Source organism: Pteronotus mesoamericanus, unplaced genomic scaffold (assembly GCF_021234165.1).
Source record: "Pteronotus mesoamericanus isolate MK-2021 breed Mesoamerican mustached bat unplaced genomic scaffold, CSHL_Meso_final contig_203, whole genome shotgun sequence".
Lineage (NCBI taxonomy): Eukaryota > Metazoa > Chordata > Mammalia > Chiroptera > Mormoopidae > Pteronotus > Pteronotus mesoamericanus.
Genome location: NW_026555087.1, coordinates 221,218 through 342,349, shown reverse-complemented (window position 1 = coordinate 342,349; position 121,132 = coordinate 221,218). Strand labels below are relative to the sequence as shown.

At 58.7% G+C, this 121,132-nt stretch overlaps 3 protein-coding genes and 1 pseudogene across 4 annotated transcripts; 3 read left to right on the top strand and 1 right to left on the bottom strand.

Annotated features, from left to right (window-relative positions):
• The first annotated feature begins 4,419 nt into the window (after positions 1-4,419).
• Positions 4,420-87,442, top strand: FARP2 (FERM, ARH/RhoGEF and pleckstrin domain protein 2). The gene is made up of 27 exons (XM_054570422.1): positions 4,420-4,485; positions 12,238-12,469; positions 32,680-32,784; positions 33,582-33,624; positions 34,857-34,935; positions 37,254-37,351; positions 38,971-39,085; positions 43,278-43,425; positions 48,219-48,314; positions 49,811-49,974; positions 50,317-50,385; positions 50,867-50,924; positions 52,905-53,148; positions 62,607-62,782; positions 67,249-67,338; positions 67,710-67,843; positions 68,247-68,328; positions 74,325-74,562; positions 75,969-76,099; positions 79,368-79,436; positions 80,020-80,109; positions 84,712-84,794; positions 85,527-85,642; positions 85,836-85,999; positions 86,574-86,681; positions 86,815-86,966; positions 87,183-87,442. Exons 2-27 carry the CDS (start codon positions 12,266-12,268, stop codon positions 87,247-87,249), a joined length of 3,123 nt encoding a protein of 1,040 aa, XP_054426397.1. The 5' UTR covers positions 4,420-4,485; positions 12,238-12,265; the 3' UTR covers positions 87,250-87,442.
• LOC129068283 (uncharacterized) lies at positions 75,166-75,264 on the top strand (annotated as a pseudogene).
• Positions 87,443-87,794: 352 nt separating the features above from the next.
• Positions 87,795-98,044, bottom strand: STK25 (serine/threonine kinase 25). Of its 2 annotated transcripts, none has more exons than XM_054570413.1 (12): positions 97,874-98,044; positions 97,400-97,520; positions 92,924-93,154; positions 92,279-92,335; positions 91,746-91,854; positions 90,886-91,043; positions 90,620-90,805; positions 90,289-90,434; positions 89,947-90,061; positions 89,680-89,751; positions 88,544-88,680; positions 87,795-88,388 (listed from the first exon to the last, which is right to left on the bottom strand). In XM_054570413.1, exons 2-12 carry the CDS (start codon positions 97,427-97,429, stop codon positions 88,349-88,351), a joined length of 1,281 nt encoding a protein of 426 aa, XP_054426388.1. In that variant the 5' UTR covers positions 97,430-97,520; positions 97,874-98,044; the 3' UTR covers positions 87,795-88,348. The 2 variants fall into 2 exon arrangements, with proteins under 2 accessions (XP_054426388.1, XP_054426389.1); XM_054570414.1 differs by having other exon boundaries at positions 97,936-98,044.
• Positions 98,045-112,402: 14,358 nt separating this feature from the next.
• On the top strand, positions 112,403-119,538 carry BOK (BCL2 family apoptosis regulator BOK). Its single transcript, XM_054570381.1, has 5 exons — positions 112,403-112,641; positions 113,133-113,384; positions 115,710-115,838; positions 118,326-118,489; positions 119,039-119,538. Exons 2-5 carry the CDS (start codon positions 113,162-113,164, stop codon positions 119,162-119,164), a joined length of 642 nt encoding a protein of 213 aa, XP_054426356.1. The 5' UTR covers positions 112,403-112,641; positions 113,133-113,161; the 3' UTR covers positions 119,165-119,538.
• Positions 119,539-121,132: the final 1,594 nt, after the last annotated feature.

The window sequence follows — 121,132 nt, the reverse complement described above, 5'->3', positions numbered from 1 at the left end:
GGCGAGGCTATGCTGCATGTTGCAAAGACAGGAGAGTGTCACTGAAAGCAACAGGAGTGGCACAGGGCAGCGTCGATGAGCTAGAAGGCGAGGCGCCCAGGGTTCACCTGTCAGAAGCCCTCCATGACAGATGGGCAGGCGATGAAGGAAGGACCTGGAGGAGCTCGCCAGGGACAGCGGTCACCAAACAAAGCCCGTGCTCTTGTGTGGTATATTGGGAAAGGTTCTCGTTAGGGAATAGCAGGCACCAGAAGATAAAGCACGTTTTCCCAGTGTAAGCAGTTAGTGTCCTGGGACCGTCCGTGTAACCCGTTCTGGGTCCGAGTTGGTCAAAACTTTGGCCCAGTCCCAGGGCACAAGCTGAGTTCACACTTCACCCGTAAGGACATGTGTGCTGTGCGAGCATTTGAAATTATTTGGCTGCGGTCAGGGAACTAGTGCCTCCAGGGGCTGAATCTGCACCCGCAGGTTTGGCGCCCACTGGGCTCAGGCAGGTGAAGGGGAGAGAAGCAAGGGCTCTGGGGGCTCCATCGAGGTGGGCGGGGTCAGCCAGCGTTCCCTGGTGTCCTCTGGCCTTGCTGCTGCCCTGCTTTTTAAAACACTTACCTGTAGAATTAGGGAAATTCTACTTGAAGTACATAAAATTGATTTGTGTTTTTGTGTGTTTTTCAGTTTTGCAGTCCTCCTAGTTTCCCAGACCCTCCTAAGTGACGATTTGATTTTATTAAGAGGAGGCCCACCAACTTCTCAATTGTGCTCTTTGTTATGCAGAAAAATAATGCTGTTAATAGTCCAAGCAGCAAGCATTACCACCCTCCCATTTAAATGGGTTCTGTTTGTTTTTTTTCCAGAAAACACTGCAAGATGAACACTCCGGCTGAGCAATCCAGCTCTGTGTTTTCAAGAAATCGTTGGAGATGCCTGTGGCTCGAAAATTTAATTTTTAAAACTTTTGATGTGTTCTTTTGTATGAAGTATTTCTAACATTTGTATTCATTGCTAGAGGGTAGACTTTATATTTTGAGAGCGAACTTTGCATTTTCATTTCTTTACCTTATGTAACCACTAACATTAGTTAGAATTGATTTCCAGGGATCAGGCAGCATGTTAACATGACTTCGCTGGCCTAACCCTCTAGTCCAGGAGGAGCACTCTTGGTTTGTTTCCAGAATATTCATACTTACCCAGATGTTCCTGAGTGGTATAGAGACGCGGACCTAGTGACACAGAGGGTACATTTGCTCACCCCAGGGCTCATGCGGAGACGCTTCCCCTGCCTCCCTGCCCCGCTTCTGCGTGAGCCCAGCACCTGAGACCAGTTTTGCTGCTATAAATCAATACCTTTCATTCATCTGCACAAGTATCTTTTTAGCAAATGAAACAGTAGAATTACCTAATGAGACACATGTTTATACTTAAGAAATCTTTTAAAAACAGGCCTTTAGGGGTAAATTTTAGAAGTCTCTGGACTCTTACACTAGGATATTTTTAAACCACTCTGCAGAGAACTTGCCACAGCCACTTTTTGTGGCGTTTTCCACTAATACTGGACTTGTGGGAAAAGGATACCCAAGAGCATCAGTTTTCATAGTGCAACTATGATTCTTACCAACACAGAGTCAATGAACTATTTTTGCTCAAATTAAGTAACTTTTAAAGGAAAATTCGCAGTTGATCTGTTCAGAAACTAACCTTTGTGTATTTTTACTGCACTTTAATATATTTTTATAACTGCAGGAGTTGAAGATCTGCCTCAGCAGTAGCAGTCGGGGTCCTTGGGTGGGTGCGTGCTGAACCCAAACCTGTCCCAGGCCCTGAGGTTTCAGCCCAGGGAAGCCCAAAGTGCCAATCAGGTTTTTCCAAGGTGGCTTTCCTTTAACTGGTTCTTTTTTTATGGATGGTTTTCGGAAGGGAGGCAAATCGCACTGCTCATTTCTTTTTTAACGTGTGGACTGTCTCACAGGTTTTTAGCCACCCCGGTCCCTTCACTATGCGTGATACCGGTTTCTCCGCGCACTCTGTGAGAACAAAAGGCATTTTAGACCTGCAGTGTGGCCTGGCTGCAGGTGCCGCCAGTCAGAGCCACCCCTGGTGGGTTGTCTGCGCTGCGTGGCCTCGGCCCTCCCCTCCCCTGGCATGTCTTCGTCCTTCCCTCTGTCTGTCCTCCACTCTGTCCCACCCTCCAAGGGTGCTGATGCTCCAGGGCCTGCCTTCATTTTTCTGCTGAAGTTGAGAGAGAGAGGGAGGAAAGGGCACCTGGAGGATGCAAGGGCTGGGCCGCTGTTTTCATGTCACCGTGACAGGTGGGAACGCAGGGAATGCAGGGCGTGCTTCGTCTGAGGGTGGAGGAGCATTTTTTGTTGTGGCCAAAAAAATGCTGTCAAAATATGTTAGTTACAGAAGTGCTTGTTCACGTGGCTCCTTCCCTGCCAAGCAATTGCTAACGGTCAAAAGCTTTAGGTTTAAGGCACATTGTGCAGTTTTTACCAAGAAAAAGTGTGCCATGACTGAGAGCACCTCCTAGGCCAAATGTTTGGGCTATTTTGGCGTTCATTAACGGTGCTAATAAAAGGGGGGGGACATTTGCAAGTGGTCTGCGTGAACTGTGTGTGTGAGCGAGCCCGCCTCTAAAGGTCAGGTGCACCTCAAGATGGTTTTGCTGTGTGGGTGGACCTACACCTTCACATCCTTTCTCTTTTGTTGCCCAAACTGAAGTAAATACATTTGCTAATAGATAATTGTTCTTTTACTAAGAGATATTCTTTACCTATAGAAATGTATTTTGAAAACTTACTTTACACAGCCATTTTTTATCCATTGAAACTAACCTTTCATCAATAAAGCACTATTGTCGAGAGGTCGAGTAGTTCTCGTTGTTGGTTCTTTCCCCGCGTTAGGTATAAAGTCTTCTGGGGAAAGTTCAAAAACCTTCAGACACCTTTGTACAAAGTCAGGGAAGTTACTTGCACCAGTAGCATCAGCACCCAATAACTTTGTATTGGCGATCCCAAAGGAAAGAACCATAAGGAATTATTTACAGGTGATCTGATCACCCACTTAAAGTGAAAGAATGATAAAAATTAGCACTAGTAATAGTTCAATGACAGCTGCTTACAAATTGAAAACTGTAAGGGGGAAAAAGATCTCATTAGCTGTGGTGGCTACTAAAGATATGGAAATACTGTGTGACTGAAATAGAAAAAAATAATTTATATTCTAAATGTCACTGAAATTGGTAAGGGGTTTTATTAGACATTTTAAAAACCTGGACCTGTAAGGCTGATGGCGGGGCGGGGGGGGGGGGGGGGGCGCTGAGTGGCATCCTCCGTCCACTGCCCAAGCAGGGCAGTCTGGGCCACCCTTCCCACCCCCCCCCACCCCACCCCCCGGGTAGTAAAGCTCCCGCCCGCCTTCGTTCCTCCTCTGGGCCCCCTGCCTCGCTCCCGCCCTCCAGGCCCAGCGTTCCCGCACCATCTGCCGAGGATTTGCTGCTCTGCTAGGCTCTGCAGGTCGCAATCCCCACTGGCCCTGTGTGCCACCCTGGAAGCAGAGAGGGCAGCCGCTGGGTTGCCGCGTCGTCAGGGCTGGTGGCCCTGTCGCTGGGGACTGGTAGGAGAATCCTGGGGGATTGCGGGCTTGGGGGTCAGAGGAGAGTGGGGTCTCCGCCGAGCCTGGGAACTGAGGGCACCCTGCTGGGAGCGGCACTGCCGCACCTCTGGGCTTTGGGGAAGCGGGACGAGGGTGGCTCAGGAGTCGGGAGCACTGTAGAAGTCCCGTCAAGGAAGAGCCCCGTGGGTCGTGGGTCGAGAGCCTTGCCCGAACAACCGCCGGTGTCAGGAGCTCTGCACCTCGAGGGCACTTTGGGTGGAGCTTTGGAGGGAGCGTATTTCCCCGAGACCCCGGAAGGAGAATTGGCGAGTGCTCCCGAGAGCCGGGAGGGGGCGGTGTTGTCACATTTCCTATCCCGAGTGGGGGTCGCGAATCTTAAAAACCTAAAGGGCAGTGGGCTTCCTCCAAGAGCGACTCGTCTCCGCCACAGCACACCCTCGCGTGGCCCCTTTTGCTCTAACGCTGCGATCGCAGCCGCGGGACTAGTGGGCGGGGCTCAGAAGGCTGGAGAGCGAGGTTGGGGCGAAGAAGCAGGGATGTGGGGAACCGCGACACGCCCCCAGAGACGAGGCCCCGCCCAGGGCCTAGCCCAGGCCCCACCCAGGACAGAGTCCCGCCCCGGAGCGCGCCCCGCCCAGCGAGCCGAGTCTCTGCCGATTTGCATTCGACTTCGCGGATCCCCTCCCAGCCCGTTCACCAATCAGAATTCAGTGCCGCTCTTTCAGACAAGCCAATCGGCGGCGCGTCCGCGGGGGCGGGGGCGGGGCCCCGAGCGGGGGCGGGGGCGCGGCGCGGCCCGCGGGCAGTCGGGAGCGGGCGGAGCCGGCGCTGGACCGGGAGGCCGCTGCGGCGACGGCGCGGGTGGCCGGCCGGCGGGTGAGGACCTGGGGCCGCAAGGCCGCGGCGGTGGGCGGTGGAGGCCGAGGGCATGCCATGGCGGGCGTGGGGCTCCCGGCGGCCCGGGACGCCTCAGACGGCGGCTCACCCGAGGAGCCCACGCCCGCGCTCGCTAGGCCTTCCCGGACGGCGGGCCCGTGTGAGGAGGGTCGAGTGTGGGCAGCGCGCTGCCTGAGGCCCGGGGTGCCCCGGGAGGGTCCCGCGTGCGGCCCAGGGCTGGGCGGGGCGGGAGTGCCCCGCGTGAAGGCTCCGGGACGGGCGTGGCATGAAGCGCCGGGCGTGGAGGCCCAGGTGTGCGCGGCGCGCGGAGGCCTGCGCCCAGCCACAGGTGGCAGCTCCCGCTGGCGTGGACCCCGCCCTTCGTGGCCTGCCCCTAAGTTGTGTCTTCAAGGAGGGAAGCCGGTGTTCGGTATAGAACTTCTTACTCCACAGTGGGGAGCCTTCCAGAGGAAAAATACGGGGAGCGGGGCCGGGCGGCGGTCCAGCGCAGAGCCCTGGCCGTTTACCCGGTGCCGGTCCGCGGTGGCCAGAGGGGCACGTGAGAGCCAGGCGCGCGGACGGAGCGCTGTCAGCGCGCAGCGGGGAGAAGGGGCGGCAGGACTGCCGAGCGGGGCTTTTCTTTCCGTGCCAGTTTGAGTTCCGGCTGCAGCGCCAGCTGGGCCACGGGGGACACCTCGACGACCCTCGGGGGCCCTGGGCACAGACTCCCCCGGTGCCAGCGAGAGGGGAGAAGCCCTTCGAGGTAGCAGCACGGGGGGCCTTTGTTTGTAGGCCATATATCACTCTACTTTTCTGTGGCTGCGGTCGAAAAGGTTTCCTGAGTTCCTGCGCCCCAAGAGCCATAGTTCAGTGTTGAGTTGTCAAGCGCTTCGCGCATGTCGTTTTGCAAGGTTTTGTCAAAGCCTGCAGAGGAGCCGTGGCCAGGTTGCAGGGCCCATTGGACAGCAGAGACCATGGGCTCGGTCCCGGGGCAGCGCCGCGCAGCCGCCTGAGCGGCCCAGGGTTGCCACGCGCCAGCTCCCTCCTAGCAGCGCCTCCCCGAGGAGCCGAGCGTGTGCTGGCCACGGATCTCTGCCTCGGGTTCCTTGTGGACCAGGCGGGGTCGGAGGCGACCTCACCGCACTGTTGTGAGGACGAATGCCCGTAGCTGAGCCGCGAGCGAGATGGCTGGCCCACGGTCAGAGCGTGGTGCGCGTTCGCCGTTCGGTCCTCGGGCGGAAGCCTAGTCCCGGCAGGCGGGAGGCGGCCGCGGGCGAGAGTCGCAGCCCCCCAGCGTGGACGGAAGGATGGGCGCCGGGCTGGCGAAGCCAAGGGCGGTGCGGGAAGGATTCTCTGCCGGCTCTGCAGACCCGCGGAGCCGCGCGCCATTCTGTCCTCGCGCCTCTCCACACGCTCCTGCCGTGGCCACCCCAGCACCTCTCTCCTCAGACAGCAGCAGGGTTTTCTTACTGCTGCTTCCCCCTTCAGGTTTGTTTGCATTTTTCCTTCACCCACTTTCTTACCAGCTTGCCAATGGGTCCTGAGCTTCCTGCCCACGGCGCAGTGTCCAGTGTCGGCAGGCAGGAAAACCGCAGCCACTCCAGGTCTTGCCTTGGGCAACGGACTCAAAAAGGCGGGGGTTCCACACAACTTAATATGAAAAAGCCCAGTGTTCAGTGGTTTCTGGGGAATAGTTACATAGGTGGTGATTCTGTAAATTGATCTTATCTTTTTGAAGAGCAACTCACCATATGTGATTTAAAAACAAACCAACCAACCTTTTATTTTGGAATCCCAGTTGTTTTTTAAAGACTTTATTTATTTTTTTAGAGGGAGAGAAAAAGAAGCATTGATTAGTTGCTTCTTGCAAGCCCCGAACTGGGGTCCTGACCCCCCACCCAGGGATATGCCCTGACTGGGAACCGGGCCTGCAACCTTTTGGTTCGCAAGCCAGTGCTCAACCCACAGAGCCACACCTGCAGGGCTGTAATTCCAGTGTTTAAAACGAAAGGAACTCCTATATGCAAACCCTGTGTGTCGGTGTGGTGCAGCACTCCTCAGCCGGTGAGCGTGTTCTGGAAATCCCGTCCTGTCCTTCCCTCCCACAAAATTTGAACCAGTTTGATCCATGGAAATGTGTTCAAAAACATGGCTTAACCAAAGAGGCAAAACAGCATACCCAACAATTACACTGTTGTAAAAATATGTGACGTGGACAAGGATCAGGAGGGAAGTTAGAATGGTGGGAGCGGTTTTATTTAGAGACATAGGATTGGTTTCCCCTAAACTGGAGTTTGGTTTATATAAAGTTCAAATGCAAAGAGGCACTACAGTGTTGTAGGAGGCCGTGGTGACTCTCTTCAGGCCTTCTCTCCCCAGCTCATCATCCTTGTGGCTTCCCAGCTGTGGACTGGAAGGAGGCGTGAGATCGCATCCAGACCTCTTGGGCTGGACCGTGACGCCCAGCCGCCCACGGGCATCCTCAGGGCCCCAGCTACACGCAGTCTTTCTTTCTTGCCCAGCAGTCCCGTGCCTGTGCACACGCTGCTCTTTGTCCAGTTCGTCCCCTGTCTGCTGCCAGGCCCAGCTCTGGCTTCAAGCCCGGGGAGCCTCCCTGCTCCCAGGCTAGCAGTGCCCCTTCCTCAATGTCACCTCGTACTTTCTGCTCTCAGGGTCTGCAGTGGGGAGGTGGTCCTGGCCACCTGCGTAGTTGTCTCCCCTTCTAGATCTTTGTGTGCCTGTGCTTGGCATCCAGATATATAGTGCTTCTTTGCATTTGAATTTTATATAAACCAAACTCCAGTTTAGGGGTAACCAATCCTATGACTCTAAATAAAACCGTTTCCATCATTTTAACTTCCCTCCTGATCCTCCTGCCTTCAAATAAAGAGCAGACAGCGCACCATGGAATCAGGGTGGGGTTGAGACCACTTACAGAGCTGGTCACAAAAATAGTACCAAACATCTAAATAAAGACCGAAAACACTTCTAATATTAGACATTGAAATAAATGCGAGCTACACATATGTTTGAGAAAGAGTAATACTAAAAACGAGTAGGATAATGATTTTCTAATACACTGATTACAGTTCAGGGTCATGGGGGGCTGAAGCCTCCCCCGGCAGCTCAGGGCGCAAGGTGGGAACCACCCGGGGCAGAACACCTTCCATAACAGGGCCCCACATCCTTGGGATCCAGGAGGAAGCCAGAGTCCCCAGAGGAAACTTCCGCAGGCACAGAGGCCGGGCACTCCCGACGCGGACAGTGGCCCTGGCCGGGACTGATGTTTTTTCTTCAACGTTACAATGAAATGACATTGAACAAAACGTCATCATTGGAGGACATGCTGTATGTTTTCTGGTCCTCCTAAAAGAAGCAACCAAAAATATTTCGCAGAAGGTGGATTTTCTTGCACAACGGAAGTTTCAGCAGCTCCCTTCGTGCGGATGACGGGCTGCTTCTGTCTGGGGAGCAGTGTGCTGGTTTTCCAGCAGAGCCAGAGAGGCTCCGTGTCCAAGTCGGGCTGGGCGTGCGTCCTGACTCCGTCACGTCTGAATTATGTGTTCTGTGGCAGACAGTTTCGTTTTTAATCAACTTCATTTTCTAGAGCAGTTCTTAGCTCGCAGCAAGACTGAGTGATGTTGCAGAGATTTCCCGTAGGGCCTCGTCCCCACCCTGGCACAGCCTCCCTCACTGCAGCATCCCCCCCTGAGGCCGCATTTGTTACAAACCTGCATTGACAATTCATCACTCAAAGCCTTGGCCGACTTTTGAGCCAAATTTTTCCTGCTTCAAGATGAAAATATGTCTCGAGGTGGTTTTTTAAATTTTTATTAAATAAGAATGGACGCATAGGAAACGGGTTTGTTAGTACCAAATGTCAGTGGTGGAAATTGTATCCAGCTGCCAAAAATATTTTTAGGAATGAAGACCACAGAGCAGTTCAGTCACTTGGAAGAAAGATGGGAAAATGAACCGGGGCTGCAGAGCACCTGCCATGTCTGGTGGCGGCCTTGCTGCCTTTCCAGTCTAGTTTGCATGCTCTTGCCTTTGTAATACCTGTTCATAAGCACACAAAACGAAACAAAGTAGCTTCTGTTAAGTCATAGTTTGTATAAACAGTTCAGTGCATACCTTGTTCCCACTGTCAGGCTGTAGAAAGCGGCTGTTGAACAAGCAACCTCACGTTTCTACAGGAAGTGCCCAGCTGTGCTGCTTGTTCTAAAGCAGATGGATAGACTTGCAGAGTAAGCGTTGCTGACATTCACAGCACTGGGTTACGTATCATTTTTCTAGTAAAGTCCCTACTTTCCCAGCTTTCTTAAACTTAAAAATGAGTAATGGATAGTTTATGCCACATCCCTGTGGTGCTATAGCAAACAGATTTTTCTTTGGAACCTCACAACAGGGTCCTTCACAGGGTCACTAACGCTTAAGTGACTGTGCCGTCCTCAGAGAACCCTCCAGAATGAGCGTCTCGTGCCTGAGTCTCAGCGCCAGCCATGCAGATGTTGACGGTGGATGAGAATAACAAGGATGTAAGGGTGCTGCTCGGAAGGGTTTCCTCCAGGCAGCCGCGCTCCATTAGGGTTTTGTGAACTAAGGACAGTCTTTCTCATTTGTCTAATATGTCTCTCGTTCTTCTGACAGATGAAACAATATTAAATTAAAAGTACGCTCTTCCAAGTATATGTTTATTATTAAGTAAACACAGATACAGAAAAATGACATGAATCAAATGTATGGCTTAATGAATTACAAAGTGAACGCTGTCCCAGTCAACCCGGAGAACCGAGACCCCTTTCCTGCACCCTCGCCCAGGGACAGGCCCCTCCCCGCACAGGGACCTCAGCCCTGCTCTTCTCGGAGTCGCCCCGCATGCGTTCTCCGAGTTCTCGCACCCAGATGTTGCGCTCTGCACACGGTAGTCTGGTCTTGCCATTGTCTTGGACATGTGTGTTTAGGCATGACTTTCTTATAACGAGTAGGAGAGAGAGGACCTCAAAATTTTTTCCCATCTAAAGTTACAAAAAACAAATATAAATGAGAATGATACAGTAAAATAAATAAGGAAAGTGACTTCTGAAAATAGATTTTGGTTGTGTTTTCCCAATTATATGTTTTCATAATTATAGCTTCACGTAGGAAGGACAGCTTTGGTGTCCGGAGGAACACCCCCCGCCCCCAGCTTGTTGCAGAAGAACCTGCTCGTGGTGCCTCGGTGTTCGGCACGTGTTTGGAGCCGACCAAGGACTGACTCTGTTCCACACCGGAGACGCCTTCAGGGCGCGGCCCGTGTGGACATCCCCTCATGTCTGCACTAACAGCTTGAGTTTCTGAACCACGGAAACGAAAATCGAAATGAAAAGGCCCCTGTTATGGTTCTCAGAACCTGTACATCTCAGGTTTACTGGTAGTGGCATGAAAACAGTGACTCTCTTGAGCGCTTTGCTGTGTCTGACCAAGTCCCATGGCATCTAGTGTCTGTGCAGTGGTCGCCCAGTGAAGCCATCGGGTTCTTTGATGCCAGTAACGTTAAGCAAATACTTAGCAAACATTCACAGTAAGAACTTAGTTCCTGCTCTCAGGGCATGCAGCCTGGAGAGAGCTGAAGATGATAGGGAACGGCTTACCCGACCCAAACATGGGGCCCAGGTAACCAATGTGCCTGTGCACGAGGGGAGGAAGTCCGGTCGATGTGTGGGAATCAGGGCGGGAGGCGCGCTAGGCAGCACGACATGCGCTCCGTTGGGTGCCTGCGCCGTTCTCAGCCCACAGTCCCCGGGCTTTCCCTTCCTTGCTTTGCGCCTTTGCACCTGCAGTCTGGTAAGTCAGGCCTGCCTGTGGGAGTTCTCACCCAGGGGGCGGGCAGGTCATCTGCGCTGGGTGGGGCTTAAGTGGACAGGGGACTGCCTGGCAACTGGTTCCTGAGGACCAGCTTAATTCAAGACATAAAAGGCTCGTGAGTTTGTCTTGAAAAAGAGGAAAGGTCTGGAGGACTCAGTAATGCGGTTGGCATGCAAGGGACCGGCCGAGAATCCAGCAAGGTCGAGTCTCTGGAACACTCGCTGCCGACGCGCGGAAGACTTTCTGAAGGCGACTGAGTGAAACAACCCTTCTGGCAGTGGCCGCATTCTTTCTTGACTGGACATCTGGCACTTGCTTTTGCTCTACTATTTTTTACTGTTGAATATGCTGCTTTAAGTTGACTTTCAAACACAAATGCATATATTTAAGAAGGAAATTTGCCGTAAGTAGAAAGTAACTATATAAATAAATACAATTCAGAGCAAGCCAATCTTGTTAAATTCTAGCTGATACTGGGTTGGCCAAAAAGTCCATTTAGTTTTTTTCTGTAAATGACATATTTTTCATTATCACCAGTAACTTTATTGATTTGGATACTTTGAGTAGGTCAGCTATCTCCCGTGTAGTACAACATTGATTGTTCTCAATCAGTGTCTCGATTTCACTACTATCGACCTCAACTGGTCTACGCGACCGTGGAGCATCGTCCAGCAAGGAATCTCCAGCACAAAACTTCACAAACCTCTTCTGACACATTCGATCAGTCACAGCACTTTCTCCATACACTGCACGCGTCTTTTTTCGTTTTCTTTTTTTTTTTTTTTTTTTTTTTGCATTTCAGTTCCATCTTTACCTTTCTTGAAATAATAAAGCATAATATGCCAAGAATGTTGCATATTTTCTTGCATGTCCAATATTAAAATAGCTACACAAAAATTCACCAGTTTTGATGTTTGGGGTTTTTTTAGTGCATGATAATAGGACAGATAATAGAACAGCTGTCACAATACAAGCTAACAAAATTGTTTCAAATGATGTTAAAGACAACTAAGAGCTACGAGATCCATCGTACGGAAAAAACCAAGTGAAGTTTTTGGCCAACCTAATTCTTAGCCTGTTCTTTCTTTGTTAAGGGACCATGAAGGGATTTGCCCTGTTCCACTTAGTAGCTTAAAAGCAGAGACCTTCCCTGGGGCACAAGGAGGGTTGCAAAGGGCACCCAGGCCCCCAGCTGCTTGGCCCTGTCAGACCCACAGTGTTGTCCTCTGTTAAGTGGGTGGTGGGTGGTCACTGTGAGGACGGGGTCAGGCGGTGCCTTCCAGCGCCAGGTGTGTGGTCCCAGGGACCCTCGCCCAGGCCGTCCGTCCTGCACCACCGGTGGCAGCCACTCCAGCCTGGTGAGACATGAGCTAGAAAGAGCCAGGAGTGCTAAGTTGGCAGAGACCAGCGTGGCCATCTCAGGCTACTGTCCTTGGAGTTTTCCCCACCCTGGGAGCAGAAATGAGGGGCGTGCGGAGTGCCAGGTGACACGCTGGTGCTGTGCCTCGTGGGACCCGCTACCTGTGCTGCAGGCCTGGCCGGCACAGGGGTGCATGGCTGGTGGAGCCTGAGAGGGACCGTCCAGCCCCTCCAGCCTGTCACCCCATGGACCCCGAGTGATGCTGAGGCGGCTGGTGTAGGTGCGTCTGCGGGTTGGGGCACTCAGACGCTGCCCGGCCTGCAGAAGCACCTGGGAAGCACTGCTCCTGGGGTGCTTGTTACATGTTCTGTCCCACTGGCCAGGCATGAGTAAAAGATGACCTTTCTCTTTAACTCTGTATTTTGATGTAATCTAAGAATCCTAGGAATTGCAAAAATCATGCAGAGAAGTCCTATGATCATTTTTTACATTGTTGTAGTATCTAAATAGCTGGTGACAATTCTTCGGGTTTTGTTTTGTTGTAGCAAATTTGTCACGCTTAGCTAGTGAAGAATGGGGGAGATAGAGGGAACCTACCGAGCCCTGCAGACCCCAGGGGCACGCCTGGGCACCCAGCCCCCCTCTGGAGTGAGCACCCTGGAGCCTGGGCAGGCTCCCTCGGCCGGCACCGCACCGACGGCGGCCCGCGCGCAGGACAAGTGCCTTCTCCTCAGAGTGAAGCTGCTGGACAGCTCCGTGGAAGTGTTTGACGTTGAGGTAAGAAGCATGATTTCTGGACATAGTTCCTTATGTTTTCTAAAAGTGAAGTATTTTGTCCCAAATTACATTTTGCTGGTTAAACTTCAAGAGTGGCCTGGTACCTGCCGATAACATCCTTGCAAACGGTGAGTCTGCACCCTCCTGTCCCTTTGGGGCACAGGACCTTCCGTCTCTCCTGTAACATTCTGATCATGTGGTCACTTCACTTGTCTCTGGGGAGGCGGGCGTGCTGCTGCAGAGCACAAGCTGGAACCGGGGCCTCCTGGGTCGGCCACTGGCTGCCTGTGGAGGCGTGTCCCCTAGCCTCACTGCGTGTCAGCTTCTTTGTCTGACATGTAGGGGTGACCACAGTGCCCCTGCCGCCCACTGGCTCAGGGTGGCTCGCCGTGCGGAGCCCGGATGGAGGTGCTGCCCAGACTGAGCACAGGGCCAGCTCCAGTCGCTCAGCCATGGTGACACTTGTGTTTTGGAAATTCTCTGCGATTCGAGTGAACTGATACTATGGACACAAACAGATGTGTGACTGTACCTCTGAATATACAAAACTCTTTAATAACAGTTGTAGACCCATATAATACATCAGAAAACTTTCCTTCTGATTTTCTAAATGACATTAGAATGGAATTTTTTCAAGCATTATTTTCAGATGTACCGAATAATGAATAAGCATATTATCTTTTAAAAGTATTTTTACGTTGACTCACAGTCATATCTCTACAAGCCCTTCTGCTGTAGTGTCACAACAGCGAGGACAAGAGAATGAACTTGAACTTCAGCAGGTTTATTTTGCATGGGTTTTTCTCTCAGGAAGCCCAGATGCTGCACAGAAAATACAAAGGTGATTGGGCTGCAGGCCAGGCTGTGACGGGCCTGGAGGAACGGCCCGCGGACCCTGGCGGAGCCGACAGCAGAGTGCGTCGCAGGGAAGGGGCGGCGGGGTGGGTGGCGGGCCGCTGCCTTGGGGCCTGTGCTCAGCCTCTGAACCCGGGACCGCGAGTGACTGTTTTAAGGTCGTATTTGAGGAGGGTATCCAGTCCCATTCTCTGAGGGCACTGATGACTGAAACTGGCGGGACCCGTCTGTCTGACCCCCCCCGGTCAGGAGGCCGCCTCCGCAGAGGAGGGAGTCTGGGCAGGCAGCCTGGCCCCGGGAGCACGGGAGGTGGCTGTCGATTCTGGGACAGCATGTCCCGGCCCACCAGGGTGCCCTTCCATGAACCAGGTTAAAGGCCTGGGAATTCGCTGGGCCCCCAGACCTCTCCCAGGCAAATATTCGGAAGAATTTCCACCACGCAGCCATCCTATGCTAAACATACTCACTGCGGTCTAGGCTTATAACAGGGTCGAAATTTTTGAAAGAAGGAAGAAAAGGAAAGAATTGCACTATGATTTACTTTCAGAGCTCCCCCCGCCCCGCCTGCTTGATGGTCTTTATCAGCTAAAACTAGGCCCAAGAAAGAAAAGCACACATGTATTGTTGAGTCATAAATAGGGTGTGGCCCTTCTCTGAGAAACTGGCTTTTCCTAAGTATCTGGGTCATTTTATACATAAGGAAATTAGAGATGGCATTTTGTAAACGTTTCAAAATATTTAGAGCTTGGAAAAGTTTTAACAAATTGAGATTGTTGTTTATATTAATCAAACTCAACCATCATGTTTGGTATTGGGATATACCTGGAGAGTCACCAGAAATTAAAGAATCAAATTGCTGCTGCACATCCTGAGGTGCATAAGGCGCCTTTAAAGTTGCCATTGCCTGCTTAGGCTTGCTGCTTGGGAGGGGTGAAAGTTCAGTTCTCGTAAGTTAATTGTTTTCTGCTTCCAAGCGCCCTGTCCTCCACGACCGTATCAGTGAGCTTTGCCAAGTAACAAGCCACCCCACCACTTAGCAGCTTAAAACAAGCGTTTGCTATTGCCTGCGCATCTGAGTGTTGCTTGGAGGTCCTCCTCGTCATCTGGCTCTGGGGGGCTGGGTGGTCTGGAGTGGCCTTGTCACATGCCCGCGTCCTCGGGGGCCTCCCTACCTGCAGACCTCCAGCGCCTGCTCCGCTTTGCCCACCGGAGGGCGAGGGAGAGGACGGGCGTTGCAAAGCCCCATGGGGTCTGTGTCTGGCACTCATGGATTGTCACTTCCACCAGGCTTGACTGACCCAAGCAAGCTCCCCGGCCAACCCCATCGGCGGGATGGAGGGAGAGCCACCAGGAGGGGACATGCCAAGGAAGCCGCAGCCCTCCAGCGGCTGGCGCAGAGCGGTCACCCGGGGCTCGGGAATGCGGTCCTGGAGAGGAGGCATCCGTGCAGCTCGGTGCCTGGTGCCAGCGGGCTGGGCCTGTGTGCCAGACGGGCGGAGGCGTCGCGGTCCTGCCCCAGGAGTGCTTCCCCCCAGCCCTCCCGAGGGGACTGACCCGGGAAGGCAGGTGTGCTCTGCTCCTTTCTGCCCCCGTGTCGCCCATCGGTCACAGCTCCAAAGACCCAAAGAGCCCGAGATCGAAGCCGGCAGCCCACCTGAGCCTCCCAGCCCGGCTGCACCGTCACTCCACGGGTTACGCGTGGCCCCACTCCCCGTCCTGTATGTCTTAACGGAGACACGTGGGCTCCGGTGAAATGGCAGTTGCTGTCGGGTCAGTGGCACGGGGCGGGGACGCGGTGTGGGCGTAGGCGCAGGGAGCAGCGAGGTGCTGGCCGAGCGAGGGCTCCCTGTCCTGGCGCTGGCCCCGGGTCTGTCCTCCTGGGAGGCGCGTCCCAGAGGCAAGGCTCTGCTCACCCCCCGCTGCCCTGGGGGTGTTTGGGCAGGGCCTGGCTCCGCACACGCGCATTGAATAAGCAAAATCCAAAGTTAGATTGGGGTAGCATGCTTTGTCTAAGAGGGTCTGGGTTTTCTTCCGCAGCACTGTTTTCTGACCTCAGGTTCCAGTGTTTCGTTTTGTTTGTTCTGGGGTTTGGGGTACCCCCCACCTGTCTCCTGTCTCTGTGTTTGGTTTACTTGTCCCCCGAGCCTTGAGTGGTGGAGTTTGTAAACTTTCAGGGCTGGGGTGCTGGCCCGACCTCGGAAAGCGCTGGCGTCCGCGCACCACTGGTGACCCCGGCGTTGTGGGGGTGGGGTAGAGTCCCCTGTTTGATGTGGAAGGGTTATACTTAAGGGACCTTTTTAACTCAGGGAAGAATTTGACATTTAGTTATTTTTGAAATGCCTGTATTTTGCTTCCATTGGAGGCCTCCCTCCCTGCCGGGTCACGTCTGCCTCTCCGCGCAGAGCCTGTGCCGACGGCTCCGAGAAGTCCGTCCTCCACGCGGAGCAGTCCTGCCGGCCTCAGGGCGCTGCCGCAGGCAGGCGTGTCGCCTGCCGCAGCGCCCGGGCCGGCCTGGGGCCCCGCCCCCCTGTGGGTGCCCGTGACCATGGCTGTCCGGGCGGAGTGGCAGGTTTGTTGAGAGCCGCACTGCCGTCCCCCCAGGAGACCCCGCACAGTCACTCTGCTTCCCCTCGGAAGGTGGTGCCCACACAGCCTCCGAATTGCCCGTCCGCGGTCAGCGGGCAGGAGAGCCTCCCGCCCCGGCGCCCCCTCTGGATCCGGCTGATGCGGGCTGGTCTCATTCCCGCCACCACCAGGGAAGGACCCCGGAGGCCAGAAGCCAGAGTCGGCACGAGCAGTCCATGCTCAAGGGTCACATTAACCCAAAAACATTTAATAGCTTTTCTGGGAATTCACCTACCATGCAGTTGACTTATTTCAAGTGTGTGAGTCGTGTGTTCACAGACGTGTGCAGCCGCCTCCACGGTCAGGTTCAGAGCATTCGCGTCACATCACAAAGACACCTCGCCCCGCCCCCCCCCCCCCCCCCGCCATTGGCTGTCGCCTGGCTGCCCGCCACCCCTACTCCCTCGGCTCCAACCGAGCAGATGTCTGCTCCCCGCGCACACCTGTCAGTGCCCGGACGTGTCGCGTGGGGGGGATGGTGTGTGGCTTCTGTGATTGGCTTCCCGCGCTGCGCTCTGCGTTTCAGAGGGCCGTCCACGGGACTCCTCAGGGCTTCCTTCCTTTTCACGGCCAAACGGTCCTCCGTCGTGTCGATGGGCCGCACTTCGTTCCTCCGTCATCGGCCGACGGGCATTCCCCCTTCTGGCGGCTGTGACGTATGCCGTAAATACCTGCGTGCGAGTTTTTGTTTCGCTGTGGTCCTAGGACTGGACCTGCTGGGCCCTGCGGTGACTCTGGGCTTAGTTGTTGGAGGAGCCGACATGCTTTTCCAAAGTGGCTGCGTCCTTTACACCCCGGCAGTGGTGCGAGGACTCCCGTTTCTGCACATCCTCACCTGCCCATCCGCATGTGCCTGCCTCTTCCGTTCTCGCCATCCTGGTGCGTGTGGAGTGGTATTTCAATGTGATTTGAGATGAAATTTTTACAAGTTATCCTTAATGGCTAAAGAAGGAAGGTTTTGAGCCAAAAATATTGGACCATGAGGAGGGTGCCTTTGGGGGTGGTTCCTTGGCTAGGTTGCGCGTAGTGGCGATGTTCACCCTTGCTGAGCGTGTTACACTCGGGTGTGAACATTTCTACCCCTGGGTCGGGAGACCCCCCCAGGAAGCACAGCTCAGGGCTGGGGAGGCGAAGCTGGCGGAGCGTGGAGGCTTGCTTGTAATATTCTTACACACGTTTCAAAGTTTCGTTTAGAGCTATCATGTAAACTTATATAATTGGGAACTTTAATTGACACTGAGTTGAAGTCGGTACTTACCTTGCTTGTTTGTGAGTGACAGCTCTCGGTGTCTGTGGCTCCCCTTGTCCCCTGTGCTCACTGTGGTTGTGAGGCGAGAGGCACTCCGGGTGTGTCGTTTGGGCGGCTGGTTGCAGTAAAGAGCCTCTCGGTGGGACCCGCACCCTGGCGCGGAGAACAAGAGACAGCTGTCGGCGCCCCGGCTGGGGCCCACTGTGGGCTTCGTGTGTCGCTTTTCAAGTGGGGGCTGACACTTACTGATGGGATTCCAAGTTACCGAAGGTCATTCATGGCCAATTTTTTGATTTAGTAGCGCTTTGTTTTCAGTTGATTAAATGAATTCTGTGGTTTTGAAAATAGAAATCTGGACAGTCTTTTTTCCCGAGCCATAAAGGAAGCCACGTGGAAGCCACGTAGAAGCCTCACGTCGCTTGCCCTGACCTGTGTGAGGCACCCTGAAGCAGAAACGCTGTGGTTGCAGCCCGTCGGGCGTGAGGTGTCTGGAGTCCACCCTGGTGTCCTGGGGAGAGAGCCTTCCCTTGGCCTAGAGGGCAAGGTGTCCAGAACCATTCGGGCTTGAGGAATTATTAGGGTTAGGATTTGATGCACGTTGTAGCATTTCTGTTACTAGAAGTTAGTTCTGTGGGAAAAGCGGTATTTGGTGGCTGAAAGAACAGTCTGGGAGGTAGTTCGGGTGAGTGGAACCTCACCCCCGTGGGGACGCCCGTGCCTTCGCCACTGTTCATGCTGCTCCCGTTCCCAGTTTCCTTAAACTACTCAACATTTTTATTTACTTTTGTAAGATTGTATTTATGCTTAGAGAGAGGAGAAGGGAAGGAGAGAGAGAGGGAGAGAAACTTCGACCGGGTGCCCTTTGTGCGCATCCAGACTAGGAACCTGCAACCGAGGCGTGCGCCCCAGTCAGGGATTGAACTGCGACCTTTGGCTTTGCGGGACAGCACCCAGCCCCCCGAGCCACGCCGGTCAGGGTGCGATACTCGGTGCTCTGAGAGCGGGCTTCCCTTCCTCCTGCTTGGCCTGAGTTTGTGCTGTGCCAGAGGAGACGCTCAGCCGTGGGCTCCATGTGAGGAGACTGCACTTTGCAATTCCAGTAAAAACTTCATGTTTTCCTTCTGGCCAGGAAAAAATAGTCAAAATTCCAGAAAGTATCATAGCCAGATGTTTGTCATTGCTTCCACATGAACATCCTAAATATGGCAACGAACCGCCTTAGAACTTATTTTAGTCTGATCTCAGGAGAAAAAGTTAGTAATTGAGCATCTGGAGCTTGGGGATAATATAGGCTTTCTACAGAAGTCTATGTGTAGCTGGTATACACAGCTATTATGTGACTCTGTGCTGGTCTTTGAAACCTGTCATTTTGTCCTGAGCAGTTGATCTGTTTCTTTGACCCTGATGCCCAGGAATGTGGCACAAGGCGGAGGTGGGGACGTTGCTTCTCTCAGTTACCCAGCTCTGGAGCCCGGGCTCCCAATGCCGGTGCCCCAACCCCAGCCCACGCACATGCAGACACACGCGTGCCCGCAGACACACGCGTGCCCACGTCCACACGCACACCTGCAGGGTGGGCGTGCACAACCCCTGTCAGGTGACACAGTGACGAGGAGTCGGCCGGCAGCAGTAAAAGAGCAGGGAAACCTCATCCCTCTGATCGTGCCAGTGAAAACCCCGCAGCCGCGCAGCCGCGAAGTCCTTCCGTGGTCCCTGCGTGGGCCCTGGAAGGGCAGCCTGCCGGCTGGTCTCCCGATGGGGGTGGCACCAGGTGGTTTTAGAAGCTGGGGGCACGGAGGTCAGCGGGACAGACAGTGAGCTTGATGGTGACCAAGGAGAGAAGTCACATGGGGTGGGGAGGGGACAGGGAAGCTGGCGCACTTAGGAAGGTGGGCGGGGTGAGCCTCTTCTCAAGAAGAGTGTTCACGGACAGAAACGCCCAGGGCCATGACGACCCTGGCCCCGAGCCCAGCCAGGGCAGGCCGTGGTGGACAGGCGTGGCAGGGAAGGGCGGCAGCCGTGCGGTCCTGGTGGAAGTGGTTGGAAGCGCAGCCAGCAGGGTTCGCCGGGGGAGGAGGCTGGGCTCAGCAACACCCAGACAGCCGAGGGGTCTTCGTGCCCTCGGGGGTCTGGACTCTCATGCACAAGGGCAGGTGGCCACGGCTGTGACCTCCCACAGGTACCAGCGTCACTCTGCGACCCCTCCTCACAGCCACGCGGAGCCCCAGCACCGGAGGAGCCACACTGCTGGCCGAGGGGGAACTTTGAGGCTCTCCTCAGGCCTTGACTGCTGGGTGGCACTGATTATGGGCCTTTATTTTTAGAGAGCTCCACTAGTCGTTAGAGAAAACCATGAAAAGCGTCTGTAGGTGCCTCCAGGCTGTTGCTACTGGGATGGTCTCTGCACACGCCCTGCTGTGCATGTGGCTAATTTGGTTGTTCACAGGACACAGTTGCCACAGTGGCAGGGGGACCCTGGCCCTTCCCGAGGGCTCTCTGCCGACCGGGAAGCCGGGGGGCAGCGTCCTCGGCCACGCTCACACCCGCCCGGATGCTCAGCCAAACCCACGGCGCCTGTCCGGGCCCCCACCACGGTTCACTGAGGAATCTGCGCGCCGTTCTCCAACGCAGATCGACCGTTTCTGGTGATGAAAAATGCGTCTGTCTTAGTGCTCTCTCTTCAGACATTCATAACGTTTCCACGCGATTATACTTTTCTTGTTAGTCATTTGTAATGTGTGGCCATATTGATATTTGAAACTGGTGAAGTCACATTTTGGTAGCAGAAGAAAAGCTATTTTTTCCCTATTAAAGTAGTTTTCAGTTGTGACAACTCAGGATGACTTTCGTGCTCTAGACATTGCTGTTCTTCTGGAAAATACATTGGAACATACATGTTAAAAATACAGAACGAGCTCTTTGAAATCAAACTTATGTTAAATCAGGGACAGTCAGCTCTCCAACTGCTTGCTTCTGACTTCAACTTACATCAATCTTATGTCTTTTAAAACAACAGTAAGTAATAGGAACACACCCTAAATGGTGTTGTTAAGGTAAGTTATATTATGAAATGAAATAAACACTAACATCGTATAAAGTTGACCCTGCTAGCACAGCGACGCACAGGATAGAAACAGGCACCCTGAGAGCACCTGGCAGGGCCTGGTGGAGCCCCAGCTGGGACCCCGGGGCCTCCAGTTGCCCCCTGAGCAGCGGAGCCCGCTGCGGGGAGAGCTGCGAGCAGCTGAGGGGGCGGGCTCATTTTGGAAGTTTGTTGCTATAAAGTTCTAAAAAATACCAAATATTTTTTATTGCTGTAAATTTTCTGCAGTTTAGAAATTAATGCTGTTATTTTTAATTATTCAAATCAACTGGATTTATAAAGTAACTATCTTGTGGGGTTTTTGGCATTTTCCATGCTAAGAAGTGTTTGTAATGTATGTTTTCAAATTACAAAATTAACACATGTTCACAGTAAAAAAAAAAACAACTCAGTCAATAGAAAAGAGTACAGAGGGAAAAAATTAAAGTTAGGTCCCCAGCAATAACCTCTCTGAATTTTGGTCCTTTACCTGTTGACTTCTCGGACCTTCTTCAAGCTTCTGCAGGTACTCCTGTGCACACCCACGTGCTGGCCCCCGACTGCTTCTGTACTCTGGAGGGCTTCGGGCTGAGGACGTACAAGGGGGGACCAGAAGAAACACCCACAGAATTTATTTATAAAAGATTGTGTGTTTATTCTTACATGTTTCAACGTCAGTCACCTTTAAAGCAGTCCCCATTTGATGCAACACAGCTATCGAGACTTTTTTTTCCCACTGCTCAAATAGTGTTTGAACACGTTGATTTTGATGCCTTTTAGAGCTTCTGCCTTTTTTTGTTTCACCTCTTCCATGTCAGCAAAACATTTCTCTTTGAGGACTTTTTAAATCTCTGGAAACAGTAAAAGTCGCTCAGGGCGAGATCAGGTGAACAGGGAGGGCGGGGCGTGGGGGTCAGGCCGTTATTGGCCAAAAGCTGCTGAGCATGCAGTGCTGTGTGGGCAGGTGCGCTCGTAAATCACCCATCATGAAGTGGGCAAATGCGTTGAAAGAGTCTTCAAAAAAAATTCACTGAAGCCAAAATCAGCCTCTCATAACACCACCACCTGGTGCACTGACCCGGATGGGCTCCTAGCTCACTCGCCCGGCAGGGGAAGCCTGCACTCCAAGGGGCCCACCCTCCAGGAGATAATTCTGGGGTTTTTTAGGTCCCCCTCGTACGTGAGCTCCCGTGATTGAAGGGGTCTGGTCTCTTGCTCCTTTGGCCTCCCCCTTGTTCTGTGGGCGTGGACCCTGTGCTGGTTGGTGTCGCTGGGCTCGTTCTCATAGGCTGATGGGCACAGCACTGTCTTCCTCCTGTGAAATACACTTCTGTTTGGTCTCGGTGCCTTTTGGGCCTGAATTTGACCGTGCGTTGTGGAAAGTCAGGTGTCCTGCTGCTTTCTGTTGGCTCCACACCTGGGCCCCCCCCCCGGCGCTCTCTGCTTTGCGCCTTCCTGAATCCCATGCTCACAGCCATCGCTGTGCACGCACCACCTCCCGTGTGCGCCTCGGGAGCACTTGGCATGTGTCACTTAGTTCTGTCCTCACTGTTGGCATAATTATTCGTGTTATTTTATACTGGAGAAAATTAAGATCCAGAGAGTTTTAAAAACTTAACCTAGTACTGGAAGTTCCAGCCAGGACAATTAAGAAAAAAAGAAAAGAGGAAAAATGAAACAAAAGACATCCAGATTGGAAAGGAAGATATGAAACTATCTCTATAGATGACATTATCATTTAAATGGAAAATCCTAAGGAAGCTACCAAAAAAAAACCCAACCCATATTAGAACTAATAAATGCAGCAAGATTGCAGGATGCAAGATCAATATGCACACATTTGTATCTCTGTACACTAGCAATGAGCAATCCCCCCGCAAAAATGAAGAAAACAACTTACCCTGGCCACTGGCTCAGTGGGTTTGGAGCATCATTCCCAACACTTAAAGGGCGCGTGTGGGAGGCAACAGATGGATGTTTCTTTCTCACATCAATGTCTGTCTTTCTCTCTCTTCCCCTTCCTCTCTCCAAAGGGGAAAAAAAATCAGTAAAAGAATATATCCTCGAGTGAGGGTTAAAAAAAGAATAAAGAAAACAATTTCATTTACAATGGCATCAAAAAAGAATAAAGTTCTTAGGGAATGAATTTAACAAAAGAACCTCAAAATTATACACTTCCTGGTAGTCAACTACTAATTTCTTGAAGGGGAACTCTGTAGTTATAAACCATAAAAAGAGTTTCAAATAGCCAATTAGTCTCCTGGAGATTTTGAATTAAACGATTCATAGAGAAAAAATTACAAAGAAAAATAATCCAGAGAGGTCTTTTCGCCTTCCCAGTATAATTATAAAAATAATTGGAAATTTCCAAGCACAATAAAATTCTAGTTAAAATACAATTCACTGGTGTTTGTTTATAGGATCAAATTATCCTCCATTTTGTATTGTCCATCCATTTTTCAAAACTTAAATTTTACTTGTATTTTCTGTGAATCCAGCTACATAAATACATACTATTCTTTACGTTGCAATTTTTTACCTAAAAACTAAACACAATAATATATGTGAAATCCTGAAATAATTGACTGTCTTTTCCATTCTGCATTTACCTCTGGCCTGACCGCTGGGAGTCCTGCTTGTGATAGAACCAAATGGAACATTTTCTCTGAAAAGCTCTATTGATTAAGGCGGGGAGGGACTACATGCTACTAAAAACAAATTTGGTAAACGTCGTCCTGTGTTTTCTGAAAGATGTGAATTTTAAAGAAAAATTTAAATGCCAGAACCAAGTATCAGAAGAGACTTAGATTCCTCCCCCCCCCCCTTAATAAACACCTGCAGATTTACAGGAAAATATTTGGCCTGGAGAACATACGTCGTCCAGTTTCATTTCAGGATAGTGTTTACCAAAATACCAAAAACACTTGGTAGCAGCTGTTCCTCATGCTTCCGGGAAGGCGGCGACGTGAATCACACACCTGGGCTGGCTCGCGGGTCTTCACCCCATGTCCCCACCTCTGCAGAGGACGCCTGGCTTCGGGGACCGCCAGGGAGCATGGCTGAACGTCACGCAGAAGCATTATGAGCACCAGGGAGACTACTAACCAAAGAACAGACAAAATTTAAAAACACACTCGTGCACAGAAAACTATAAAACTTGAAAGAAATTAAAGATCTAAGTAGAAAGACATTCCATGACCATGGATCAGAAGACTTAGCGTTATCAAGAGGGTGGTACTTCCCCGCTGACTTAATGTGATCCCTGTCAGAATCCCAGCTGGCTCGCTGCAGAAATTGACAGGCTGGTTTTAAAATTTACACGGACATGAGAGGGACCTAGAATACCCAAAACAATCTTGAAAAAGAAGAGAGTTGAGGGACTCACACTTTCCCATTTCAGAACTTGCTCCCGCGCGACAGCAATCTGGTCCCTGTGGCTCTGGCGTGGGAACGGATACACAGACCGACGGGCGGGGTCGGGGGCCCAGAAACCCTTGCCCTTAGGGTCAGTCCGTGGAAACAGCGAGAAGAGCGCCAGGCGGGCCAGTGGGAAGGAGCTGTCCGCAGCAGGTGGCGCTGCGGCAGTGGGGTCTGTGCACAGGCGTGAGGCGGGGCCCCTGCCCCCACCGCACACGGAACTGACTCAGAGCCGACCAGCCACCCCAATGTCAGGATGAAGACGAGAAAACCTCAGAGTAAGTGTTCACGACCACAGGTTACAGGGGGTTTCCCGGATGGGACCGCAAAATCACAGGTGACAAGGTGGGTAAGTTGGACTTCATTAAAATAGCACTTACGCTAGACATGATACTCTTGAGAAAGTGAAGAGAAAGAGAGCACAGTATGTATCTCACACCTGTATCAGAAATGTTTATTTAGAATGTGTCTTTAGAAATAGCCCTGACCACTCATTCATGGGAAGACCAGCAGCCCCGCTCACAGCGCCGCCCGAGGCCCCACGCCGCCTGCCTGCCTTCTCCTCAGGCTCTGGTTGGTGCCTCTGCTCAGTGCTCCTGTGCTGCAGGGGCAGGTGCCTTAACTGTTTTTGAATTTCACAATGAAATTTTGGTCACAGTTTCATCTGCTAAAGAGGTGACATTTCTGCTGAGTGTCCATTTGACTTTTTTTTTGTTTCTCTCCTTTTGAATGTCCTTGAGTATTTGCAGTGATGGCTCTATGTTGATCACCCATTTTTGAAGCGAGTCAGTTGTTTCTGGATTGGCTGTTTTGAGGAGGCCCTGTGTGGGCGGCTGGTACCGACCAGTGGAGACTTAGAAGGTGTCTCGTGACCCAAGGTCCGTGTGCGGTTGAGTGTGGCCTTCGTTCCTCTCGCCTGTGGAGGTCCCTGGCCACGGGCTCCCTGCAGGGCATTGTGCACCATGGCCCGCACGTGCTCCCGTGCTCTGCCATGCCAGGCGGGCCTGTGGGACGCTGTGCCAGCGCAGCCTGCCCCCGCTGCTCCGCAGGCGGGGCCGGGGTTCGACGCCAGGCCTCGCCCTTCGCCGAGCCCCACGGCTGCGCCCTGGCACCTCGTCTGTGTCAGCCGCCCCGCCCGCGGCTGCCGGCACGCCTCCCACCAGGTCTGTGAATCAGGGCGCAGCCGCATCCTCGTTTTGCTGAAAATGGACTTTGTTTTTGTCTATTGCTTTCTTTTTTGGTTTTGAATGATTCCACAAGAGATTGAGGAATGACGGCGTAGTGCAAGAAAAAGGCCACCAGGACTTCCGGGCTGCACCCACCCCCACGCCCTGGCTCTCCTGTCCCCGTGTCTGTGGCTCCTCTGAAGGTCCTGAGTTCGGACTTCCCTTGCGTCACCCCTTGTCCAGAAGCGCCTGTCTCTTTCCCACCACTGACTGTGACATGCCTGTCTCCTCTCAATCTGCCATTCAGGCCTCCTGCTGAGATTTCATTTATTTCTCCTGTTTCTTCTTTTTGCTCCCCCACCCCCAGAGTCTCCTCAGTTAATGAACAGTAAATGTTCATTTTATTAACATTTTATTGACCTTTTTGAGGATCTTAAATATTTTAAATTTTCTTTAGCACATCCACTGTGTTCATTGGAAATTAATGTTTCTACTTTTCGAGTTGTTCTCTTTGTTTTAGGAGTTGGTTTTCAGTGTCTGGTCATTCTTGTTTGTGTACTTTTGTGAACGAGGCTCCAGATGGTCTGGTGCTGGTTTTACCACCCGGTTTTAAAGTGTGGTTTTCCCAGGTGAGCTTCCCCTGTGAGTGTGGGGCAGCGGCCTGGCCGCGGGGCCTGGCGGGGGTGTGGGTGGCACGCTGACAGACAGGTTTCCTTGCTGGGGCTGTGTTTTCACAAGCGCACACAAGCAAGGACAGGCAGGCCGACCGCTGCCTCCGCCGATGAGGGAGGAAGGAGTTGCCCGGGAGGCTACTGAGCTGAGACACCTGTTTCGCTTTGTCCCTCAGGCCCAGTTAAAGAAAAGGAGTGAAAAGTGGGTCCCTCCTGACTCCTAGAACTCCTGAGAAGTGGAGGTCGTGGGCCGGTGCCGTATCCGACATGCTCTGTGTGAACGTGGTGTCCTGTTCCATGTGGCCTCGCCGTGGTACCAGGATGCCTCCCCAGTCCTTTCCGTGACCAGAGCAGAGAGCACGTGAACCTTCCCGGCATCTGCACCCCCGTGCATTTAGGAAGCTCGTCCTGACTGTCCTCAGGCTGCTCTGTGAATAGGGGGACTTCAGGAGGGAGCGAGCAGGACAGGTGCCGCCTGGACCTCTTCCACTTTCACACCCCACGGGGCCATGCCAGCTTCTGTGCCATGCCATGTGCTTACGGCCCAAGCTGACACGTGGCAGGAGGGCCGCTGGAGATTTGGGTTTGTTCTCCCTGGTGTTACGGGGTAAAGCTGTTGAGGCTCGGAGAGTGTGGGCGTTTTCTAGGGACTGATCAGAATACAGCAACCCTGGGAACTGGGAAGTGGGTGGGAGCGGTGATTGGCTAGTGACAGGGGCAGCCGGCTGGGGGGGCGCTGAGGGACCGCGGGGCTGGAGTAGGAGCGAATCGCGGGGGCGGGGGCCACGGGTCCCCTGCACCCAGCCGGCGACCTGCTGGCAGCCACCAAGAGCACAGAGCCACAGAAACCGAGCAAAGCCTCGTTTCAGTGGACCCCAGTCTCGCAAAGCAAAGCAAGACTGGGGGCGGGGCTCAGAGCAGAGGCGACCCCTAGAAAACGCTGGCCCCCATTCGTGGCTTCCAGTGTGGGGACTGACATTGTCCTGTTTCCTTGGGTCATTGAAGAGAGGCCCTGGAGCCAAGTACGGGTGGGCCCGCTGCTGAGACGCTGGCTCAGGCCCGGCTCTGCGGTCTGAGCGGGAGCGAGGCCACATCCCCCGCCTGGGTCCAGAACCGCACCCGCAGGCAGGCGCAGCCGTCACTGCTGTGTGCCTGGAGGCGGCCCGAGTGCCTGCGACAGCGGCTGGGACCGCAGGGGCACCTGAGGCGGGGACGTGTGCCAGTGAGAACCAGGTGCCCTCAGGGCTGCGGTGGCCTTTCACGGAGTCAGGGGTGAATGGAGCCGCCGTTTCTGTGAGCTTTGCGATTGTTTTCCTTCACTGTACAAGGAAATCTGGGCCGATTTAATTATTAGACGAGAAAAATCTTCCGCTGTGAAACCAGCAGCAGAGATACTCATTCTAAAGCAGGAGTGGGCGTCTTGACGGACACTTTATAATTTGGCAAATGAACTAAATGGACACATGAAACAAACAAGTTGAAGGAAGAAATCAAGCTTTTTCAAGAGGAATTTTCCCACACTGCTTAAGACAAAGAATAAAGAAGCACTTTGTTAGCTGAGCTTGGTCGCCCGTCCGCATCCAGACAGGCTCTGTAACGGCGCTTCTGTGATGTGGACCTCCCACAATGCGCCGTATGTCTGAGCGGACCGACAGGGGAAGTGGAAACACTGAACAAAAATTGGGTTTTTAACCTGTGTTTTGTCCATTGTGTTCGTGGTGCCATTCCTCCTGCAGCCTGTCCTCAGAGCTCAGTGCTGGCCTGGGCGCTGCTCGCTCAGCGGGACGCGGCTCTGCGGGCGACGGTCTGCGTGTGCGGGACCTGCTGGGGGCGCTGCCGCGCTGCTGCTGCTGCTGCGGCTGCTGGGACGGCACTGTTCCCGCCCAGGCCCAGCCTGCGTCTGCCCGCTGTGTGCTGCTCGGGCACGTCCAGTGGGCAGGCACCACAGCTGCCTGACGGTGAATGTCTGCATTTTTAGGAAGAGAAGGTAAATTTTAAGCACAAATGTGAGTGAGTAGGAGTGGACATGTGACGGAACAGAGACACTGTGAGCAGAACCGACGGCAACATTCACTGAGCTCTGTCAGGACGCACCTTGAAAAGTGAAGAGGGGTAATCTGTGAAAAATTATTTTGGCAAGTAATGGTGAAAAATACTGTTAAAATTTGTATCTAAAAATCACTGCGGAAAAGATAGTGAGCTTTCATACATTTTGGCAGGAGAAATTCGTTACCGTTTGCGGTGTGGAGTGGAGCGCCTGTCACGGAACACAGGACTGCGTCCCCGCTGCGCCCTTCTCCTTGCAGCCCCGCACAGGGGCCGCGGCGGGCGTCAGAGCCCGGCTCCGGGGGTGCCGACAGGGCACCTGGCCAGGCCCTGGGCGGAGCATCACTGCATTACATCCCCACAAACCCTCTTCCAGGGGAAGAATGGTATTTGTTTGCCACATGAGGGACACCTAGGCTCAGCATGCCCACCACGCGAGCAGCCAGGACTCCGCTCAGACTCTGCTCTGCGGCTGCTCCGCAGAGCCTTGCCCGGTCGGGGAGTGGGGCGCCGCTGGCACGACTGCGGTCAGGTCTCCGTGGCGGGCACGGCTCCGCACCCCGGCACGTGCGTGTGCGCTGAGTGGCTGTGGGCCGCGGCCCCTGAGGGTGCCAGGTGTGCCGGTTCGGCCCCGGTCCTGCCCCATCCCCAGGGCCCAGGGTATGTTTAGTCATTTGCTGGCGGAGGCACTATTTGGAACAGGCTTGTTTATATGCATGGTTTTGCACCTGTGAATTACTTGTTAGAAGTGGAGTTTTTGAGAGAATGGCCCCACCCCCTCCCCGCGGGTGCTCAGACTCTGAGCTCTGCCCGTCTGATGGGCACAGCATGGAATCTCAGCTGCATTTTGGTTTTCACATCTCTCATGAATGCAGGGAGCCTCTGTGTGTATCTGTCAACATCATTTAGGTTTGTTTTGTGAACAGCTTTGTTCTTTGACTATTTTTCTTTTCAGCTCTAATCTCATCACTGATTTTTGAAGTTTGCTATGTTTTAAGGAAATTAGCCCTTTGTCTGTAATAGGAGCCAGAAGTGTTTTTCCCCTTTCTGTCTTTGAAAAAGTCTTTTGACTTTACAGTGCTTCTTTCTGGGCAGTCTTTGATTTTGTGTTTTCAGTCTCTCTGTCCTGCTCTTATGGCCTCTGGCTTCCGAGTGTCCTGAGAATGGCCTGCTCCCCCCTCCACCCCCAGCACAAAACAGTATCATCTCATTGCGTCGCTTTCATGAATACATGTTTTTGTGCTTAGATGTTTCACTCATCTTGAAGTTATGTTGTGAGGTAAGACCACAACCTTATTTTCTCCAGTGGGTACCCAATAGTATTCATAGGAAAATCTGTTTTTCTCCCACTGATTGATTTGAAGTGTCACTTTTGTCAGACACTCCAGCACCTTGTATGTTGTGCTTGGATACATCTCTTCGCTGCCTTCGTAGACGTTCGCCAGGACCAAGCACTTTGATTACCATGATTTTCAACAATTTGAATGTCTGATAAAGCCACTCCTCCTGTTTCCCTTTTCCAGAAATCCCGTCCTTCCGCCTTCAGACGCGCACACCCGCTGCAGGGCCAGCCTCCCCGCTCCTCAGGCTGTGCTGCCGGCGCCTTTATCCCGACGGCGGGTTATTCCGGAAGGCCCTGCGCATCTGTGGAGGCTCTGCCCCCACCCCTGAGCTCTCTCAACAGTGGTCTTTACATGATCTCCGCAAAGCTTCCCTTCATTGTTAAATTTATCCAAGATGCTTTGCTGTTGTTGCTGCTGCTGCTACAAATGTGGTGGTTTCTTCCTTTCTGCCCTGAAAATGGTGCTGACCGGTGCATGTGAAAGCTGTTGGTGTCTTGGAATAATTTTCTTGCACCACCAGATGGAATTCCTTCTTTTTCATAATAGTTTTCTAGTTGATGCTCTTGGATTTCCCGTCATCTAGTCTCCCTGCCAATGGTTTTTCTTCCTGTTTTCTGATCTTCCCTCCTGATTCCTGTGTTGATGTCAGAGCCAGCACAGCAGCCGCGGGTGCCCTGCGGGGAGCGACCCGCCTGCGTGGACGGGCGGCGGGCGCCGGTCTCTCCCACGTCCTTTAAGAGTCGATACCAAGAGCGAAAGTGGAGTTTCATCGGACGCCTCTCGGCATCTTGGGTTCTGGGGCTCCTCCTAGGACTGGGTTTTCCCCTGCAGGTGTATTAATATAATGGAGTAATGGATGTTCTCATCTTATATTGCGTTATCCTCTATCTTTTAAATAATTTTAGTTGACTATGACGTATTACTCTTTAGTTGTTACTGAATTACATCTGCTGATATTTTATTGAGGATATTTTTATTGATATCCATAAATGGACATTTTTCTGTAGGTTGTGTGTGTGTGGATTTGCTTGGAGTTTAGGGGTTCTTTTTCACAAAAAAGACTTAGAAGGGATTCCACACTACTGTTATTTGGACCAATTTAAAATAGCTTTAGAAATGTCTGGTTCTACGCGATTTATGAAAACACCTGATTCCGATGGGTTTTGTAGGAGTCTGATACGTATTTCAGGTGACGCACAGAATCCAAAATTACTTTTCTTATGTGAACATGGGATAATTGACTTGCAAAACTTTTTCAGTTCAGTACAATTTACTCCAATTCAGGAGGTTAAACACACCTGCATACACATGCTGCTACATGTGTTCATGCATATGTCTGTGTATCATGTGTGTGTTCATATATGTGCGTAACCTCGTGTGTCCATGCATGTGTGTGTCCATTCACACGGATGTGCCTCTCCATGTGTGGATCACACATGCATGTGTATGTGTGTGTGCAGATGCAAATGTGCGTGTAACAATACGTTTCTGCAGCAGGCTGCTGAGCCCTCTCCGGGGTGCTGGGCCCTGCAGGGTAAGGATGCACCGGGCACGTGCCCCTGGGTGTCTGCCCACAGGGTGTGCGCTGACGTCCCTCAGCCCAGCGGGCAGCCTCGGGGGCAGGCCCGCTGTGCGGCCCAGGAGCAGAAGGCCGGCGGGGCGGCGCTGAGGCTGCGGAGCAGCGGCTGTGGTTTGGGGGCCGGGGGTCGGGCAGGTGGCACGCCTCGCACGCACGGACTGGGCCTGAGGACTCGTGGGCGGGGGAGACGCAGTCCCCGCCCTTCAGATCCGCAGTCGGGTCGCAGGGACGCACCCAGACGCAGGCGCGCGCAGCCACGCCGGCCGCGTGTGGCCGGAGAGGAGCACCAGGCGACGCGGCGGTAAGTGGGGGCCCGTGGGCCGGGCTCTCCGAGGACACGCTGCCGGCCAGCAGGAGGAAGGCGAGAGGGGCCTTGCTGCGCGGGGATTAGCCTGGCATGCGGGTCGCCCCCCGTGCAGGGCTGTGCACTCAAGCTGAGTGATCCTGTGGAGCCCCTACCTCCAGTCTTGCACGACTTGGTCCCTTTGGTCAGCAAGGAGAATAGAGGGAAGGGACCGCGTGGTTACGCTGGTGACGGCGGACGAAGGTGTGCAGAGGACACCTGGCTTGGAGACAGCCTCCCAGGGTGGAGGTACGACCACGTCCTGGGGCTGCCGCCTGACACTTGCACGAGGGGCGGCAGCGGGGCCTGAACGCAGGGGGCGTGCCCTTCGGTCTTTTGTGTCGCATTTGCAGTGTAGGTCGTGGGTAGCTCCCCTTTCGTTCGGAGGGACCCATGTTGCTGCATCTCTGCCTCTTCGTTAGGACAGAATGCAGGGCTCCTCCAAACAAGAATTCTCGTTTTAGGGACATGAACACTTGAGTGCACGGTCAGAAAATCGGGTGGTTAAGCCTGAAGGGGCATAATGTCCTTTGGAACAACAGAGATTTGCCTGCTCCCATAAACACTTGCGCATGTTATTTTTTAATTGCAAAAATGATGTGCCCATAGAAGAAAATGCAGACATCCCAGAAGTTCATATACAAGGTAAATGCGAGAGCCCTCGTCCCCATCCCTGCCCAGTTCATGTCCTTTAACTGTGGTTGCAGTGGTCACCTGTAGAGATGCGTGTCCAGCCTTCCAGGCTGGTTTCCATTGTATGTAAATGGGGCGTGTGTTTTGTCAAATGGGATTGTATTGTGTACACTCTCTGGGCATGGAAACTTTTTTTTCCTGAATGGAACTGCGTCTTGGACTTTATCCCGCGATCGTGCGTGCAGGGTGCTGTGCTCCCCGAGGGACGCGTGCTTTCAGGCACAGGTGTCCCACTGTCTGTCACCAGTGTGTTGCTGAGTCTGTCCTGCGTGTCCAGCTCTGCCTAGTGTGTGGGAGAGGATCTGCAGGAGGAGGTTCTGAGGCGGGAGGGCTGGGGAGAGGCGTTCTGCACACTGCATTTCGAGGTGTTTCCGAGCGGCCCGGCCTTGTGCGCCCGTGGCCGCACGTGTGGCCACACACTGTGGCTGCCCTCGTGTTGCCCTGCTGGGCACTTCTGCACCCAATTCACGGGGGGCAGCCTGAGGGACTCGGTCTCTCAGGCCAATTCCAGCCTGTAACTTTGTTCTGTGTCTTCCTCTTCAGAAGTTTTTTGTTTTTACTTAATCGGGTCCCTCGGTCTTTCCGTTGTGCTCCGCTGAGGAGACTCTGTCCACCCCAAGGGTGCAGACCTGTTCCCCTTGGTGTCGTTCGGGCCCCCAGGGTGCTGGCATTTGGAGCTGACTGCCCGCCTTGTCTGAAAAAGGTCCGGCCCTTCCCCCCGAGCATGAAGTGCCGCCCAGTGCTGTGCCGGTCACTGGGATCTTACGCAAACACAGGCTTCGAGGCCCGCCTTTTTAGTACATATCAGAGTTCGATAAAATGTTCACTGAGACTAAAAGTGGCTTCTGTAGCCTAAAGTTATAAAGAAATACGACCACAGACACTGAGAATGTAAAATTGAAGGACTTTTCTAGCTTCCTTTGGTATCAGCTTCTAAGCACAAAGAGCTCCAGACCCATTCCCTTGCTTTGCGACAGTCCGCAGCCTTCCTGGGAGGGAGGGGGAAGAAGGGGGCTGCCCGGCAGTTCACGTGCCAGGAGCAGCCCTGTGCCTCGGCGCCCGTGCCCTTCGCTGCCTGCAGCCCTGTAACCCCCTACAACGCACCCCCCCCCCCCCCGTGCTGTCTCCTGTCTCGCTGCAGCCGAGGAGCGACGGCCAGCTCTTACTGACGCGCGTGTGGCGGCGTTTGAACCTGACCGAGTGCGACTACTTCGGGCTGGAGTTTCAGAATGTCCCATCCTACTGGGTAGGTGCTTCTCACTCATTCGGAAATAGGCACTGTGCGGGCTGTAGCGTCCTCGCGACACCCACGGGTCCCCGAGAGCCTTGTGGACAACTGTCGCGATGCAGGTAAGGTGGTTCCTAGCCGGAACACAGTTGCAGTCAGAGCTGCAGCGTTGGAGCGCGTGGCTGAGAGCTGCGGAGCGTGCGCCCACCTCCCCGGAAGCAACGCGCATTGCCCTGGACGCACACGGCCGAGGGGCCCTCTCCCCGTGGCGCTGCTGGCAGGGGCCTCCTGCACCGCGGCTGCTCGGAGAGTGAGTTTTGAGCAAACGGTTTTACCAGACTGGTCGTGTGTCACTCTGTTCAGCAGATGGCCCTTTCAAAGACTGGAGCTTTAATGTTTACAGAGGAAACCGTGCGATGGAAGCCGGAACCAGCCCGGTAGTTTAAAGGCACGGTCACGCCCTGGCCTCTGCTTACACGCCGGCCCTCGCAGGCTGTGTTCTGCGCCACGTGGGCAAACATTTGTCTGCTCTCAGCAGATCCCCCAAAGGACTGGGGGTGCCGTTCTGTGTATGGTGGCGCCGGCGCCTGTGACTTAGCGAGGTCCCTGCACAGCCAGCTCAGCCCCCGCCCTCAGGGGGGCCTACGACACCTCTGCATCCCCATCAGGATGTGCCCCCTATGAGAAAGCACTGGGGCCAAATCGCCCGCGCCCACAGCATCCCTCGCCACAGGTGTCTCGCGGCCTGCAGCCGCTGAGCCGTCAGCAGAGGCGTCCTCTAACGGACTTGTTCTCTTTCCTTAAATCCTCTTCAGGTTTGGCTCGAACCCATGAAACCCATCAGTAGGCAAATACGAAGTAAGTCCTTTTTAGAACTCCTTAAAATTCTGTTCATTTAAGATACTTTGGTTCTTGAGTGGTTAAATCAGAGGGGCGGTCAGAGGCTCCCTGTCGCCAGGCTGCAGCCGTGCGGGCGTGGGGGTCGCCGTGCAGCTCGGCGCAGCCAGCTCGGCGCAGCCGCAGGACGGGCGCTGCCCCTGCTCCGGGCGGGGGTGACTTGCCCCGCGTTGGGAGGCAGCGTGCAAAAGTCAGTGCGCAGTCGTCCCGTTAGGAAATGACATTGAGGTTCTTCCTTTGATTGGTATTTTTAATAAAATAGTTAATACTGTTCTGTAATTATTAACAATTATAATCGTAAACAGTTTTTGTGAGTCTTTATTAAATTTAAAAAATTTAAGACACAAAATAATGCTCTTAGTTCTTAAATAGCTGTATAGGCCGAGTTCCCCTAGAACTCTCTAAGGACTACACTGAGGCTGTGGGGAGTAACTGTTCACTGCTGAGCTCTGGACATTTCAGTTGCCATAGCATTTTAGCAAAACCCTCTTTTCTCTTTCCTTTTTGGTAAAATTACATGGTTGTGTTGTTATAAAATTTCAGTAAAGCTGAGATACTCAGGTGAGCTTTTCTTTACAGTAATCAGGTTATTCCGGTTTAATGTGATTGTGACTGATAACATTTTTATTTCAGTGAAGTATGTAAGGAATTCAAAAATAATTTTTATTACTACTAATGTGAGCATCCTAATTTTTTAAAATAAAAATACTTTAAAATTTTAGTGTACAGTTTCCTGCCTGTTTTTAGGGTTTCCTTGAGAAACCTCCATTTGACACAAAGGTTTTTAATTTCTCTTTGATATATATGGCTGGTAGTTAGGATTCACAACTTCCTACGTAGGAAATTTCTTAATAGCATCTAATTTGGAAAGGTTTTTTTTTTAAAGATGTTGTTTATTTTTTTTTTAAGACAGGGGAAGGGGGGGGGGACATCTATGTGTGGTTGCCTCTCACGCGTCTCCTACTGGGGACCTGGCCTGCAACCCAGGCCTGTGCCCCGAGTGGGAATCAAACCGGCAACTCTTTGGTTCATAGGCTGGCGCTCAGTCCACTGAGCTGCACCAGCCAGGCCTGGAAAGTTTGCTTTAACAGTCCATTGGAAAGGACTAGCCCAACTATATCATGACACATGGGAAGATAGCAAATACAGAGATTGACCTTACTTGTGACATTTAAAGTTTTTTCTTTTTATAGGGCCGAAGAATGCAGTGCTTCGCCTGGCAGTGAAGTTTTTCCCTCCTGACCCGGGTCAGCTGCAGGAAGAGTACACACGGTAAAGAGCCTGCTCTGAACAGGGCCTTGGCCTTGCCGGTGTCCCCCACAGGGCCAGCGCGTGAGGTGCTCAGGGCATGTTTATGCAAAGAGTGGGCGGGCCCCGCACATGCCTCAGAACTCATCCTGTGTAGCAGAGAAAAGAAGCATGTTGGCAGTTAACCCTTGCAGATACAAACGTGAATGGGGCTTAGAAGGTTTGTGGTACCAATTGGAGAATAAAAAACAGGGTGTTAGGGTACAATCGAACTAGTAGTCCCTAAATGAGTATAGATGTATCTCGTGCATAAAGTTCTTAGGAATTTTGCCCATGTAGTTACTTGTAATCAACAAAACACTTAATTGGGAGAAGTACCAGGGACATGAGCCCTGTGGCTGGCGTGGCGGAGCTGCACGGGGCCGCCTCTTGCTGTTCTCCAAGTCCCGGGGGCCGTTTGCAGAGGACTGAAAGGAGGCGTCGAACCGTTGTCTGATCTGGGCAGTAGGGTTGTGGGAGGTTTTCTCTCTTGTGTTCTATGTCCCGATTTTGTAATAAGGATAAAGCAACAACCTAAAAACCGACTCAAAGCCCACGGTCAGGTGTGAGACGGTGGAGGGCCACGCGGCGTGGGGGTCGGGAGGGACGGGCTCGTCCTCGGCGTCTGAGGGCCTCCCTGCACCCAGTTGTCACGGGCCACGTGCCATGGCAGGAGCGCAGGCTGTCGGGGCGAGGAAACGGCCCCGGGCGAAGAGGGTCTGCGGGGAACACAGCTCAGTCTCCGCGGCCTGTTAGGCGCCTGTCGCTTGCCCAGAAAGTCCCCTTGGGGGGCATAGCTTCTAAATACATATCAGTATACGAGGGGGAACCCCAAAACACCCAGAATTATCTTCCGGAGGGTGGGCCCCGGGGAGTCCGGGCTTCCCCCCGAGGTGAGCGTTCCAGGAGCGCACCTGGATCCGCGCACCAGCAGGCGCTGTTGAGAGAGGCTGCGTTTGGCGGCAGTGAGTTTGTTTGGAAGGCTCTTCTACCGTGTGTGCCCATCTCGTGACGCGTGACTGACGAGCGCACCTGCCCACACAGCCCTGCGCGCTCAGCAGGTTTTGACCAAACACAGCAGGACCCGTGCCCCACCCTCCCTGCTCACCCGATCTCGCCCCGAGAGACGTTTTTTTGTTTCCCCGGATGAAAAAAGCCCTCAAAGGGAAACATTTTGCTGATGCAGAAGAGGTGAAACAAAATGGCAGAAGCTCTAAAAGGCTTCAGAATTGACGCGTTCAAAACCTGCTTTGAGCCATGGGAAAAACGCCTCGATAGGGGTGTTCCATCAACTGGAGGGCGCTCCGAAGTGACTGACACTGAAACGCCAGAGAATAGACCCACAGCTTCTATGAGTGGATTCCGGTTTTGGGGGTTCCCTCTCATACACACCTGGAAAACGATGAGTAGCAGGAAGTGTTCTGGGCCGAGGCTGTGTTTCTACAGAAGGTCCCAGTTTTATATATAAAAAATACTCGTCTGTGGTAAGAGAAGAAACGTTAAAATAAACATCTGGAGAGTAAAAGCAGAGCTCCCCTTGGTCCCTGCACCTCATGCTGCCCAGGCGAGTGCCTGCAGTGTCCCTGGCGGCGGGGCCGGTGTCACCACCGCCTGCAGCACAGGCCCGGAGGGCTTTCCCTGTGAGCGCGCACGTGGCCGCAGCTTCAGTTACTGACGGTCTTGTGCGCGGCAGCGTAGTTCCCGTTTGCCGCTCTTACAGCACTGCAAACACGCGCCCTGTGCACGCATCCCTGTGAGCTCGGGAAGCACCTGTGCTGGGGTGCTGGGGTCCGGGGCGCCTTTACGTTGGAAGAGCGCGCACTCGGGTGTGAGTTCCTGCAGGGGGAGGGAGCGCCTGACTTGTTCGCTGCCGTGTTTCCAGACCCAGAGGCGGTGCCGGCGGCCCAGCCTGTGCCCGGCAGCCCCGGCTGGTGGAATAAGCCAACGCAGCAACATCCTCAAATCACCTTCTCTGGTTACATTCTCTCCAGTGGTACCAGACGTCCCTGTCCCTCCAGCTCTAGTGAAGAAATGTTGTTCATCTGCTTCCAGATTCAGAGCCATGTTTGCATCTTAACTGGACATTTCTGCTTTTCGACCCAGGTTGTGGGTGCGCTGGTGTGTGTGACAGCAGGAAGCCATGCGCGGTGTGGGGACCAAGCCCGGCCCCTCACGGCCTGGCCTCCGCGCACGGCCGCTCTGCTGTCACCAGCGGCAGCCGCGTCCTGGGGCAGCGGAGACGTGTGGAGTGTGTTCCAGCACCTTTGGAGCTGATCTCTCTGATGTTTTGAATTCCCTTCTAGATACTTGTTTGCCTTGCAGCTGAAGAGAGACCTGCTGGAGGAGCGCCTGACCTGCTCAGACACCACGGCGGCCCTCCTCACGGCCCACCTGCTGCAGGGTCAGTACCTGCCCGCCGGCACCAGCGGGGCGTGGGCGGCGCGGCAAAGGACGGGCCTTGTGGTGTGCACATCTGTCGTAAACTGCAGGCTAACTGCTACAAAGTAGGGTCCCTAAGGCAGACAGCCCCCCTGTCCCCCACTGGGAACAGAGGCTTGAGGCCTGAGGCAGCACCACACACCTTCTTCCGGATTGTGTATCACTTGTGCCTTCACATGTCTCACCTAAAACCCCTTCCATCTAGAGGGCAGTCAGTGACCCTGACTCACCACCCCCAGAAGGAGCCTCTTTGGGGCAAACATCACAGCCCCTCTGGGGAAGAGTCAGGCATTAAACCCCGAAGGAAAAAGAGCACATTCCTCAGCATCTTGCGTAGAGTGAGAGATGGTGCAGCCATATGTGAAGAGCTGTAGTTACTTCAAAATAGACAGAAGCGTAAGAGGAGGCGCTGACGAGCAGGGGTGGGCTTTGCCGGGGCTTCACCAGGCTCCCACCCTGGGGGGGACAGAGAAGGAAACGCCCATGTGGTTTGTGGGCTAGCGCTTCTGGAAGCTGAACGCAGGAGTGTGCAGGGAAGCGCAGCCGTGTTAGGGGCACGGAGCAAGTGGGTTCACTGGCCTTGTCCTTGGCCCTTCCCGGATGCACCTCCCGGACAGCAGCTAGATCAGTGGTTCGCCTCCTTAGCGATGGGGCTGTCGGCTCTCGTGAACATGGGTTTTCCAAGTCACTTAGTTATCACTTGGCCTCAAGTCTTCCCTGCTGGACAGATGACTGCTCAGTGCGCACTCACGTGGCCGCTCACGGGGGGCTCTGTGGGCAGCCGAGCTCTGTCATAGTGACCAGCTATGAGTTCCCCCTCATGCGTGCGCCGCTCGGCCGACGGCCACTGAAGAGATGTGGCAGCCGTACGCGCCTGCAACTCCGAACCAGGCCTTCGGCCGCAGAGGACACAGTCGGGCGGCCAGGGACACGTGAACAGGCACCGGGCTCACGCGTCACAGCTGGTCAGGGTCCTGCCCCAGCTGGGTGCCTGCGCTGCGGCCGCTGTGGAGGGCGGCCTGCTTTGTAAAGAGCCCGTGGCGAAGCGCAGGTCTACACGTGCCGCTTCTCTGTGAATGGGAAATTGGCTCAAAACAAAAACAATACAATACTTAAAATTATTTAACTACTATTTTTTAAACCATTTATAGCCTGAAAATACATGAAATTAGAAAGAAACATTGTTCCTCAAGAATTTGAGAGGCCCAGAAGGGAAAAATCAATTTAAAATACATTATCATGAAACAAACAAAATACATCATCCTGGTCACGGGAGTCTTGAGACAGCTTGTGGATAAAGTGTGTGTAAATCTTAACAAACACAAGTCACCCACCTGCATCTTTGTCTTCAAAACTCAGAAAAAATTCTCCTCACCTGTCTTGAGGTTTGCTTTCCTAGTCTATTTGGAAAAATAAACTACAAACTCATTTATTTATATTATTATTTTCTATAAATTCATATTACTACAGATTTAAGATAAAAGTAGAAAAAATTACCCTAAATCTGTAGTAAAATGTTACGAGTTTATGTAGCTCTTTATTTAAAACTTAAGATTCCTGACCGTTACCATCTCATCTCAGCGGAAATCGGCGATTACGACGAAACGCTGGATCGCGAGCACCTCAAAGCCACCCGGTACCTGCCCCACCAGGAGCGCTGTCTGGAGAAGATCCTGGAGTTCCACCGGGAGCACATGTGAGTGCGCCGGCGCCGGCCATCAGGAGCCGGCGCCGAGGCTGTGATGAGAGCCACGGCCGACCCCGCTGCCCGGGCTCAGTCGCCCACCTTCGAGAAGGCGCGAAAGGGTGTCAGGGCCCTGGCCGCGCGGCCGGCAGGGGTGGTAGAGGCAGAGCTGCCGGCGCCTGACTCTGGCGCCTGTGCGTTTCCTGGACTGAAGCAAGGGGCGCCCGGAGGGGCCTGCGGGAGCAGGAGGACTGAGAGCGGGGGACCAGCCACAGAAGGCAGGCCCAGGGCAGCCCCCGGGTCGAGGGCAAGGTGGCCACGGGCAGAGACTGGACGACTCCGCCGCAGCCTAGTGAAGGGGCCGGTGGTTCACTCTGTCGGGCGACAGCGTGCGGGTGCAGCGCTCGGTCCCTGCTGTCTGCCAGGTCAGGGCAGCTTGAACAGCACAGGCCAGGCGTCCTGTGTCGAGTCCGCTGCCCCGTAATATGCGTGTGATATCTCGCGTGTCTGCTGCTCGCCAGCGCCAAGCGCTCCCTTTCACGCACCCACGTCGGGCGAGCGCCAGGTGTGCATGCGTGTCGCTGTGAGGATGGCACACGTGCTGCAGCGCGGGCAGAGCCCACCACAGGGCAGTGGCGGCGAGGACGGGTGGTGGAGCAGTGCCCAGGAGGCTGCTGCTTCGGGGAGGCTGATGGGAGGCCGGGCGGGGCCGGAGAGTGGGCGGGAGGCCCGGGGCCTGGCGGCAGAGTGGGCGGGAGGCCCGGGGCCTGGCGGCAGAGTGGGCGGGAGGCCCGGGGCCTGGCGGCAGAGTGGGCGGGAGGCCGGGGGCCGGGCGGCAGAGTGGGCGGGAGGCCCGGGGCCTGGCGGCAGAGTGGGCGGGGGCCGGGCGGAGGCTGCAGTGCTGGGGTTGCCGGACTGGGCACCGGGCTGCGTGTGGTCCTTAGACACTGTGTGATGGGCTGTTGCGACCCCCTTTTGTGGGGTGAAACAGTGAGGGCGTGAGCTCTGTCTTGGGTGTGGCGGTTTGACTGTCTCTCGGTGTCCGGGTTCAGTGCGCCTGGGCTGCCTCGCAGAGGCCACGGTCCTGGGCATCCTTGACTTGGCGCCTCTCGGGCATTGCCGTAACCTGGCTGGTAGCAGGGAAGGGGCAGCAGGTCCAAGAGTCGCCAGGACCCGAGGATCAGCCGGGAGAGGGCCCTCTCCTAGTGCCAGCCCAGAGGGGCAGTCACTTGCTCAGGGTTTGTGCCTGGAGTTGGGGGCAGTGTCCCTCCCTCCCAAGACGCACAGAGCCAGGGCTGGACACACGAGGAACGGGTGGGCCGGACCCGGGGACGGTCGCACAACGACAGCGTCACCCAGGGGGTCTGCGGTCCTGTCATGCAGGCGGGTCACACGCTGCGGCAGACGAGGTCGCCTCGGGCGAGTACAGAGGGAAGAGAGCAGAGCCCAGGGCAGACCCCCGAAGACTTGCCTTAAGGGTGTGTACAGGAGGGTGCACCCACGGGGTCGTGAGCTGGAAGAGAGCCAGGAGCATGGGGGCCGCGGCCATCGAGGGAGGGGCTTCAGGAAGGGGCCGCGGCCCTGGGGAAGGCTTGCCGCAGGCGCCCTGAGTGTGGGCAGGAGCGCGCCCCTGGGCGCAGCAGCGGGACGGTGCCCGTGGGCCTCCCCGGCCGCGGTGAGGTTCAGGGCAGACAGGTGGGGACATGGTGACAGGCTGGGAACCGGGACACTGAGCAGCTGGCCTGCGGGGGTGGGGCTGGAGCCCTGCACGTGTGTTCACATGTGCATGTGGGGGGCGGGTAGGTGGCTGCATTAGAGGCGCTCGGAAACCGATGAGAGAAGCCAGGCGACCTGCTTCGCACGGGATGACCTTGGCCTCCTTCCAAGGAAGCCGCTCGGCCCCCTCGCTCTTGCGGTTCCAATATGCTGACTTTGTCCCCCGCCATCGCCAGAGAGTCCCCTGTGCCTTTACTCCTTCCGGCCGTTTTTTGCGTAGGTCTCTTAAAGGAGGCCCTGTACCTGCGTTAAGTCCGCTGAGTTCTGTACTCAGCTCACACCTCCCTTCCTGGCCCCATGGAAACACCCATGAGCCCTGAGCAGGACAGCGAGGAAGGTTTTTCTTAACTTCTGCCTTCCTGTCCTTGGCGTTCTGAGACGGCAGGAAAAGACGCGGAAGCTGGTGTCTTGACCATCTGGCTGCTGTAGCCGGCCGCACGGCGGGGCTCACAAACTACAGAGCTTAGACGTGACCCCCCGGATCATGTCCTCTCCCTGTGTCCTCGCAGGCGGAAGTGGGGAGGTCTGCCCGGGGCCTGTCACAAGGGCACCCCCTCCAAATACAAATACACCACGTTGGGGGTTAGGCTGCAACATCTGAATCTGGGGAACAAAAATGTTCATCTGTGAGGCCCCGCCCTGTCCCCCACAGCTCGTGTCCTTCGTGTAATTTGTATCCGTTCCCCCTCACAGCCCTCCTGTCTTGGAGGCTCTACCGAATCAGACGCCAGAGAGACCCAGGCACAGCTGGTCCTGAGCCCCAGCCCCTCCCGCTGTGAACCTGTGACACCAGACAGGGACGGGCGGATGTGCCCACCGCAGAGGGGCGAGGGCGGGAAGACACGGGTGACAGGTCCCAGGCGAGTCCAAGCCAAATGGGCCCAGTGACGCCGAGTCCCACGTCTCGTGTGACCCTCTGGGGCTCAGTGCCCAGCTCCTCAGGCCTGTCCTGGCCCCGCAGCGGCTCCTGCCGGGGCCCCGCCCCCGTGCGCCCGCCCCAGTCACTCCGCAGCTCAGGCGGAGGGTCCCTGAAACCCAGATGGGGGGCAGCCGCGCCCCACCCAGCCCTGCGCCCTGGGCTGGGAGAGGGCAGCTCCGTGGGTCCTGACCTCGCGGGGACCGGTGGACTGCACCAGCCCCTCACAGAGGGTCACTTGGCCACGCCCTGAGGGCTGTCATCATTTGCAAATCTGTAGATCCTGCTTCCTTTTTGCTAAGAAGGCCGTCCTTCCACCCTTCCCGCCCTCCGGCGTCTGACCCTGAGCCGTCCGGAGCCGGGCGGCGCATTCAGCGCGTGGCCTGGGAATTGTTTCAGCCGAATGTCCGACCTCGGGGTTCACGCATCCCGCCGTCCACAGAGCTCCAGGCCACACCACCGGGGGTTTTGCGCGCTATAGAAAGGGTCACCCCTCCCCCTTCCCGAGAGCGTTCCCCGTGGTGTCCGTGGAGTGGCCCTTGCCGTCCACGTTCGTGCGGCACCTGCTCAGGGCGGCTTCGGTTCCTCGAAGACGCGGGCTTTGTCGCCACTCCCTCCTTCCTCTCTGGGTCACCAGACCGGCCCGACACCCCTGGTGCCAGCAGGCCCCTCGGAGCTCCGCCAGCCTTCACCCGTGCGCCGCCTCAGGGCCGCGGCAGCGTCCCAGGGAGCTCGTCTCTAGGCTGGGGCTCCTGGGAAAGGGACGTGGCCCCTCACGGGTCCCTTCCTGTGGAGGGTTTATGAAGAGTTAATAGTCGGGTGTCGATATCAAACTCAAAAAGTGGAAATCCCAGGAGCGGCGTAACCCAGGCCCTCCTGTTGTTCTTCAAGGTCCAAAAGCTCAGGCGTTTGGGAGTAAGGAGGGAAAAGTTGTGAATGGACAGTCCCCTGTGGGGTTCAGGCCAGGGTGTGGGTGCTGCTGGGCAGGACTCTCTTCCTGTGCCTGTGGCCCCGTCTGAGCATGGCACCCCCTACCCCCGAGGTGGAAGGAGCAGGACCGTGCGCCGTGGACCCGAGAAACGTGTGGCACGCGAGACCTGAATGAGGAGAGAACCTTGGAGCTGGTGGTGTGTCTGCGCTCAGGCCTCCAGCTTCCCCCTCAGGGGAGTGTGTTCCGCTCGTCGGCCTGCACGTTGGGCCTCAGTGTTCGAAGGGCCGCGGGGGCTGCGGCCTGTCCTGTGTGCACGGCCCCCCGTCAGCCTGACAACAGGTTCAAGGCTGAGCATCGCAGATGCAGAGAGATGCCCGTCTGAGGTCCGCAGGCCACGGGGGGTGGGGGGTGCTCTGTGGGCGTGCGACGGGGCGTGTGTGTCGCGGGCTCCGTCGTAGGCGGTGGCCCGTCAGCCCCGCCGACACAAGCCTCCTGCGCCGGCTCGTCCCACGGGCTCCCTGCTCACGGGCTCAGCTCTCGGGCCGCGATCAGTGCCGTGACCCTGCCGTCTTTCGTCACAGGGGCCAGACACCTGCCGAGTCGGACTTCCAGGTGCTGGAGGTGGCCCGGAAGCTGGAAATGTATGGCATCAGGTTCCACAAGGCTTCTGACAGGGAGGGCGCCAAGATCAGCCTGGCCGTGTCGCACATGGGCGTCCTCGTGTTCCAGGTAGGACCGGCGCTCCCCGGTGCGGCGCGGGGCGCGGCGTTGGTTCCCACAGACGTTGTTGGATTTCCGTTCCGATGAGTAAGGTCTTGGATTTGGAGGGGGCTTTGCATGTCATCTGATCTGGCCGTTCACCCAGCAGACAAATCGTCTTCCTGTCCTTGTCATTGTCAGACTGTCACGGAGCCCATGCCCCTCGGCACCTGGTCACGGCCCACGGCTCCGGGTGTGCGTCTGGGGGAGGGGAGACAGGGCTCCCTAGAAAATACGGCAAAGTGTCACATGGAGCCTTATGGGACTTCTCTGTCAGTTGTGTTTGGATAAATAGCTACGTAAATGGCCGCTGAGTTCTGTTTGGGGTTATGTGTCCTAGGCCCCAGCTGGAGACGCGGGCCCTTCGCGTATCGGAGTCCGGGGGCAGCTCCCTAGTCCTGTCCCTGCCGCTGGCTGCGGTCCCCTCTCAGGAGCCCGCGCCCCGTTTCTCCATCACCTCGCTGTCCCTCCCAAGGGAAGGTCGTTTTGAATGTAGAATAGTGATTGTGTCGCCTGCTGCACTGGCTGTAAGGAGAACAGTAAAGGTCACACCAGAGCTGTCAGCCGCCACACCCACCCCCTGGGGCGCCTGGGCCCTGCCCCTGCTCGCCCTGGTCGCTGTCCCGACAGCGCAGAATCCAGTCAGGCAGCCATGCAAACCCAGCTGCCGTCGCTTCTCATTTCTAACCAGAGGACAGTGGAAAAGCGAAGGCCTGGAGACTCCAGAGCTAAGAGAGCTTGTCGAGTTTGCTCCCTCAAACCCCCACCAGAGTGACAGAGAAGGAACTTGTTTTCTTTTTAAGTTTAAATCAGTAAGAACAAAGACTGGAAAAGGACACCACAGAAGATGAGGCATGTCAGCAAAATTCTGGAAGCTGGGAAATGGAAGACGTGTGGAAAAGACGAGAATCCAACAGCCTGCGGAGGGGCAGCCGGGAGCGGGCCAGTGTGGCCCAGGGTTGGGCGAGGGCACCGCTCAGCTGCCGGAGGCGGGCCGGGCCGACGGCGGAACCCCGGCCTCATCCATCCGCCTGTCTGAGGGCACTGCAGCCCCAGATCGGAGCCGGGCAGCCTCTTCCTCTCCGGCGGCAGCTCAGAAGTAGAGGTGCCGCGTCACACTGACAGGGAGGGAGACCGTGGCCTAAATGTGGCTGCGGGCACCCTGACAAGTGGGGCTCAGTGGGTGGGGCATCGACCCACAAACCGAAAGGCCGCTGGTTCGATTCCCGGGCAGGGCACAGGCCTGGGCTGCAGCTTCGGTCCCCGGTCAGGGCTCCTGCAAGAGGCAACTGATCGATGTTTCTCTCTCACATGGATGTTTCTTTCTCTCTCATTCTCCCTCCCTCCCTCTCTCTCTAGAATCAGTTTTTTAAAAAGTGAAAAAAGATGCAGTGTGCCCGCAAAGCGGCTGTGTGATAACACCCAGCTCCTTGTCACCAGCCACCTTAGTAGTTCGATGACCGGATTTACAGAGCAGCGATTTAAGCATTTTCCGTCTTAACATGACGATTGCCTACGTGCCTTTCCCTGTTTTGTTTCTGTCTCAGCCATCGACGGGCTGTGGTGTGTGTCTCTTTTCTCCGTTTTGTGACGTTGCTGGTGTTGAAGAGCGCGGCCCCGTTTTGTTTCCAGGGGACTGGTCCTTGTTTGTTGTTTGTCAGTCGTTCTGTGACTGCATTCAGGTGGCCCCCCCGCTCGACCACCCCCCAGGTGACAGCATGTCCTTCCGAGGGTCTCGCCTGAGGCACCGTCAGGCCTCCCTGGGGCTGTGACTCTTGATCCAGTGTCTCCAGTTCGTCCCTTGTGTAGTCGCCAGCTTTTCTCTAATGAGCCATCCACTGAGACACCTGAGACCACTCGGACATCCGGTCCCTCCTCCGAGTGCCCAGACCAGGCCCGGTGACAAAGCCGAGCCCGTGCGCCCCCCACACTCACACCTCGGCACCCTGGGCCCTTCTGAACACCGCGTGGCCCCGTGGCCTCTCCCTGGAAGGACCGATACCAAGTTGCTGGGACAGAGAAACTGGGAAGAGGCAGAAGCAGTGCCAGGGCTGGAGAAAAGAAACACAAAAGAAGCAAAACCCACACCGTCCGCAGAGGACACCGCACCTCGCCCATCGGCGCGGCGCACACACGTGTCCGTCGCCGTGCCGCCTCGGCACCGGACCCCTCACCGCACATGCAGACGCCTGTGCCATGACATGCCGTTGCCGCTGCGGCAACCCCAGCGCAGCCCTGGGACGTGGGCCGCTGCGCACGGCGCGGAAGCTCTGTGGCCTGACTCGGGGCGCAGCTGCCGAGGCGGGTTGCTGCGTGGAGAAAAGACTCGAAACTGTGTGCGGTTTGCTTACGGGGAAGAGACGGGGCAGCCCCCGCCCGCACCCTGCTCGTCCCACTCAGAGAAAGCCGGAGGCCTCGGGGGAGGGGCCGGCGGCTGCAGGAGGCGCTGGCCGGCAGACTGCACCACCGTGGACTCCCTCTCTGTGCTTTGGAACTGGAACCTTACTCACCTAGTTACTGTTTACGTTTTCTGGAAAGCCTCACTAAAGTCAAAACCTCGCATCGCTGAGGTGGGAGCAGGAAGCAGTCCCAGGGACGCAGGAGTGGGGGTCACAGTGTTGAGGAGTCAGCAGGTTTGAGAGACGGCGGCAAGGAAGGCTGCACGCAGCAGCAGGGGTGCAAGAGCATGACTGGTGGGAGGGAAGGTGCGGGGTCGCCCGCCCTGCAGCACCCAGGTCCTGCCCGGCGTGCGGGGAGGCGCCGGGAGCCGCGCGGAGGACTATGCTGGGCTTCTGCTGGGAAGAGGCTCGGAACCGAGGTGCGAACTCCAGACGGCAGGCACCTGCACAGCTGTTCATCTGGAGCAAAAGAGAACGTGGAAAGGCCGTCTCGAAGCTGAAAATGGTTCTCGTCGCTGCTGCTTTGTGTTTGGGTCGTTTTGTTTTCTATATTTTGAGAACATCTTTGAAAATCCTCCAGTATTTTATCTTGACTAGAAATTAGAGTAATTTAGCCTTTGGGCCATATTTTGGGGGCTAGGAAGCTTCAGGTCTCATTTGGACCCGGGCATGTATGTCTTAGTTTTGAGGACATCTCTTAAATCAAGGATCTTTTAAATTGAGATGGAATTCACACACCATAACATCTGCCACTTGAAAGGGCACAGTCCTTTTTAGCCCGTTTACATCCCTGTGTGACCATCACCTCTCCGAACGCCAGGACGTTTGAATCGCCCCTCACCCTGGCCACCTCCGATCCGCTTCCCGTCTGCCCGTCCTTCTGGACGGCCCGCGGAGGCGGGGTCAGCAGGGTGCCCTGTGTGCCCAGGCTCCTGCCCTGGCATCGCAGGCGGCCCACGCTGCACTGCGTGTCAGCGCCTCCCCGTCCCCGGGCTGAGGGCCCTCTCGGCCTCCCCAAGAGGAAAACCTTCCCACCTTGCCCTCCCCGCCTCAGATGTGCAGGAGAGCGTAAGAGGCCACGCCGGTCAGGAGCAGCAAACGTCAGGAAAGGACTGTGTACGTCCAGGTGTTTCATGGGGAAACCATTGCAGGCTCACAGGGAAGGTACAGCTGTGGTGGTACAAGGAGCTCCACCGTGCCAGGCCCCTCACCCCCGTCCAGACTTCGCCGCGGCCCCGTCGCGCGTGCTGCAGAAGGTCCAGTCTGAGGTCAGCACCGTGCAGTCGCTCCGCCTGTCCCGTCCCTTCAGTCGGGGACTTTCTGCTGCTTTCCCTGCGCCTCACGACCTTGATGTTTTGGTCGTTTTGTGGGCTAGAGTGGCCATCCTGCGGGCTGGTCTGGGACCTGCCCGAGGCTCAGCTTCCCGGCAGGCGGATCGCAGGCGCCTGGCGTGCCTGGTGCGGCCTGTGCTGTGGCCGGCGGGGCCCGCCTGTCCCAGGGTGTCTGCCTGTCCTGCTGCCCACGGTGTCAACGTCGATCGGGGGTCAGATGGGTTTGCCCCTGGTGATCAGGGAGCGCCCTGCGGGGGCCGCGCATGGAGCCCTCCCCCCGCCTGCCAGCAGGTCACTTACCCTGGGGGCAGCTCAGGGTGCCTTTGTGAATCCCCCTTTCCATTTATTTTCTTGATGTTACTGTGGACTTACGGATCTGTGTTACAGTCGCATTAAATTCAAATTATAAAAATCCAGGTTACAATCTGATACTTCTTAGTTTTTGCCATTATTTATTTTGATTTTTACATCCCACGCTTGGTCACGGGCATCCTTCACGCAGGCCCCTGTGTCCTTGTCACATGTCCCCACATTTTTGAGCACGTGTTTACTTTCTTGCACAACAGAACATTCCAGGCTCGTTTTCTACTTTGCCTGCTCTGCCCTGGGAGACCACAGGTCTGCCGGGTGGGAGGTAGTGCTGAGGGGCCGGGTCCCCGCCCTCGGTGGGCGGCGCGGCGGGCGCCAGGGCCCATGCTGGCCTCCCCCGCTCCTGGGGAGCTCCCCTGCCCGGCCTCCACCATTGCCCCTTGTGACCCTTGAGCTTTTTGCAGGGTGAGCTTCAGAAGTGTTAATATTAACGTTAGTAAAAAATAACTTGTAATAAAGCCTTATCAGAGAAATCAAGTTGTCTTTCCAAAACACACACATTAGGCTGTGGTACTAACATTTTAATTCGGAGTCATTCCAAGTGCGGTAAAATACCATGTGCGTTGCTGTGCTGTCTGGCAAGGACGCACCCAACCACCCCTCTCCTGAGGGCTCCTGGGAGCCTGAGTCTGGGTGACGCGCGTGTCCCTCTCTTGGATTTCAGTGCACCACCAAGATCAACACCTTCAACTGGTCCAGGGTCCGGAAGCTCAGCTTCAAGAGGAAAAGATTCCTCATCAAGCTCCACCCAGAGGTCCACGTAAGTGACCCAGAGCCGCTGCGAAGTTGTGAGCGGCTGTGTTCTGCTGGGACTGTGGGTTACGTAGTCCCTAAGTCACGCCAGCGTGATGCACACCTGAATTTAAGGGCAGGGTCCTGCCGGGGCAGGGCTCCCCACAGCCTGCACAGCAGTTCTCCGGTGAGGGCACAGCGTGGGGGGCAAGGTCCGGCAGGGCTGGGGCGGCCTGGGAATGTGCCCGTCTGCCAGGTGCAGGGCTGCCGAGAGGCTGGTGGTTACAGCCTCTTTGAGCTGGACTACAGAGTGGGGGCTGCAACCAGTGCCCGGGGGCTCCATCTGGAGTGGGGGGGGTCCCCACGTCCTCAGGCATCTGCGGCTCTGAAATCAACCCTTTCATAGCTCTAATCAGAAGAGCCTTGATTTTCAGAAAATAAATGTTCCTTTTTCTTGAGATTATCAGCCAGTAAAGTAATAATTGCATATTTGTTTACTGAAATGAGTAAAAATGGAAAAAATAAGTAAAATGTCTATACAATCTGGTTGGCAAAAATTCAACACTTCAGACTGTCCAGATATGTCCAAGTTGCTACATTTGCAGTGGGTGAGGGAAGGAGGAGACAGATGGGAAGCAGGTGAGCTGAGCACCTGTGCGGGGGGGGGGGAGGCTGTGAACCGCCCCGGGGCCGTTGCAGGGCCTGGAGGGGGCGGTCCGGAGGAGGCTCTGCAGGCTCCTCCAGGGCAAGGGCTTTGTCCCGCCCGGCCGTGCTGTCCTCTGAGCGGGCGCCTGCGTGTTCACGATCCGGATCTCTCTTCTGTAGTTGAAAGGAAGTATAAGAAACGCCAAAGACAGACAAAATGCAAGCAAAAGGTTGCTTGTTTTCTCTGTAAGTTACAAAAAAAATTTTTCTGGCAATCACTCTGAAAAAACTAAGGAAGAATCGAATTATGGCTCCAGATACCATAGCAGCTATTCATTGGAAAAGCATAATGTTATGTCCTCAGGCACCTCGATCCCTAAGGCTAATCCTGGAGTCGAGGTGGTGGAGTCTCTGGGCAGCAACGTGGTAACTGACAGGCATTCCAAGGCGCATTTCCGGGAATAGCTCTGAGGGGCGACACGGAAGCCTCTTTCCAGTGGTCTTTGTGAGCCTGCAAAACCGCACGCCTGGGTAGTCCCAGGCACCCCCCCCCCAGGCAGCTCCCGGGAAAACGGTGCCGTGACAACAGACGCAGGTGCCGACCGCGTGGACAGCACCCTGGTCTCTCTGCGGGGAGGTTCGAGGACGCACCCCAGGGTCTGCGCCCCAGTGCTCTGAGGACGGTGTGCATGAGCAGAGAGTATGCGTGTCTGTGCTGTGTCTGTCTTCTCTTCAATGGAAACGGAACCAAAAGTCTTTACCTACAGTTTTCAGGGGAAAGGTCTTCCTAATTTTTAACTTCAAAATAGCTTGTTATGTTAACTGCTTCCTAAGTTCTGTGCTTGAATTAGTTACTTGAACCTTTGTATTTGTTTCTAGGGACCTTACCAGGACACACTGGAATTCTTGTTGGGTAGTAGAGATGAATGTAAGAACTTCTGGAAGATTTGTGTGGAGTATCACACCTTTTTCAGGCTCTTCGATCAACCGAAGCCGAAAGCAAAAGCCGTCTTCTTCACCCGGGGCTCCTCCTTCCGATACAGGTGGGGTCGCACCGCCCTCTGGGGCCTGGGTTGCTTGGTCCAGCTGGGAGCAGAAATACCACTAGTCAAGGAAACTGTTTAAGATGTTTCAGAGACTTGCATGCAGGAGGCAACTACTGTCAAACTGGAGAAAGCGTAGCAAATAAAATAGTGAAAAAAATTGACTTAATAAAAGCTTTGTTTAGAGAATCGGTGATGCTTACTACAGAGCACAGCTTTAAAATGTGCATACAGGTGTCTGAGGAAGGATGTGCAAGCCTTACTGCCTTTTGCCTGCGTGAAAAATTAATGCCACGAATGACTGTCGATTCTTTCCTTCAACATCTGAACCTTCGTCCGCAGTGGAAGAACCCAGAAACAGCTCGTGGACTATGTCAGAGATGCTGCGATGAGGAGAACCCCGTATGAGAGGTGAGCTCTGGAGTCTTCAGAGGTCAGGAGCATGCTTTCAACATTAATATTTTATCTGTTTCAACCTTTATTTGAATAGAAGTCATTTCAAATACATCATTGTGTATTTTGACACTTGAGTTGTTTTTCTTTTACTTTTTGAGATAATAATGGATTTGTAATATCTTTACACAATCACTCTACACGGGTATGGTATTTTAGTTTCCAGTGCGTGTAGCTCAGTGTATATGATTTCACACAGTTTGGTCAACTTTGGACCTGAACCTTCACCTGTCTCTTGGCATGTGGAATTTTTCCTTTAGTGTGAGAGGACGCTTTTACCTCTCCTAGGGCATATATTTTTTATTTTCTGTTCTTGTTTTTCGTTCCCCTGCCCATTCCTAGTTAGATGCCTCTGTTGGAGCCTCAGCCGTGTTTCTGCGTGAGCTCTTCCTCGGGGTGCAGGATCAGAGGGGGCTCACCGCTTGTTCTCTGTTCGCAGAAGACACAGCCGGATGCGGATGCCCAGCCGCGCTCTGACTGCAGACTTGCCGAAGCAGGTGAGTCCGTCCTGGTCATACAGACACCGCGTCCGTCCCCTGCACTCCTTCAGGAAGTGCCCTGGCAACGCTGCATCAAGAGTCCTAAAATGAGCCGTGTCACGTACACAGCCGATCCAGGCCCAGCACTGTGCTCACGCAGGCGAGTGCTGAGCGAGGAGAAGGCTCTGGGTGCGGAGACAGCGTCGCCCGGTTACCACGACGCCGGCACAGCGCTGTGTGTCTGTGTGGCGGTGCTCGGAGAGCAGCGTGACCCGGGACACGCGCAGAATGTGAGGCTAAGTGAAACTGGCAGGGCGCGAGCAGCCTGCGGCGCGTGGCTCTCGTTTGGATGGAGGAAGGCACGTGGCCGCGGGAGGAGGGAGGCCGGCGGGGCCAAGCGGGGGCTGCTCCCGTCCCTGCGCCCAGCGGCCTCCGCCTTCTCTCTGCTCTCCGCTCTGCCCTTCTCCTCCATCAGCCTCGCGGCTGCTCGCTGCCGGGAGGGCAACAGCGTGGGGCTGTCACCTTTGTAAAAGCCTCACCTGTCCAACGCCTGGTTAGGGAAGCAATTTACCTAATTGAGCTGATTCCCTTAATGGGATGGATGTTTTTGCTATTTAAGGCTGAAAAACAGGAAATAAATTTATATCTCTTTGTGTTTGGCATGATTACAACTATACTGAAACCAAAACACATGCAGGCACACGCCCAGCGCATAGAAAGCATCTGGCCACGGTGGCTGGCACCCTGGCCGCCAGTGTCCCCTCCCAGTGGCCTCGTCCGGTGTCATGTTGACCTTCCCCGGCCGGCGTGCTTTTAGGGAGAGTCTTTTTCTTCTCGTGGGAGCGCATGACTTCGCTCGTGCAACTGTGCGGCTCCATCCTCACAACTTTTGATTCCTGCCCAGCGTTCGCCTTGGTTGGTGGGGTGTCACGTCCCCTCTTGCAGCATCTCCAGAAGCTGCGCTTGGACCTCATGCGCTAAAGCTCATGTGTCCCAAACTTTGTTTTTAGTTTTTTAAATGAAAACATTCTCTAGCTCTCCTAGGTATGTTTTGTGTTTAGGAATTCACTGTTAAGTCAGTTGTAATTAAAATAATTTTTTATTTCTTCAACAGAGTTCAAATTTATGAGTAGCGTGAGTCTAAAAAGTAGATACATGCTTTTGGTTCTCTGATGCTGTCTTTTAAAAGCCACAGGAGAATGTTGAATGTGGTTGAGTAAGAAAAAGTGACGTTTATGAACATTTGAAACAGATTGGTCTCGGGGGCTGCGAGCTGCTATTCTGTCCCTAAAAGCTTCCTTAGTTGCTGTTCCTTCCGCTGTCACGCCCGCCTCCCCGAGAGTCCTGCCCTGTCACTCCCTGCCGTCTGGTCTCCTGCTGTCCGGCACCCTCCTGCTGTGCGCGCACGTGGTGTGGGGTGTCCTGGGGGCACAGGCCTGGGGGCTCGCTCCGCATCCAGGGGGCAGGGCAGCAGTCGGCTCGGCCGGGCTGCCTGGTGTCTCTGGCCACTGCCCTCAGCCCCTCACCCTGGGGCTGCTCCGGCTCTTCCGGGTCGCCCTGGGCTCCGGGGAACCTCGTTGCTTGCGTGACCCTCCTGCGCGCCGCACCCCCGTGGGGTCGCTCTGAAATGGGAGTGCAGGGCCAGTCACCGCCTCTCCCCTCTGCGCTCTGCCGTGGGGCCGCGTTAGCGCAGCGGCTGGCCCACCTCCTCGAGCCCTCGGGGAAGCGGCAGACCCCAGGGGCGTTTCCGTGCTGCAGAGTCCTGCTTCCACAGGGAGCCAAGCGGCAGGATCTGGGGCTAGGAACAGGAGCCCCTGGCCCTCCGGGGGTCCTGTCTGCGTGGCAGGCCTGGCGGAGGGAAAATCTGCTCAAGGCCCTCGCTGGGGAAGTGGGGTGGGAATGGAGGGCTTGCTGATTTGGGCCCAGTTAGCTCTGCTGCTTTCCCGTGGTGATTCGTAAAATGACGTCCTTATTTCTTTTCTTAATTTTGATCCCCAGAGCATGTCATTCACCGAGGGCTTGAGGACTTCCGTGTCCCCATCGTCAACACATGCCTCCTTCTTCTCGGCCCCAGCCTCCCCCACGGTCCCCCCTGGCTGGCCTAACGTCACGGACGCCCTGGCGGAGCCCCAGGATCCCCACGCCAAGGGGCCGGCTGCAGAGAGGAGCCGCGGAGCCATGGAAGGCGCCAGTGCGAGACCGGCCCAGGCCTCTAGGCCCCCGGCGCTCCAGCCTTGTCCAGGTGTCGGGTCGGGTCGTGCTGTGAGGAGCTGCAGCCCCACCAGTCCTGGGGGCCAGAGTCGCAGCACCTTAGACGGGGGTGCAGGGGGGACCGGCAGGGGGCGCAGAGCTGCTCGTGAAAGTGACCACAGTGAGGGAGACCCTGCCGTGGGCTCATTCCCCATGGGGGAGCACCTGCGCGACCCACAGGGCAGTGGGGGGGGCCCCGTTTTCACATTGACAAACGCCCAGCTGCAGGTGTCCGAGGAGTTCATAGATGACGACCCAGCAGACATCTCTTTCTTTGCCGGAGGCTCTGAGGCGTTTTCTTGCCCGTACGGCAGTTTGGTCCTGCGGGCCCCCTTATGTGGCCCCCCGGGCTCTGCCCAGCCCAGCCCAGCCAGGTACTCCGTCGAGGTAGCGCCCGTGAACGTAGAGCTGGGCTTCGAGTTTGGGGGAGAAAGCGGCTTTGGCAGCGTGCACCCCTCCGACACGTCGGAGCTCTTCGAGGTGAAGGCGCAGGCCAGCCTGATGCAGAGCCTGCTCAGCGCGTCCGAGAGCAGCTCCCTCCGGAACAACCGGTCCCTGAGCAGCTCCCTCGGCCGCCTCCCGCTGCTCGGCCTGTCCGCCCCCCAATCCGAGGCCAGCTCCATGGCCAACTTCCCGGCCTGCTCAGTGCGCTCTGAGGCCAGCTCGGCCTTCCAGTTCTCCGATGTCCTCGACCAGCTGGAGCGGCTCAGCTGCCCGCCCACCACGGCCGACGACTCCAGCAGCTCCGACGCTGACTCCTGGGGCTCTGCGCCTGAGGCCCCCCTGGATGTCAGCCTGTTTCTCTGCAGCCCCTTCGCCCAGAGCAGCGGAGGCAGAGTCATTTTTGATTTGCAGAACAGTATGCAGAATGTGAGTCCGGGCGAGCGGGTGGATAAGAGCCCGTGCTGACCACTCCCGGCCGGTGCACGCTGACCCCGCGCCCCCATGCCATGCGCTCAGACCGTCTGTTTTGGGTCCGTGGCCAGGGAGTCTGTCTCCTAATTCCCTGATTGATTTTTCTAATTTGAATGTCACAGAACTAGAACTTTTTACTTGGAATGATGTTTAAGCATCAAGTTTAAAATAGAGGCTGTTTGCTGCTGGTGCCCCGGGAGCAGGAGGATCCGTCTTGCGGCTTCTTTCTCCCGCCCGCGCTGTGGCCCAGCTTGCGGCTGGTGCTGCCGCTTCGAATGTCGCACGGTTCCGACGCGTGTCTCTCCGTGATAGCATGTGTGTGTTCTGCCTCCGGGGCTGCTCTTTTGGATGACACAGGCTGCCAAGGTCTGTCGGGACGGAAGCCTTGACTGGCTTATCCAGCCACTGCACGAGGTCCCGAGGGATCCACGTCCTCGCAGTGGGCTCCCTGGGGCTGCCCGGCTGTCTCGGTGCCAAAGACGCCGCCCCATCCGTGACTCCAGACCCAGAGAGCGCGCTGCGCTAGGGCAGTGGGCTCGGAGAGGGCCGGTTCCAAATGCCATTGAACCGTTTCCTCCTGTGGAGCTTCCTCGGGGTGTTGTGAGTGTTTGCAGACAAAAAGAGCCGAGCCAGACGCGCCGGTGAGCTGGAGGGCCATTCCTTCAGACTAGCAGAGCAGGCTCTTTGTTCAAATGAACAAGCACCCCAGGGACCCTGAATGTCGAGGGCCCCTGTTTCCTCAAGAGCGTCGTTCCTTGTAGGCCAGGGGCTGTGCGATACATCCTTGCCAGCCATGTCTGTGGCCCGTCGTGGACACGGGCTGTCCCCAGGCAGCAGGAGCAGCCGGGCCGAGGTGGCCGTGCAGGCCCCGCGGTGCCCTGCCCACGGCGCTCACAGCCCACGGCGCCCTGCCTGCCCGTCCACGGACGGCGGGGGAACTGCCGCCGCGTGCCTGGCCCCCGAGCACCTGCACTCCAGCCCTGGGCGCACGCTGTTCGGTGCGTTAGGTCCATGGATTTGGTCTTGTTTTGGGGGGGGTTTTGTTGTTTATCCTTCCTACTCTTACCTAGGACAGCAGTACCACATTTAAAGGTTCGTCGTCTCCCAAGTCCTCCAGCGACTCGAAGCCTCCGGCCTCCGCTCCTTGTGAGGCTGTGACTCTGGGTGGCTCCCTGCGTGACCCCGGGTGCTCGGGGACCCAGAGCGGCCCTGGGCCTCTTGTGAGGGCCCGTCCTTCCCTTCCTCAGCGCGGTCCAGTCCCCCTGGGGTTCGGGCTCAGCGCACTGATACATCTCCCGCCGCTGTGGCTGCCTTACCCCCACCCCCAGTCTCGCCCGCACCCTGGCCCCCGGGCCCGTGTCTGGGGTGAGCGGCGGCGGCCGGCCCCTCAGCCTCCGCCCCCTTGTGTGTGCCGCAGGGGCTGGGTCGCCCCGCGGCGGCTGGTGGCCTCTGTGTGGCCAGGCTGTGCGGCTCTGACCGGCGGGGGGCGACGTCAGCAGCCACTTGCAAAGGACCATGTTCGGGACATTTTGTTTTTCCCTCTGTGTCCCTCAGGATGCAAACCTGGGGTCTGCATGGTGAAGACAATTAACACGTTCCATCTGAAATGCTTATCCAGGGCCTCCGCATCCTGTGTGGGCGGCCAGCCCTTCACCTGCTGCCGCCCAGGGACGCTGTTGACCGGCGAGTTGTCCTTTCTTCCTTCAGGGACCCACACCAGTGTCTGAGCAGGAGGCTGGGGCGGGGGGCCCGGTGAGCCCCCCTTCCCTCCTGTTGCTAAGCTGCAGAACTTCGGTGGGTCCCTGGCTTGCCGGCAACTTTCCTCTGAAGTTTTGTGCGTGTCTGAGACGTAAACGCACACAGACAGTCGCACAGACCAGGGAGGACAGGCTCATGTTGGCCCGTGGTCTGAAGTGCTTGTTCGCATCTGACTTGCTCAGGTCAAGGTCCCAGCACCACCTGCGTGGCGCACGGCCCTGGCCGCGCGTGCGCCCCTGTTGCTGGAAGACCCTCGTGGCTCCCCTTTTGTGCCAGTGGCTTGTGGAAAACAGGGACCCTGCTGGTGAAGGCATCGTGTTCAGACCCAGGTTTAGCTTTTTGACAAAGACCTGGGTGAATTTTTACATTTTCCTTTCCAGTGTGTTCATAACATTTTTAAGTTTACAGCTTTTCCTTTATGGCGAAATTATTTTAAAATCAGCCATGGCTCCTCTGGTCACTGCTCATGGCTCTTCTCTGTCACTTCTGAGGGCTTGTTACCCCCCACCCCGGGACCCCTTTAGGAACAGGGCGCAGGAGCCCAAAGGACCGTGTTTCCTGTTCACATCGTGCTGTTGTGTGTGTGGCAGGTCACTCAAGCGGTGGCCTTGTTCTTACTCGACCCCAGTGGGAGGCGGTTTGCAGTAAATACTCAGACGCCCACGACAGTCCAGGGTGAGGGTCACTGGAGGGGCCCCGGGCCCTGAGCCCACTGGCGGCTGTTGCTCATGAGAAGCCCTTGTGCCACAACACCGCGTGGGGCAGGTGGCCCCTTGCACCTGCAGGGCGGTAGTTGTTCAGACTTGGGGACGTGTGGACTCAAAACCACACTTCCCCTGTCGGCAGCCAGGCGCTGAGAGTGGGTGTTCGAGGGGCAGGGTGTTGGCAGTTTCCCCCTCGGCTCAGCAGCTCCTTAGCTTGAGCGAGGACCTTGCATCTGGCCAGGGCATGGGTGCTGCCCAGCGTCCGGCACGTCCGCTCGCTGCCAGGCCTCACAGGCCAAGTCTGTTGTCCCCACTGTGCCCACCTCTAATCATGTGCCCTGCTTTAGGTAGAATATTTATTTTTATTAGCTACCAAGTCCATTTTGTATTTAAGCTTTTGAATCCAGGCGCTGCGCGTGAGCGAGCGCACAGGTGTTCGCGTGTGACCACAGCACAGCTGCGTGCTGGGGAGAGCGCCGCGCCGGGCGGGAGTGGTGCACCGGGAGCACCTGGCTCCTCGGAGTGTGGGGTCGGGTTAGGGCTCCCTTTTCCGCCGAACACACGTTTTTAAAATGGTAGTAACGCTAGAGAGATGGGCAGGAGAAACAGCCCCCGAGGTCTCCTCTGAAAGCGTTGAAACCTGGGGCGTGTGACTCCGCAGAGGCCCTGTGAGAGCTGTCTGGGCCCTGCTCTCGGCCGGCTCTGCGCTCGCACCGCCCAGCAGGGCCTGGGACGCTCGTGAGCCATGTCCCTATGCATGATGTGTAGGTGACATTTGATGCCAATTTCTACAACGTCACGGTACAGTTATTCCCTCCTGGTTCATGGAGGGAAAGAAATCCGTTCCTAGAAGAATTACTTTATAGACAAAAGTGTTAACATTTTCTCAGGCACTTACAAAGTTAAGGATTTTAGTTTCGGTTCCCAAGGCCTTGGAGTCTTACTTTGCCAGGGTTGGTTGGCCCGTGTCCTGAAGGCACAGTGTGTCGCTGCGGGCGGGCTGCGGCAGCCGCTTATCAGGCCTCCCGCCATACAGGGCCTGGCGGCGCGAGGTGCTGTCGGTGCAGGGAGCGTCCACGGGCCCCTTGGGGGTGGGGAGGAGAGGGACCGGCATCTCGTTCCACTTTGAACTTGTTCTTTTTTTAACGAGACATTATTTTTCCTGGTTTGTGGTACTTACAAAGCTTGTTTTCTATTGAAATTGCCATTTATAAATCTGCAGATATGTACTAATTCAGAATTTTTTAATTGTTTATGCAATAAAATAAGGAAATATTTACTATGACTTTTTAAATGGGCTTTTAGCTTTCTTTCTTTCCTTCCCTCTACTTGATTACAGTTTTGATTTACATAATTCAGGATTATTTCACATGTTAAATGAATCCCTGAAACAGCCACAGATTTTTGACGTCTTCCCTGATGTTTTCACATCATAGACTTCTGGGCAGCAAACAGGCCGCCAGCTCGGCGCCGGCCTGTGTCGGGTGTGGGCGCTGAGGACCTGAAGGCGGCCGGCGGCCTTTCCTGCAGCTCTGAGCAGGTTTCTGCTCGGCCAGCGCGCGCTCTGCTGCCTCCCTGCGGCCATCCCCGCTCTCGGGCCCCACGTGGGTCCTGGGCTTGGCGATGCTCCCAGCCCACCTCCTCAGGGAGCCTTGGGAGAGCAGGCCCCTCCCGGCCTTGGAGCAGCGCAGACATGGGGTGGGGGGGCGCTAGGGGGGCGCAGTCTTCTCCCTGGACTTCAAGGGGCCAGTGCCCCAGGGCCTAGGAGGCGCCGCACTGAGGCTGGGCGGCAGTGGTGCCCTGTAGGAAAGCGCCCGTGGGCACCGACTCCCCAGGACCCTGGGTGGGCGGTCACTCCCCCATTGGGGACGAGGGTGGTGAGTCACAGCAGGTCAGCCCCTCCCCACATTGGCTGGCCCTGCTCCCGGGCTGCAGACACCGCCACCAGGGCCCCGGCTCGGGGCTGGAGAGGGCACATGGCGAGCGGGTCCTCGCACAGGCTGTGTGTGACGGGGCAGGTTCCAGAAACCGCTCAGAGGCGTTGCCGTGCGTGCTGGGGGCTGGCGTTGTGCAGCCTCCATGTTTGCGCCTTAGTTCAAGTGACCTTCAGTTTATGCGAATTGTTCATTCGCTATGGGGACCTTGTCGTCACCCATCCAGTAGTTCAGAGGATTCCTAAGTCACAGCTTCTCAAAGTTCGAGACAAAAGGTGTCGTTTATGAGATCAGAGACACGGGGCTCCCTGGGCTGCCCGTGTGTGCACGTGTGCGGAGGAGACCCCTCCCGGCAGGCTCAACCCGGACAGCGGCCCCGAACACCACTCTGTTGTAGGTTAGGGCTCCCGTTTTTCTTCGCAAGAATCTCGATCATTTAGAACAAAGCAAAAGAAAAAACTGAAAAGTGTTTCTTGGGGGCACTGTGCATGTTGTCACCCTCTGAACTTCGGGTCGCCGCAGCCACGTCCTCAGCTGCCGCGTGGGCCCGCTGCTGGCATGCTCCGAGCTCATGGGCGCCCCCCGCGGAGGGGCCGTGGCCTGTGTCAGGCGTCCCCTGCCGCTGTAGAGGGAGAAGAGGAGCAGGGAGCCGACGGGAGGGAGCGGGGGCCGTGGTCTGACATGAGCCAAGGGGAGTGCCCTCGGGGGCCGCATTTGTCCCACCCCCTTTTGTCTTTGAGCCTGGTTCGTGTAGCGTGACTCGGGACATGGAGCCCAAAAATGGAGCCCAAGACAATTTTGTGCTAACTCAGCGGCAAGCTCGCCGTTACCAGGATCCTCTGGACAAGCCGGCCTTTGCCTTCCCTTATGGGATCAACAAGCCGCTGTCCCAGCTGGAGGGACTGCCAGCCCCCACCCCTTCCCGTCGAGTGAACCTCCTACCTGGACCCGAACCTCCCAAACTGGAGCTGATCCCTCCTCCACTGTTAGGCAGGATTTTTCAAGATTACTCATTACAGAGATTTGAAGAAGAGGATATAAAGGCGTGAAGTAAAAGTAAGCTTAACCTCTTAAGTGGGACGTTGGTCTTTCATCACCTAGTTAGAGGAGGGAAGTGAAGGTAAGCACAAGAGTACGATGCTGTGCTTTCTGAAATGACATTCCAAAAATTATAAGATGGACATTCAGAAATGTTTGGAACTAGTCAATGCCACAAAGAAAATCAGCTGCCAGAGGCGCTTACTGCTGACCGTTTGAAATGGAGTTTAAACGTGTGTGTGGAACTTGCAGCTTTGCGAACGGAGCCTGCCTGTGAGCAGGCGGGCAGCCGACCCACCCCAGCAGTAGCCAGAGCTCCGTGAAACAGCCGCCACGTGTGTCTGTCGCTTCAGAGCTTGAGTTTGAAAACTGAACAGTTTCCGAAAATACCCTGTCCACAGCTGAAGGGCTCAGTCGTCCTTGACGCCGCGCTGGATCTCAGTGGATTCCGTGGCAGGGATGCCGGTAACTCAGAACAGCGCTGACTCTCCTGCCCCTCGTTCGGGCCAGGGCCTCAGACAGACACGAGTCTGTTTTTACAAATATTTCAGATTAGTTCTGCACTCCAGTTAAGGCCAAACACACCCTGCGCCACCTGAAACGTGACATTTAGCATTTTAAAAATTATGAGAACGTCTGTCTTTTACCTGTGTGCTCCCACGTGTGCAGAGGACGGGGGCGGGACTTTCTGAGGCAGCGTGATGGCGGGGCTGGGCCACAGCGGCTTCCCTTCTGGAGGGACGCCCGTCGAGCCACGGCCCACGCCTGTTCCTCCGAGCACGGCGTGCCTTAGTGACCCACACGCCATAGCAAGACTGGCCACACCAGATAGCGGTGGGGACACGGGGCGCACACTCAGGCGGCCTGGATGTCCATGAGCCGCTTGCTTGAGAAAACATCTCCCCACAGATTTGTTGGCTTTGTCTTGTAGGATTTCTGTTTACAGATTTTGAAGGAGGTATGATGTATAGCATGGTGCTGTAGCTGACAGATTTAATAAAAACAAATGTTTAATGGCAGTTTGTGCTACTTTTTAATCTGTTCACTAAACTGTCCGTGGACCATCTTTGTGAAATAATAGGAACTGACAACGCTAACATCAGACGGTGACTCTTAACCTCCCATGTGAGCAGCCTGCCCTGAAGGGGCTTCCTCTCTTCCCCGCGTTTGTCACTGAGGGGCTGGCGGCCGGGCGCTGCGTCCTGCAGGCCGACGGCTTTCCCGGCCGCACCGGCCGACCCAGCGGGGAGCCCGCCACGCGTGCTTCTGTCCGCGGGCACTCCGCCTCCTCCGCCTGCACTTTCTGCTTTCAGAAAATTAAGTCAAGTTTTGCAGCAGGTTTTTGGTGAACCATCCACAGTACGTTGCTGTGGGACTGCCCATCCCCGAGGGAGGTGTAGGAAGACACAGGACACAGCAGTGACCTTGTAACTTCTTTCATGACCAGTGAGTGTCAGACATCTGGGCTCTCACATCTGGAACAATTGTGAAGAATAAATAGATATGCTATTAGTCATTTCTAGACTTTCTCCTAAATTTTCAATATGTTGGGGTATCTCATGCAATTTTGGGCTTATCAGGGACAAAAAGGATTTTGAAGCCAAATCCTAAGTAGCTCGTCTCTGGACACAGACTCTCCTGGGTCGGGGGGCAGTGCTGGGTTTTGGGCCTTCAGAACCAACAGAGTCCACCCGGCTTGGGGTGGGAGGAGGGGTGGAGAAATTTTATGTTACTTTAGGGTTGCTTAGCATGTTTTAAATATTCAATAAAAGCCAATTCTAATAAACTGGTGGTTGATCATTTCCTATCTTACCCAGGTTTTCTAATGTGAGTGGGTATTTTAGAACATTTTCAATGTGTTGGTCATGAGAAATTCCGGAGGAAGCTGCTGTCCTAACGTTGGTAGCTCATCTTCAGAAGCACCTCAGTGGCATCTGAGCTCCCGATTTGTCAATGTGAAAATAGGGACCCCGCCGGCCCGCTGCCAGAGGGCTGCCTGACTCTCGCTCAGTTGCCGCTGCCCATCAAGGGAGAAGGGAGCAGGGAGCAGGCGCGCTGGGCGTTCCCAGACGTGCTCCGCGCCAGCCTGCCCGCACACTTGCACGGTTCAGGCGGCGTCGGCCCAGCTCTGGCTTATAAACTGGTCGCTGTGGCCGACTGCGTGTGGCCTCTCCGGGGAGCACGCTGGGGGGTCCTGCTCTGAAGCTGCCTTGGCGAGTGAGCAGCACCCCGGGCTGGAATCAGGCTACTTCTAGTCCGGCATCTTGCAAGCCGACCAAATCCCAGTCAGCAATAACGGGAGTTTGGGCGTTAAAACCCTGTATACTTGGAAACCTGAGGTAAATTTCTGTCTTAAGGAGCTTTTAAACAGCAGTTAAACTTCTTAAAACTCTGCTTTAATGGCAGCTTTAAAATTTGACATTTAATAGTTACTGATTTCTCACAAACATTAGAAATAAACCTTTGACGAGAATTTACTACACACTGTGGGATCGAGTGTATCATCATCAGCCTCCTTAGAACAAGGCCAGAATTTTGGCTTCTGACTAGTCAAAAGCAAACATTATTTTAAGAAGGGGGAAAAAAATAAGAATTACTTTTGTGGTATAATTCTAGAAAAACAAGTCTTCATTAATGAAAAATTCAAGGAAGTAGAAAACAGTATATAGTTAGTTGTAATTTTATGTGATCCGGTTTTTTAATCAATGATTCCCAAGTTTGGCATAACAATAAACATCTTTTCCAGACTTGTTAGCATGGGTTTGATAGTCTCCAGCGCACACACAGGGGTGCCCCTCCCCGCTCTCTCCCGCCTCTGAGGCAGCTGATGTTATCAGCCACATCCTCTCCAGAGCAAAGAGAAACCCCTTGGACCACAGAGCCCCGGGGGCCCAGATGCCTGCGGTTGGTGTCTGTGGAAGAGAATTGTCGCCTTGAGAATTGCATGTGGTAGCGGCTTATTTACACTCTCCAGAAAGTGCCTGGCGGCAGTGCCGGCCTAAGGCTGGTGCCAGCTAGGGCCTGGTAAGAAGCGTGGTGTCCAGCCTGCATCCCGGCCCTTTCTCATGTCTCGCCCCGTCCCCCACCCCGTTCAATTCCAGGCCTTGCCGTGGACAGCCCTCAGCCTCCGCCCTCCACCCCGAAGAGCCCACTGAGCCTGAGCCCCACGTTTCAGGTGACTCTGGGCCCCACTGGGCAGGGCTCCTTCCCGCTCCTGAGCCCCGGCCTTAGCGACGCTGGCGGAACCAGGATGGACGATGAGGAGCCGGAACGCAAGGTGGGCACTGCCCCGAGCAGCAGGCGTGACGCTGGTGGGCCTGGGTTTGTAGACTCCTTTTTGGGCCGGGAAGCCGGGGGTGGGGCGGGGCGGGGGCTCTGGGCACACACACGCCCGCCTGCCCAGGGCCTGCGGGCAGAAGGACGCAGTGGGCTGGCCTCCCTAGAGAAATCACTCCTGAAACCCTCCTGTCGCTTTCAGGGACTCCGGGACCTCTGAAGGGGAGCCTGGCCAGTGCGCCCCAAGTGCGGGGCCGGGTCCTGGGGACCTGGCGGGAGTGGGCAGGCCCTGGGGGAGCCCCCACCCCAGTAACTGCGAAGAGTGTGGCGCGCAGGGAGGGTTTGCTGGGGACCCGTCTGGTCTGGGGCCAGGGGAGGCTCGGGGGCTGATGGCCGAGCGGGTGCCGGAGGGGTGCCCTGGAGTGTTGTTGCCAGGGGAGGGGTGCACGGGGGTGGGTTCAGGGTGGAAGGTGGAGGTGACCCCTGGCAGGTTCTGTCTGCAGTCAGGGGTGAGAGCGGGGCACGGGCTGCGGGGCCGGGCCGAGCGCGAGCCCGAGGACAAGGCCATGGCCAGAGGCGGCGGCCCCGTGGCTCTGGCCTCCGGCCGGGCTGTGCCGTGGTCGAGGCGGGCAGGGCGAGGAGGTGTGGGAGGGGGCACATGACGAGGGACAGAGAGTCGGGGAATTGGACGTTTGGGGAAGACAGTGGTTGAACTAAAGAGCTGTGGACTGAGTGGGCCCTGGGGGCCACGGAGAGGGGAAAGCCAGGAGCCACCTGTCTGTCCCCTGCACAGCACAGAGGCCCCTGGGACACAAACCTGCAGGAAGCTGGGCCGGGCCCAGGCGGGGGCCCCCGCCGCGCAGCCGTCTGTCCTGCCGGCAGCTGTCGCCACGGCCACCTTAGCACCCCGTGTGTTTCCTCCTGAGCTGGCCAGAGAGCATGCTGGGCCAGGGCCGCCTGGGCCCGACCCGTGGGGTCCCTCAGCAGCCGCACCCTCCCAGGACGGGCAGCCTCGGGCAGACTCCTGTCCTTGTGCCGGGTCCCCTGGGCCCGCTTCCGGGACGGCAGCCCCAGAGGGAAGGCCCGCCGTGGTTGAGGGTGGGTGCCGGCTGGCCTCCCGCCGAGGGCTACCCTGGTGGTCAGGGCCCTGCGGACGGCGGCCTCCTCCATCTCAGCCACGCTGCTTCCGTGCCGTGACTAAAAGGGCTTGGAGGAAAACTGTTTAAAACATGGAATTTTACTGTGTTACTTTCTGTGTGAGCACGGTCGTTGACCTTCAGGTGGTTCCGTGGGGATGCCTGACCCCTGAGGGTTAACTGGGCTGATGGCGGGTGGCCGTGGCCTTCGTTATCCAGACCTGGTCGTCACAGTGCCCGCACCTCCCAGAGCGGGGCCCCGCCCGGGCCCCCTGATGTCCCGCCCTGCGGGGCTGCGGTGCCACGTGTGCCCGGCTACGTGTAACAGCCGGGGTGGAGCATGGTGGGCTGCCGGGGCGGCACTTCCTGCACCTCTGCCCCCTGGGCCAGCCCAGGGGCCGGCGCTGAGCACGTGTGCGCATGCAGGCAAAGGGCCCGCTGTGCTCTGCGCTGCCTTGGTGAATCAGCGTCCCCAGCAAAGCCCCAGCCCCCGAGATCTTCTGATGCCCCCCCCCCACTCCCACAGCCCCTGGGCAGCCCCTGCGTTCCTCAGCCCCTGGGTGTGCCCGGGGCATGTGTGTCTGGCTGTTCATCTGTGTGGAGAGGTGGGGCCGCGACCCCGCCCCCAGGCGCCTGCCCCTCGGGAACATGCCTGAGGCTGGTTCCCAGAACCCCCTCGTTGCCGGCATCTCTCACTCACTGCACTGTTTCTCCTCCTTTCTAATAGAAGTTGGTGAGGACCAAAAACATTTGAAACGTACGGAAGCTGAAGGTGGCCAGTGTTTCTTCCAGGTGCAGGTGTGAGGCTGAGGGAACCAGCCAGGGCACCATACTCGGGCTCTCGGCTGCTCTCTTCAGAGACAGGTGGCAGGTGTCGGCAGAAAGCACGGTCCCCTCCCGGCATCCCCTTTGGCCATCCAGCCTGGCCGAGGCAGAGGTGTGGGTGGGCCACTTTGCCTTCTCTCCACTGAGAGTTTCCTCTGAGTTTTCTTTGTGCCGGAAACGAGCCAGCCCAGGCCCACAGACAGGCTGTCCACTCCTGGCATCGCCACCTGGTGGCGCCTTCAAGGCTGCCGTGACCCCATCAGTGATGTGCTGGTTTTCGAACGCCTCCCCCCGCAGGGGAGGGCCTGGTCTGGAACCTCCCGTGACCTGTTTCCTTGGCTGGTACGCGGGGTTAGAGCAGGACCCCGGGCCAAGTGCGGCGGTCAGGGAGCCCCAGGCCAGCCATTACAGGCTTGGGCGTCCAGGCGGTCTGGCCACAAGAGGCCCAGCCTCCTGGACTGTGAACGTGGGCCTCTCAGGGCAGCTCTGAACCCACAGAGCTCACTGGGCACGTCACATTCAGGTGGAGATACAGCACCTTAAAGAGGTCTTACTCAATTTGAATTTGAAAAAAGGCAATTTTTTAAATGGCATGAAGCCAAAAAAAAGAAAAAATGAAAAGGTGACCGTGTTGCTCTGTGGAGAAGAGAGCCAGAGCCCTGGGGACCAGGCCTCGGGACTCGGGGGAGCGGCTGCCAGGACAGAGCACCCGCGGCCGCAGAGCAGGCTCACGCGGCAGCTCCCACTGAGCCAATCACTGGGGAAGAGCCGATGTGGGAAGACGGCAGGACGTGGGCTCTGAAGGGCGCTGGGCACAGGGGCTGTCCCTGGGGGCCGAGAGGGCCGTGCCCGAGAAGACCTTGCCTTTGTGGTCGCCTCTCCTGCATTTCATCTAGGGGAGGGGTCACAGGGAAGAAAATGTGGGCCCCCCAGTGTCAGCCTCAGGCGCAGCCTCCCCTTCTTAGCGGCAGACCCCCACGCCAACTTGCTTCTCCCTGGCGTCTAAGCTAAAGCACATCGACTCCCCACGCGCCAACCAGACCCCTACTCCTCCCCCACACACACCCCTCCCTGGGCTCAGCAGCTCTTTCCCTTGGCTTGGGCCCAAAGCCGCAGTCCTCCTTGCCTCGTTGCTCCCTCGAGCCTCCACCCATACCAGAACTTGACCCTGAGAGTTCCCAGGGCCCCCTCTCCCCGTCCTGCCACTTCTTCCCCTGTTGCCAAGCCCGGGCAGAAGGAGGCCTCCTGAGGAGCTGGGCCCTCCCAGCTTGCACCACCCCAAGACCTGTGTTCCTGCCAGTAACCAGCTTGCCCACTTTGTACCCACCTTGTCCTTGACCTTTGACCCATCTCCCATTACGGCGCCTCCAGCGCCAGCCTCTCCACAGGCAGCATGTCTGCTCTCCAGTGCAGGGATGTCCCACTTGCGGCCCGCGGGCCGCATGCAGCCCAGGGTGGCTGTCACTGCTGCACAGCACAAAATCATAAATTCAAACGTCATCAGACTATTGTGTGATTATGTGTTGCAACATTTTTCATGTGTGGACCAAGACAGCTCTTCTTCCAGTGCAGCCCAGAGAGGCCAAAATGTGGGGCAGCCCTGCTCTAGAGGCTGCGGCGGCCCCACCCCATCCTGCTCTGCCTTGTGTCCAGAGCGGTTCCCTGCTGTGCTGGGTGGCGTCCCCATTAGCCTGTGCCATGCCTCTTGCCATCAGCTCCAGGACAGGGACCTACGTTCCTGGGCCTATCCCATGTGCCTCTGGCACATGCATCTCAGGTGTTTGCGTGGCAGACATGGGGACAGTCAACCTCTGAAGTCCTCAGCCTGATGGAGCGGCAGCCACGCCAACACATGGGGACAGAGCAGGGCCGCTGTCTTCCAGCTGGGGAAGGATGGAGAAGGGGCCGCCAAGCAAGAACACTGAGAGCTGGGTGCTGGGTGTGGGGGGCCTAGGGGCTCAGCGGAGGCCTTGCTGCTCCTGAGGGTCGCACCTTCACTGACTTGCCTGCTGGCATCTGCACATCTGGCAGAGGCCCTGATGAGGATTTAAGAGCTCCAGAGCTGGGCCATATCTGCCTCTAAGTGTGTCAGCCACCCAGGGCTCTAACAAAGGGCACAGCTAGATTGTACACTGTTTGACAGTTTTAATGACTTTTTGTGAGTTAGGCGTAATCGTTTACAACTGCATGTGTGCATATATACACTCAAGTGTCTGTGTGTTAACCAGCTACAGTCTTGGCAGTGATGGCTGGACAATCGTTTCATCACAAAACCAGTAATAATATACGTTTATGTTTGAACAGCAATTCTTTTTTCAAACAACATAAAACGACAAAAACACATGAAGGAGTTACAACTGGACTTATGTTTTTACTCGGAAGGAAATCTTTTCAGGAATTGTGGATGAAAACCACGTGACAATGTTAACGAGCAGAAGAAAGTGTGTGTTATGAACATCAGTGACATGGCCGACAGACACGTGCTCACTATCTGTGCTTCTTGCAGTGCCCAGGAGCGGATGAGGCCTATTTCATAGCAAAGGAGATTCTCGCTACGGAACGAACATACCTGAAGGATTTAGAAGTTATTACCGTGGTATGAAAACTAAGTACTTTATTACTTTGATTTTCTTAACACTTCTTAACTCTAAACCAAAGACAGAAGAGCCCTCCTAAGAGCTCTCAGTCATCACAAGATCTACATGTATTTTGTTTGGTGAAACATATTTGCCTTAAAGAATATCTAAGTCAGATCAGGATATTAGGTAAAACTGGGAATGTATCCATTTCAAGCTTTTCATCCAGAATTATTCTCTTATATTGTAAAAACTTGGTGGCCAGTCAAGAGGACAAGCATAGCACTGATGTGAGCTCTCCTCATGGGGACTCAAGGGTCAGGGCTGGGTGTACTGTGGCCACAGACCCTCAGGGGTGAGATCCCTTAGTCACACCGAGCTCTTCCTGCAGTGGTTCCGCAGCGCAGTAGTCAAGGAGGATGCCATGCCTGCAGACCTGATGACCCTGCTCTTCTCCAACATAGACCCCATCTATGAGTTCCACAGAGGCTTCCTGCGAGAGGTGGAGCAGCGGCTGGCACTCTGGTAACACCTGCCCATGCATCAGCCCATGGCAGCCCCTCCCCCTTTGCCACCACTGCTTTCAGGAACTTCCCACCCTCAGAAACTTAATTCACAAAAACTGTTATTTCACTGAGGTATATTTTTAAAACTTGTGGGGAGGAGTAGACATACAACAATCACTTTTATTCATCGTATTCAGAAGAATGAAACGAGTTAAAAGTATATGATTCTGTTTTTCCCCAATGACTATCTTGTAGAGAATGACCAACACATAATGATGGTTTCTGTCAAGTGCAGGCCTCCCGCCACAAAGCCTCTCATTGCTGTTCTGGCTGTGACTGCGACAGTTGGTTACCCTAGATCATCACAGTTAGTCTCCTTAGCTTTCTCCAGTTTTGATCATATTTATCCATCTCTACTCCAGGGAAGGACCTTCCACTGCCATCGGCACTGGCAATAATCAGAGAATTGGAGACATCCTGCTCAGGAATATGCATCAGTTAAAGGTAGCACGTGTTTATATGGTAACTGTAGACCCAGCAACTGACTGCGCAATACCAGTATACCCCTCAGGACAGCATTTGCTCCAAAACAGTGTTCCACTCAGACAGTGTCCCCCTCAGGAGAGTGTTTCCCACAGGACAGCATCACACTCATGAACGTGTCCCTCTCAGAACAGCATTTCCCTGAAGACAGCGTCCCCCTTAGAACATTGTTCCCCTCAGGACACCATTTCTTTCAGGACAGTATTTCCCATAGGAAAACATTTCCTTCAGGACAGCGTTCCACTCAGGAGAGCATTTCCCTCAAGGCAGTGTTCCCTTCAGGGCAGCAATTCCTCAGGACAGTGTACATGCTGTACCCCCTGGACAGTTTCCCTTCGTGACAGCATTATCTCAGGAAAGCATTAACCTCAGGACAGTTTCCCCTCAGGACAGCATTTCCCTCGGGACAGTATCCTCCTCAGGACACCATTTCCCTCAGGACAGTGTCCCCCACAAAACAGAATTTCCCACAGGACAATGTTTTCCTCAGAACAGCATCTCCCTCAGGAGAGTGTTTCCTTCTGGACACTATTTCCCTCAGGATAGCATCCCACTTAGGGTAGGGTTCCCCTTAGGACAGTGTTTCATTCAGAACAGCATTTCCCTCAGGACAGTGTTCCTCTCAAGACAGCATTTCCTTCAGGACAGTATCCCCCTCATAACAACATTTCCTACAAACAGCATTTCCTTCAGGACAGTATTTTCCTTAGAAAGCATTGTCCTCAGGGCAATGTTCCCCACAAGACAGCATTTTCCTCAGGACAGTGTTCCCATAAGGAAAACATTTTCTTCAGGACAGGGACCCACTCAGGACAGCATTTACCTAAAGACAGCATCTACCTAAAGACAGCATCTCAAGACAGTCTCCTCAGGACAGTGTTCCCCTCAAGACAGCTTTTACCTCATGAAAGTGTTTCAATCTAGATAGCACCTCCCTCAGGAAAGTGTTCCCCTCAGGACAGCACTTCTTTCAGTACATTGTTCCCCTCAGGGCGGAGTCCCCCTCAAGACAGCGATCCCCTCAGAACAGTGTTTTCTTTAGGATAACATTTCCTTCAGGACATTGTTCCCCTCAGATCAGCATTTCCCTGACGACAGCTCTACAGTCAGGACAGTGTCTCCCTCAGGACAGTGTTCCCCTCAGGACAGCATTTACCTCAGGACAATGTTTCCCTTGAGGGCAGGGTTCCTCTCAGAAGAGCATTTACTTCAGGACAGCATTACCCTCAAAGAGACTCCCCATCAGGACAGTGTTCCCCTAAGGACACCATTTCCCTCATTCACCCTCAGGACTGCTCCCCACAACACAGCATTTCCCTCAGGAGAGTATTTCCGTCTGGAAAACATTTCCTTCAGGACAGTATCCCCCTCAGGATAGCATTTCTTACAGATAGCATTTACCTCAGGACAGTGTTATGCTCAGGACAGCTTTTTCCTCAGAAAGCCAACCGCTTTAGGACAGTATTCCCCTCAGGACAGCATTTCCTTCAGAACACTGTTCCCCTCAGGACAGGATTTTCCTCAGGACAGCATTCCCCTCAGGAAAACATTTCCTTCATGATAGTATCTCCCTCAGGACAGTGTCTCTCTCAGTACACTTTGTCTTCAGGACAGCTTTTACCTCAGGACAGTGTTTCCCTCCCATCGGTATTTCCCTCAGAATAGCATCTCCCTCAGGGCAGCTTTCCCCTGAGGACAGCATTCCTTCAGGACAGTATCTCCCTCGTATCAGCATTTCCCTCAGGACAGCGTTTCCCTTAGACAGAGTTGCCCTTAGGACAGTGTTCCCCTCAGGAAAACATTTCCTTCAGGACAGGGTCCCACTCTGGACAATGTCTCCCTCAAGACAGTTTCTCTTCAGGACAGCGTCTCCCTCAAGATACTGTACCCCTCAGATCAGCATTTCCCTCACGACAGCTTTCTGGTCAGGGCAGCATTGCCATCAGGACAGTGTTCCCCACAAGACAGCATCTCCCTCAAGACAGTCTCCTCAGGACAGTGTTTCCCTGAGGACAGCATCCCCCTCATGGCAGTGTTTCCCTCAGGACAGTGTTCCCTTTAAGACAGCATTTCCTTCAGGACATTGTTCCCCTCAGGAAAGCGTTTCCCTCAGGACAGTGTACCCTTCAGAAAACATTTCCTTCAGGACAGCGTCCCTCTCAGGAGAGCATTTACTTCAGGACAGCATTACCCTCAGACAGACTCACCATCAGGACAGGACATTGTTCCCCTCAGGACAGCGTTTCCCTCAGGACAACGTTGCCCTCAGAACAGTGTTCCCCTAAGGACAGCATTTCCTTCAGACAGCGTCTCCCTCATGACAGTGTTTCCCTCTGGACAGCATTTCTCTCAGACAGCATTTACCTCAGGAGAGCATTTTCCTTAAGATAGTGTCACCCTCAGAACAGCATTTCCTTCAGCACAGTGCTCCCCTCAGGATAGCATTTCCCTCAGGACATTGTTACCCTCAGGACAGATTTTTCCCTCAGGACAGTGTTCCACACAAAATGGCATTTCCTTAGGACAGAGTTCCCCTAAAGAAAACATTTCCTTCAGGACAGTGTCCCCCCCTCAGGACAGCATTTCCTTCAGGCAGCATTTACCTCAGGACAGCATCTTTCTCAAGACAGTTTCTCCTTAGGAGACCGTCCCTCTCCAGACAAGGTTGCCCTCAGGACAGCATTTCTGTCAGGAGAGTGTTCCCCTCAGGAAAACATTTCCTTCGGGACAGTGTTCCACACAGGAGAACATTTCCCTCAAGACAGTGTTCCCATCAGGACATCATTTCCCTCAGGACAGCGTCTCCTCAGGACAGTTTCCCCTCAGGACAGCATCTTTCTATGACAGTGTTCCTGTCAGGACAGCTGTTAATTCATGACAGCGTTTTGCTCATGACAGCATTTCCCTCAGGACAGTGTTCCCTTCAGGAAAACATTTCCTTCAGTATAGTGTGCCCCTCAGGACATTTCCCTCAAGACCATGTCACCCTCCGGACGGTGTTCTCTGCAAGACAGCATTTCCCTCAGGCATTGTTCCCCTCAGAAAAACATTTCCCTCAGGATAGTGTCACCCTCAGGACAGCATTTCCTCAGGCAGCATTTACCTCAGGACAATGTTCCCCTCAGGACACCATCTCCCTCAGTACAGGGCCTAGTCAGGACATTTCTATCAGGGCAGCATTTCCCTCAGCAAAACATTTGTCAGAGCAGGGTCCCCTCAGACAGCATTTCCCTCAGAACAACGTCACCCTCAGGACAGTTTTCCCCACAAAACATTTTCCCTCAGGACAGCATAGCCCATTGGACAGTGTTCCCCCTCAAGATGATATTTCCCTCAGGACAGTGTTCCCCTCAGGAACACATTTCTTTCAGGACAGCATTCCCCTCAGGACAGCATTTCCTACAGACAGCATTTACCTTTACCTCAGGACAGCGTTTCCCTTAGGTCAACATCGCCTTTAGGACAGCATTTCCTTCAGCACAGTGTTCCCCACAGGACAGCAATTCCCTCAGGACAGTGTTCCCCTCAGGGCAGCTTTTTCTTTTTCCTCAGAAAACAACCACCTCAGGACAGTGTTCCCCCAAAGAACAGCAGTTCCCTCAAGACAGCATTTCTCTCAGGACAGCATCCCCCTCAGAGCAGCATTTCCCTCAGGACAGAGTACCCCTCAGGATCAATTTCTCAGGATAGTGTTCCCTTCAGGAAATCATTTCCTTCAGGACAGTGTCCTCATCAGGACAGCATTTCTGTCAGACATTTACCTCAGGACAACGTCACCCTCAGGACAATGTACCTCACATTTCCCTCAGGACAGTGTTCTCTCAAGAAAACATTTCCTTCAGGACAGCGTTCCCCTGACAGCATTTCCCTCAGGACAGTGTTTCCCTTAGGTCAATGTTGCCTTCAGGACAGCATTTCCTTCAGCACAGTGTTACCCTCAGGGCAGCTGTTTCCTCAGATAGCAACCGCCTCAGGACAGTCATGCTCCCCTCAGAACAGTGTTCCTTCATGACATCAGTCCACCCAGGATGGCTCCACTCTCAGAGCAGTGTTCACCGTAGTACAGTGTCCTCCTCAGAAACTCCTTTCTCTCAGAATAGTGTTCAAAGTACCATGTTCATCAGGACTGTGACATATCAGGGCAGTGCCCCTTCAGAGCAGCATTCCCCTTAGAGAATTCTTTTCATCAAGACAGCATTGCCTTCAAGACAGTGTTCTCCTTATGACAGCATTTTTGTCAGGAGAGCATCACCCTCAGGAAGTTGTTCCCTCAGAGCAGCAGCCCCTCCGGATGGCCTTCGCCTCAGAAGAGCAGCATTCTCCTCACAACAACCTTCTCCTCCAGACGGTGTACCCCTCGGAGCATATTTCTCCTCAGGAAGCTGTAACCCTCAGGGCCGCCTCAGAGGGGAAGAGTGTGCTGTGGCTGGCTCTCCTGAAGCCCAGCTGTGATTCACGCAGGGACCCGGGCCCCCAGCTGGCCCCTGGTCAGTGGCTGCTGTTCCTGCTGAGCTTGCCAGCCTGGAGCTGCTGCCCAGAGCCTTTCAAGGCTGTTGTTGTCAGGGTTTTTCCTCAGAGGCACTAGTTTCATGAAGATGTGCCAAGGAAAGTGCAAAAAGAGTGACTTTAGGTAGCCCAGGTCAGTCCCGTGGGGGAAGCAAAGTGTCTTCTCGTCAGGACAGGTTATCACAGGTGTTGGAACCAGTGGGTGGTGCTTTCACTGCCCAAGTGTGCTCCTCTTGCTAAACAGGCCTGGAATAGGCCTTCCCTGTTCCCACATCAGTCCTGGAAGCTCTGGCATCCAGTCCCGAGACTCGAGTTCTGCCTCCGTCTCCCAGCTGCTTGCATCACTCCACATTCCCACGCCCTTGCTGTTGTGCCCACTCGCCAGGCCAGCTGCCACCTCCACCTCAGGCCCTTCCCACCTTCGGCCCAACCCTGCGAGATCCTGACACCCACCAGGCCCCAGTCCGTGCCAAGAAACCTGAGGGACCTGCAGGGTTGCTTGCTTCTCTTCAGATCACCCTGCCTAAGAGCTCCATTCTGCTCAGAGCCCCATTTTTAACCCTGACACTTGGTTTTTTGAGCTAGGTGGCTCGTTATTAAGTTTTACCTATCCCAAAAGTACTTATACAAATTTAAAATCAAGATATATGTAAATCTGTTTGAGCAGATTATACCACATAAGTTATCTGTAACATTTAATGTTAGAAACCTTCTAGACAGTAAGGACTAGTTGAGTTTAATGTGACTGTGAAACACTCCAAATCCGTACATGTGCACACTTGGATTTGTGCTGCGAAAATGTCAGGAGTAATTATTCCCTCTCTGAAAACTGGGTCGACACCCGCTTTGCTGCACTCTGGAGTGTAGGTAGAGCAGCGTGTCTGAGGTCTGAGGCAGAGCTGGGGCAGGGCATGTTTGCTCCCTGCCCCGAGCTCACTTTCTGGGCTACAGGAGGCATGTACAGCCCTCTTGGCCTCAGGTCTTCGTGTAAAGTGGAGGGAAAGCCCTGGCATGTAGCTCAGTGTCGTCCCACCAACAGAAAGGTCACCAGTTTGATTCCCAGTCAGAGCACAGGCCTGGGTTGCAGGTTTTGTATCCATGTTGGGGTGCAAGTAAGAGGCAACCAATTGATGTTTCTCTCTCACATTAAGCCCTCCCTCTCTTTGTCCCTCCCTAACACTCTCTCTAAAAATAAAAAAATAATTTTAAAAAATCAAGTGGAGGGAAAGCCCTTTGTCCACTCACTGGTGAATGTGGTAGTGATGGGTGTGGGCAAACCCTGTGTGCAGCCTCAGGTGGGGCAGGACGAACTCCACTGAGGCTGGAAAGTCACCCGGGATTTCCGGCTAGTGTGTGACGTCCACACGGGGAATGCCAGGCAGGCTGCTCACCCACTGGACCCCTGCTCCCAGGTCTCCTAATCTAAATGGCCCACTTTTGTGCCTCAACAGCAGTTTACCGGCTACTTCCAAAGGCATGATGAGGTCCTGACAGAACTGGAAAAGGCAACCAAACACTGTAAGAAGCTGGAGACAGTGTACAAAGAGTTTGAGCTCCAGAAAGTCTGCTACTTGCCTCTGAACACGTTCCTGCTGAAGCCCATCCAGCGCCTGGTGCACTACCGCCTGCTGCTGGGACGGCTGTGTGGGTACTACGCACCCGGGCACCGCGACTACGCCGACTGCCGCGGTGAGTGGGGCCAGCAGGGCGGTGAGGTAGGAGCGTCTCTGGTAACCCTGAAGGCAAGGTGTGTGGGTTCCCCACAGAAGGGCCACGTGTGCAGTGGTCAGAGCTGGCCAGGGCCCCCCCGCTTCCCTCCGGCTGATGGACACAAGCAGGCCCTGGGTCTGAGCAGGGTCTGTCCGTCAGCGCCCGCCCCTGGGCAAGGCCCTGCTCTGCTCCAAATCTGAAGAGCGTAGTGAAGGACTCTGCTTGTCCTGGAGGGGTCACAGGGAGTGGACACTGTGACCAAGGCAGAGCCCCGACAAGTGCACTGGGGGTTGGAATGACCTACTACCTGTAGGCATTTCTGTCCTGGAAGCCGTGGCTCCAAAGCTCAAATGTTTGGTCCAGGGTGGGCAGTTAGAAGTTTCTGACATAAACGGAGTTTGTGATTTTTTGTGTTAAAGGAACAAAGGAACAAAGGAACAAACCCTGACCCTTTTTTTTTAACCCTGACTTTCTTAACTTACAATATGACTTCTAGTTGTAGGATAAATTTAGCACAAGAAATCTGTCTATCTGAAAGGTTTTACAAGTGAATTCACCATCATCATTAAAAGTAAAAAATAAGTGCTCACTTCAACAGCACATACCCGACAGTGGGAACAATACAGAGAAGGTTAGCATGGCCCTGCACAAGGAAGACATGCAGAAGCATCCCACGTTATTTACAAAAAACCAAACAAACCAACAAAAAACCCTAAAAGATGAAAGACTTGCACTTCCTTCTAGCTCGTCTCCCATAGTCATAAATGGGTATAAATAAGATACTTTCTGATATACGAGAAACAAAAAGGATCGGATGATGTTGACAACTCCCTTCTTCATTCTAAAAGCAAGTGTTTTGTGTTTGCTATAAAGAATTGTCAAAATACTCATCCAGGCATTTTCAGGGAAATAAACGTGCAGCACATTTACACGCTGCCCCCTCTCAGCCTTGTCCTGAAGTGGGGGCCCCTCTCAGCTTGACCCTGAAGATGGGCCTCTGCTCCTCCACTCAAGGAGAAAATCACAAATGCTTTGAAGGTAGAAATTATTTAGACTTTAAACTATAGTGAACGATTTTCCCTGAAGAACAAGAACCGCTTTGCCTGTAAATTTAGTTATTTATATAGATTGTTCTTTCTCTTTCCCACACCCAAGGGCTGGATAGTCAGTAGTTTGGACTGAACAAATGCAAGGTCGGGTTCATCTGCCAGAAGCCGCACTTGGTGTGCCTAACAGTCAGAAACCACGGGTGGAGTTTGAGTAGAATGTTCCTTGAATTAAAACCGACTTTTAAAATGCCAGTTTCGGTCACAAAGTCGGGGTGCTGGGGAGAGGTCTGTGCTGCCTCTGGCCCGGCCGCCTCTGCTGAGGGTCTCTTCTCACAGACGCCCTGGAGGTCATCACGGAGGTGACCGGCACGCTCCAGCGCAGCCTCGTCCGGCTGGAGAACCTGCAGAAGCTGACGGAGCTGCAGCGGGACTTGGTCGGCGTGGAGGACCTCGTCGCCCCCGGCAGGGTGAGTGGCTGGGGAAGGGCTTTGACCTGGTCACTTCGTTGTTTTGGCTGAGATACAACCCACGTGCCACAGAACTCTCCGTTTCAAAGTGTGCAACTCGGTGGTTAATATATTTACAAGGCTGTACAACCATCTAGTTCCAGAACCTTTCATCCCACGAGAAAGAACCCCAGGCGTGGTAGTGGTCGCTGCCAGCCCCCGCCCCCGTCCCCGGCAGCTGCTGACCTGCTTCCTGTCTGCCGGTCTCACCCTCGGTGGACACTTCTCAGAAGCGGAGCCTCCCAGGGCGCGGCCTTGGCTGGGCTGTCACTCAGCATCATGGTGTTGGGACTCGCCCACGTTGCAGCGCGTCAGCGCTTCATTCCTTCTGTGGAAGGATAGCCCCCCGTTCTCTGGGCACCCCACATTCTGTGCGTCTTTCCTCTGCTGATGGACATCAGGTGGCCGTCCCTTGCTGGCCACTGTGACTAGTGCTGCTGCGGACACTTGGGTACACGTCCTGTGGGGACCAGTGTGTCCGGTGCTCCTGGGTGCGGGAGTGGAATGGCTGGGTTCCGGGCAGGCCTCCGCTCACCGTTTCTGAGGCGCCGCCCGCATTTCCCTCAGCGACGGCGCCGCTCTTTGTGCCCAGCGGCCGTTGTCAGCGCCCCGGTTCCTCCGCATTTTGTCTCTTCGGTTCCAGCCATCGGACAGTGCGTGGGGCGTCTCGTCGTGGCTGTGGCTGCGTCTCTCCGAAGGCTGTCGCCAGGCCTTTGCCTCTGCGTGTTCTTGGCCGTACGTAGGCCTCCCGTGGAGAAAGTCCCGCTCAGACCCTTTGCTTACGTTTCAATTGGGTTGTTTGTCTTCTTCCTTTGAGTTGGGACGTTCTTTATCCACTGTGGACACCAGGCCCTTAGGAGAATATGATTTCCAAATACGTTCTCCCGTTTTGTGGGCTGTCTTTTCACTTTCGTGATGGTATCACTTACAACACGAAAGTTGTTAATTTTGAAGAAGCCCAATTTATCTCTCTCTCTTTGTCTTTCTTTTCTTTTCTTTTCTTTTTTTTACTGATCATAGCTAAGAAATCATTGCCTAATCCAAGGCATGAAGGTTTACCCCTGTTTTCTTCTAAAAGAATCTTTGTTTTAGCTTTTACATTTACATTAGATCCATCTTGAGTTCATTTTGTGTGTGGTGTGAGGCACACCCAGCTTCATTCTTTTCCCTGTGGATGTCCAGTTGTCCCGGCAACATTCGGGTTATTGCCGAAGCCCCGCTCACCCCGTGTCCTGTGTCTCCCGGGCGGCCGACCTCCGGTCACGAGCACTTTCGCTTTGATCTCAGCACTGTCGGCATAAGAAGTGTTTCATTCATCACACGGGGACGCTTTCTGTCTCAACACAAACATGCGTGTACTGGAGGGTGGCTGTGTAAATCACGCTCTGCATTAGCCTCATGAGAAGGAGGTGCTGAGAACGCGGGACCACACACCCAAAGAAACAAACTAGGACTAAAATACGCAGGAGGGCCAGGGCAGCCCCCGCCCGGTTCCGGGGCCTCCGAGGGGCGGTGCTGCAGGCTGGGGGCTCGGAGGCGCGCAGGGCACTTGTTACACGTGGTCAGTCTCCTGGTGCCCCAGTGTCTGAGAGACGGCAGCCCCGGGAAACCGTCGCTGAAGGGACCAGTAAACGAGAGTACTGTGCAGAGCAGGGGTCGGTGGCCTCAGGAGCCAAGGCTGGGACTCGGGCTGTCCAGGTCCACAGCCGCGTGGCCTGGGCCCCACCTCTCGGCCATGGAGGGTCCTGGGGGCGGACGGGGGGAAGGACGTCAGCTGCTCAGCCAGGGCCTTGCATGCAGTAGGTGCTGTGCTGCTGCCCTGATGGCTGTTGTTAGTCAGATCTCTCTAGTCCTGATGTTGCGACCCAGGGTTCCTGGTCTCCTGAGTTAACTGTGGGCACCGCTCAGAGACAGAACCCACACTAGCACTTCCGCAGAGGTTGTTACCCAGGTAGAAAGCGCATAACCAGCTACAAAGATAAGAAGTGTCCGGTATCCAGGGGGCAAACTGAGAAGCAGGTCCCACGGGGAAGGAGGGGGTGGGGGGGCCTGGGCTCAGCGGGGAGATGCCTGTGGCTCTGTGATGCACAGCCCTGGGGCAGAGACGCTGGGAGGGGCTGCCGTGGGGCGTCCTGGGTCTCCGGGCTGCAGCTGGCTCCGCAGGGGCGGGGCGCCCGGCAGGCTGGGTTGGCGGCCGCGGGAAGGGACTGTCGCCCTGGGAGCGGAGCTGGTTGGGGGCCCCCAGGGCCGGGCTGGGGCGGGTTGGGAGGGAGAGCCAGACAAGGACGCCTCCCTCCCCTGGCAGGGCTGACGGGAGGGTTATTTCCTCCTTGCGCTTCACTCTGTCCCTCTGAGACCCACTGAGGCTGGGTCCTGGCACATGTGTCCTCAGGGCGTGAAGCTCCCTTTTGCCGGAAAGGAACAGCAGAGAGTGAAGGGCCCCCACACGTGGCTCACCCCGGGTGTCCACAGCACTGCCAGGGCGCTCGGCTGCCGCTGTCAGCGCGGGGGGCTGGGGCCTCTTTGATGCCTGTGCCCCCCGAGGCAGGTGTGTGGGGCCCAGGTGGCCTCTGTTCGCGGCCTCGGCCACGTGCGCCCACACGGGAGGGAAGGTCGAGGGTGTCCCTGGGGTCCTGGAGGCGCAGTCAGGCTCCGGGAGGAGCGGCAGCGCCCTACCCGCTTCGTGCTTGGGCCCCACCTCCCCCTTCCACAGCAGGCAGCCGGGCACACAGGCGGGCGCAGCCGCTCGGGCCCAGCGGGGCCTCCCTCCTGCGCTGGGGAGCCGTCGCGTGCAGGGCCCCAAGAACACGGCTCCACGTCAGCACTCGGGGGAGCCAGGTGTGCCCCTGCTCCTCCCCCCCGTTTTTCTCAAAGTGGAACTCATGTCATGTCTGTGGCTGAACCTTCCAGAAGCTTCTCCTCAGTGAGAGCAGCACCCTTTGCTTTACTTGCCAGTCGTCAGCACAGCTGCCTGCGGTGAGACAGGGCCGCAGGTGCTCAGCCGAGTTTGGGAACTGAGTCAACGGGCCCCTAGGGAGGAGCTGGGGGACCGAGGGGAGCGGGCAGGAGAGAGGAGGCGGGGCGGCGCGGAGGGTCGCCGGGCGTTTGGGCGCCATGGGAGGGTTGGGCAGGGCTTGTGAGGGGCTCACCGAGGGGCGCAGAGAAGCCGCGCGCTGGCCGCGGAGGTTGCGCCAGGCCGGCACGAAGGGGCCTCGTTGCTGTCTTTCAGGAGTTCATCCGGGAGGGCTGCCTGCACAAGCTCACCAGGAAGGGCCTGCAGCAGAGGATGTTCTTTCTGGTAGGTGGGGGGCAGCAGCCATGCCAGGGGGCTGTGCCAACGCTCCGGGGCAGGTGGGCAGCCTCAGGGGCAGGCAGGACCAAGCGAGGGTCACAGAACGCACCCCAGGCTGGCTGCCCCCCGCATCCGGGGCCGTGGGCAGCTGCCTGCGGGACGGGCAAAGCCAGCAGGGAGAAAGCCCCACGTATCTGCGGTCACGGGGGTGCCTGCTCCTGCCGAGCTGCCGCGCAAGGGCGCTGGCTCCCCAGCTTTGACCCCGGGAGCTGAGGCCTCCCAGCGAGTCCCTGCTGCCACCAGCCCTCCTGTCGTCGAGGCCGTCCTCACACCCAGTCACCGGTCCGGGCCTCAGTCTCCTGGGCGAGGGGACAGCCCAAGACGCCCACTGCCGCTCTTGGTTACCAGTCGCCTCTGCTCAAAAACAACTGTAGGAATGACATAAAGATCCCTTTTTTGCCAAAAATCTCTAGCAAGCTGAACAGATCTGATAGCCCCTTAGGGCCCTTGGAGTTGAAGTTGGTCTGACAACCGAGACGCTGAAGCCCTGCTGCCTTTACAATGCGTTTCTCTAAAGCCGCCCGCTCAGTTCTCAGATGTGCTGCTGTACACGAGCAGAGGCCTCTCGGGGACCAGCCACTTCCGGATCCGGGGCCTCCTCCCGCTGCGCGGCATGCTGGTGAGTGCCGGGCCGGCGGCGTCCGCCTGGGAAGCACCTGCTGGGTGTTTGGTCGGTTTCCACCTGTCGCCCTCATGGCTCTCAGTGCTCGAACGGCCCCTGCGGCCCCCCAGACTCAGCCCTGGGGTCACCGCCAGCCCCTGCAGGGCCGGCCCCCAGCTCTCCTTGTCCACCTGCCGCCCCAGAGGCCTTTGGTGGGAGACACAATGAAAGAGCCCGGGCGGCACGGGGGCCCCTCGGCTGCTGTGGGGGGAGGGGGCTGCACAGGTTTTGAAAGAGGAAACCGCACCCCAAGTCTTACAGCTGTGGAGCTTTTACTTCTTTGGTTTGCGTCCCTTTTCTCTGAGGCAGGCAACTTTGGGCCTTCGCGGCGTCGTTAGTTATTCCGCACACGCACACACACACACGCACACGCACCCCGCGGCCTGAACACAGGCGGCCCCCCGCCAGCCGGCGCCCGGCTGCTTCCCTCGCGTCCCGTGCGGGGCCCCTCAGGGCGTCTCTCGTGCGACCTCCGGGTTGCCCTTTCACCTCCGTCTCCGCCGTGTGGCTGCCGGGCCGGGGCTGTGTGCGGCCCCGCTGCTCCGGAGCACCCCGCCCACCCCACCTGTCTGATGAGCCCCCGTCCCCCACCGCCACAGCGCCCACCTGACGACGTAATGTCTCTGATGGGCAGAAATTCTTCATTTTTACGTGGCCCGGCTTGTTGGCCGCCTCCTTCGGGGCCACTGCTTTCTGTGGCCAGGGGAGGGCACTGCGTGAAGGTCATGGAGGGGCCCTGCCCCAGACGTCCACGTGCCCCCCTCCCTGCCCCGCCCTGGGAGTCTGCCCTCAGCCTGGAGCCCGTGTTTGGGAACCGTAAAGACAGGAGGCCGCTGGTCCAGCGGGTCCGGCTGCGGCGGGCGTCTCCCCCCGGGGCCCCCGCCGGGCCTCCTGCCCAGGCGTCCGTGGGTGGTCCGGCTGTGCCCTGCTCTTTCTGTGTGGCCTGCCAGCTTCCTCGAGGCGCCACGCCCTTCGGCCCTCGAGCCCCTCCCAGCTCCTCTCAGCAAGGAGGGCCAGTTGGAAGGAGCTCACCTGCCGTCACAGGAAACAGGTGCCCTGTTTCCAAGTACACTTTTACAATTTACACTTCTGTTATGGAAAAAAATAACTGACTCCAGAATGAGAGCCAATGTTACCACCCACAAACGAGCGCTGTTGGCCTTCGTGACGCGCCCTTCTGGCTCCACGTGGGGATCGATGCTTTTTGCCAGCGCCGTGGGTCACCTTTACAAGCTGTCCTGTGACCTGCGTGGGCTTTGCTCCGCAAGGCGTCAGCGCGTTCTCTCGTGTCCCGGGCCTCCTCCGCCTGCCGCGGGGAGCGAGGCGAGTGGCCCGCTTACCTGACTGACTCCCTGCGCTGCCCTCCCCAGCGGCATCTGGTGTTTCCGAATCAGCAATAGTGCCATCGCGTGCCTCTCCACACACTCCTCACCACATTCCTGAGACAAATGGCAAAATGCGTTGTTCGGGCGCTGTGTGCCACGCCCACGGTGTGAAGGGGCTGCTCCGCGGCTGTGCGAGCACCGGCCCGGCGGCCGGTCCCACCACGCGCATCCGGGGCGGCGCCTGCTGCTCAGCCCAGGAGGCCCTGGGGCTTCGGCCTTCGCCTTCTCCAGGGTGGTGAGTGGAGAGGGTCCCGGGATGTGGCCGGGGGGGCCGGCCGGGTGCTGGCCTCGGCAGCCCCTCTGGGAGGTTCCCATGTGTCCGCGCTCCGCTCTCCGCGGTCCTGCCACCCGCATTCGCGAGCCACTCGCAAAGACGCCCCCTGCCCGCAGTCAGTGGCGGCGTTCCCTTTGCCTGCGCGGGTTTTACCCTGTAGAACTGCGGTCCACCCAGACTGGTTCCTGGAAGAGCATCCGGCACGTTCTCACTGCGGGAGTGAATTTACACGTCTTTGCGGTCGCATCTGCCCATCTTTTTCCTTGGGTGTGTCTGTCCTTGGTGTGGGCTCTGAACGTTCTTCCTGAGGTTATGTTGGCACCTTATTTTCTAGTACATTTATGGTTTCATTTTTCTCAACTAATCTACCTAAAATGTCCCTTTGAACGTTATCATATTGGGATGTAACATTTCCTACCGTAGGAAGTTTATAACTGGGAAAGGCCCGAGTCAGGGGCCCCTCCCGAGCTCACGCCTCAGTTCTTGTCTCGCTCGTGAGAGACAAATTCAAGCAGGAGACGAGGGCGTGCGGTGGGAACGAAGTAGCAAGTTTACCCATGAAACGCATACAAGCACGAAGCTGCAAGCAGGCGCCGGCCCTTCCGAACGCCCACGTGCGGAGGAAATACAGTGGTCAGTGAGTTTGTTCTAAGTCACGAACCAGTGGCCTCATGACCTTGGGGTTCAGCGGTTACAGACCTCAGGCAGCTTCTAGGTCCCCCCTGTGCCCCCCCTTCTGAACCTAGGGATTCGTGTGCGGCTGCAAAGCCTTTCTTTCTCAGCTAGTGCAGGCTCTTCGTCTCAGTGAGAGAGGCTCCCTGTCCCGGCACAGAGGAGCCTCAAGGACTCCCCGCTCCTGTGTTGTCCTTGCCGGTGGCGTCCGGATGCCCAGCGATCTGATCGGGTCGGACTCGGGGCTGCTGAGTCCAGGAGGCACGTCTCCCTCCCCCGCCCTGCCTCCGTTTACTCCCTGTGCTGACAGGTTTTCCTGTTGCTCACTGGACCCTCCGTTTCCTCACTGACCTCGGAGGCACGTCAACAGCCCTGGTTTGGGCACCGGGGCTCCTTCGGGGCCTCCGGGGTGTCTGTCGCCCCTCGGTCCGCTCTCTCCTCCTTTGTGGTGTGTGGCACAGTCACTCTCCGGGGAGTAAATTTCACCCCCGATCTGTCCTCCTTCTAAAAAGTTTCTTGCTATTGTCAAGTAATTCCAATAAATTTTTTGGAATCATTTGGACAAATTCCTTCAAAAAACACCATTGAGATTTGTATTGAAATTATATTGCATTCAGGTACCACTTAACGACAGGGATGTATGTCTGAGAACGGTGTCCTCCTGTGATTTTTGCCGTGCGAACATCGCGCGCCCGCACACGCCGAGGGGCGCAGCCCTGCACGGCCCTGGGCTGCCCGCCTCTGCTAACCCTCAGGCGACTGTAACACGATGCCGTTCGCGTATCTAAACACAGAAAAGGAACTGCACCCACGCGGTATAAAAGGTACAGGTGGGAGGAAAAGATAAGGAAGTGGTAGATCAGAGCAGGGCGTGGCCGGGCGTGCGGGACGGGAGGTGCTCGGGGCGAGTCGCGCGTGGGGCGTGAGGGCGAAGGCCTGGCGGGCGCCGCCACGCGGCCGCGGCTTTGTGCACCCTGTTCACGGAGTGGCACGGAGCCTGCCGCGCGGCCGCGGGCAAACCCAGCCCAGGAAAACGGTGCCCACGAGGGGCGTGGGCGCCGGGGCTGCTGCCAGCGTAGCGCCGCTGCGGGGAAACCGGTGCTAACGGCAGGAAGAGCGCACCCGACGTAGTGGTAGAAGGCGCAGTGAACCCATAAGCCAGTAACAGAGTGAGTGACTGTCAACTGAGGCGCACTGTGCGCACCTGCCCTGCTGGGCCTTTCTGCCACTGGCAGGTGCGCGCACGCCAGCCTCGCCGCGAACTCCTGGTGACACGTGCGCTAGGGGGCCGTGCCTGCGCGGTCACTGGGCGGTCAGAACTCTTCAGCTCCGTCACAGTCTTAGGGGACCCCTGTCATATATATGGTCTGTTGACAGCAATGCCAAGCGCCACTTAAATGTAAAATTACTTAGCAACTTAGGGACAGACTTCCCACCTTGCCCGCCTTCTGCTGGCCGCTGCCCATGGTAGCTCCTGCCCGGCGTCGGGCCGGTGGCTGGGGTCCCACTGGCACACGGGGGCTGCCCGTTCGGGCGGGCGGTCTGTCCACTCGGGCTGGTCCTGGGGAAGGATGATGGCTCTTGGCTTGAGGAAGACCACGTGGTCATGTTAGTTTGACAGTTTCCTTCCGACTGGAAGAGGTATGATCAGAAGTAACACTTTGGGTGTTAGCAAAGCTGTTTTCGGCAGAGGAACGATGGTTGTTTTTCCTTTGACTTCGTGGAAGGGTTATTTCTCGTATTGGCTTCCTAATGTCTCACCGCCCTTGCCTTCCTAGAACCACCTCACTTGGTCACAGGACAATTTCCACTCTTTCAGGTTCGACTGGGTAATGTTTAATTTTGAGGTTATTTTACTTCATCGTTTGTAACAGATTATACTGTATCAGTTTTTCTTTGAGTCTAACATTGTTAGGTTTTGGTACCAAGTTTATGAAATGAATTGTCCAACTCCCTTTTTAATAATGATAATGCTCAACATTTTTTCCTGTGCTTGATTTTCAGCTAATAGTGCTGGACCCGCCGGTGAGTAGTGCGGCGCCGCGGCCCACAGCTCACCCGCTCGGGGGGCCGGTGCCACGGCTTGGGGACCCCGGGCCTCCCGTAGCCCCGTAGAGCCAGTGTAGACCGCACAGCACAGAACTTTCACGTCACCTGTGCTGGGCTTCGAGCTCGGCGCGAGCCAGCCCTGCTCCCGGCCCAGCCTCCGGCCTCTCCTCCCGCCCGCAGGTAGAGGACAGCGAGCACGAGTGGTCGGTTCCGCACTGTTTCACTATTCACGCAGCTCAGAAGACAGTCGTGGTGGCAGCCAGGTAAGAGCCGCCCTGTCTGCACCCCACGGGGCCCGGGGGCCCAGGAGGGGCCTTTCACGCGGGGGTGCCACTCCACAGCTGTCGGAGCGGCGCGGGGGCGCCTGGCCTGGGAGACCACCAGGGACTGGCCGTGGCACCGCCTGCTGCTCCCTGCCCCTCCCTGCCTCTCCGGCTCAGAGTGCGCAGCCGCAACAGGCCTGCGGGGGTGGCTGGTCTCCAAGGGCACAAGCGTGGCCCCTCAAGTCCAGGTCGTGCCAGCGGTGAGCGGGTGGCCGACGCTTCCCCTGCATCCAGGCCCCCAGCTGCGCGGCCTGACCGACCGGCTCAGGAGCAAGCGGCTGCCTCCCCTGCTCCCCCATCAGCCCCAGGGGAGGAGGCCCGAGCTCGCTCACCGGCACCACGGTCACCAGCACCAGGGTCACCAGCACCAGCACCGGCCGTGCGGTCCCTCCCCTGGAGGAGCCAGGTGTCCCCAGCAAGTGTCCCTCTCGGGCGGGGCCGCCGCCCATCAGGAAGCCCTGGCAGCTTAGCAGCGACCCAGGGACAACCAGTCTCACGTCCGGGACTGTGGAAACCGCGTTTCGGGAACACGCTACCCTGTAGAGAGCCCCAATCCACCCAAAGGTGTTGCCTTCCCACCACCTGCCCCAGGCAGCTCCCAGAGGGTACAGGCAGGGCCCCCAGCAGTGTCACCTGGACCCACAAAACTGGACCTCGTGCCCCCACCCCCAGCACTCGGCTGGAGAAGGAGAAGTGGACGCACGACCTGAGCGGTGCCATCGAGGCGGCCGAGGGCGGCAGCAGCGCGGCCCCAGAGCTGCCGCGCAGCGTGTGCGCCCCTCTGCGTGGTGAGTGCCGGCCCAGGCCCGGGGCCCTCGGCGGGTCCCTGTCCCCGCCCGCCCTTCAGCACTCCCACCCTTCCCCCAGCAGCCTGTGGCTGTGCACTCTGCCTGCTCTCTCCCCGGGGACCAGGCACCAAGGGAGGGCTCCCCGCTCCCCAGGGCGGCCCCTCCCCCTGAGTGGAGGGCGCCGTCCCCCCAGGACCCTCCGATGAGGCCTCTCTGGAGCAGGAGTCGGAAGAAGATTCCCGCGGCGCCTACAGCCCCCCGTCGGGGCAGGGCCAGCACCGGGCCAACACCACGGTGCACGTGTGCTGGTACCGCAATACCAGCGTCTCCCGGGCCGACCACAGCGCAGCGGTCGAGGTACACGCGGGGCTGGCGCGTGGGGCCCCAGGGTTTGCCAGGGCGCTGGGGTGACCGGGACCCCGGGGGCCTGTGTGCCCAGGTGCTGGACTGGCTGTGGGCGGTGAGCTTGAGGGCAGGAATGACAAGAGCCCCAAGCTCACCTGTCGGGGGGCCCCCGACACCTGGGGAGCACAAGAACAGGGGAGCCCCAGAGCCGCCCACCAAGGGGTCCACGCCTGGGTGTGGAAAGGTCCCCAGGTGTCCCCTGGGTGAGGGCACAGGAGTGCTGGCACCAGCCTGGGGAGGGCACGCTGCAGAGCCTGCTGCTGGGGGCCCCGCCCGCCCCCCCCCGCCACGTGAAGGGGCCTCCCAGACGCAGCTCTGTGTGGTCTGTGCCGGTGTCCTCACCCCACGCCGGGGCACGTGTGACGGTTGTAAGGGGAGAACACACTTGTTCAACCGCAGAGGGGGCAGCCTGTGTTCTGGGGCAGCACCCCTGCTCCCAGGGGACCCGGGGGGATGGAGCCAGGGGGGCGCGTGCCCTGGTGGGCTGGGGTCTTGGGACCCTGACTGATCACACTGTTCCTTTCAGAACCAGCTTTCAGGGTATCTGCTAAGAAAGTTCAAAAACAGTAATGGCTGGCAGAGGCTCTGGGTGGTCTTCACCAATTTCTGTTTGTTCTTCTACAAAACACATCAGGTAGGGGTGCTTATGTGGGCCTGCGGTGGCCCCCGCCCCACCCCAGAATCTCCGTACCCTGTCCCGGGGCCCCACTGCCGGGGTCAGGGGAGGGGCCGGGGCGCCCACGGAGCTGTGCTGCCCCGCCTTCCAGGACGACTACCCGCTGGCCAGCCTCCCCCTGCTGGGCTACAGCGTGAGCGCCCCCAGGGAGGCCGACGGCATCCACAAGGAGCACGTCTTCAAGCTGCAGTTCAAGTCCCATGTCTACTTCTTCCGGGCTGAGAGCAAGTACACGTTTGGGAGGTAACCGGGGGGCCTGCCGGCGGGGCCGGGGCAGGACGGCTGCCCGGGCTCCCGACTTTTCACTGGCCCTCGTCTCGTCCCACTCGTTCCGTGTTTTGGGTCGTTCTTGGGAAATATTTTAGCAATTTGAGCACAAGCCCACAGTCAGATGGCCAGCAAGTGCCCTGCTTCCCAAGCACGCGTCCTGGGCATTCTGACAGGCTGCCCCTCCTCCAGGTGGATGGAGGTGATCGAGAGGGCCAGCAGCTCGCCCGGGCAGGCCGGGGCCCCCAAGGAGGCGTGACGGCCCTCCTGCCTCAGCGAGGATGGAGCAGGCGGCGCAGTGCGGCCAGCCGGGCCCCTCAGCTGCTCATCCCGGCTTCCCAACAATGGACCGGCTGTGTGGGGGGCCTCCCAGGGACACCTGGCAGGGACACTGTTCCCCTGAAGACCCAGCGCAGCCGCTGGCCCTGGGAGGCCCTGGGAGCACGCACGCGAGCTGAAACGCAGGCCGCGACCTGTCCTCGCAGCGCAGGGCCCGCGGCCACCGGCTGCGGCCACGAGCTCCACCCCGTCCTTCAGTCTGGGTCAGCAGGGGCGAGGCACCGAAGTCCAGCAGAAGCCGCTCCAGCGTCCACCTCTCACAGCTCTGGAAAGTGGAAACCAAAGCCCCCTGTGCCCTGGGAGGGCGAGGGCCTCTAATTTATTAGTTCCCGCTGTTGCTTAACAAGTGGGAGTTGACATACACGCCTTCCCCGTGCTTGTGCGTGGCTGAGAATAAAGGGCAACGTTCTGCACCTGCCCGTGGCCTCCATGCTGCCTCAGGTCCCTCCGAGGTGGCCGTGCGCTGTGACAACTCAGACGCCAGGTCCCCAGTCGGGTCTTTATTGAAAGCGACAGGAGTCTCCCCACGTTCTAGGAAACTAACACCCTCACCTCAGAGCACACGGGGAAGTGCGGAGTTCAGGTGTCACACACACGTTCTGGCTGACACGCGCACTCGCGAGAGGCCGCGGTACCTGGGCCCACACCACAAGGCAGGTCTGCTACGGCTGTGAGCCATCATGGGCCCAGGGGGCGGGGCGGGGCGGGGAGGCCGACCTGCCTGCTGGTCTCTGTTCCTCCTCCTCCTCGTCGTCCTTGCCAGTGGCCGCCACCAGAGCCCGCCACCGGAGCCCAAGGCGGGGGGACGGCCCACCAGGGGGAGGTGTGGGGACTGCGCCTGCCGCCCCCAGGCCACACAGTCCTCCAGCTTCTTTGCTGCCAGGGAGCCACAGCCCGGGCGAGAGGGGAAGGAAGTGGAGGGCCCTCAGCACAGGAAAGGGGCCATGACCCGCGGGCGTTCCAAGTCAGCACAGTCCTCGCAGAGCTCGAGACGGGACCCCCCTCGCCCCTCAGCAGCTTTAGCGGGCAGATGTCAGGTGGTTTCTGTTGTGGGAAAACCTGGAGGAGGCAGGCCTGTCACCGCCCCGGCCCCAGTGCAGGGCCTGGGGGGACAGGGATGCCTCCCAGCATTGCCCGTGTGGGCAGGAAAGGCTGCGCGCCTCCCGCAGTGACCGCGGCGAAACCCCCGACCGCCCCCCGGGCCACGCCCACACCTCTGCACCCGCTCCACCAGGTGGGCCATCAGCTTGTCCGAGATGCCGGGGCAGGACTCCTCGGCCAGACTGAAGGCGTTCTCCAGCTCCTCCAGCGCCCCGACGCCCCCACCGCTCTGCCTGTGCTTCTCCTTGAGCTGCGGGCCGACCACCGGGCGCCTGGTCAGAGGCTCGCGCCGCAGGCTTTTTGGCCCCTCGCCTCTGACTTGCATTTGGGGGCCCCACGGAGCACCCGAGGGTCTTGGTTCTCAGAAGGAATCTCTGCCAGCCTCCCTGCTGTGGGGCCCGGCCAACCACGGGGCTTCCTCCCCATTATGGGGGGCAGCTCAGGGCTCAGGTCCAGCAGACTTGCAAGAACAGCCCAGAAACTCACTCCCAGCATGCAGTGCACATCTGGACTGCCAGCCCCGACCTGGGGGGCTCGAGGGAGCCCGCGGGGGCCACTGGCCTGGAAGGGAGGCGGCGGCAGGGCCAGGGCGGCTCAGGCGGAGCTCTGCCTCCCGGGGCTGCAGCGGTCTGGCGGGGGGCAGCCAGGTCCTGCCCGGCCTCGGACCCAGGTGTTCACACTGAGCTCACACGCTCCCACCGCGCAGCCCCTGCTCCACCTGACACAACCTCCTTCCCGCAAACCCAGGTTCTGGGGGCAGGGGGCAGGGGGCAGGGGTCAAAGCCTGCCTGTCCTGCCCTCGGGAAGGCTCTGCTGCGCCCTGCCCGCCCTCCCTGGGTGGCGGGTGCTGCTCTCTGGGGTGGGAAATGGTCACACAACCTACTGCCGCCCAGAGTCCAGGGTGCAGGGGCTCCTGGCTACATCGTCGTCCTGGGTGTTATCCACCTGCCCGTCAGCAGGTGACACGGACGTGGGAGTCAGTCACCTTGAGGCCTCCCTGCCCTGGGCCCGATGTCCCAAAAGAGGCCTTCTGGGCGCTTCTGGTCACCCGTGTTTGCAGTGCACAGCCATCCTGGGACCCCGGGGGACACGGCGCGGCCGGGGAACTGGACAGCGTCACGTCGGGGCCACCTGCCCCGACCATTTCTAGCTCTTCTGCTACCAACCACGGCCAACCCCAGGGGCTCCGGAAACCCTGTGTGCACAGTGCCACCGCCCCTGCCCCCAGGACCCCCGGCCTGGCCCTCACCTCTCCAAAGACAGGCCGGACGAGTGTGGACAGGCACTGGGACCGCGGCTGCCTCTTGACGGGCTCCGCGGGCTGCAGGGGCAAGGCCACGCGGGTCAGCAGGGCAGCGCAGCCCATGAGCGGGGGGCCGGTGAACGCCCCCCCCCCCCGGCCTCCTCGAAACGCACACCCGTGGGGAGCTCCGGGCCAGGGCACACCCTCCCAAGCCTCCTCCCCAGCTGACAGGCCCCACCCGCCTGCACACGAGGGGCTGGGCTTGGGCCGCACCTTCTGGGGGCCATGTAGAGCTGTCCCCTTGTGCAGCTTGCTGTGCGGGCTGGGCCGGATGGTGGGGGGAAAGGTCCAGATGGGGCCCTGCTCGCCGTCCTCAGCATCCCCATCACTGCAAAGGCGGGGAAGAGTCGCGAGAGCCCCGAGGGCCAGGACTTGGGGGCCCCAAGCACACGCTACCCAGCACCCCCCCCACTACTTCCTGAGGCAGCCTCGCGGCCCCACGTGCTGGGTGGCCGCACAGGCCCCCAGCAGCCAAGCGCCCAAGCCCCCGCCCCGCAGCGTGGGCCCCCGCGCATCGCCGTCCAGCGCGGGAGCCCCAGGGGACGGGCGACCCACATGTCTGAGTCCTCGGAGCTGGACTCCTCGGCGTGCCCCTCAGACTTCCAGCGCTTGTAGCGGTCTATGAGCTCGGTCAGGAAGGAGGTCTTCCGCGTGTAGCGCGTGATGAACTTGTGCTTCAGGAGCTCTTTGGCCGTGGGCCGCTGCGGGGCGTGGACATGCGTCACTGGGCACGGGCTGGACCCCAGGTTCTGCAGCGAGCCCCGCACACCGTCCACCCCAGGCCCTCCAGGAGCTCCCCCAGACCCTGGACTAGGCGGGGCCTCAGGCCCTGCCACCTCCCGGCTCCCACCACAGACCCCCGAAGCGGGTGCCCAGGCAGGCTTACGAATCGGGGGTCCTTGTTGAGGCAGGCCTCCACAAACTCCTTGAAGGGCTTGCTGTGGTGGCCCTCCAGCGTGGGCGGGCTGTTCTTGGGGATCAGGAACAGGACGCGCATGGGGTGCAGGTCCGAGTTGGGAGGCTCGCCCTTGGCCAGCTCGATGGCCGTGATCCCCAGCGACCAGATGTCCGCCTGCACAGGGCCACACAGGACGTCCGCCACCGGGGCACCCCGAGCCCTGCCGCCGCCTCCCTCGCGCCCGCCGTGCGCACCTTGAAGTCGTAGGCCGACTGCTTGATGACCTCGGGCGCCATCCAGAAGGGGGTGCCCACGAACGTGTTCCTCTTGATCTGCGTGTCCGTGAGCTGCCCCGCCACCCCGAAGTCCGCCAGCTTCACGTCGCCCTGCTCTGAGAGCAGCACGTTGGCAGCTGCTCGACACGGGACGGCAGGGCGTCACCCCCGGAGCCACGTGGGCCCCCCACCCTGTGTGCAGCCACCGGGCCTCCTGGTGACACCGGCAGAGCTGTCCCCGGGACCCCCGCATGCCTCTCCACCCAGCAGGCCAGAGACCGGGCCAGGCCCGTCCAGCCTCAGACCCAAGGCCACAGGGCAGTGCCAGGGGGTGCCAGCCGGCGTGAGGGGCCCGCCCTGCAAGCCCCCGGCCCGAGCTCCGGGCCCGGCCAGGGACCGCCCTTCAGGGCAGATCCAAGAACAGAGCAACTGCCTTTTCCTCCCTACGCGCCCAATAGAGAGGGGACCCTGACCCCACCGGCGCCCCGCCAGCCCGCAGCCACGGCCCAACCGCAGCCACTCGGCAGGGCCAGCCCACGCCCGGCACGGACAGGAACGTGCGCTGGCAGCTTCACTAGGGGTCCTCCTCACACCGGGCGCACGGCCGGGGCCTCCCCGTGCCCCGGGGCCGAGCGCGCTCCCCGGGACCAGCCGTGCCTTCCGGCGACAGGGCTGACAGCCACGCTCAGGGCCTCACGGCCGCCGAGCCACATGGGCCCCCGTGTCCCAGACGCCCGGCACCACCAGCCCCACGCCCACGGCAACCCGCCGCCCCATGCCCTGGCCTTCCCGGGGTCGTGGGGCTCGGGGGCCCGGGCCGGAGCTGTGCCCCGAGGGACCTTTGATGTCCCTGTGGATCTTGCGTTCCGAGTGCAGGTAGTCCAGCCCCTTCAGGATCTCCCGCAGGATGGTGGCGATGTAGGTCTCCTCCAGCGGGCCCGGCTTCAGCTGCACGGACGGCAGGGCGGCCTCAGGCTCTGCTGCCGCACCGCCCGGCCGTCCCCAAGGCCCGAGTTCCACCGCCTTCCACGGGGCACGGGGCGGGCACCCTGGGCATGGTGGGGCTTCCTACTCCTTTAACTACTTTGAAAATAAGACGTTTCCGGTGGGCGTCAGGTGGGTGGGGAGAGGACATTGTTAGAGAACGCCGCCCCTGCTGTAAAGGTGATGGCAGAACGGGGTCCCGGCCACAGCCCTGAGCCGGGACGTCTGGGGGCCCCTAAAACTAGCGGCCGGTTTGGGCCCAGCTGGCTCCTGACTGAACCTAAAGCACCAAGGCAGCCAAGGAGAGGCGGCCCTGGGGCCCCGGGACTCAGCGGACGCCCCCCGAGCTGGCCCCGTCCCCGCACGGCGCCCACAGGTACAGGCTCACCAGGTCCAGCGCGGAGCCGCCGCCCAAGTACTCCATGATGATCCACAGCTTCGTGCTCTGGGACCAGACAAGCGCCTGTCAGCCCACGGCAGGGGGCAGGGGGCCCACCGCCCCCAGGCACGCACTCCTTGGGGCCCCCAGGAAAGGGCTTCAGCGGCCTCGCCCAGCTCCCCTCCTGCCACGCCCTTGACAGCAGCTCTGAGGTCACACCAGCGCTCAGACCAGCGGCCGGGCCCGCCCCGCAACACCCCGCCAAAACCCCGCGGGCAGACGGCCTCGACGCAGCGCGCGCTGCGTGCCCCGGCCCCACGTCGGGGTCCCGGGGGCTCCCAGCCGGGCCTCGCTCCGCCACCCCAGGAGCTGCCCCGGCCTGCGGGTCCCGTGGCCAACTCAGGCTCGCGGACCCCGCTCACGCCCTCGCATCCCGGGGCTCGCCCTCGAGATGAGGCCACCAGCCTGGCCCTCGGCCTTGGTTTGGGAGGCCTGCCCTACCCTGAAGCTGTGTCCATGCTCAGCGGCCGGGGCCCCAGCCGCACAGCAGGCCCCTTCCGACACTGCCCCCACGCGGGGCTCGGCCCCGGCCCCGGCCCCAGGAGCCCCAGGAGCCCCAGGCGTCCACCCGAGCCCGGGCCCCGCCCCAGGCACCTTCAGGTAGGAGCCGAAGTAGCGGGTGATGTAGGGGCTGTCGCACTGGCTAAGCACGGTGATCTCCTGCTGGATGTCCTCGATCTCGTCCTCCGCCTCCTCCAGGTCGATGATCTTGATGGCCACCACCTCCTTGGTGCGGTTGTCGATGCCCTTGAACACCTCCCCGAAGGAGCCCTTGCCGATGCGGTCCAGCTTGGTGAAGAGCTCCTCGGGGTCCACCCGCGAGTGCTGGGGACACGGGGCAGGCGGCCCGTCAGGGGAGCGCGACCCCGCGGCGACATGGGGTCCCCAAGTGCCAGGCGCTCAGCCAGGCCCTGTTCGTGTTTCTTCTCCTCTCCTGTTTAGTTCACAGGACCCAAGCGCACCCTCAACACCAGGGAAGATCCCCAGAGAGCGCAGGGGCCTGACCCCACCCAAGGCGTGGGCTGCGGAGCAGGCGGGGGCCCACGAAGGTCGGGCCCACTGCCCACCCACGGGCAGGGAGGACCAAGGGACGCCCTCCGATGGGTGGAGTGGGGCGAGCAGGTGCAGTGCGGAGGCTTTCGGCAGTGAGACCGTCCCGCGCCGCACCCACACCGACGCTCGGCTGTGACAAGCGCAGCGCGCCGGCCCTGGACGTTCGCGGCTGGGCGCCGCCCTGGCACCAGGCACACTCCACAGCGCGCGTTCTTCTCTGTGAACCTCCGACTGGGCTGGCCCTGACCAGTGTGGCTCAGTGGGTCGGGCATCGTCCCACAGCGTGAGAGGCCACCGGTTCTATTCCCGGTCGGAACATGCACAAAAGCCACTGATCAGTGTTTCTCTCACACAGATGTTTCTCACTCCTTTCCTCCCTCTTTAAAAACAAATGCATCTTAAAAAAAAAAACTGCTCTAGAAAATGTCTTTCAAACACAACACGCCCGGCAGCCACACCCCTTAGAAGGGGCTCCCCTCCCCCCTCAGGACCCTGGACACAAATGTCACGGGAAACAGCCCCCCACGGGGTCCTCGGATTTGAACACAAACGAGCCCGGGAAGGTGCAGAGCTGCTGGTGCCCCGGGCGGGGCAGAGCCACGTCTGCAGGCCGAGAACCGCACTCTCGTCCTGCCTGCAGCACGTGGGGGCTGCGTGGGGGGGACAGCAAGGCCAGAGAGCCGCCCAGGGGCGCCCTGAGCCCCTGCCCACACTGCACCCCACCCACCACCAGACGTGTCCTCAGAAAGCCAGGTCGGCCCTCACAGGCCCGGTGACGCAGGCACTGGGCGTCCAGGACCCGCGTTCAGCGGCCTTGGCAGGGCCTGGGAGGGGCTGGAGTTGGGAGTCCACCATTGAGTCTGGGCAGAGGCGTTTCCAAGCCCCCCGGGGCACACCTGCCCCCGAAGAGGCCGTCCCCCAACGCAAGCCCCTGCACCAGGGCCAACGTAAAGCGACACAATCACGCCCGCTGTGCTGGGTGCTGACGCGCCAGCTCACGGATGGCGCGCGCCCCGCAGAGCACACGCTTACCCGGCCTCACCCCCCACAGAGCCCGCCCTGGCCCAGCCTGCCCCCGACGGACACTGCGCATCAATCAAAAACCGCCAGTCACCTGCCTTCCTGGGGCTCCTACCCTGGGGGGAGGAAGGGGGCGCGCAGGCCCCCGCCTGTGCCACACCCAGGCTGACTGGGCGCCCGGCGGGTCAGAAGCGTGAGGGGCGCCCACGGCAGGTGAGCAGGCTCTGTGGGCCAGCGGCAGCGTCTCCAGAGGACCCTGTCCCACGAGCAGGCTGGGCAGGGCCAGGGGCTGCGTCCACTGCACCCTGGCTCAGCCAGCTAAGGAACGTGGCCCTTCTCACCGGCACCGGCACCGGCACCCCAGTGCACGTGGAGGAAGAGACAGCCGCCGACGCGTGCAGCCAACTCCCGCCAGAAGTCCCCAAAGCCAAAGCCGGGGGCAGGACAGGGAAAGCGGAGCACACCAGCCCGAGAGGAGAGCTGCCTCTCCTCAACGCACGGCCCACACCAACAATCGCTCGACAACCAGCACGAAACACCTTCCTGCTGGAGGCAGAGCCGGCTCTGACCTGGCTGGGGCCTCGCCGCTCCCCGCTCACCCTCGGCCACGTGCGGACTGCGGTCCCAGAAGGGCCCCGCTCTGCCGCTCCTCCCCCACGGGCCCAGCAGCACCTGCCCACGGGCTGCCCTGCGAGACACCCGGCCACCGCGGGAGGCCAGGCCAGCGGGCGCGCTCCCCCGTGTCCTGTCCTTGCAAGGACAGTCCCTCTTCTTGCAAGGTGGCCTGAGAGGAGACCCAGAGGGGCCGCGGCCTGGCAGCACCCTCAGCGCCGCCACCCTCCGGCTCCCCGGGTCCCCAGCCGCCCCCAGGCCTCTGTGGACAACTCGACCCCTCGCCCGGCCCCCCGGACAGCGCTGTCCTGCTTGCTTCGCCCGCAGGTCAGAGCTGCAGCTGGTCCCCGCGGCCACTGGAGGGGAACCCACCACCTTGAGTGGAACACAGCACACCCCTAAGCTCGACTCGGGCTCGACAGGGAAGGGGGGCCCCAGCCGTCAACTCTGACGCTCTGGGGGGCCCCACCTCTGCGGCTCAGCGCGGGACAGAAGAGCCCTGGCGAGGACGCAGGCTCTGCAGGCGATCGCAGGACGGCGCCCCCGCCTGGCGTGGGGAGGGAAGGCTGGCGCCGCCTTCTGGGGGCCCGGGGCCACCCTCCGGGGCGATGCATGTGGTCTGGGCCCTCGCTCCGGTCGCTCGACTGGCTCTGGTGGTCAAGACCCTCGTTCTCCAAATCAGCCTGCTGCTGCCAGTGCTGGGTCCACTGAGTGGGGGTGTGCCTGCCACTAGTGCCACCCCACAAAACAAGAGGGGCCAAGCTGCCGCCACCCGCCACATGACAGGCAGCAGCCAGGGAGCACGCGCAGCCCTTCAGGCCCTGCAGGTGGGGCAGGAACCTGCGGGGGCGGGGGGGAAGCGCAAGGCCTAGGCCAGAGCACAGGCCGCGGGGGACCACCCCACAGGGCAGTGACCACGTCTCAAGAGAAAGTGCTCTCCTGTCAGGCTTCCTGCCACTGACAAAGGCGGAGTCTCGCCACCCCTGCAAGGACAAAGGAGGCTTCCTTCCTTTGGGGTCCCCCAGCCCCTCCGTGCCTGCACCCCCTCCTGGGACTGACCGGACACCCACACGAGCACTGTCAGCACACGGGCGGGGGTGGGGGGCGGTTCCTCACTCCGGGGCCCCGAGGAGCCCAGCTGGCAGCCCCTACAGAGGAGCTGGAGGCGGACTTCCCCCAGGGCCTCAGTCCTGTCATTCACCAGACACCACGCAGACGACGGAATGAAAAAGCTGTCAGCACAACTCGGCATCAGTCAGCAAGCCCCGGCCTCATCTGTGGTCACAGCTGGTCCCGGGTGCCCGGCTCAACAGCTGCGCGTGGCCTGCCGGGTTCCTCCGAAGAGCCCGGCGGGGTCTGGTGCTGAACCCTGGCTCCCACTCCCCCGGCCACACGTGGACACACGCCTCCTGCACACCACCCCCACTGGCCCTGCACACGGTGTGCCCAGGAGGTGCCCGCCAGAGGGCGACTTGCTGCCCCTGTCCTCCCCACCCCCGACAGCAGTCGGCCTAAATCCGCCTGCGCTGGCCCCTCGAGGGGAACACCTGCCACCCGGGTTCTCTACGCATCAAACAGGTGTCCCATCGCACTTGCTTTGAAATAACAAAATTGGTAAGATACAGACCATAAGCCCCCCCGAAACTCCCCTTTCCAGAGTGACCAGCAGATCCTCATTCCAGGCAAACTCAGGGCACAAGTGCAGAGAGTCCCCCAGAGTCAGACGGTGTCGCAAATTACAGGAACCGATGAACCAGAGAGGACAGGGACAGCTGGCACCGCCCAGATAAGCACACCTGGCCTGCGTGGACCAGGCTAGGCAGACCAGCCCTCCCCACATCCGGTCAAGGAAAACAAGCCCGCCTCTTCTGCATTCCCCACACACGGCCTCCGAGACAACAGCTGGTTCCCCATGTTCCCAGCTGCTCTCAGTGCCCGTGGGGGGGGGGGGCGGTCCCCCCAGAGCCCCTGCCACAGCCCAACACGGCGGGCGTGACCCCAGCCCAGGCCCAGCCTCCAGTGTGGACTCAGAGGGCAGGGGTGCAGGCCCAGGCTCCCGCCCACGCGCCCGCCGCGCCCTCCGGGTCGGGTCTCTGCACGCCGGCCACCAATCCTGACACCAATCTCGAACGGGGGCGTCTGCCCAACGAAACGCTGCACGGACCAGCCGGCGTCAGCCCCGTGCCCGGCCAGTGCAGTGCGGGAGGACTGGCCCCCGCTCTGCCCAGACGTGCAGCATCCTGGGGGGCGCATCTGAAACCCCAGGATCACGCACAAAGCAGAGATCTTGGTGCAGTAAGACGTCCCTGCACGGCGCTGCAGCCGGTGCTCCCGTCCCAAGGGGCTCAGCACGCGCGCGGTCGCAACCCAGAGTCCCACCCTCACCTGGTTGGCAAATCCCCGGAGATGAGCCATGTCTGCGCCGCCCTCAGACCATCCGGTGCAGCCCCGGAGGCCCCTGGATCCCGCCTGGAGGCTCTGGAACCCGGCCGCTGGCTTCAGTCAACTGCAGGGAGAGGAGGACGGCTCGGTGCCCCGCTCAGAGCACCCGGGCTCGCCGGGCCGGGCGGCCGCCCCCTCCACTGACCGTCTGGGAACCCGCTCGGGGTGGAGGCGGGTCGCGCTGGAGTCAGGAGAGCCCCCAACCCCAGGAAAAACCCCCACTGCAGCGCACCCGCCCGGGCCCACGGGCCCCGCCCGCCGGGGGCCGCCCTGAAGCCCCTCCCACCGCAGCCCCCGGCCCGAGGGCCCGCTCCCCGCACCGGCCCGCCCCCGGCGCCTCCTCCCCCGCCCCCCTCGCCCACCGCTCGGCCCCTCCCCAACCGCCCCAGGCGCGGGCTCGCCCGGCAGCGCGCCCACCTCCGGGGCGCGCCATCCCGGCCTCCCCCGGCCCGCTCCGCAGGGCCCACGCAGGCTCCCACCCGCAGTCTCCGCTCGCCCCGGGACGCCGGGGCCCTCCAACCCGCAAAGCAACGGCAGTAGCGGCGTCGGCCGGAGAAAGGCCGGCGGCGGCGAGGACGGCGAGGGCGGTGCGCGGCGTCGTGGCCCAGCGCGGGGCTCTCTGGGACACCGAGTCCCGCCGATCGCCCCGCACCTGAGCGTCCGTCGGCGTTCGACTACAAGTCCCGGCAGGCCACAGGGCGAGGCGGTGTTGCGGACGGGAGGCGCGCCGCGGGGCTCGCTGGGACTCCGAGTCCGGCTCTCCGAAAGGCGCCGGACTACGTCTCCCGGCAGGCTGCGGGGCGGGGCGGGGAAGGGCCGGGGGCGGGGACGGGTCCTGGAGGCGGGGCGCCGGGGCTGCCCCCCGCCTCTCGTCCTCTCCTTTCTGCGCTCCTCCGTGCTCTGCTGCACCCCCCACCCCAGACCACCCCCGCCGCGGTGGAGGTCGTGGGCGCAGCCCGGCGCCGGGGGGGATGAAACAGCCGACGGATGGGTCAGGCCACACCTGCGAAGGGAGCGTCGCCGTCTCGGCAGCCCGGGCCCGCGGGGCCGCCGCTGAGCGCAGCCCCCAGATCCGAAGGACACAGGCTGTGCGACCCTACGGGGCCTGAGGTCCCGGGGATCCGGGCCCAAGGGGACAAAGACGAGGCGTGGGGCGGGCCCGGGAGCGGGCGTGCGGCGGCTGCGCCTGTGAATGTGCTGGAGGCCGCGGCGCTGCGCCGAGAAGATGGCGAAGGCGTTTCCTCGCGCCTGCAAATCAATAGGATGAGCCCGGGAAGGAGTTCAGCTCTGTCGTGGGCGACGACGGGGAGAGCCATGCAGGCAGCGTGCGGAGGGAAGGGGGCCGGTCCCGAGGAGACCAGGCTTGTGCGATTTCGCCCGTAAAAGGTGCCCGCCGCAGGCCCGCTCCGGAGACGGACAGTGCAGCCAAGTTTTCCCGGCGAGGGGAGCGGTTTCTCCGCGGCGGCAGTGTCTGTCTGCTTGGGGTGGTAAAGCCCCTGGAAGTGCATTTAATGTCACTAAATTGTACACTTAAAAATGGTTCAAATGGTAAATATTTTACCACAAATAAAGAAAAAGATAAATTGGGCTTTATCAAAAATTTTAAATTTTGCTTTCAGAAAGACACCATTAACCAAAGGAAAAGACAAGTACTGGAAATCACATATCTATATAGAGAGAAAAAACACTAAAAAGTTCTCAAACCCCAACAGTCAGAAGACAATCCAATTAGAAAAAATTGATTCTAGACGCAGGCAGTTCACCAGAGAGGGTGTAGGATGGCAAACAGCAGGTGAACCGATGCTCCAACCTCATCAACCTTCAGGAAAATGCATATTTGAATGAGACAAGACACACACATTTGAGTGGCTAAAATAAAAAATACTGACACAAGCGTTGGCAAGGGTAGGACGACCAGCCATCCTGGTCTTCGCAGGAGTCCCCACCTCGAACACCGAGGCCCTGCACCCCAGGGCGCACCCCCCCCCCCCCCCGTGAGTCCTGGTAAACGGGCGGGGGGTCACTGGGTCACTGCGGGCGAGGAGGCAGAGCCTGGGACGCCCATGCCTTGTAAATTGTGTGAATGCTGAATGGTGCGGCCGCCCTCAGCTCCAGCTTAGCGTTTTTTAAAGAGTCAGCTGCCTGCAGCACGTGAGCCAGGGTTCCCATCCCGGGGGATTTGCCCCAGAGAAAAGGAAACTGGCCTTCACTCAAAAGCCTGGACGGCGATGTCCTCAGCACGTCCAGTCCTCAGAGCCACGCGCCACGGGCCTCCTGGGGGGCCCTAGGCCACCGCTGGGTGGGCGGCAGCCCCGTCTGCCCCTGGAATCGGCACAGGTGCTGTTACCTGGGGTAACCTGAGACACGTGGGAGAGAAAGAAGCCAGTCTGAGAGGTCGCGTGGCCAGACTTTGTCAAAAGGTCAGGGGCCAGTGAGGGGGAACGGACGTGGTTTCCAGGACTTGGGGAGCAACACAAGGGGGCTTTCGGCGGGGGCGGGGGGTGGCGCTGCTCTGCATCCTGATGGCCGTGGGGACCCCCACACAGCGACTTGTGTGTTAAACTCGGAACTGAACACCAGAAACGGCCATTTTCCTATACTTTCAAAATTATTAATTTTTTTTAGATTTTTTAATTTGTAGAGAGAGGGGAAGGGCGGGAGGGAGAGAAACAGGGATCGGTTGCCTCTCGCGCGCCCCCTACCGGGCGCCTGGCCCCAACCCAGTCCTGTGCCCTGAGTGGGAATCGAACCGATGACCTTTTGGTTCGCAGGCCGGCGCTCAGTCCACTGAGCCAAACCAGCCAGGGAACTAAAGAACTGTATTTTTTTTTTTAAGAAAAATTTAAAAATCCGTAATTCCTCAATATCGAAGATGGTCCGCCGTCAACATTCACACATGTGCACACACACACACACACACACAGACCTATGATTTCACATGCATGGCTGCACACAGTTTGCTCAAGCCAACAGCCCCACAGGGTCCGCCCCTTACAACTGGTGGGCTAGTCTCTCCCGCCGTATCATTTCGGTGCGGGAGAAACCCTCCGCCGGCCCTGCGGGGGCCCAGACTGCACTGCGCGGAGCCACGCCCCGTCCCCGAGCGCCCTCCGCCCCCCACGCCGGTCCACCTCTCAGGCTCCCTGCCCTGTGACGTCACAGCGGCACGCAAGGCTCCGTCGTTTCCTTGCGGAAACCCAGGCCCCCTTTTCCAGACCACGCGCGCGCCCCACGTCAGGGCGCAGCAGCGTGTCTTCCCGGAAAGCCCGGAGCCCCAGGTTGCGAGGGGCCCCAGGAGGGGCCCCGCCCGCCCGCCCGCACCGTGCAGGGTGCGCCTGGCTCCGAGCTGAGGGCGCTGCCCTGAGGTGGTGCCCACGCCGGGCTGGGCAGGCACTGGAGGAGGGCCCAGCCCGTCAGGCACTGCTGGCCCCCCCCCTCAGCAGGGGTGGGGGGATGTGAGAGGAGAGAGATTTGGAGACAGAGTCCGAGCCAGGGGAGCCTGGGGGCCCGGGACCCAGGTGGTCGGGGGAGTCTCGGCCTCAATCCCACGCAGGGCCCCGGCACCGGCCACCCAGAGCGTCGGAAGGGCCCCAGTGGGGTGGGACAGCGGCCTCCCGCAGCCCTGGGCCTGGGCCACGGGGCGCAGGACAAGTGGCCTCCCGTCACAGGGAGCCTGAAACCACCCGGTCAGCACCAGAGCCGGCGAGTACAACAGATACAGGGATGGGGTCTTTGTGGGCGTTTTATTCCCAAGGCCGGTGATCTGAGAGGACAGCGGGTTATGTGCCCTCGGGGACCGTCCCTGACGCGGGCGAGCGGCTGGGAGTTCCGGGGAAAGGTTAATCAGGTAAAGGCGCAGCCCGGCCGCGTCCCTTCACCCGCTCAGGGGCGGTTCTTTATCTGCGTCCTGGGCGCAGCCTCCGCCTGGGGCCCAGCGGTCCTCCTGGGGCGCAGCCGCCCCGCGGCTTGCGGATCTGGAGTCGGGGTGAGTCCGGTCACACGTTCCAGGTCCTGGAACGACAGCTTTCTACACGTGTTAGTCCCTCAGCTTATTAACGAGAAGCAAAAGCTAAAAAATGTTCAACTCTTGGGCTCCCCCCTCAAGCACTGTATTCCAAGCCGAACCCCAGGGCGCGACGCAGCCGGTGGAGTGGCCAGGGCTCCGTGGACCTGCCCGGGACACCTGCGCCACCTGCACCCGTTTTGTCGGAGACAGAGACCCAGATGAGGCTCGGAGACGCCGCGAGGCCTCTCCGGTGATGCTCAGGAGGGCTCGGCCCCACCCTGACCCGCATGCCCCCCGGGGGCACCGCAGGCTGGGGGAGGCTGGCTGTCTCTGGGGCTGCTGGCGTATCCTTCCTCCTGGCCGTCTAATCCCTTTTTCTGTCCAGGGACCCAGATCCATGAAGTGACCAAGCCTGGGCATTGGGAAAGGGGCTGTTGGAATGTACCGGAACACAGAGGACCTGCGCCATCGCCTGCACTGGAAGAAAGAAGGGAGCACCGCTGGCTAAATACATGACCCCGAGATTCCCTCTTCTCAGAAGCCGCGGAGGCAGAGCCACCGGCCTCCTGCTGGAGCCTGGTTGAATCCTCACCGCCCCTCCCCTCTCCGCTGGGCTTTTCCCGGAAACCAGGCCCAAAGATCCCCTGGGACTTTCTGTCCTGAAACTGCCATCCCTGATCCCAGGACATTGTCTTGCAAATACTGACACCCAGGCCGCCTGCGGCAGACCAGCAGGGCGGCCCCTTCTCCCTGAGGGTCTGCTACACGCCCTTAAACTACACGCCCTTAAAAACCCTCCTTCCCTTTCCCTGCTCGGCCCTGCAGTGTCCCGCCTCAAATAAAGGTCTTTTTTTTTTTAATTTTATTTTTTGATTGTATTTATTTTTAGAGAGGAAGGGAGGGAGAGAGAGCGGGAGAGAAACATCCATGTGTGGTTGCCTCTTGTACGCCCCCTACTGGGGACCTGGCCCGCAACCCAGGCCTGTGCCCTGGCTGGGGATCGAACGGGCGACCTTTGGTTTGCAGGCCGGCGCTCAATCCACTGAGCTGCACCAGCCGGGGCTAAAAGCCCTTATTTGGACCTTCTTGGCTCCCAACCCTTTCTCAGCCGCCTCGGCTGCCTAACAGGGTGAGCCCAGACCTGCGTGTGCTCGGCCCCCTGCCACTGATAGGCACCCCCATGGCTGCCCCTTTGCTTAGACCAGGTGGCCCCACGGCCAGTCCTGCCGGTCACCGCCGGCCGCCGCGCCGTCTTGCAGCCTGTCAGGGCCTCTGCTCCGCGGCCTGAGGTCAGCCATTCTCCGTGTCGACTGCAGAGCCTCCCTGGTGGGGTGGTCGGTGACGCGGCTGTGAAAGGGCTCACACAGCGAAGAGAGTAAAGTTTTCATTCGCCCCAAGAAAAGAGAGGGTTAGGGTTAGGGTTAGGGTTGCCGAGCCGAGAGACGCGCCAGCCCTGAGGGTGGGGGCTCCAAGCTTCCGCGGGGCTGTAATTGGACTAAGAGGGTGGGGCGCAGGAGGCTGCAGGTTGTTCCTGCCTGCGGCTGTGGGAGCGGTGAGTCCTGTTCTTGCTCCCAGTCCTCAGTCCTGGGGACCTCAGCTCAGAGGAGTGAAACGGCGGCGAGGTTTTGCCAGGCCACAGGCAAAACGGGGGCCCTAGGAGCAGATGGACTTGGCTTCGTCATATCGCTCGCTGAGCCCTTCCGCCCTCGGCGGACTGGCCCAGGTGGGGGCTTGGAGGAGAGAGACAGGCAGGCAGAGAAAGAGAGACAGCGAAACATGGGCGGGCAACAAATACCAAAACGCATCGCTTCCTGAGTGTGTGAGTACATTTTTCTACCACGTCTGTGTCCTCGAGGCTGTTTCCGGAAGCACGAGCTCGGTGGGAGCTCCGCCAGGCCGCGGGCTGGAAGTGGGCGCAGCCCCGCGGGGCACGCACCCCACGGGAGGCGCAGACGCTGCGAGTCAGACACCTGACAGTGAGCCCCGCGGCGGGGGCGGGGCTGAGTGATGGAGGAGCGAGGAGTTGGGACAAGGACTGGACACAAGGTTCGTACAGGTCCCCCGGACGGCTGTGACAGACATCGTGGACGGGCCTGGGACAGGCATTCCTCCCGACGGTCCAGAGGCTGGGGGTCTGAGACCCAGTCCCAGGCCAGCAGGGCTGCTCTCTGGGAGAGCTCCCTGCTTGGTGACAGGTGGCCACCTTGTTGCTGTGTTGTCACTCGAGGGACACAGAGACAGACCAGCTTCCCGGTGTCTCTTCTCCTAATGCACAAACCCCATGACGGGGTCCCCCATGGCCTCAACTAACCCCCGTGACCCCCAAGGCCCCATCTCCAAATCCCATCGCAGTGGGGTCCAGCCTGTGCATTTTGGGGCATAGCCCAACCCCCAGCAGCCGTCCTGTGCTCTGAACGGAGTGTTGGGCCCAGGGCTGAAGCGGGAGGAAAGCAGCCTGGGCCACCGGCGGCCAGCGGTGAGCCCCACCCCTGCACGCAGAGGCTCTCTTCCCCGGTCTGACCTTGTCTCTCTTGGCTTTGGACTCAAACTGGTCTCCTCCAGCATCCGACTCACCGGCTCCCTCGCACATCCACTCCCTTCGTCGCTGAGCCCTCGGACAGTGAGGTTTTGGTCGGCATCAAATGATCTCGGGAATAGAAGCCGGGGTCTGCTGACCACAAGGAGCGCCCGTCAAACAGAGAACATCCAAGCCTCTGAACCCCCACGACCACAGTCTGGAGACACCGGACAGGGCTGCTCACCGCGGACGTCAGGACCCGAGGTGGCGGCCAGCGACTCCCTGGCTGCGACCCTAGCTCCCTTAGTCACCACGGGTACTGCTTTTCCCCGTATGGCCCGTCCCCCGGGAGCTGCTGGGGTGCCAGGTCCCTGAGCAGGAGCCCTGGGAACCCCCCGTGGCACCCCCACTTTCCAGGCTGCGAACTCCTGTTCCAGTCGGCGCGCTCGGGTTCGCTGTGCGTGGGGGCACAGCCCTGCAGACCCCTTCCCTGGGGCACCACCCGGAGAGGGCCGCCCGGCCAGAGGGGAGGAGGGCCCGAGGCTGGGGCGCTGCGTGCAGGCGGCATCCTGGGCGTGGGGGCTGCCCGGTGCAGGGCAGGCTGGGAAGAGCCGCCGAGTGGGCGCGAAGGGAGAGAGGCCTGAGGGGGCCTGGTGAGCCTCCTGGACCTCGGAGGCTGTGGCACCCAGGCTTCCCGCCAGCAGGGCCCCTGCCTGTTGCGGGGGGTGGGGGGTGGCCAGGGTGGGCAGGGCTCACCGCTGACCCCTGGAGGGGCTGCCCTGTCCCCGGGGGTCAGGGTCCCCTGAGCGTCTGCAGGCCCCGTGGTGGCCTCCCGCGCCCTCTGGGCCCGTCCGGCGCTCTGCGGCCTCTCTGGTCCCAGGCCCATGGAGACCCTGGGACTCTCGTTGCCGGGATTCTCAGTGTCGGGACGCTGCTGGGACCTGGGTGTGGGGCCTGCGGTCGGCCTGGAGCTGCCTGGGAACCTCTGTCCCGGGCTCGGGCTCTCCCGGTGAATCCGTTCCACCACGGGGTCAGGCGCACCCTCTGCGGCGGGGAGGGACCGCGGGGGAGGGGACCGTGCCGGCTCCTGACTGCAGCGTCCCCTGGGAGCGGGTCCCCGAGGGCCTGAGACCCCGAACCAGGCAGGGGTGTGCGGGGTGTCCATGGCGGTCCCACACACGCGTGTCCTGTGGGCACGGACGGACGCTCAGGAGGGAGGAGGCTCTCGTCACGGGAGAGAACACAACACAGCCCCGAGAGTGTCCGGGCGCCGGCGGGGACGCGCTCAGGCCGAGTGTCGCATAAAGCCCGCGGCAGCACTGCCTGCGAGTTCCGCGTCCACGAGCCCACTGTCTGGACGGAGAGGGAGGAGGCCACAGTGTTCACGGCCCCCATCCCGGGGCAGCGCCGTGGCTTTAAGATTTTTCTTCTTCTTGTGTGCTTTTCTAGTTTTGCAAGCATACTTTAGTGACCAGGTTTTACTGTTAGAGTCACAAAAATATGTTGCCTTTGGCTGCTGGCCATGACTTTGAAATCTCTGAACAATGCAGAGTGTTTCAAAACAGCACACTTGCCCATAACGAACGCGGCCTCCAGATCCCCGGAGGAGGGAGAAGGCGGAAGAAAAAGACCTCCCACTGGGGCACAGCGCACGCCCCCGCGGAGGGCAGCGTGCAGGGGCAGCGGGTCCCCGCGGGCGCCTGAGCCAGGCCGCCCCGGGGAGGGGAGGCCTGGGCCTCCGCAGCAGCCTCGGGATCCTCACGCCTCCAGCGCGGGGACCCAGCTTTGTGAGCTTGGGACGCGGTGTGCAGACGGCCCTCGCTGTGTGTCCCCCTCCGTGGGCGCCTGGCGGCCAGCACGCCTGTGACAGACCGGAGGGCACTAGCAGCTCTCTGCAGGGGAATGGGGGGCCGGCGACGGGGGGGAACCAGGGCTGTTGCTGGGCCGAGACCAGGGCCGCCCCACAGGGCAGGCGGGCAGGCGGGCAGGCGGAAGCCCAGGGGCCAGGAAGGTCCCCCGGCACGGGAAGGGGCGATGGCCCTGGAAGGGACGCGGACACCCCTGTCCCTGCCGGAGCGGGCGCCCAGGCTGTCGGGAGGGGTCTGACCCCCCGCCTCGGCCCATACAGGAGACCTGGCCGCCCTCCCGGGAGAGGCCAGGCCGCCCAGGAGGAGGACCTCCTGTCCTGGGTCCCCAAGAAAGAGGCAGACCAGTCACCAGGCTCCTCCCGGCCACCCCCAAGGAGCTACAGCCCTTCTTGTCCTCACGGAGGGACAGCCACAGAGCCGGGAGATGGGGGAACGAGAGGCTGGGGCTGCCACCCACAAAAAGTCCCTTCGAACCTCAGTCCTCAGGGAGGACAAGGCACCACGTCTATAAAGCAGAGAGCAGGTGGTCTGTTAAGGCCTCAATCAAGGCATAGGAAAGAGGCTTTCCAGTTCAGCAGGAAGCCCAGAAGACAGACCCCTGGTGGGGACTCTCCAGAAACCAGAACCAAGAATGAATCTTGCAGCCGAAGCCCGTGAACTGCGCCCCCAGCCCACCTTGGAAGCAGGCTGGTCAGGAACTGGGGCGCAGAACCGCCACCTGGGAGGGGCCCCGGGACGCCTGCTTTTCAGACAACCTCGTCCCACGGGTGGATTCTTCAAATCATGGACACACCTAATTGGGTTAAAACATCCAATAAATGCACAAAAAAGTGAGTAAAAGCGGAATTCCCTGAGCTGGGTGTCGCGCAGATGCTAAGCTGCTTAGGCCTGGCAGAAGGGCGGTCCCTGGGCCAGGCAGACCCGCCCCTGGGGTCGCCCGAGTCTCAAGTCCTGGGGAGACAGAGGCTTCGCAGCAGGAGGTGCTGGACCGGCGGCCAAGCTGATCTGGGGAAGAAGAAGGAAAGGGAAATCTTTCTTCCTGACGTTCATGGCAGCAGCTCCGTGGGAGCCGGGGAGCAGCCTGCGGGGCTGGAGCCGGGGGAAGGACGTGGTGCAACATTCCGCAGGCAGGGGATTCACCCCTGGAGCCGATCAGGAGGACGAGCAAGTCAACGAGAAAGAGAAACAACCCAGAGAGAAGGGGCGAATTCTACGCCCTGAAAAATCCCAGCTCTGCTGGCCGTGGGTGCACAGGAAGCTGCCCAGCCCCAGGGGAGGCCAGGGAGGGACGAGCACGCGACACGAGACGTCTGTCACTGGTCACCCACCGGACGGACAATATTTTAAATATTCCTTGTTCGGCCCTGGCTGGTGGGACTCCGCGGGCTGAGCGCCGGCCTGAGAACCCAAAGGTCCCCAGCTCACTTCCCCGTCAGGGCCCAGGCCTGGGTTGGGGCCAGGTCCCCCGTTGGGGGTGCGCGAGAGGCAACCGCACATGGATGTTTCTCCCTCTTTCTCCCTCCCGTTCCCCCTCTAAAAATAAATAAATAAAATCTAAAAAAACCTCCCACTTACAGTGCGCCACACCAGGGGTGCTGTCCCAGGTAGCGGCGCAGGTAACCGTCCATTAGGACGGAAACGCGGCTGCTCCAGCTGCCCTGGAACGGGAGCCCCTGGTGGGGCGGAGGGCAGGCAGCAGCCGCCCTTCAGACTGCCCCGGGGTGCGTAGGAGGAGGGCAGGCCCGGGGCGGGCCCCCTTTCTGGCCGCACTGCCCCTCGGGTCTGGGCTCCCAGCTCGTCAGGCCCTCAGCTGAAAGGATACAAAACCATCTGCTGAGCGCGGATCCCTTCTGAGGAAGAATGAGCTTCAGGCAAGAACTACCCCGAAAAGGCTGGCTCGGGGCGCGGCGTGAGCCCGTCCGCTGGGCGACAGCCGCCCAGGCCTCGGCCTCCGCGTCCTGTCCCTGCAGGCGCAGCACGGAGGGGACACCAGCTCCAGGGGCAGAGCCTCCGCCCCTCCCCACTCCCCGAGGGCGCGTGTCTGTCCCCCTGAAGGGCCACTTCCGAGGATTGCCGTGCACTTCACAAATCTGGCCTCACTGGGTTATGGGCCCCCTGCTCCCCCAGCTGTGACCCACACTGCAGCCTCGAGCTGGTTTTGACAGAAAGCCCGGACCCTTCCCCTCGTTTGCCCCCCACCTGCGTCCGAGCCGATGGGGATGCTGAAGGGCCCCGTGCCCCCTCCCTGACAAGCCCAGCCCTGAGGCCGGAGCACCGTCCCCACGCCCAGTCACGGCCGACCTAGCGACGGGCACCGGGCAGGAGCTGCCGCCCCGGGCACCCCTCGGAGTCACCCGGAGGGTGGCCTTTTCCACTGGGAGAGTCTGAAGGGGTGGGTGTCGGCGTCGGCCTGCGTCGCTGGTGGACAAGTTGCCTGAGAGCAGAGCCGTCCCGCAGAGGGAGAGAGGCTCCTGGATCCAGTCGTGCCAGAAACCGGCGCATCTCCCGGGGGACGCTTTAGTCCCGTGACTCCACAGTCCTCCCTGTGTTCAAGCCGGTCTGGGCGCTCCGAAGGCCCTTGCTCGTCGCCGGGTCGGCACGGGGCCAGCAGAGGGGCCAGAGCAGGACAAGGGTGGAGAGCAAGAATTCCCCACGGCAACTGGAGGGAGGCCAAAGGAGCCTCGGGGCTTGGGGCTGGGCGGGCGGGCCAGGCCTCCAGGCAGGGGAGCCCCCGCACTGGCTCCAGCTCGGCCTGGGCTTCTGAAGGTTGGGTAAGGGCTGTGGCCTGGGCGCTCCAGACGCTCCCCACCCCCACCCCCGAACACTGCGCCCTGTGCCTTCCTCGGGCTGTCAGCAGTCAGGCTGAGTGTCCCGGGACATTCTCCGATCTGGGCTGTCACGGGGGCCCTGCATGGGAGGGGCCCAGCCCGTCGCCTCTGCCCGCGATCTGCCGCCGGAACCGAAGAGCCCAGGAAGTCCTTCTGCGCCGTCCACGGCCCCGGGCGCAGGAAGCAGCCAGCCAGACCTCGTTTCGTGTAGGAGGAAACTGAGGCCATGAGAGGGGCTGGAAGTTCCCTGAGGCCACTCTCCTCACATTTGGGGTGAGGGTGGGGTTGCCGGGGTCCAGGGCAGAGGTTCTTCCTGCCAGAGGTGCTTCCCAGGGGCCCTGGCTCAGGCTCAAGTTCACTACCCAGCTGCACCCAATCCTGCAGCCGCTCCTCTGGCAGGTCCCCTTCCCACTTGGAGCATCCACATTTCCACCTATAAACACCAGCACCCCAAGCCCGAGTGCTCTCTTTATTGATGGATTGATTCATTTTAGAGAGAAGAACATTGATTTGCTGTTCTACTCATTTATGCATTTATTGGCTGATTCTTGTATGTGCCCTGACTAGGGATTGAACCCTCAACATTGGTGCATTGGGACGACACTCTAACCGCTGAACCACCCAGCCAGGGCCTGCCTGAGTGCTCGTCAGAAAGGCCAGAGGCAGACGCTGTCCCGGGCTGCCAGGCTCTGCAGTAAAGAGAATGAGAATGCGCACTCACGTTTCAGAGTTCTGCAGCTCTCCTGCAAAAACAGCTAAAAATTACTGAGTGCTTGCTACACAACGAGCAACTCTTTCACGCAGATTAACTAATGCAGTGCTCTCAACAGCCACAGGAGGTAGACGTGGTTATTCCCTGTTCTCTGGTGGGTGTGCCGAGGCAACAGAGGGTCAGTGGCTTCCCTCGCATCTTGTAATGTTCTTGGTGGGTTTGGGGATCGAAGTTATATTGGTCTCACAAAATGGGTTGGGAAAGGCTCTCTCATTTTTGATTCTTCGGACAGGTTGGTATACACTTGGTGATATTTCTTCAACTGTTTAGAAGAATTCCTCAGTGAAACCATCTGAACCTAGAATTTTCTTTGTAGGAAAAATTTAAATTATGGATTAAATTGATTTACTTAGGATAGGACTATCCAGATTTTCTATTTCTTCTAGTGTCAGTTTTGATAAATTGCATTTCATTTTTTTAACAAAGATTTTATTTATTTCTTTTTATAGAGAGGGGAAGGGAGAGAGGAAGAGAGGGAGAGAAACATCAATGTGCGAGAGATACATGGATTGGTTGCCTCACACGTGCCCCCTTCTGGGGACCTGGCCCGCAACCCAGGCGTGTGCCTTGACTGGGAATTGAACCTGTGGCCTTTCAGTTTCCAGGCCAGCACTCAGTCCACTGAGATACACCAGCCGGGGTAAATTGCATTGCATTTAAGTTTCAAATTGAGGGGCGGGAGAGAGCGCGTGCCCGCCAGCGTGCACGAACGTGCCACGAGCTCTGCCGTGAGAGAGGAAGTCCGCTGGGAGGTCTGGAAGGCGGCGAGTCTGCCCGAGGCTGGCCCAGAGCCCTGCCCGGAGAAGACAGCGGCTGACCCGAGGGAGCTGCGGGCACCTGCCGGCCATCCGGGGTCGCGAGAGATGATTGGAGCTAAACCGTGACCGGGATGCCGAGCTGCAGGCTGCTGCTTTTCAGAAGGACGGTACACACAGTTTGAGGTCACTTCCTGTAAAATTTTCATCTGCCTTCAGGACCCAAAGTTATTGTTTTATGGAAGATGATGGAGCAAATTTTAGAAAGGTTTCTCTGCAAAAAGAAGCAGCTGGATATTTGCGTGAAGAGTATTAAAAAAGAATGAATGTTATATGTGCGCACCTGTGTGCGTTAACCCTCAATGAGAGGGTCTACTCCCGCCCGAGGAAGGAGGAGATGCGGACACGTCCAGGCTGCCGTCTGCTGAGGACACCAGCCAAGCCAGGAGCCGGGTGCTCCGCGTGCCGGTCCCCGGGAACCCTTGCCAGTCTCCTGCAGGCGCTCTCTCCTCCCGCAGAGGAGGCAGCCAGAGCGCAGGCGGCACACGGGTCCCCCCACCCCGCCAGGCGTCAAAGGGCTGGCGAGTTGCGCACTGGGACTCAAACCTCGCTCCGTCTTATCCGCAAGCAAGCGTGGATTTCCCCAATACCCATCAACAGGCCAGACTTATGGAATAAACTTTCCCAAATTTTTACAGTTATACCTATTGCTACAGGAAAAAAAGTCAATTTTTTCCCCTAAAAATTTGAAGATCAGAGTTAATTTGATGAGCACTTTCATTAAACATGTTCAATGGTAAAAACAAAGTTCCAAATTTACTGTCAAAGTTGTCCGTACTATCATTATCTTTTTAATATTTGTATCGTAGGACTTGTGATGTCCTTATTTTCATTCCTGTTATTAGAATTAGTCTGTGTGTGTGTGTGTGTGGGGGGGACTTTATCAATTCTATTAATCTCTTCAAAAACCAATATTGCTTTGTTGATTTTTTCTACTTTGTACTTTGTTTTATTAAGTTCTGTTCTCTCTCTCTTTTTATTTTGACTTTTGGGTTGAATTTGTTATTCTTTTTCTAGGCTCTTGAGTTGGGGCCTAGAGCATTAATGTTTTTAGAGCATTAATTTTAACCTTTCTTCTAAAGCTACACATTTCCCTCTGAGCGTTGCTTTACCTGCATCCCACAGCATTTGATGCCATATTTTCACAGTTGTTCACGTCAACATATTTTACAGTTTCCCTTGTGATTTACTATTTGACCCATTGATTATTTACGAATGTGATGATTAATTGGAGTCTTTCTAGTAGTTTTACTGTTACTGGGTTTTGAATCAATTCAGACAGAACACACTTGTATGATTTCAATCCTTAGAAATTTGTCGCAACATCATGGCCCAAGATCTGGTTTGTTTTGGTTAACAGCCTATGTGCACAGGGACAGATATGTATTCTATTGGCTGTATAGGTGTGAGGTGGGCGAGCTGGTCAGTCCTGTTGTTCGAACTGTGCTGTGTTGGTTCAGGGATAGAGACATGGACAGTGGACAGAAGATTCCGGAACAGGTCCTCACATGTACGTCACTTGATTTATGATGGGGACTCTTTTCCAATTCAGTGGGAAAATGACGGTCTCTTCAATAAATGGTGCTGGATATCAACACGGAAGACACGTGAGCTCTGACCGCCACCACACCGCAGGCAGGAGCTCACCTGTGCCCGTCCCTCTGCGAATGCCAAACCCGTTATCCTTCTGAAAGAAAACCTAGGATATCATTATGAAAAAGCACTAACCATAAGAGAAAAGACGGGTATACTGGACTTCATTGAGAAGAACTCCTGTTGGTCATCAGCTACAGCGATCCCAGAGCGGCACAAAGTGTTGGCGATCTCCTCACCACCGAGCAAATGCATCTCTAACACAAACAGTGCGTCGGACTCGGAACACATATCCGGGAGAGATAACGAACCTCTGCGAATCAATAAGAAAACGGAGCCAGTGGGCAACCGGGCGGCTGCGGCTCCAGCCGGGCCCTGCTCGCGGGGACAGGCGGCACGGCGCCTGCCCGGGCCTCGCGGACTGCGCGCCGGGAACTCGCTCGGACCTCCTTAAGCCGGGAGGCGGGGAGGCGGCGGGAAGCTCGGGCGCGGCTCCGCCCCGGGATTGCCTTTTCCTTAGAAGGCGAAGCCCCAAGCCTCGCCTCTCCCCAGCGGAGAGTCACCCCTCGCCCCGCTGCTCTCCTCAACTCCCAACGCCGCCGCGGGAACCCCAGGAGTGCGCGAGGCCCCGCGCGCTTCGCGCCGCAGCCGGGCTCAAGCGCACACAGGGCGCGCGCCCTCGCGGGTTGGAATGGAAGGATCGAGATCGGCGGAGACGGCGGCGAGCAGCTTCTGAAGCCAGAACTCCTCCCCGGCTGCGGCGCCCGCGACATGCGGCGGGAGAGGTGAGCAGGGCGCGCGGCGTCCCTCCCCTGGCAGCCGCGCCATGGGAACGGCTTGGCGGGGGACCAACACCGAGGACGGCGCGGCGCGGAGGTCGTGGCGCGGGAGTGCGGGGCAGGGCCGAGGTCCAGCTGGCTCGGAGCAGGTCTTCGAGCGCGGGCACCGCGGCTCCGGGGCAAATCGTTATTTCCCTGCTGTCCTTCCCTGGCAGCCGCGAGGGAATCTTTGTTATTTAATCCACATTCTAAAATAATGTAACTCCGTGTTTTTATAGACTTCGGTCACACAAACATAAGGTTATTCGCAGCTGGCCGCGGCCCTTCTCCCCGAAGCCGCGCCCGGCCCGGCCTCTCCGTGCGCCCCAGCTCTGCGCGCGGACGCGATCTGGGAGCACGCCGCGCCCCTTTTCGGCCCTCCTTGCGCGGCCGGCCTCCTCCTCCACCAGCCAGGCGGGGCGGCGGGGCGGACCGGGCTGAGCGCTGTCTGCCCTCAGGTGCGGCGCCTCTCGCCCGCGTCCCCGCAATGGAGGTGCTGCGGCGCTCCTCGGTTCTCGCCGCGGAGATCATGGACGCCTTTGACCGCTCGCCCACCGACAAGGAGCTGGTGGCCCAGGCTAAGGCGCTCGGCCGGGAGTTCGTGCACGCGCGGCTGCTGCGCGCCGGCCTCGTGTGGAGCGCGCCTGAGCGCGCCGCGCCCGCCCCAGGCGGCCGCCTGGCAGAGGTGTGCACGGTGCTGCTGCGCTTGGGTGAGTGTGGGCATAAGAGGGCGGGGTCCCCAAACTGCCCCTCCCGACCTGGGTGGCTGGGCGGGCCCTGCTGTGCCTCGGGGTATGGCTGTCTGGCTGTCTCAGCTCCCGCCTGTCCAAGGGTGACCTGGCCAACACCCCCACATTGGGAGTCTCAGTCTCGCTCTGGGGCAGAGAGGTGCCTGACCTGGGGGCGCGCCTGGCATGCAAGGCAGGCCACCAGCTGGACCTGCTCACCCGCCCCAGAGTCCTGGGTTTGGCGTCAGGGCTGTCTGTGGGACACAGACCTGCGGGCCTGACCAGCTCAGCCTGGATTTCAAACATTCTGGCCACAATGGATGGAAACCTGTGGGGAGAATAATGTTTTGGTGGCTAAACTTCCAGAGTGACCCTTGTACTCAGCTGGGCACAAAATCCTTTGTCGGACCACGTGTCCTGATGTTTGTTTTGGAAAATAGGTCCTTCCAGTTACCGGCTGAAATCGTGTCCTCCGCTGCCCTTTCCTCTTGAGTTGGGGCCTCCCAGGGCCCCCAGCAGAACTGGGTGTGCGGGGCAGTGGACACCACTGTGGGGCTGGTGCAGACTTGTTTCTGGGGTCACATGTAGCCCGTAAATGTCCCCACCTTCTCCGGGTCTGGACCCCTCCGCCAGCCGGGCTCCCCACTGGGACTGAGGTCCTGCCCTCCAGCCTTTACCAGCCCCTTGTGTGTGGGGAGAGGCCGGCACCGAGGCTGCCTCTCCTGTTTTGTGTGGGCCCTGGGGGTGTGTACCTGGCCTCCCAGGAGTGTGTGTGACAGACACAGATTCTTAGGGCTGCAGGAGGGGGTGTCCCTCTGGGGCCCTGGGGCGGAGGAAGGGTTTCTAGGTGCGAACAGTGGAGTGTGGGGGTCAGCCAGTGGCCAGAGCGCCTGGATGCCCGTGGGGCCAACTGGCTGCTGCTGCTCCTTCCAGTGGGGCTGTGGGGTGCCCCTGGGGGCCCCTGGAGGGCCCCTGAGAGGCCGGGAAGGGGCCCCGCCTGTCCTGGCCTGCTCCACGACCCGCCCCTGCCTCCATCTTGTCTGTGACCAGCGGCAGGGCTGCCTCCCCCTGGGCCGGTGTCCCTGATGGGCCTGCTTCTGTCCCCTTGGTCCCGTTTCACCTCAGAGCCCCACTGCTCCTGGGCCTGGGCCTGGGCCTGGGCCTGGGCCTGGGCAGCTGCACTGGCCCTCTGAGAACTGGGCCTTTGAGGCCCTTGCCCAGTGTCCAGCCTGGCCACGTCCAGTCCCTGGGACACAGCCTCTGCCAGATGGATGAGGGGTCCCCGGAGGGAGGCGGCTTGGGGCCCTGAAGTGGGTGTGTAGGTCTGGCCCCCCGCATCCTGCCCTGGCCCCAGCCTGGGCCCCCCTCAGCGGATGCCTGGCTATGGGGCCAGCACACAGGAAGAAGCGGGTCACATGCCGGCCAGCCTCTTGGGGCCAGGCCCCAGCAGCCCCCGAGGTCTGTGTGGGCGCAGCCAGCCCAGCCCTGGGAGTTCCCAGGCACCCCGCCGCCTTGCGCTGTGCCCCAGCTCCGCTTGTTCTGACCTTAACTGGATGGTGTGCGGCCGGCCCCCGGGGGCCACAGGTGCCCTCATTGACCGGGACTGTCCGGTCGGCATTTCCCTGTTTGCTTTGGCTGGAGGGGTGGCTGGGCTGGGCTGGGCTGGGGACACCCGGTCCGAGGGCTGTGGAACCCCTGGCTGCCCCTGCCAGGGCACCGCGGGGAGCATGGGCTGTGGGCAGGGCCCGTGACAGGGCCTGTCCCCTCTGCTGTGGCTGCCCTGTGCACACACCCCTGGGCGTGGGGCACACTTGGTGCTGGGGCCCCGGGCGATGGCTCCGTCACTCGGTCCCCGAGTGGTGCTGGGGCCGGAGCGAGGCTGCGGCCAGGGCTGCCCAGCCGTGAGGGTTGCCGTCCTGCCTGTGTTGGGTCTGGCCGCCTTCCCCATCCGCTGCCGCCCGGGCAGCTCGCTCTGGGCTGTGAGTCACCCATCTGGCGCGGCCCAGGCCGCTCCCGGGATTCCCGCCCCACCGGCCCAGCCGGCTTGCCCCTGGGTTGGGGGGCAGGGTGGGGGTTCTTCCTTAGAAGGGGTGGGCCGCTGAGGCAGGCCTGCGGGTGCCCACCGCACCCCTCTGGTCTCCTTGTCCTCAGGGCCCATGGGGGGCTGGGTGGGCCAGGTTGTAGGCCAGCGGGTGTGGGAGGGTCTCCCAGGCAGCGGGGAGGGGGGGCCTGTGGGGCAGGGGGGCCCTGGGACCACGGGATGGAGGCCGGGCGGCGTGGGCCCCTCTGACCCCTGTGTGGCCGCAGGGGACGAGCTGGAGCTGATCCGGCCCAGCATCTACCGAGACGTGGCGCGCCAGCTGAGCCTGTCCCTGCACTCCGAGAGTGTGCTGACCGACGCCTTCCTGGCCGTGGCGGCCCAGATCTTCGTTGCAGGTAGGTCGCGCGTCTACCGCAGGAGGCCCGTGGCGCCACGCAGCCTGGGCCTCGGACGGGGCCCTGCCCTGCAGCGGGCACGGGGCCGCAGGCGGCTCTTGTCGGGCAGCCACGCGGGCTGCTGGCTGGAGTGGGAGAGGGTGTCCTGCCTGTGGCCTGTGGGGCCGGGGCTTCCCAGGGCCAGGTGGGGGGGCAGAGTGGGGCCTGCGCGGTAGCGGGACAGGGCGGGGGCTGACTGGCCGGGACGCGGGGCTGCCGGCGGTGGAGTCCAGCCTCCTCCGAGGCCGCCCCCTGGAGGGTCCCAGCGTCCGCCCTGGGCAGAAGTCACCATGGCGGAGGCGTTGCCTGGGGGCGGGGGCGGGGGCGGTCCCTCCGGAACCTCTCCCAGTGCTGACCCAGGTCCTGGGGAGGCCGGGGGTGGAGGTGCTGTGACCCGCTGGGCACCCTGTGGGGGAGGCGGGGGGTGGTGTCCCAGGCTGATGCCTGCCCTAGCCCTCCCTGGATGCCCTCGTCCCCAAGCCTGACGCCGGCGCGTGGGTGGCCGCCCGAGCCTGTCTCTGGGCCGTCAGGCGTCTGGTTTATGAGCCTGAGGCTTTAAAAGGAAGTTCATCTGCGAGAAGGCCCCGCGCAGGGAGGTGGGGCCGGGCAGTGGGAGTGTGCAGGGCGCCGAGGACGAGGGCCGGCACAGAGGGCCCACCCCCGCCTGCCCGGTACGGGGACCAGTCTGTGGGCCGCCTGCCGCCCCTTGTCCACCCTGGCCCTTGGGGTCCTAGGACCTTCCACTACAGGGTGAGCCTGGCCCCGGGGCCGCCCCCGGGCCCTCTCTGCCTGCGGCCCCTCCCATGCTGCCGTTGAGCCCCGCACACGCTCACCCTGGGGCTGGGCCCTCGTGTCTGCGCCCAGTGCAGGCCTGGCCCCTGTGGGAGCCCAGGGCCGCAGGACAAGGCCCTGCAGCGGCCGAGCCACCGCCGAGGCCGCGTCTGCATCCCAGGCCCCCTCAGTTCACTTCAGTGGAGAGACGGACTCTTCCCTCCCTGAGGAAAAGTGGGCAAGAGTTTTCATTTTTTTCCCTTATCACAAGAACAAATTATGTTACCACAGAAAGATCAGAAAGTACACAAAATAAAACGCTCAGAGATGCTAAAAAGACAACCCAGTTTAAAGATGAGCAACCAGAACAGACATTTTCCCAGGGAAGACACAAACCGCCAGTGAGCCCAGGAGAACATCCGTGGTCGTCAGCCCTTAGGGAGAGGCACCCCCAGAGCGTGAGGCCCCGGCCCCGAGCCCCCGGCCGGGTCAGAGCAGCGGTGGCGCAGCGGCCTATGTGACAGGCGGAAGGAAGGGGGAGGTTCAAGCAGGGAGTGACGTGTTTGGATTTATGGGGATTTAAAGTTTCTATTGAGGTGAAACCCATGTAACATACAATTAACCTTTTTAAAGTGTCCAATTCCATGGTGCGTGGTGGGTTCACACGGGGCGCCCGTGGCGGCCAAGTCATCTGCCTTCCCGGGAGAACCCCCTGCTCTTGGCCGCCCCTCCCCCACGCTGGTGACCAGGGACCTCCTGCCTGGATGCCGTGGCGCCGGCCCCGCTGGCCCGTGGCTGTTGCGTCGCTGCTCTTGCTGAGCGGATGTCTGGGCCTCAGAGAGCGTCTGCGGTCGCCCCTCAGGGCCGCGTCGCCGTCCAGGGTCGGGACGGACCCGCTCGCCCCGGCTTCCGCTCCGCCCACCGCGAGGGGCCGCGAAGGGGCTGCTCTGCGGCCTGTCCTTGGGTGCAGCAGCCGTCCGGCCTGTGAGGCGGCGGCAGCTCCCTCGGGCTCACGGTGCCATGCGAGGTTGTCACCGGTGGCCCGTTTTGGTGCACCCTGTGGGTTTTTAGGGCATGTTTTCTTGTCTAATATATCGTTTCTATTTTTTCCCTTTGTGAATCAGCCTTTCGTGTTCTGTGCTCATTTCTTTTGAAGGGTTTCACTTTTTTCTCATTGGTTTAGGAAGCCTTTTTATGTATTAAGGGAAGTCATGTGTCTGGGGGGCTCCTCTCAGCTCTGCCCCCGCAGCTGGGGGTCCAGGAAGGCCCTTCCTCCCTTGGAACGTGCTGCTGCGCCCAGGGCCGCTCAGGGGACAGGCAGCCGGGCAGGGGGCCTCGACGCTGCCTCCTGCCCGCTGTGTCTGGCCGCATGTCCGTCCGCACCCCATGCCCTTGGTCTCCTCCTCGCCAGCTGCCTCCTCTGGGGGTGGGGGCTGGGCAGGTGTGCAGGTGTGCAAGGGAGGCCCCGGAAATCTCCACCCGCGAGCCGCCCTCGGGGTGGGCGGGGCTGACCTGCAGCGGGTGCCCGCGGGCACCCCGTTGGGGCAGTGGGGGTGGGGCTGTGCTTTGCCGCCAGCGTCAGCAGAAGGGCAGGGGCTGGCTCCGCCTCCCGACCGGACCCCTGGGCGGGCCGGCTGGGTTTTGGTGGTGGCTGCTGACCGGTGTCCTCTCCTGCAGGCATCACGTGGGGCAAGGTGGTGTCCCTGTACTTGGTGGCCGCGGGGCTGGCCGTGGACTGTGTGCGGCAGGCCCAGCCTGCCATGGTGCACGCCCTGGTCGACTGCCTCGGGGAGTTCGTGCGCAAGACGCTGGCGGCCTGGCTGCGCAGGCAGGGAGGATGGGTGAGTGGGGCCTGGGGTGCAGGGGCCTGGGGGGGCGGTGCTGGGGGGTGGGGGCAGCTGCTGTGCGTCGCCTCCGTGTCGACCTAGCCACCCAACCCCAGCGCCAAAGACCTGCCGCGCGGAGCCGGTACTGCCGTGCCCTCCTTGCCGCCTACCTGGCCCAGCCAGACCCTGGGGGTGGCTGGCCGCAGGGCATGGGGCGTCTCCACCACAGGGGGCTGGTGGCAAGGCTGAGCTCAGCCCTCTGCTGGGGCTGAAGCCGGGGGCTGTGGCTCCGGCCCCTCCCTGCGGACCCCGCTGGGGCTGGGCAGGGCTGGGGCTGTGCGTGGCGGCATCCCGGCGCGGGCCCGGCTGCCTCCGCTTCCACCTCCCTTCTCACCCTCTGAACCCTCACGGGGGCAGGGGTGGGTTGGTCCCCGCTGGGGCCTCGGTCCCCACCAGACCCCAGACCTTCCCCGAGTGGCCACGTGTGTCCTGTTGACTCAGCCGACGCAGGTGGAAGGCAGGAGCCTCTGCTGCCCGGCTCTGCTAACTGTCCCCCCTCTCCAGACCGACATCCTCAAGTGCGTGGTCAGCAGCGACCCTGGCTTCCGCTCCCACTGGCTCGTGGCTGCAATCTGTGGCTTCGGCCGCTTCCTGAAGGCTGCCTTCTTAGTGCTGTTGTCGGAGAGGTGAACCCAGGCCCTGGACCCGGAGGCCCTCGGCTGAAGCCCCGCCCTCCTCCCAACGAGCGGGTCTGCGGTGCCGCTGGTGGCCCTGCCCTGTGCACCTCACACGGCCAGGGTCCCCTTTCAGCCCCAAAGGAAGGCAGCTGGGAGCACCCAGCTCCCACTGGGTGCCAGGGCCCTGTCCACGAAGGGGACCACGTCGGGACGTGAGCCAGGAGGTGGCTGGGCCTGGCCACGGCCGCAGGAGCCGCGTGGCCTTGCGGGTCCCGCACTGGCTTGCAGGCTGTCGCTGGGACAGCGTCCCTGCCTGTGGCTGGGTCCTGGATGCCATACGGACCCGGGAGGGCACCGGCGCTGACCAACAAGGACAGAGTGTGTGTTCGAGTCCAATAAAGTGTCACGGCCGTGGAGAGCGTCCCGCCTGTGTTCCTTGTGCCGCCACCAGGGCCGGACCGGGGGTGGACGCTTTGCCCACCGTCTGCCCTCGGCTCCTGGGGCTGCAGCGGGAGCTCGCGTGCGCACGCACAGGGGAGCGGGGGCAGGCTGCCCGCCGTCCCGGCCACTCCCGTCCCTTCGCTTGGCCACCACGGCCCATTCCCTCGCTGCGGCCCCGAGCCCGGCTCCGGCCACGGGCACACAGCACGGAGGGTTGCGATGTGCCTCAGTTTCCCTCTCCGTATGAGGCAGGGTTGGGCCAGACAATGCACTGAGGTCTAGCCTTGCCTCCCATTGCAGCTTCTGGGTGAAGCAAAGGTCCTGGCGGGACCCCTTTCCAGCTGCCCCCTTCACCCCCTCCGGTCCCCAGGGGGTCCCCTCAGCCTCCACCTGTCACTCTGCCAGGGGCCTCCCGGTGCGCGGGGTGGCGGGTGAGAGAAGGGAGCAGACGGGAGGAAGGGGCGGGGCTGGGGCGCCATCGGGCCGACGCTGCGCGGGCCGTGCCAGCCCATGCTTCTCGGATCAAACGCTGTGGTATTTCCAGCATAAAACGGAACGTTTCAGACCCGGGAGCCCTCGGAGGAGCATCAGGGTGCAGGTGTGTACGTGCAGCAGCAGGCGCCTCGGGGAGGTGCCCCGTTTCCAGCAGCAGTGAGTGTCGAAGTCCGGGCGTGGCAGGGCGGCACCAGCCTGGAGGGGAGGCGGCCCCCTGGAGGTTCACACCCGTAGTGCAGCCCTCAGAAAAACCCAGAAAAACCCTTACAGAGCAGAGGAGCGAGGAGGCTGGAGGGACGGCTGCCTGCGGGCCGATGGCTGCCGGGCGGGCTCCGGGCCGGTGCGGGCAGGCGGGGGCGCGGGATGTCCTGGCCCAGGCCCCACGGCCGGCCGCGCGCCCGAGGACCGCGGCAGCAGGGACGAGACCGGCCTCCCACCACACACGGACGCCCTGGGAGAACTAAACCGGCCCGCACGTCCTGCCCGCGAGACAAATCCCAAGTGCACCAAGAGCTAAGTGTAAAAACAAACAGAACAATGAGTGAATGTCTTTGGAACTAAGGAGTGAACAAAACCTTCCCACGTAAGATTTAAAATTCAGGAACAATAAAAAGCAAAACATACACTGGAAAAAGTGTAACATTTGCTATCTCATGGGTGAGTATGGGGTTTTCTTTATTTTTTATTATTTTTATCCTCACTCAAGGATGGGCTTAGAGAGCGGGTCGAGGGAGGGAAACATCAATGTGGGAAACATCCATCGGGCGGCTGCCCAGCGGGACTGGGCCCGCAACCTAGGGCTCTGCCCTGACCGGGAGTCGAACCTGCGACCCTTTCATTCAAGGGACGATGCTCCAACCAACCGAGCCACACCAGCCTGCGCGAGGGGATGGGGTTTCCTTTGGTGTCACAGAACACGTTGGCAGGTAATGGTTGCACAACACTCTGACTATACTAAACGTGACGTTGAAGTGTATGTATTTTGGATACTTCAAAATGGTTGAAACGACAAACTTTGTTATAACTGCATTTTATCTCAATAAAA

What these genes read in the sequence shown, in the direction of transcription:
- FARP2 (XM_054570422.1), top strand. Translation starts at nt 12,266, where the DNA reads ATGGGGGAGATAGAGGGAACCTACCGAGCCCTGCAGACCCCAGGGGCA. An exon ending in GGCTCCTCCTTCCGATACAG is followed by an intron (nt 49,975 to 50,316) that starts GTGGGGTCGCAC and finishes CTTCGTCCGCAG; the next exon opens with TGGAAGAACCCAGAAACAGC. An exon ending in ACCACAGCGCAGCGGTCGAG is followed by an intron (nt 86,000 to 86,573) that starts GTACACGCGGGG and finishes TGTTCCTTTCAG; the next exon opens with AACCAGCTTTCAGGGTATCT.
- STK25 (XM_054570413.1), bottom strand. Translation starts at nt 97,429, where the DNA reads ATGGCTCATCTCCGGGGATTTGCCAACCAG. An exon ending in ACTTCGGCTCCTACCTGAAG is followed by an intron (nt 92,336 to 92,923) that starts GTGCCTGGGGCG and finishes GTCTGGTCCCAG; the next exon opens with AGCACGAAGCTGTGGATCAT. An exon ending in AGCTCCGAGGACTCAGACAT is followed by an intron (nt 90,062 to 90,288) that starts GTGGGTCGCCCG and finishes CCGCCTTTGCAG; the next exon opens with TGATGGGGATGCTGAGGACG.
- BOK (XM_054570381.1), top strand. Translation starts at nt 113,162, where the DNA reads ATGGAGGTGCTGCGGCGCTCCTCGGTTCTCGCCGCGGAGATCATGGAC. An exon ending in GGCCCAGATCTTCGTTGCAG is followed by an intron (nt 115,839 to 118,325) that starts GTAGGTCGCGCG and finishes CCTCTCCTGCAG; the next exon opens with GCATCACGTGGGGCAAGGTG. An exon ending in TGCGCAGGCAGGGAGGATGG is followed by an intron (nt 118,490 to 119,038) that starts GTGAGTGGGGCC and finishes CCCCCTCTCCAG; the next exon opens with ACCGACATCCTCAAGTGCGT.